The sequence below is a fragment of the Nicotiana sylvestris genome, chromosome 6 (genome assembly GCF_000393655.2).
Source record: "Nicotiana sylvestris chromosome 6, ASM39365v2, whole genome shotgun sequence".
Taxonomy (NCBI): domain Eukaryota; kingdom Viridiplantae; phylum Streptophyta; class Magnoliopsida; order Solanales; family Solanaceae; genus Nicotiana; species Nicotiana sylvestris.
Window position 1 is genome coordinate 58,694,562 of NC_091062.1, and position 144,179 is coordinate 58,838,740.

The window sequence follows — 144,179 nt, forward strand, 5'->3', positions numbered from 1 at the left end:
AGGAAAGGTACACCTGGGAATTGGAAGTAATCCCCGCTCTCAGGAAAAAACTCATTTAGTTTCTTGTTGACGATAACATTGCTTCGATATGAAAGGGGTTCTGCTCGATGGATAAATAGGTAAAATAATTCAAACTTATATTGATGATATGACTGATTAAGTCCCTGTGTGCAGAGGACCACTCTAATTCATTTGCAGGAAATAGTCAACATTTTGGGGCAATACGACACGAAACTCATTCCAGAAAGGCGTTTCCTCAAAGCCGGGGCGACTAAGCTTCTCGGCCTTTGCGGTGTCAAATCAGGGCACCGAAGTCATCCCCAACCGGGTCAAGGTCCTCGGAGATATCATGGTCATAAATAGCAAGACATCAGAGTCGCTGGTAAAGGAACTTACAATCTTGGCACAGTGGAGGCTCTCAAAAGCTCGTGCTCTCGAGAACGCCCCTTCCTACACGAAGACTGCAGGTTATAGAGCATACGTTGCACTCTTTTTCCCTTAGCTCGAACTTTGTCCCAAATGGGTTTTATCGGCAAGGTTTTTAGCGAGGCAACACCTATATGCTACCCAAAGAACGGCCAACGAGTATTCAAGGCTTCTTTTCAATCAACCTCGAATACTAGGGGGAATCACCCTCGGAGGTCACATTTTTAACGGGCCTCGATAGGAAAACTTTGTAATGGGCCAAACGGTCAAACGAACCGTGTCCATATAGAATAATCGAGCCCTGGCAGCTAAATATATACGCATGTATTTACTATTTGAAGAAACATTCAGGTTATATAAAAATACTTTGTGTCTCATACAAGCTCTACACTTACAATCCTACACGAAACGGCTCAAAAACCAAAACATAGAGCACCCCGAATACTCGGGGATTGTCACACCTCCTTTTTCCGCACCCGGGGGGGCGCATGGGAGTTTTTCCAATTAAAGGACAATCGAAACGAGATTTATTTGCTATTTCAGAGTCGCCACTTGGGAGATTTAGGGTGTCCCAAGTCACCAATTTTAATCCCGAATTGAGGAAAATAATGACTCTATATTACAGTCTGCGTACCAGAAATCTAGATAAGGAATTCTGTTAACCCGGGAGAAGGTGTTAGGCATTCCCGAGTTCCGTGGTTCTAGCACGGTCGCTCAACTGTTATATTTGGCTTATTTATCTGATTTTTAATACACTATGAACTTATGTGCAAATTTATCTTTTAACCGCTTTATTATTATTGTTTTTACAAGAATGTGAACATCGCTTAAAATATATCTTTGGACTGTGTCACATGAAATGCACCCACAATCCGAAACATATTTTATTTGATGTTTTAGGATTTGGATTTGGGTCGCATGAAATGCACACCCGAGTTTAAGAAAATTAAATTATTAAAGACGCGCCTAAAGCAACTAGCGCATTATTATTTTGCGGAGGCCGTGAAATTCGCTAAACGACCCTCCTGAATTCTAAGTAATTTAAAACAAGTATTTACTGAGGGCCCCACAATTTGTATTTTTATTCGGCGAGGCTCATCTCATTCTTATTTTTTAAAGAATTTGCAACGTCATGGAAATGCATCTCGGGCCACGCCACAATCAATGCGCCCGTGACTAGAGACATATTTCGACTCCGTTGAGATTTGGATTTGGGTCACATAAATGTGCACCCGAGTTTAGGGAGATAACATTATTAAAGGCGCGCCTAAAGCAACTAGCGCATTATTATTTTGGGGTAGGGCCGTGAAATTTGCTAAACGACCCATCCCGGAATCTAAGTATTTAATACATATACTTTGTGAGGGCCCCGCAATTTGTCCCTTTTATTTGGCGAGGCTCGTCTCATTTTTTTTTTATTTTTTATTATTTATTTATTTTTTTATATTTTTTAAAGGGATGCCATTATTTACGCTTTTAACCATACTAAACCTTACAGCTTCTTTACAACTAAAATCTCATAACTTGTTAGAAGTTTAATAAAAAGAGCTTTAGCGAATGAGTATTTCGGGAGTAGTAATAACATGTACTAATAATAAAAATTTTTGAATGAACTAAGCGAAGTAAAGGACGAACAAATTAACGTCAAACTTGTGTCATAGAACAATTAGTCAAACTTAATTACATGACGTCAAGTAAACAATAATAACATAACACAAAAATGAACTAAAATGCATACGGTGAAACATAAGCAGAATCTCAATTGATATATTGCAACTTCAAACATTGAACGTGAAATTTCTTTAATCCAATACATCGAGACTTACTAACCTGAATAAACAGAAATGCTTAGAGCCATGGACCGAACCTCAACATCGACTTCAACGAACAAACTCGACGCGCCGGACCTCGACGAACAAAGATGACCTCAACAGACTGCACGACAACAGTGAAAGAACCACGATAACATGAGCTGAAACAGTGGTGGTCGCGTTTGGACGGTGGGGTTGCGGGCAGTGGTTGACGGGCCTGTTTGGAGCAGCTGGGCGGAGGAGTGGTGTTGAGCTGGTTTTTGACGTGAGGCAGTAGAGGTTTCACATTATGGCGTCGGGGGAGCTGGGTGTTTGGACGGGGTCGACGATGGAGTTCCGACGAGGAAGGTGGCTGACGGGTTGTTGGTTTTGGACTGGTGGTCGTAACGATGAGGAAGAAGGTGGCGAACAGTGGTGACGAGGGGGTGTTCGAGCGTGGGGGTGTTGGTCCGGTGCTCGGGGTGGTTTGATGGATGGGTTGTTGGTTTTGGTCGTTGGGACGGGTAACAGGGTCGACGGAGTTGGGAGGAGACGGGGTAGGTTTTTTGGACTGGTTTTTTGAAGAAGACGATGGTTAGGGGTCCGGTGGTTATGGCGGAGGTCGACGGACTGGGCTGGAGTTTTTGGACGCTGGGGGAGGTAGGGATCGTCGTGAAGTTGGTGGAGGGGAGTTGGTTTTCGGACGTGAGGGGTGGTGGTTATGGCGTCGGGGTGGTGTGTGGGAGGAGGAGGTTGGTCCGTTGATGGAGTGTTGGTGGTGGGCTGTTCGGAGGTTGACGACGGGAAGTAGGGTTTGCTTTCTTTCTTCTTTAGGAAGAAGACGAGGGTACAGTGGTCGAAGGCCCTCCTCCGGTTTCTGCTTCTTTTTTTTTTTAAGAAGGAAGAAGAACAGTAGTATTTCAAATTTTTCAAAAAGTCTGTTTTTTTCCACTTTTTTCAAAAAGTCCTCCTTGTTGGTCCCGTTTTCCCTTTTTTTAAATTTTTCCCCGTCCTCCTGTTCATTTCTTTTGCAGGTTTTTCTCTCTTTCTTCTTTTAAAATTTCCCCCAGTCCCTTTTCGTTGGTCCCCCCCTCTTTTCAAGTTCTGTCCGTGTTTTTGTAATGTAATGCCCATGAAAATGAGCCCCACGCGTGGTGGGGTTCGAGGCATATGTCCCCCACGCGTGGTGGGGTTCCCCACGTGTCCTGGACACGGTTTATTATGGGCTAGGTCCGAAAATTAGGCCTAAAATCGGGTAGTTTGAACCCGAATATTATTCTTTTGCCCGGACCCGAGAAATAGAAACACGTTGCTTAACTAGTCCTATGTAAGCAAAATAACTACCAAAAATAAGACTAGTATTTAAACAAAACTATATCTTTTTTAAATATTTTTCAAGGTTTAAAATAGCTACCAAATATTAATAAAACTATTTTTTGTAATTTTCGTTTTTAAATGTTAAGATAAAATATGAGGTAATATTTTTGTATTTTTCAAAGTTAAAAATGCCAATAAAACTTTAATAGAATTATTATTTTTGTATTTTTTCGAAATTATATAAGGTACAAAAATAAAGTGCAATTTTTTGTATTTTTCAAGTTTATGAGAAATACATAAACTAAAATTTATATATATTTTTTGAAATTTTCTTTTTGCAACGAAATAAAGTAAAAATAGTTAAAATAGTTATACTAGACCCAATTTCACATATTCACGCTAAAAATGTGAAAATTCTCGGGGAGGGTCAAAAATCACGTGCTTACAGCTGCCCCTCTTTGACTGGAAACACGAAGAGTTTTCCGACAAAGAATGACTAGACGTGTTTTTGACCCGACCATTACTTGGACGGACTACACTTAAGGAAAGGGAGGGAATGTGACCGAGCCCTGGTATCTGAGCTGCCTACATATCCTTGGTTATACAGGAATCAGGCCACGTGTAGTTCGGGAATGAGAGAGATAGTGAAGTGTACCGAGGTGGAGAGCCGATCGAGGTGCCGTTCCGTCGAGGTTCCGGTCCGCGGTCCTGTCATTACAACAAAAATGAAAACTGAAAAAGACTAACTAAGCCTATCAGCTACTAGTTACAAGGATTCCTATCTCTTAAGTCTTCTGAAACTTGGTCTTGAGTCTTGAATGGTGCTTCATACAGACTTTGGATTTGAACCTTGATACTTGCTAGTTGTAGGCGCTAGTTCTTGAGCAGATCACATCTGTTCTCCACTTCCGTGCTTTGGATTCATTCATTTTTTTTTGTGACTAGCTTTTGTTGACCCTATCAGTCTGTTGACTCGCATTCTTGGGGCGAGCTTCTTGTTGCTCTATCTTGGATTGAGTGCTGGGGATTTTTGTTGTAGCCTTCTGCCTTCCAATGGGTTACTGCTTGATTTTGAAAAATGTTTCTCCGTTCTACAGGCGGACTCCTGACTTCTTCTATCTTCGACACGCAACAAACCCCGTTCTACAGGCAGGTCCCTGAAAATCAAAACAAACAAAACAAACAAAATTTCCTAACCAGTTTGTACTGGGAAGATTTGTGAGTCGTTAGCAAAATCGTAACTCACTTACACTACTGATGCAATGATGAGAGTAAACTAAAGACTAGGCTAGGATGTGCATCTCCTATGAGTAAAACCAAAACTCTTGCTAGCAAATGTGTCTGCTAAAATAAAAACCTCAATGACTCAAACTAGAAAGTGTGTCTTCTATGGTTGAATCGGAATGAGCTAAACTAGGAAGTGCGTCTCCTAAGGGTGAAAACTTCAGTGACTAGAACTAGGAAGTGCGTCTCCTATGAATAAAATCTCGATTAGGAAGTGCGTCTCCTACGGGTAAACTTCAAAAACTGGACTAGGAATTGTGTCCCCTATGGTCGAACTTAAAATGAATCAAACTAGGAAGTGCATCTCCTAGGGGTGAAATCTTTTTAGGAAGTGCGTCTCCTATTGGTGAAACTGAATTTAGGAAGTGCGTCTCCTACTGGTGAAACTTATCTTAGGAAGTGCGTCTCCTACTGGTAAAACTTGCTTAGGAAGTGCGTCTCCTACTGGTGAAACTTTTTAGGAAGTGCGTCTCCTACTGGTGAAACTTGTCTTAGGAAGTGCGTCTCCTACTGGTGAACTATTCTTAGGAAGTGCGTCTCCTACTGGTGAACTATTCTTAGGAAGTGCGTCTCCTACTGGTAAAACTTGCCTAGGAAGTGCGTCTCCTATTGGGTGCAATAAACTTAGGAAGTGCGTCTCCTACTGGTGAAACTTTTTAGGAAGTGCGTCTCCTACTGGTACAATGGATTTAGGAAGTGCGTCTCCTACTGGTGAAACTTGCTTAGGAAGTGCGTCTCCTATTGGTGAAACTTGCTTTAGGAAGTGCGTCTCCTATTGGTAAAACTGAACTTAGGAAGTGCGTCTCCTATTGGTAGAACTAAACTTAGGAAGTGCGTCTCCTATGGGTGAAATGAACTTAGGAAGTGCGTCTCCTATGGTGAAACTGAACTTTAGGAAGTGCGTCTCCTATGGTGAAACTGACTTAGGAAGTGCGTCTCCTATTGATGAAACTTGCTTAGGAAGTGCGTCTCCTATTGGTGAAACTTGCTTTAGGAAGTGCGTCTCCTATGGTGAAACTGACTTAGGAAGTGCGTCTCCTATTGATGAAACTTGCTTAGGAAGTGCGTCTCCTATTGGTGAAACTTGCTTTAGGAAGTGCGTCTCCTATGGTGAAACTTGAACTTTAGGAAGTGCGTCTCCTATGGTGAAACTGACTTAGGAAGTGCGTCTCCTACTGGTGAAATATTTTTAGGAAGTGCGTCTCCTATTGGTGAAACTTATCTTAGGAAGTGCGTCTCCTACTGATAAAACTTGCTTAGGAAGTGCGTCTCCTACTGATAAAACTTGCTTAGGAAGTGCGTCTCCTACTGGTGAAACTTATCTTAGGAAGTGCGTCTCCTACTGATAAAACTTGCTTAGGAAGTGCGTCTCCTACTGGTGAAACTTATCTTAGGAAGTGCATCTCCTATGGGTAAAGACGTGGAATGTATGCCTCTGTTATCTGGGCGGGCTCCCAATTTCAACACTTGAAAAGTAAAGACTGAATTTATGCCTCTGTTATCTGGGCGGGCTCCCAACTTCAACACTTAAAATTAAAGACTGAATGTATTCCTCTGTTATTATGGGCGGGCTCCCAATTTCAACACTTAAAATAAAAAGACTGAATGTATGCCTCTGTTATCTGGGCGGGCTCCCAATTTCAACACTTAAAATAAAAGACTGAAATGTATGTCTCTCGTTATACAGGTGGGTGCCTGGAACATGAAATGCAAATACTGAAATGTATTCCTCTCGTTATTCAGGTGGGCGCCTGGTTTGAAATTTAAAGACTGAAAAGTATTCCACTCGTTATACAGGCGGGCGCCTGGTGGTAAAGATATGAAAAATGATATGCCCGCATTATACTGGTAGGTGACCTAGAACAGAAATGAAAAGACAGAAATGTATTCCCGCATTATACTGGTGGGTGACCTAGAACAGAAATGAAAAGACAAAAATGTATTCCTCTCGTTATTCAGGTGGGCGCCTGTCTTTAAAACTTGAAATAAAAAGACTGAAACCATCATATCCTATTTGAGGGCGGATGAACCCAACAGATCCTATTTGAGGGCGGATGAACCCAACAAATCCTATTTGAGGGCGGATGAACCCAACAGATCCTATTTGAGGGCGGATGAACCCAACAGATCCTATTTGAGGGCGGATGAACCCAACAGATCCTATTTGAGGGCGGATGAACCCAACATATCCTATTTGAGGGCGGATGAACCCAACAGATCCTATTTGAGGGCGGATGAACCCAACATATCCTATTTGAGGGCGGATGAACCCAACAGATCCTATTTCAGGGCGGATGAACCCAACAGATCCTATTTGAGGGCGGATGAACCCGAAATATCTTTAAGACTTGAAAATGTCTTACCTCGAATACTTGCTGGGGATTGGGATGACCTTTCCTTTTCTACCTTCCCCAGATTTTTATTATTATTTGTTGTTTTTTTTTATTCCTTTTTTGTTTTGTTTTTGTTTAGCTTCTTCCTTCAAAGACTACCTCCCTTGATTTACTTACCTGTTGGGGGTAAAAATGTTATCAGCTGGGGGTACCTGACTTCCAGAAAATTTTCTAAATGGAAGGAAAATTTTCTGCCCCAGTTTGATAATATCTCTTGTGGCACGCAGTTCTGGCATCAATGCCATTTCCTTTACCTGTTTCAAATCAAACAAAATTGTTAGTTTAAAACATGGTGGTTGGTTGTGATACTCCTACTGGGATGGCTTTCCCTTTCTCTCTTCCTTTCTTTGTGCTCCACAACTTGTTGGGGATGATATTATGTGTTGGGGATAATCCCTTCCTGCTGGGGATATCCCTCTTCTTTCGTGGCATAGCTCGGAAACTGGCATTTCCCGACCTTTTAGTCTAGTATGGATTTCGCCAAATCATGCTCACTGCTCTCCTTGCTCTGTTCATGGGCCTTGTCTTTGAGGTTTATAACCTTGGTTTTGGCAAGGATATCCCTCTTGATGCTCGTCAATCCTTTTGTCAATTCCCTTTGCTGGGGATATCTTTTTTGACACTGACCTCGCGCTTGTTCCTTGCTGACTATACCATTCGGATATACTAGTCAGATCTCATCTTGGAAAGCTGATGGCATATTTTGAAGTCATTTCATACTTGTTCTGACCGGACAGACTCTATTGGGGAAATTTTTTATGAAAGGAGAAAGATAACAGAAACAAAATAAAAGACAAAGGAAACGATGACTCTTTTACAAAAGAAACTATAAATAAAAACCTATCAAACGCAGATACCGACTCTAATGGCCATGACATGCGTATGTGGCCTATCCTCTGCCGTCAATCATCTTTTAAGATCTTCCATTGGCGATTCCCCCTCTGATTCTCAATCTTATTCGACTTGTAGTGCCCGAAGGGTTTTCACTATCAAGTCTCTCTCATTTTGGTTTTCTCTCAGCTTTCATCGCCTTATGGTGCCTGTGAAGGTTTTCACCAATAAGACTCTCTCGTTTTATATCTCTCTCCAGCTGGGGATTTGGAGTGTTGCTGGTATGACTCTTTCTGTTGGAGATTAGAGTCCTTTCTGCTGTGGAACAGAATGTTATGTTCGCCGGTAAGACTCTTCATTTGTCTGACTTGACATCTTTTGAAGACTGATCGGAAGGTCTTTCTTTGGACCGTAATGTGGGTTTTGGATAGGGCTAGAAAGAAAGGGTATAAAAGGCTCAAAAATACATTAATTTTTTTTGGGTTATTAGTTACAACCTTCGGAATTAGATTTATTTTCAACGACCGCAACCTCTGCCCCAGTTTCTTGCTTGGGGATATCTTAATTGTTTTTTTTTCATTTTTCAAAACTATGACCGAGCCGTGAAGCGCCTACGTATCCTCTTTGAGGAATCAGGTCAAACGTAGTTCCCAATTCCTCTTTTTCATTTGACTTTCCTTTTTTTTTTTGCTTTTTATCATTTTTCTTTTCTCTTTTTCTTTTCTCATTTTCTTTCGTCGTTTTTTTTTCTTTCATTTTTTCTTTTATTCTTCTTTTTCCATTTTGTTGTTTTCTTTTCTCTCTTTTCTCTTACCTGCCATGCTCGCGTATTTTATTCGTTGCTACTAATTCCGAACGAGGGGTATGAAAGAAAATAAATAAGGCTCAAAAGGGGTAACGAAGGATAAAGTGTTTGGGTAGCAGAACAAAATGCCTTCGTCATTCCAGTCTTCAAAACATGCCAAGTGCAAACAACACACTTTAAATTTGTAGTCTCTTCTGATGGTGCTGGACTTGACAATTATGTTAAACATTTTATTTTTCCTTTGTCATTTCTAAGCACCGTTGGGCGACACTCTCATTATCATGACCGACCCTCATGCCAATTTAGGCGAATCTTTCTTTAACGGTTTTCTTTGTGTTTAACTTGCCCCAGTTCCACATGACTCGGGCTCCAAATAATCTCAAACCGTTCTTATTTCCTTTAAATGCTTTGATCACCTTCCCAGGGTTTTATGATTAACTTTTAAGACTAGGCCCAAACTGGGTGCGCATGTCATGTCCCTAGAATCGGCATTGAACAAAAATGATAAAAGGACTAAACAAAAAGATGACTGGAAATAATAAAAGACCGGATTTTGTATTAGACTACCGGTGAAATGGTTTAAATAACAAAACAAACAAAACAATCCAGAACAAAATCCTAAAACAAACTGGACAAGACAACATCCGACTTATAACCCTAATAATCCGAACAACAGAAATGACAACAAAATGAGCCACCACAAGCTTCTCTCTTGCTGACCAAGGAACGAAGCGTCCTCCCACTTTATCAAAATTGGCATTTTAGCCACTGAGCTTTGCATCAATACTGCCGAGACCATTACCAGCTTCAATCTCATCAACCTCCGTCGGCAAGTTCTCGAGGGGGTTCGAGTGCTCCATGTCACTGTTATTAATCACAACCCGCCCTTCTCGGATCATTTTCTCTACTTCCCTTCTCCAACTATGACAGCTCTCAATGTTGTGCCCTATGACATTGGAGTGGTAGGCGCATCGCGCTGCCGGATCAAAGCTCCTTGCAAGTGGATTTAGAGTACATGCGGGGAGTGGCTCAATCGAGCCAGCATGCCTTAGCCTTTCAAACAGACTGGCATAAGATACCCCGATGGGGGTGAGAGCCTTTCCTCGTTTCAGCAACCTCTTCATTCTTGCATGTTGACAGGGCCGGAAACCTGATCCAGATGGCTTTTGGTGGGCTTGTATGGGTGGGTAAGCATTTCGTGGAGTCGGGTACCTGGGAAGTGAGGTATGGCTTTTGAGGTCACGAGGAAAGAAGTGGTGTTGGGGAGCGGAGAAGCATTGAGGAGTGATGGAGCTACTCGGATAGCTGGGAAAGCTGCCATAAGTGGGTTGGGATGGAGAGTATGGGGGATCTTCCATTATGGTGTTGGGTGCTTGGGAAATGAACGAGTTCAAGAGACTTGGCGGTGGAGGGGGTGGTGCTTTTCCTGTTATCCATGCCTGATACATGTCTGCCACATGCTGTCTCAGCATTTTCACTTCTTCTACCAACCCGTTGTTCCGTTCGACCAATTGTTGTCGGTCATCAGTACCGACCCACTCGGTTCTGCGGTTCTGAGCCATTGTCCTTTGATTTTGCTTTGCAGGGAGGAGTTACCACAACCAACCACTTTCTATATATGGACACATCAAAGGGAAGCCATCACGTTAGTGTTAGGGCATTGGACAGACAATCATATATCAGAGATACAATGTACCTAAGCAGTTAGACAATTGTGCCCCCTGAAAATCTTCCACACTCTCTTTTATTTATTTATTATTATATTTATTATTATTATGTTATTATTATATTTTTTATTTTTGTTTTATGGTGGAGGTCGAATCTTATGGAGATTGCCTACGTATCATGACCCCGCATGAATCAGACCTTGCGTAGTTCGGGCAAATAAACGATAAATAATAATAAAATATTTTTTTGAATTTTCAATTTCATAATAAAACAAACTTGATTACAAAAGTTTAAAAACTAACAATACTAACAGATTTTGACAAAAGACAACAAACGGTCTCGAAAATCAAATAACCCGCATACTCTAAAAATATTGTAAACTCAAAACAAAAGGCCAACTTCCTTTCTCCGTTTGACAAATGCAACCAAATGGTTATTTTTGCAAATGTGGCCCCTTCCAAATTTCACATGAATTTTGAGGCCGGGGAGGATTATTTTGACACTTTACAAACTTGTCCATTCTTTTACGAAAATAACCTTTCGACAACTGAAAGATACTCTAAGGCTATTTCGGCAAGAACGGTTTAAGACGCGGCCGAAGCTGGCTCGGCTTATTATGACAAAATTCAAACGGTATTCACCTGACCGCTGACTCTTCGTTTTTTTCTTTTCAAAATTACAAAAAAAACCTGGTGTTGCAAACACGGCCCTTCAGCGCCTCGGGGACGAAGATATTTAAGGCTGTGTGGGTCAACTGGACCAAATCTTTAAAAAAAATGACCCGAAGGTGGCTGTTTATGCAAAGTCAGCCTTCCGACGTCCCTTTCGGGAACATTCGGCTATTTATGACAAAACAACATCACCTGACTTATTTATGACTCTTTTTATCGATTTTCAAATTAGAAAACTCAATACTGCAAACACGGCCTTTCAACGTCTTGGGGACGAAGATTTTTTAAGGCTGTGTGGGTCAACTGGACAAAAAATCCTAAACATGACCCAAAAAGTGGCTGTTTATGCAAAGTCAGCCTTCCGGCGTCTCTTTCGGGAACATTCGGCTATGTCTTGATAAAACAACGTCACCCGACTATTTAGAAATTTGACATATATATTTTTGCTATTTTTTTTTGTAAAAGGGGAAGTTGGACATCACCCGACATATTTATGACAAAATTAAAAATCTTGACATGTTTTTTTTTATAAATTTGTTTTTGGCTTTTTTTAGCAAAAGGTGGGGTTGGACCCGATGAGGGTTGCCTACGTATCTCACATCCGGTGAGAATCAAACCCGCGTAGTTCGGGTCAATAAACTATTTTTGAGAAGACCCTTTTCCATTTTCTATATATATTTTTTATTTTTTTATTTTTCACAACGATCAAATAGACTATTATTTTTCATTCATAACAAACAAACAAACAAATTAACAAAAAACATAAAACATTCCTTCTTTTTTTCAACATACAAAATCTTTTTGAATTTTCCAATGCTCTTTTTTATTTATTATTATTTTGTTATTATTTTCCAAAAATGTGGCATGGGGGACATGGGAAATTCCAAGACTTTTTGGATTCCACAAATGTTCCTCATGTGCTTTTTCCCAAAAATGAAGCATGGGGGACATAGTGGATTTCAAGACTTCTTGGATTCCACAAATGTTCCCCATGTGCTTTTCCCAAAAACGAAGCGTGGGGGACATGTGGAATACCAAAGCTTCTTGAATTCCACAATGTTCCCCATGTGCTTAATTAATATAATAGCATGCTTATCAAAAATCGTGCAACTTTCTTATTTAACGTGATCAGCATGATAAGGAGCGTTATTTGTTCTCAACTATCATTGGTCCGCCAAATGACCCATTCACCCTTGAATAAATACAACATGTAGCACATAGGATGCCAAAAGATGGTCTATTATTTTCAGGTTGCTTGTCCTAGACGGACCCAACCCCTGTGTTGAGTCCCCTAAGTCAAATGCACATGATGCAAATAAACGCTCCTACTAGGGATCTGGCATGAAGTCACGTTATTCTATGTTCAAAACCTGGGTCAGTGTTCTAGACAGTGTACCCGAGCGGACAACTCGAGTCGAGGAGGGGGCAACTTACCGGGAACCAATAAGCCGTCCGGCTTCGTAACTTATCCGTCCTCTTTCTTATTCCAAGTATTGACACTAACAGAATAGGGAGTCTCGACCAGCGAGCTTCTCCCCGGAGGTAAGAAGAGAAGGGTTCTGGCACAGTTTATATACAGTTCAAATAATATCAAAGCGGTAAAAGCAGCATTTAGCACATTAGGCTCAAATATGTAAAAATCAGATAAAACCAAATATAACAATTTATCTAAGCTCGAATTCTAACCCTGAACCAGTGGTTCTGGGTCGTCATCCCCAGCAGAGTCGCCAGAGCTGTCACACCTCCTTTTTCCGCACCCGGGGGGGCGCAGGGGAGTTTTTCCAATTAAAGGACAATCGAAACGGGATTTATTTGTTTATTTCAGAGTCGCCACTTGGGAGATTTAGGGTGTCCCAAGTCACCAATTTTAATCCCGAATCGAGGAAAATAATGACTCTATATTACAGTCTGCGTACCAGAAATCTAGATAAGGAATTCTGTTAACCCGGGAGAAGGTGTTAGGCATTCCCGAGTTCCGTGGTTCTAGCACGGTCGCTCAACTGTTATATTTGGCTTATTTATCTGATTTTTAATACACTATGAACTTATGTGCAAATTTATCTTTTAACCGCTTTATTATTATTGTTTTTACAAGAATGTGAACATCGCTTAAAATATATCTTTGGACTGTGTCACATGAAATGCACCCACAATCCGAAACATATTTTATTTGATGTTTTAGGATTTGGATTTGGGTCGCATGAAATGCACACCCGAGTTTAAGAAAATTAAATTATTAAAGACGCGCCTAAAGCAACTAGCGCATTATTATTTTGCGGAGGCCGTGAAATTCGCTAAACGACCCTCCTGAATTCTAAGTAATTTAAAACAAGTATTTACTGAGGGCCCCATAATTTGTATTTTTATTCGGCGAGGCTCATCTCATTCTTATTTTTTAAAGAATTTGCAACGTCATGGAAATGCATCTCGGGCCACGCCACAATCAATGCGCCCGTGACTAGAGACATATTTCGACTCCGTTGAGATTTGGATTTGGGTCACATAAATGTGCACCCGAGCTTAGGGAGATAACATTATTAAAGGCGCGCCTAAAACAACTAGCGCATTATTATTTTGGGGTAGGGCCGTGAAATTTGCTAAACGACCCATCCCGGAATCTAAGTATTTAATACATATACTTTGTGAGGGCCCCGCAATTTGTCCCTTTTATTTGGCGAGGCTCGTCTCATTTTTTTTTATTATTTATTTATTTTTTTATATTTTTTAAAGGGATGCCATTTTTTACGCTTTTAACCATACTAAACCTTACAGCTTCTTTACAACTAAAATCTCATAACTTGTTAGAAGTTTAATAAAAAGAGTTTTAGCGAATGAGTATTTCGGGAGTAGTAATAACATGCACTAATAATAAAATTTCTTGAATGAACTAAGCGAAGTAAAGGACGAACAAATTAACGTCAAACTTGTGTCATAGAACAATTAGTCAAACTTAATTACATGACGTCAAGTAAACAATAATAACATAACACAAAAATGAACTAAAATGCATACGGTGAAACATAAGCAGAATCTCAATTGATATATTGCAACTTCAAAGATTGAACGTGAAATTTCTTTAATCCAATACATCGAGACTTACTAACCTGAATAAACAGAAATGCTTAGAGCCATGGACCGAACCTCAACATCGACTTCAACGAACAAACTCGACGCGCCGGACCTCGACGAACAAAGACGACCTCAACGGACTGCACGACAACAGTGAAAGAACCACGATAACATGAGCTGAAACAGTGGTGGTCGCGTTTGGACGGTGGGGTTGCGGGCAGTGGTTGACGGGCCTGTTTGGAGCAGCTGGGCGGAGGAGTGGTGTTGAGCTGGTTTTTGACGTGAGGCAGTAGAGGTTTCACATTATGGCGTCGGGGGAGCTGGGTGTTTGGACGGGGTCGACGATGGAGTTCCGACGAGGAAGGTGGCTGACGGGTTGTTGGTTTTGGACTGGTGGTCGTAACGATGAGGAAGAAGGTGGCGAACAGTGGTGACGAGGGGGTGTTCGAGCGTGGGGGTGTTGGTCCGGTGCTCGGGGTGGTTTGATGGATGGGTTGTTGGTTTTGGTCGTTGGGACGGGTAGCAGGGTCGACGGAGTTGGGAGGAGACGGGGTAGGTTTTTTGGACTGGTTTTTTGAAGAAGACGGTGGTTAGGGGTCCGGTGGTTATGGCGGAGATCGACGGACTGGGCTGGAGTTTTTGGACGCTGGGGGAGGTAGGGATCGTCGTGAAGTTGGTGGAGGGGAGTTGGTTTTCGGACGTGAGGGGTGGTGGTTATGGCGTCGGGGTGGTGTTTGGGAGGAGGAGGTTGGTCCGTTGATGGAGTGTTGGTGGTGGGCTATTCGGAGGTTGACGACGGGAAGTAGGGTTTGCTTTCTTTCTTCTTTAGGAAGAAGACGAGGGTACAGTGGTCGAAGGCCCTCCTCCGGTTTCTGCTTCTTCTTTTTTTTAAGAAGGAAGAAGAACAGTAGTATTTCAAATTTTTCAAAAAGTCTGTTTTTGTTTCCACTTTTTTCAAAAAGTCCTCCTTGTTGGTCCCGTTTTCCCTTTTTTTAAATTTTTCCCCGTCCTCCTGTTCATTTCTTTTGCAGGTTTTTCTCTCTTTCTTCTTTTAAAATTTCCCCCAGTCCCTTTTCGTTGGTCCCCCCCTCTTTTCAAGTTCTGTCCGTGTTTTTGTAATGTAATGCCCATGAAAATGAGCCCCACGCGTGGTGGGGTTCGAGGCATATGTCCCCCACGCGTGGTGGGGTTCCCCACGTGTCCTGGACACGGTTTATTATGGGCTAGGTCCGAAAATTAGGCCTAAAACCGGGTAGTTTGAACCCGAATATTATTCTTTTGCCCGGACCCGAGAAATAGAAACACGTTGCTTAACTAGTCCTATGTAAGCAAAATAACTACCAAAAATAAGACTAGTATTTAAACAAAACTATATCTTTTTTAAATATTTTTCAAGGTTTAAAATAGCTACCAAATATTAATAAAACTATTTTTTGTAATTTTCGTTTTTAAATGTTAAGATAAAATATGAGGTAATATTTTTGTATTTTTCAAAGTTAAAAATGCCAATAAAACTTTAATAGAATTATTATTTTTGTATTTTTTCGAAATTATATAAGGTACAAAAATAAAGTGCAATTTTTTGTATTTTTCAAGTTTATGAGAAATACATAAACTAAAATTTATATATATTTTTTGAAATTTTCTTTTTGCAACGAAATAAAGTAAAAATAGTTAAAATAGCTATACTAGTCCTAAATTAGATATTTAAGCTTAAGAACGTAAAATTCCCGGGGAGGGTCAAAAATCATGTGCTTACAGGGATTGCCATCGAAATTTGAATTAATAAGATCTCAAATAGGCACCGAAATTCGAATTAACAAGACCTCAAAGAGGCACCCCTTCAAAATAAAGGCCAAGGTCAATATTCTTAGGGTTCTAACTTCTCGAACAAGTTCGGGAAGTTATCAGGGAACAAGTCCAAGTGACATACCCAAAGGCTACAGCCATACGAAAGACTATGGTCATATAAAGGCTACGACCAAATAATGTGGCTCGGAGACATCTGACTTTCGCTATAAATTAAAGGCCTTCAAACACTTTGTAAAAACCGGTTAAATTAGGCTACCCTTAGCAAAAGTAAAATACAAAAGGCTTTGGTAAATTCAGCCCTCAAAAAATCCAAGGGTTTCGATAACATCAGCCCTTGAAAACCCCTCGAGAGGTGTTCGATTATGTTTACACAAACAAATCATTAATAAGGTTCCGACATGTTGAACCTTCGAAAAAACTACGGGCGCAAACAACACGTGCTAAGGCATAATTTCCACTAAGTCTTTTAAGCCAAAATGAGGAAAAAATTATATAGCCATTCTAAGAGACCAAATCGGCCCAACTTAAGAGCCTAAGGGCCGATATATACGAGCCTAAGGGCCGATATGTAAGAGCCTAAGTGCCGATAAATAAGAGCCGAAGGGCCGATACATACAGAGCCTAAGGGCCGATATGTAAGAGCCTAAGAGCCAACCTCGAAAGGCCAAAGGGCCTAAAACTTATAGTTCGAAGGCTCCTCTTTCATTTTGATTCGGAATCGAGGTTCACAAAGTCCCGAGTAAACAACGAGTTGATTTAAACTCGGCTAAAAAATTATTATAAAGATCTAAGGGTTTGTAATACCCCGAACCAACCTTCGAACTGGTCATTCAAATAAAGTTTTCCATAAATAAAGGCGATGTTGAATACAAGCCATGTTAAAACTAGCACTAGACAAAGACTAGATAAAAGTCCTCCTCGCATTTCCAAAAGATGATATTTACACAAGGAAGGCTTACAAGGAAACAAAATAAAGTAACCTAAAAACTACTTTGGGGCCGCACCCTTAGAAGCTACATCTTCAAGAGTCGCATCTTGGGGAGCCCCATCCTTGGCAGCTTCATCCCCGTCTTCTTCACCCTCGGAGGCACTAGAAAAATCATCTGCATCGGTAAGTAGAGTGGCCTCCTCTTCCTCTAAAGCCTTCTCCACTTCAATATCGGTCGAAAGGTAGAAATCGCGGGCATGTAATTCCTCGAGGGTCATCCTCCAGGACTATCGTCTAGCATGGTTGAGGGAATTTGCTAATTTGACCTCCGTCGTAGAAAATATCTCCCTTTTCCGAGCATTAGCTGCCTTGGCATCAACTCGATATGAAGCCATAACTGCCGCAACATAGGATTTGGCCTTGGCCAGCTCAACAACAGATCTCATTTTAAGCTCCTCGATTTCAAGGCCCCGAGCTAGGCTCTCCTCCTTCGCACCTCAAAGCTGGCATTCAAATGAAGCTAACTGCTCTTTTAGAGTTTCCTTCTCAGAAGCGAGATCATCCATACCTCGCCTCAATCCTAGGGCATCAGCTTCTTTTATCTTAAGCTCCTCCCGGAGTTGCGCCTCCACATCAGATTTCTGACCGAACTGCAAAATTAACGATGTTGGCCACTAAAACAAAACGAGTGCATAACAAACTCTCAAGAACTATCTTACCTTCTCAACGTACTCGGCTCGATCTTGGAACACCCGCGTCAACTCAGTTCGAAGATTGTGGATCTCCAACTCCTTTTTAGCATATAAGGCTTTGGCGGCGTCCCTCTCCTCCAAGGTCTTCTTAAGCTCGGTCTCGTACTGAGTAAGATCATCTCGGGAATTGGAAAATTCCCTCTTATGGAGCAGCGAAGCCTGTATAAAGAGGGAGGAAAGAACATTCAGAATAGCTAAAATAACGGCACATGCATAAAAAATAGAAAACTTACTTGTTCAAAACTGAAGAAAACATCTGGGTCGGGGCCTTCATCAAGCCCTGTGAGGCATTCTTGAAAAATGTCGTGCCCTTCATGGTTTACTTGTACTCCAGAAGATTTCGTATTCACAGCCTCCTGGATTTGCCCATTGAAGAACTCGGGGCCAAGGGGAGAATCGTCCATGTTGATCACCCCGAGTGATTCGCTCGGGGCATTTTCTTTCATTTGGAGAGGCTTGGGGTTAGTACATTCAGCCTCAACCTCGGAATGATCCCCTAAATGAGGCGCCTTCTTTCTAGATAATGGTTCGGGGACTTTGTTCGAACTCCCTTCGGAGATCTCTTCAGCTCTGTAGTGGGCCTCATCGACCGCTACCGGCTCGATAGTCTTCGAAGCATCAACATTCTTTCTTTTACGGTTTACCAACAAGCAGTCATCATCTCCTTCTTCCTCCTGTTCCCGAAGACGCTGGGCCATTTCCGGAGATAAGGCCACTACATCAGCCTTAGGCTTTCGAGCCATGCTTTTCTTTGGCTTCAGAGGATTATCAGACGTCTCTCTTCTCCTCTTTCTTTCTATAAAAGGCTTTGGAACCCCTACTTCATCAGCCGGGGCCGGCCTCAACTCAACAACGTCTCCAAGACCTACATGAAACCGAGGTAAGTATCTCATAATGGAAGTGCAGGAAAACAAACGAGAGAACTCACCGTGGTTTTTGGCCTCCCATCGACCCTTGGCCAAATCTCGCCAGCAACACTTCGAGTAAGAGGAAGCGGAGGCTAGCTTTCGAACCCAACCCTCGAGGCCCGGGACCCTACTGGGAAACCAAGCAGCGGCTAAGCCATCGTATAAAGGTCAGATCAAAGAAAAATACAAGGTCGGGGAAAAGAAAAGAAAGTAGGAGATACTCACGTTTCATGTTCCACTCCTCGGAGAACGACATCCAATCTTCAGGAATGAGATCGGAGGTCTTGACTCGGACAAACTGGCTCATCCAACCACGGTCTTTGTCCTCATTGATACTAACGAACAGAGATTTTAAGGATTTGTGTTGGAATTTTATCAAACCCCCATGATAAAGTCGGGGACTATACAGTCTGATTAGATGAACGAGGGTGAAGGACATCCCCTCAATTGTGTTCCAAAAGAATTTGATTAAGTAAAAAATTCGCCAGAAGGAGAGGTAGATCTGACCGAGCGTCACTCGGTATCTTTGGCAAAAATTAAGGATAACTGGGTCTGTGGGACCCTGAGTTGGAATTGCAGGGCCCAGTGTAAACGGGTAAGTATATACGCTTAATTACCCCGCCTTAAAATTAGTAATATCCCCTCAGAGGAAGGAATCACTTTTTTTATTGTTCCATTTGCAATCCTTCTCCACTTTCTCGAGCTTAGCCTTGGTCACCAAGCAAATATATCGAGACATAGGCTCACATCGGCCCGGTGTCGAGACGAGTCTCTCAATTTTAAAATCGTGTGTTATTTCACATGGCGGGGGAATACACTCCTCGATACTAGGAGGCACTACCGGTTTTATCTTTGGTCAATTAAGAAGATGATGAAGCTTTTTCCTTTTGAGGGATAGATTTAGAAGTTTTAGCCATCTCTAAAGCGAAAGATCCAAGAAGATGGAAAATGCTGTTAGAAAAGAGAAGGGAAAGTTCAAGGAAATTAAAAAAGGCTAAATGAAACTTCGGAAGCTCTAAGGGAATAAAGTTTGTAAGGTTATGGGGTTTGTCTATTTATAAGGATCATTTAAACGTGCTAAGGAAGCCAAAAGGCCAACCGTCAGCCGCCTACAATTAATGGTTTTGGGAATCATACAAAAAGCAACCCTTCGGTCACTTCAACCGCTTTTGTCATGATGTTGGCATCAGGACCTAGGCATCTGGAATTAGTTAGCCAGAAATCATTAAGGGTTGTCTACAAGTTGAGTTTGAGTGGACACTCACTCGATTATTGAGGCCAAGGGCTACCCGAGTTCGAGCAAATTCTCATTCGGGGTTTATCTATAAAGCCTAAGGGCTATCTTTATTTCGAGTTCGAGCAAATACTCGTTCGATTATTAAGCCCAAGGGCTACCCGGGCTCGAGAGAATTCTCACTCAAGGACTACCTATGCAGCCTAAGGGCTATCTTTATTTCGAGTCCAAGCAAACGTTCACTCGACTACTAAGCCTAAGGACTACCCGAGTTCGAGCAAATTCTCATTCGAGACTATCTATAAAGCCTAAGGGCTAACTCTAATTCAGGTTCAAGCAAATTTTCACTCAATTACTAAGCCCAAGGGTTACCCGAGTTCGAGCAAATTCTCACTCGGGGACTATCTATAAAGCCTAAGGACTATCTCTATTTCGAAGTTCGAGCAAGCGCTCACCCGATTACTAAGCCCAAAGGCTACCCGAGTTCGAGAAAATTCTCACTCGGGATCTATCAATGAAGCCTAAAAAGGCTAGCTTTATTTCAAAAATCGAGACCCTGCTCTCACTCTACTCGGACTCAGGAGTCCCGGTGACCTAAGCTCGCATCAAATCAATCCAAGCTTAGTCCGAGGATTAACAAAGAACTTTAAGAAGTATTGTATTAATCAATTAAAAACCTAAGGGTTTATTGAGTTCCAGGTCCAGTATTCAGACTAATCCTTAGAGTTATACACTTGGATTTTTCACAAACGAAGACAGAATGGAATTCAACATGAATCAAAGGAAAAATTGAGAAATTCTTATATTAACAAAAGATGTTTACAAAACCCACTAGGGGCCCTTACACAGAAACAAGGAAGCAAAAACAACAGCCAAAGGCCTAATCTACTTTCGATGGTATACCCTCAAAAGCAACATCTTCGGGAACCTTTTTTCTCGGGGACCCCATTTCAATATTTAGAACGGCGCCTTCGGGAACCTCCTCCGAAACAGTAATAGATAAGGAAAAGGCTATAGCCTATCAAAGAGCAAAAGCTTTTAACAAGCGAAGAAACTTGTGGCCGAGTGAAAGACTTGGCGAGTATTGGTCTCGTCAGCACTACTATTGTAAAGCCACTTCTTGAGATATTGTACCGGTGCAGGATGCAAAAGTTAGTAGATAGTGCCACCTCACTCCATGGAAAGCAAAAGGAATGAAGCGCCACACCAGGTTATAGTTAAGAGAGATGAGCAGCGGTATAAGGACCACATATCTTCTGATACGGAAAGAATTTGGTGCCCTTCTCACATTGTTTCGGGCCAACAACAACAACAACAACAACAACTTAGTATAATCCCACTTAGTAGGGAAAAGCTTTGAAAAAGAGCCATGCCATAAATGACAAAGTTGCTGCCATATGACCTTATGGTCACTGGTTTGAACCATAAAAATAGAAGGTTAGGAGATGATATAGAGAAGGGAAAGGGATAAAGGCTGTTGAAGAAAGAATGAGTGAGGTTTTGGTTCAAGTAATCCCTTATTTATAGAAAGACAATGATGAAACCGACGGCATAATCAATGCTTTTGGGGAAACAGAGCGATGGTGCAATCAACGCTTTTGAGAAAATGGACCGATGGTATATTCAATTCTTCTAGGGAGACGAACCGATGAGATACTTCGATCTTTGCAAATGCCTATGTCACAAGCTTGATTTCATCGGTAGGGGCTTGGGAAAATCAAGGCTCGAATCATTTCATATCATTTCATTCTAACAAATATGGGGACTATCTGTATACGGTCAAAATCAAGGAGTATGATTTTGGAGTCTTAAATCGGGGTATAGGCTTAAGTCCGGGAGACTCGAGGCATGGGGGAGATCCGGCTAAGGGACACCTACCCCAAGGAAGCTGATCAAAGGCCTACCACAGCCTATGTAAAGGACAATATAATCCCGAAGTCAATCAAGATAGAGCGGGAATTTCTCAAGGACACGAGGATCTAGATATTAATTATAGGATAAGGGTTGTAAAAAATAGTACTAGTCCGTACTAGACCGTCATACACCTGTACCAATAGGATTCTTTATCTTTATGAGTAAGGTATTATATTGGGGGTTTTCCCTCCTATATAAAGGGGACCCCAATCATTTTGTAAGCATCAGATCATTCATTTCAATAGAACATTCTTATTATTCTTGTTCAACGTGCTCTTTAACTGTTCTTCAGCTTTATTTCCTTTACTTTATTATTCATACTTTATTACTCTTAGCTGACCTTGAGGTCCCGGGACAAGTCAAGCTCGAGTCCCCCTATTGTTTCGGCAACATTGATTTGGTTCATTATTTCTTCTCACTTAAGCTCAATATTACTTATTTAATCACTAGTATTAAAATATATCACGTATCTTTAAAACCACAAAAATATCTTTAATTGTTACTCACATTTTTTGGGGTAAAAGCACAAATTATCAAATAATAGTAAATAGTTGAATTGAAATAAGATGGAATGATCAAACCAAAGTGATGCAGTAATTAAGCCTTGCGTTTAACTTATATACCAACGATCGGTCTTGATCGAACCTTCGAGATAGAGCTCCGACCCGAATAAACGAGTAAATAACTGAAGAATGCTTAAAACGCTTGCTGAGAGCTAAAGTAAATTATTGCCTTGTTATGCGTGAAAAAAGTAAGTCCAAAAAATGAAGGGGTCCTCCTTTTTATATAGTAGAGGAGATTTAACCCTAATATAAGTCTAAATGAAGCAAAAAAAATTCCTTCCTTCTTTCCCACGAAAATAAGATCCGCAACCAATATCGAGCGTGATCCGCGCTGCATTATCCGGTTGATAGAGGATATTTCAGATCCTAGTTTGTCTCCTTCAACTACCTTTCCTTTACCGTATAGATTCTTCATCTCACTCGAGCTTGATTCCTTCCAGGTTCGGCCGCGCTCGGAACTCATTATATCATTCGTCTGTTCTTGATTATGACTGTGGATATCTTTGGGCTCACCCGAGCCAACAACAAATATCAGCATTCCTCATTTCACAAAGGGAAATCGGGGGTAACTCTATCCTCGATTTTACCTGTATATAGATAGTCCTCTTACCTCTCGTAGAGTAGATTACATGAGCAAGGAGAAGTGACCAATTGACTCCGGTTTCTTCCCTCGTAATTCATGCGCAAGCTGACGAACTAAAATATCCCATCAGTCTCGTCGCTATAACTTTGGACGCATGTCAGTCATCGGTTGAACACCTTTAGCGGTTACCGAATTTGAAATGTCTCGCAATCATTACTTTTTCCCTATAAAAGCTCCAATTTCTCACTTTCACTTTTTTACTTTCTGACTTCAAATGTCCTTAAGTTACCTTTGAGCTTTTCATATCTTAATTTGTTTTGTCGATCCTTCATACCCATCTCCTCAAACCTTCACAACTTGTTCTACTTACTTTCATATCTTCATAGCTCATCTTTTAATCTTCATAACTTATCTTCACATCTTCATATCAAATTCCTAGATCTTCACATTCTCATATAGAGATTGCGAAGACATCAAAATCAGTATCTCAAGACACTGCACTGATGACCTTTTCCTCGTCCACCGGCACCGAGGCACTGCCTCTAGTGGTAGTCCCGGGACCTCCTCTTATAGATATCCCCAGCGGCTGCTCCATAGATAACAACATCAAAGTCGAGAAAGCCTTCACATATGGAGATCGGGGTGAGGAGGAATGGAGGTATGTTTGCTCCATTAACAAGGAGACACTCAAGACTGTCCGAGAGGACTTCAAATGGAAAGACAAGGACGTAGTCGTTCCCAGTCCTGACTAGGAAATCACAACATAAGTGGAATGGTATTTAAGTATTTACAAATATCCTTTCACGTTTGGTCCTATTGACATAGTAGTCCTTGAGTTTTGCAAGAGATATACCATTTGCCTCGGGCAAATTCACCCATCCTTTTGGAGGATCGTGACTCTCCTCCGCCACTTTGTAAACAATATGAAGGAGCCACGGTTTATGGTTGATCACTTGCTTCGAGTGTACAGCCCCCGGATCTTTCGTGGCAGGTTAGTTAAACTTGCCCGATGGGCAAAGAGCGCATAGACGAAGGTAGGGACCGAGGTTGGTAAGGAAGGTTCATTCGGATAATGACCAAGGATTTCATTACGCCCGAATTCATGCCGTTCCCTAAGAAGTGGAACTTGAATCATAAGTTTACTTCCTCTTAAGCCGTCAAGGTTTTTTCTTGTATTTATTTTCTCCACTCATGACATATCTCATCCGATGTGCAGCTGCCCTGGGTCCCCAGTGTGGTCCTGCATTCAAGGGAGTTGATCGAGGGTATAAGCAAGTAACTCACCTACTCCGAGCGTGAGTGATGTAAGCTCTCTATAGGCAAGTGGAGGCTTGTTCCCATAGTGAGTGCTTTTTACTGGTAGACTTTTTCCTTGTCGCCCTTTATTTTGGAATTTACACAACCTTCATTCCTTCTTTCACAGGTTTGCCAAAGACCACCAAGCTTCGGAAAAATTATCGATACCATGGTATTGACCTTGTCTTCCAAACCCCCTGCCTCCCTACAACCCGTTGCCGAAGATGCTATAGGGAACGAGGAGAAAACAAAGAAAAAAAAAAAAGATCCCCCGACTCATAGGATTCTTCCTCTGAGGTCAAGAAAAGAAGAAGGATCGTGCTCAGGGTCAGGAAGAGCACCAATGAAAAGACTTCGGAAGCCTGAGCCCTGGGCTCCGAAAATCTTCGTCAACTTAAGGATTTTTTCGAGGATGAAAAAGATATGAAAAACACAAACAAAGAGCTGAAAAGCTCGGACGACAACGATCAAGAGTTGGTGGCCCCTGAAGATGGTGCTCGTGAAGCCGAATCCTCATTAACTAGGGGGTCCGAAGAGGAACACGCGACTACTGCTTCGAAAGAAGCCCCTCCGGCCCCTAGAAAGGTCGTTTCTGATGGTTTGGCCATTAAAGAGAAGCCACTTTAAATGAGGGTCTCTTGGACGGAGGCCACTTTAAACGAGGGTCGGGCCACTGAAGAGAAGCCGACCGAAATGTCCCGAGCTGTGGACAATGCCATTAACTTATTTTTTCAGGGTGTGGCTGTCGATATGTTGGAAGACTACTCTTGGTTTGGCCACCTGGAGATCCCGAAAAGGGTTGTGCAACCTGAATCAAGTGGGCCGAGCCCGAGTTCAAAGCTTGAGAAGAAGTTTCCCGCCCCGAGTGTAGACCCTGAGCGAAAGAAGACGTTCATGTTCTCAATGTCGGTGGACACTAGCATGTTGTCCAGGCCAGTCAGAGTGGCCAGCTATCTTTTATCCCTGGTAACCGAGGATGACCAAATAAAGATGAACGAGGTAGGAGGGCCAAACCTTTTCAATGAGGCTCAGCATGCACTGAATTTGGTATGCCTTCTTTCCTTTTTACTTGAACGAGTTCTCATTTCTCCAACTATCTTTAACGGTCTTCTTTTTTGTATCTTAAGCCTCGGTGCTTCACCACGAGAGCTTCCACCGATCTAAGAAGGAGGTGAGTCATGTTAAATTCAAGCTCAAGAAATAAGTCCGGAAAATAGAGATGTACAAAGCTCTCTATGAGCAAAAGGATGAAGTCCTTAAGGATACGACCAACCTCTCCGCCCTTCAGGCTGAACTGGAGAAGGCCCAGAAAGAGGCCTCAAAAGCAAAATAGGACTATGACCTTCTAGTTGAGAAGGTAAGAATGCTTGATATTGATAATGTGAGGCTAAATGTCAATGCTAACGTCGCAAACTCCCAGGTAAAGGAAAAGATAACTTTGATCGACCAGCTCAGGACCGAGATAAATGGGGTCAAGGCTACAATCAATGAGTTGAGAGGAAAAATGAATTGCCTAGAATCAGAGTGGGATGCCACCAAAGGGTACTTGGCGTCAACCAAGGTACAACTCCGAGTGATTAAAGATAAGGCTGAAAAATGGTCTTAATTGAACGAGAAGCTCCGAGCACAACTTGCCTCAAACTTGGTAGAGCGCGACACTCTTGGTCAAGAGTCTACTACTTTGAAGTCCAAATTAGAAGTGGCTTCGAGCAAGATCCAGGCACCCAGGATATGCTGGCACAGTGTAAGGATGACGTCGAGAAAGTCGAAGCCTAAATTATAATGAAGATCGAGTATGTGAGGTGGCTATCTTGGAGGGAGGCTCTCGAGGATATCCAAGTCGGAGGGGTTGAAATGGCGGCCAAGATTAAAGAGTCCAAGAGGTTTGAAGCTGAGGCCAAAGCGAACTACTAGCCCGAGGGATTAGATAGCGGGCTGGGCTCAGATGAATATTAGGCAGGGAATGCCTTATTTTATGTTATTTTTGTTTTTCTGTACTTGTACATTTTGTACTTTGGGGCCATTTCTCGTGCCTTTGTAAATAATTTTTTGGTAAATATATGGAATTACCTTTCACCTATACATTGTGTCCTTTAATTTTTCTGCATTCTCTTTTTGCTTAGGACTTAAAAAATATAACGTGTGTCTCGGATTCAGTATGACAAATATATCGCTGTCACCTTAGCATAAATTACATTGCTAAAATTGTTTGACTTCCAACGTTCGAAGAAGATCGGGTCAAAAAATAGCTCTGAGTTGCTTTAGCTTCGAAGTATCTGACATAAACGAAACGAAGTCTTAATTCGGGTTTTCGAATGATTCACCCGGACACAGTCAGTATTTTCCGAAGGTGACCTTAGCTTTGGATAAAATTCAAAATGGATTGATTTGATCAAACCGTACATAGTCTTTGTAAACTTAAAATGTGTAAGGACCTTACTTTTTATATTTACGAATTTAGACGTATCCAAGTCATTTATATGTTGGGTACGAAGCTCCAATGGCTTCGGACCTTAATTTGACTGTAGCCTTTTATATTTAGGCCCTGCCTCATAGGCTTGGTGCCCTTAGGATTTTATAACTCTATTTTCCTGGTCTTATTATCAAACGGCAGTCCCTGGTTCACGGTGACCCATAGGCTTAGGGGTGTTTAAATGATTGGGCACAGTCTCATGGAATTTTACTACCTTTGGGGTTTTATGTCCCCTGTTAATGGTGGCCCGTGGGCTTAGAGGGTTTTGAACCCACTTTTTATTATAAACGATATAACGGTAACATTGCTTGTGTAAGTTTAAACCGATGAAGTATAGAGGGTGAATCTATCACTTTATTACTTTGAATGTAGTGTAAATAGTTGGCGTGGCAAGAATAAACTATCTCGGCATGATTCATTTGATCGTTTGACCCTTAAAATAAATTCTATTATTCAAGTCTTGGCTTTGAATGTCAAATAAAATTGTCTCCGAAATAATAAATCTTATTATTCAAGCCTTGTCTTTGAATTTCGAATAAAATTATCTTTGAAATTTCTGAACTCAGATCTTCGAATCTTGATTCGGGTTGTGATAGTCCCCTAGTATTTGAGGCCAAAATTCAAGGGCTCGAGTAATATTAATCTGATGTGGGCATTTCCTAATCCCCAGTACTAGACCGATCTTCAAAGCGAAAGTAGCACACTTCCTGTTTGCCTCGTTAAAAAACCTTGCCGTAAAACCCACTTCGGGAAAAAGAAATCGGTCAAAGGGAAAAAGAGTGCAACACGTGCTTTCAGACCTAATTTTATGATTCTTGGTCTTTACTTCCATTGATTACTTGCACGGGTTAGTTACGAAGGATAATAAACCTGAAAGAAAATTGAAATATTCATATCTTAGTAGTAGTACCACTTTAAGTGTGCTACATTACAGCTGTTTTGTAGTTGTCTGCCACTTTCGGACTCAAGCTAGTACGAGCCTTTTTCGGTTATACCGGTGAATCTATATGGCCCTACCCAATTTGGGCCTAATTTCCTGTTATTGGGGTTCTTAGTATGTAGTGTGACTTTTCTCAAGATCAAGTCCCCGACTTGGAAGTGTCGAAGGTTTGCCCTTCGGTTGTAATATCTTTTCATCCGCTGCTGACCAGACCAGGGCGGCTTCTCGCCATTTATGTGCTAAATCTAAATTTGTGGCCATGGCCTCGTCGTTTGAAGCTTCCGTAGCATATTGGAACCTCAAGCTCGGTTCCCCTACTTCTATTATAATCAATGTTTCTACCCCGTAGACTAAAGAAAATGGTATTTCATCGGTACTTGACCTCGAGGTTGTTCGATATGCCCATAGGACCCCGGGCAGAATTTCCTTCCACCTTTGTTTTTGCATCGGTCAATATTTTCCTCAGGTTCTGTAGTATGATCTTTTTTGTCAACTTTGCTTGATCATTCGCACTCGGGTGATAAAGGATCGATAAAATCTTTTTGATTTGCTGATCTTTGAAGAACTTATTGTCCTTGTTACTGATGAATTATCTTTTGTTGTCATATGTATCGGTTGGTATCCCGAACCGACAGATTATATGATCCTAGATGAAGTTGATAACTTCCTTCTCTCTAACTTTCTCAAACACTTGTGCTTCAACCAATTTGGAGAAGTAATAAATCATAAACAAAATGTACTGAGCCTTACCGGGTGTCCATAGTAAAGGACATACTATATCCATTCCCCACTTCATGAACGACCAAGGGGAAAGGACCGGATGGAGCAACTCTCCCAACCGAAGGATCATCGAGGCATCCTTCTTAAATTCGTCACACTTTTGAATAAAGTCTTTTGCATCCTTCTCCATTTGGGTTCAATAATAAACGGCCCTGATCAGCTTCCGGACCAACATTCTGCTCCCCAATGGTTTTCGCAAGCCCCCTCGTGGACTTCCCTTATCACGTAATCGATCTCTCCGAGCCCCAAACATCTTGCTAATGGTATGAAAAATGACCTTTGGTATAGTTGGCCATCAACCATGAAAAATATGGCAACTTTAGTTCGAAGGGCCCTCGATTCCTTAGGATCCGATGGTAGTTTTTCCTTCTAAAGGTAGTACACATATTTGTTCCGCCAATCCCAAGTCAAGCTTATTGAGTTCACTTCAGCATGACCAGCCTCTATTACCAAGCTCATCAATTACACCACTATTCCATAGTTGAATTCTTCGGAGTCTATTGATGATCCTAAAATAGCCAATGCATCGGCCTCACTGTTCTGATCTCGAGGCACGTGTTGTAGCATCCATTCTTTGAATCGATGTAACACTACTTGCAGTTTATCTAAGTACCTCTCCATCCAGTCTTCTTTGACCTCGAATTTTCCATTGACCTGGTTAACAATGAGGAAGGAATTGCACTTGGCTTCGATAACTTCAGCACCAAGCTTTTAGCCAATTCTAGACCTGCAATCATAGCCTCATACTCAACTACATTATTATTCAATTTCACAGTTCTAATTGATTACCTTATTATGTCACGGGTGGGGGGTTTTAGTACGACGCCCAACTCGGACCCTTTCTCATTGGAGGTACCATCCATGAATAGGGTCTAGGCCCCCGATCTAGTCTGCAAGGCGAGTATTAATTCTTTATTAATCATGGGGATCATGGCCAGTGTGAAATCAACCACGAAGTCTACCAACATCTAGGAGTTTATAGTTGTCCGGGGTTTAAAATCAATATCGTACCCGCTAATCTCTATGGCCCACTTTACTAGCTGGCCTTAGAGTTCGAGTTTATGCATAACATTCCTTAACGGGCATGAGGTCACAACACATATAGGATGACATTGACAATATGGTTTTAGTTTCCTAGAAGCACTTAGCAATGCACGCGCTAGTTTTTTAGGTGCGGATACCTCGTCTTGGCATCCCCTAGAGTCCTACTAACATAATATATAGTAAATTGCATACCTTCTTCTTCCCGAACCAGGACACCACTCAATACTATCTCGGACACTGCCAAGTAAAGGTATAGTTACTCGTTCGCCTTTGGGGTGTGCAACAAAGGAGGGTTTGACAATTATTGTTTTAGTTCCTCCAAAGCTTTTTGGCATTCCGGGGTCCAGGCGAAATCACTCCTTTTATTTAGTAACAAAAAAATCGCACTACCTTGATGTCATTAACCATGGTGATATCTTCTATAGACTTTATCTTATCTGGGCTAATCTCTATTCCATGGTTAGATACCATGATACCGAGGAACTTTCCCGAGCCAATTCGGAAGGCACACTTCTCTGGGTTTAACTTCATATAGTATATCCTTAGTATGTCGAATGTTTTCTGTAAATGCCTCAAATGGTCCTTTGCTTGCAGGGACATAACTAACATGTCATCAAAATAAACCTCAATTGATTTCCCTATTTGTTCCTCGAATATTCGGTTAACTAGGCGTTGGTATGTGGCACCGACGTTTTTAACCCAAAAGGCATTACATTATAACAATATGTGTCGAACCTAGTTGTAAAAGAATTTTTCTCTTGGTCCTTCGGGTTCATCCGTATTTGGTTGTACTAATAGGTGTCGAGAAAGCTCAGACTATTGTGCCATGCCGTTGCATCGATCATTCAGTTGATGTTAGGTAAAGAAAATGAGTCTTTTGGGCATGCTTTATTCAAATCTTTATAATCTACACACATTCTAAATTTATTTCCTTTTTTTGTATGACCACTACGTTAGCTAACCCATCCAGGTATTTGACTTCCCAAATGGAACCTATTTTTAAAAGTTTAGATACCTCGTCCTTGACGAATGTGTGTTTGACCTCGGACTGTGGCCTCCTCTTCTGTTGAACCAGATGGAAGCTCGGATCCAAACCTAATTTGTGAGTTGTTATATCTGGTGGAATTTTTGTCATATCTAGGTGGGTCCAGGCAAAACAATCGGGCATTGGCTTTAAGAAAATCAATGAGTTTTTTCCTAAGCTTGGGGGTTAGCCCCATGCCCAGTATAACTTGGTTGCGCGAACAATATCTATCCGGCGCGAACAGTAACTTGGTTGCGCATCTATCCGACAAATGCACGAACAATATAACTTGTTCCAGTTTCTCGATTGTGGACTTGGTTGCGTTGATGTCATCAGGTGCCACGAAAGATCTTAGGACCCCGAAGTCATCTTCCTCATCAGTTGAATGTTTATCCCATTTTTTGGCTCGGTCGGGGTCAAGACCAGTGATTGTTATTTGGTGTCTTTCTCTTTGATTGGTCTTTTATCTTTTGTTTTTGTGATCACAGGTACCGAGATCACTTCCTCGACATCAAACATCTCCTTTGCGGTCGGTTGTTCCCCGTGAACTGTTTTGATTCCATATGGCATTGGAAATTTCAACACTTGGTGCAAGGTCAATGGTACTTCCCTCATGCTATGAACCCACATGTCTTCCAATCAAGGTATTGTAACTCATGTCCCCCTCGATCACATAGAACTTTGCTTGTCGAGTTGTTCTAGCTGTGTTGATCGGTAGGATGATTTCTCCCTTTGTTGTCTCGCATGCCATATTGAATCCGTTCAACACCCAGATTGCCGGCACGATCTGGTCCAATTGCCGTAGTTGCTCCACGACTCTCCATCGGATGATATTGGTCGAGCTACATGGATCAATTAACACATGCTTAACTCGAGATTTATTAGTAAGTATAGATATTACCAATTCATCATTGTGAGGTTGAATGATGCCCTCATCATCCTCGTCACTAAATGAGATGGGTCTTTCCAAAACATAATCTCGAGTTCGTTTTGCTCTTGTGATGGAGATTTTGGTGTGTTTCATCATCGGCCCTTGGGGAACGTCCACTCCTATGATAATCATATTAATCACATATAAGGGCTCTTTCTGTTTGTTGACGTCCCTATTCCTGAAATGGTTTTTGGCTCACTCGCTTAGAAATTCCCGAAGATGCCTATTAGTGAACAAACGAGCCACTTCTTCTCTTAACTGTCGACAATCCTTGGTTCTATGCCCGTGAGTACCGTGATACTTGCATATAAAATTGTGATCCCTTGGTGCCGGAAGCTACTGAAGTGGCCTCGGCCATTTGGTCTCCTTGATGTGATAGATGGATGACACTATACTTATTACATCTAAGTTGAAGTTATACTCTGACAGCCTCGGGGCGTCCCTGACTCCAGATGGTTTGTCGTGCCTATTTCTATTCACCAGCCCTCGATTGCTCGGACCCTGATCATTTTTTCTGTCATTCCTGGTCGAATTGTGACTGCATCCATTTCCCTTTATATCTGAGTTATAAGGCTGGTAACGATCTCGGGGGGGCCTCGACTCCCGATCTACTACTCATTGTCATTCACTTTACTAGGATAAATTGACCCCGAGGGAGCCCCCAATTGGTCGTCCTTAACTCTGATATTTGACTAATAACTGTTGTGGACATAAGCCCAGGTAACCGCTGGATATTCTACCAAATTTTTCTTCAGTTGTTGAGATGCGGCCAAACTTTAGGGGTTGAGCCCCTGAGCAAATGCTTGAACGGCCCAATCGTCCTCAACTAGTGGTAAGTCCATTCATTCCATTTGGAACCTTGACACGAATTCCCGAAGTATTTCTTATCCCTCTATTTGACTTTGAATAGGTCCGATTTCTTTGTCTCAACTTTAATGGCTCCGGCGTGAGCTTTAACAAAGGCATCTACAAGCATAGAAACTGAATAAAGTTTTGAGGTAAATTGTGATACCATATCATTGCTCCCTTGGACAGGGTTTCCCCAAATATCTTCAGCAATATTGAATTCATCTCATTTTCCTCGAGGTCGTTGCCTTTTATAGCGAATGTGTAAGAGGTCACATGCTCATTTGGATCTTTGGTCCCATTGTATTTGGGAATATCGGACATTCAGAACCTTTTCGGAATCGGCTTTGGTGCCGCGCTCGGGGGGAAAGGCTTGTGAATGAACATTTTAGAAATCTGGTCCCTTCACTATTAGAGGTGCCCCCGGGATCTGATCGACCCTTGAGTGGCAAGTTTAAACCTTCTTGTTGTTTGCCTCTATCTTCTTTTTGCCGGATTCTACCCATTTTGTTTGTGCCTCGAGCATTTTTATCACCTCAGAAGTTTCCACAAATCCGGATCCGTTAGGCCCGGTGGCAAGTCGTTCTTCCCTCTGGGTATCATCTTCAGCACGTTCGAGTTCAACCAAGTTATGTGCGTGATTTTGATTCTGCAGCTGTGTAATGGAAACTTGTTAGGATTGCAACATCTCAAAAATCAAAAGTAAGCTAACTACATCGCCTCCCTCTTTGGGTGCTTCACGAACTGATGAACGAGGTGCCCCGTGAATGCTATTATTGGGATCAGTCGGTAGGTTAGTTTTGAAAACAACCTATGAGTTTACATCGACCATATCCATGATTGGTACGCCATTAGGGTAGATAAGGGATACAGTGTTGCCCGACACCCCATTGTTATTTTCACGATGATGGCTTGACTTGGCGTCAACACTTAACTGGGCAGATTACGAGTCTGGCATAATGAATAGTCCTGAAATCAAATTTCAATGAACAAATGTAAAATATTGTGTGTTATCAAGACTCGTATTAAATCACCACTATTATCCTTAGCCCCCCGGTGGGCGCCAAACTGTTTACCCTTAAAATGGATAACAATTAAATTTGTACATGATTTAAAGGATATGTGGTTTAATTGTAGACATGTGATTTTTGACCCTCCCCAAGATTTTTCATATTTTAGCATGTAAATATTTAATTTAGGCCCAATATAACTATTTCAACTCATTTTTACTCTTTTAATTTATTTTATTACAAGAAAATGAAAATTACAAAATAATATTTTTATTTTATGTACCTTTCATAAAGTAAAAAAAATACAAAAATAGTACCTTATTTTTATCTTTATATAATCTTGAAATACAAAAAAATATGTAATAGTTTCATGTTTTAATATAGTTTAGTTTAATTAATTAGAATTTATTTTGCATCATGTAGTATAGTTATCTTATATTAAGGGAATTTAGCTATGGTTTTAAATAATAATTTTTGGAGTTTTCTTAGCCCAAAATTGAAACACAAAAAGACATGGTCCAACCCAATTACCCTTAGCCCATTCTTCCCAACTCATTAGCCCATTTAAGTGCAAGATTTAATCCTAGCCATCTATTTCCTTCTAATCCAATGGCCATCATCCCTTCCCACTTCTATATTAAATACCTAATTATAGAAATTTTACCCTTAAGTTTTCATTTCCTAGACCTAGCTAAGCCAAAAAATTTCCTATACTTAAAAAGAGGATCCGCCGCTCCCCTCATCTGAAAACAAAACCAGCTAGCCGAAAAACACACACGGAGAACACAAAGGAAAGTAACAAACTTAAATTCCAAAAAGGGACTTAAGAACGACCACTACTGATCTTGAAAACACCAAGCCACATTTAAATTGTCAAATCTAGACATTTTAATGATAACTACTAAATTATGTGCTTCTTTTGGAATTACTCCTGCAATGTTTGGTGATTACGAAGGACGTGTTGGTTGTACATGGTTTAAGTTTATAGATTTAGCCATTTTGGTTAATCTGCCTAGGTTTATTGAGAAGGCTGACGAGTTAGAATCTAAAGGCGTGGACGAAATTCTCTGCATTAGCGCTTTGTCATTATCAAGGACCGATTTGACCGAAGGTTTTAGTTTATCTTTTGATTGAGGTCGTTTTGGTTTCGAGCTTTCCAGTGCCGATGCGAGTTCCCGTCCGCGGTTTGTTATATTTTTGAATTCAAAACAGTGAAACAATCAATTTTTCGGCTATATTGAGGTTTAACTCTTCAATCCTCTACTCATTTTATTCTAGCTTAATGTTAATTGTTCACTCGAATTGGTTATAGCTGAGCATGGTTTGTCACAATATAGATATTGGGTTGCTATTCGTCAACTCGAACTATGTCAAATTAGATTAAAGGGGGCTCAGGTGTGCATTTCATGTAACCCGATCACAACAATTTTGAATAATAAAACCCTCTAAGCCCATGGCCCTCACTTAATTAATGTTAACCCTTTAGAAATCGAGATGTGCCACTAGTTGAATTTTTCATGGCCCTCGCAAAGTTTAAAGTATGTAGTTGCTTTAGGCGCGCTATTAAAAATTACATTCCTAAACTCGGGTGTGCATTTATGTGACCCAAATCCAAATTTAAACAATGTTATATAAAATGTGTTGCGGACTGCGGGTGCATTTATGTGACGTGGTTCAAGACATATTTTAAATAACTTTGCAATCTTCCCAAAAATGAATAAAAGCGGTTAAAGAGTTAAAATTGCACCATAGGCTAAAATATGCACTAAAATCAGATAGTAGGCCAATTATAACAGTTGAGCAACCGTGCTAGAACCACGGAACTCGGGAATGCCTAACACCTTCTCCCGGGTTAACAAAATTTTTTACTCGGGTTTCTGGTTCGCGGACTGTTAAACAGAGTCAATCTTTTCCTCGATTCGAGATTTGAACCGGTGACTTGGGACACCATAAAATTATCCCAAGTGGCGACTCTGAATTTAATAAAAATAATCCCGTTTCGATTGTCACTTTAATTGGAAAAACTCCCTTATACTCATCTTTCCAGGATGTACGAAAAGGAGGTGTTACAGCTCTGGCGACTCTGCCGGGGATAAGAACCCAGAATCTCTGGTTCAGGGTTAAGAATTCGAGCTTAGATGAATTTTTATATTTGGCTTTATCTATTATCTGATTTTATTACATGTTTGGGCCTAATGTGCTAAATGTTGCTTTTACGCTTTGATATATCTGAATTGTATATAACCTGCTATGAAACCCTTCTCTTCTCATCTTCGGGGATGTGCACGCTGGCGTGACTCCCTATTCTGTTAGTGTCATACCTTGAAATAATAAAGAGGCTCAGACAAATTACTAAGCCGGATGACCTTTTGGTTCCCGGTACGTAACCCCCTCCTCGGCTCGGGTTGTCTGCTCGGGTGCATAAGTATGGAACAGTATACCTAGGTTTTATACTTAGAATAACTCAGCCTCATGCCGGATCCCTGGTAGGAACGTTTGTTTGCATCATGCGCATTTGACTTTGGGGACTCAACACAGGGGTTGAGTCTGTCTAGGACAGGTGCACCCGAATTAAAAGACCATCCTGATACATCTTACGTGCTACTTGCGTATCTGTCTATTTCGGCTTGAATGCTGACTGGCTTCTAGAATAGGGAAAAAAATGAAAAAAAATTAAAATCGAAAAAAAGAGAAAAGAAAAGAGAGTGAGAGTTAGGTATTTGAATTACCGTGAAATTCTGTTGAAATTTTGAAAAAAAAGAAAAGTCATTTCAAAATAAGTCATATTTTCTTTTGTTCCATCAAAACTGGGCAAACTACGCGGGTCTGATTCTCACCAGATGTGAGATACGTAGGCAAACCTCATCGGTTCTGGCCCATAATTTTCAAAAAATCCAAAAATATTTTCCTTTACTTCCTCGCTAGAAAAGTTTTTTTTAAGACCCCAATTTTAAAAAAAAAATCCAAAAATATTTTCCATTACTTGCTTCTTTAGAAAGTCTTTCTTTTAGACCCTAATATTTTTTTTAAAAAAAAATATACAAAAATATTTTCTCTTAATTTCTTCCAAAAATCCAAAAATATTTTCATTCTTCTTTCAAAATTGAAAAGAAAATTCAAAAATATTTTTTAGAAGCATTTCTTTCATAAATTCAAAATAAAATTCCAAAAATATTTCCTTTCTTCTTTAAAAGTTTTTCTTTCGAAATTCCAGAAAAAAATTCAAAAAAAATTCTTTCTTCTTTAGAAGTCTTTCTTTGCAAAAATGCTGAAGAAAAATCAAAATCCAAAAATATTCTTGTTCTTCTTTATAAGTCTTTCTTTCGAAAAAATAAAATAAAAAATTCAAAAAAAAAGTTAGTTTATTTACTTTATCCATGATCTTTCCGAACTACGCAAGATTTGATTCATGTTCACACATGATATGTAGGCAACCCACAACAGGTTCGATCAACCATTGAAAAAAAAAAGAAAAAAAATGAAAAAGAAAAGTGAAAAATTATTGATAATAATAAGGACCGACTGAGTCCATTCTAACATGTTTTGTTTTGAATTTTGAAAAAAGTTGAGGTGGTCGGTTTGTGGTAATCTGGCAACACAAGATCCAAGGAAAAAATGTCAATGACAACTGACATCGAAGCTGTTACAAATGCTCAAGAGACTCAGGGTCAGAGGGTTCAACAAGAGTCTATTGTTTTTGAGAAAAATAGAATACTGAAACAGCGAATGATCGAAATGTGTCAAGCATGGGCCAGTGGTCAAGGACACCCTCGTCATAAGTCACAATTTGCTACACAGCAAGAGCAGTACCACTCTCCTGAATACCACTCGTACTCGTTTGATCTTCCTGCAAATGTTGAGAAGCCTGCCTGAAAGATGGTACAGGAAGAAATGACCCAAAGAGTGAAAAGCTTAGAACAACGGTTGAAAAACATGCAAGGGTTGGTAGGTCAAAAGAGTGTTGCCTTCAAAGATCTATGTATGTTCCCCGATGTCCACTTGCCGCCTGGTTTCAAGACTCCCAAATTTGAAAAGTATGGTGGACATGGAGATCCCATAGCCCACCTGAAAAGGTATTGCAATCAACTAAGAGGTGTGGGAAGAAATGAAGAATTGTTGATGGCTTATTTTGGGGAAAGCCTTACGGGAGTAGCCTCCAAATGGTTTATGGATCAAGACACGTCTCGCTGGTATGTCTGGGATGACATGGCACATGCCTTTGTCAAACAGTTCCAATACGACATCGACATCACCCCAGACCGCATTTCCCTTTCAAACCTGAAGAAGAAACCAACTGAATGTTTTAGGGAATATGCCATCAAATGGAGAGAAGAAGCAGCCATAGTTAAGCCACCCATGGACGACCACGAGCTAATCACTGTCTTTCTTCAAGCTTAAGAGCCAGATTATTTTTAAAATATGATGTCCGCAGTGGGTAAATCCTTCTCGGAAGCAATCAAAATGGGGGAAATGGTTGAGAATGGTTTTAAGACATGCAAAATTATAAGTCAAGCAGTACTCAAAGCCGCAACTCAGGCTGTCCAGATTAAATTTGATAATTTTAGTGACACGAATGAGATGGATGAAGAAATCATGATGACATCAGGGTCGAGAAGAGGTCCGAGGAGAATGTCTCAAAGGTATGGCTAGCCTCGTCTGTTTTCCAATAACTCCCTTGAGCATTACTATCCATCTCAGAACCCACAATACTCTGTTGCTCCACCTCAGTATGTTGGCCAGCCACCAAAATACCCTAGAAGGCGAGCACGAGCATCACAAAATCTCTACCGGCCTCCACAAAATTTTTAAGTGCCCTATAATCCACATCCAAGCCAGGGGTATAGAAGGGAACAAAGGTCAAAAGATAATTTTATGCCAATAGGAGAGTCCTATGCAAGCTTGTTTGAGAAGTTAAAGCATCATGACATGATTGTACCCATTCCTCCAAATCATGTGGACCCACGTGCAAGAAGTTTTGACCCTTCTAAAAGGTGTGAATACTATTCCAATGCCTGGGGGCATAATATTGAAAGCTGTCAGGATTTGAAAAGAGAAATAGAAAGGATGATCCAGGAAAACCTAATTATGATCCAAGACAGTGACGCCCAGAATATCGCGCAGAATCCTTTACCTGCACATGATGATGCACACTTTGTGGGGATGATGCCCGGTGACGTAGAGTATGAGAATCCTCTCGGAAACTTGTCGACTGAAATTGGGGAAGGCCATGGTGATTCTGATTAAATGTCAAGCTTAGCAATTGAAAAGTCATTCTCTCCTCATTAGGAAGGAATCTTGGTAGCTTGTTTTGATGTTTTTTCTACTATCTGGGTTATTTCAGGGTTGTCATCCAGATTTTATTTGTTTGAGTCAAACCTTTCTATCCCTTCATTCTATTTGTGTGAGTATTGTCTGTCTGTTCTGTTAACTCGGATTTTAGGTTGTTTGTCTTGTTGTCAAACCCTTTCTTCCTTTACTCAATAAAATACAGTTTGTCCTTTTGTGTCATTCTGTTCTTAGTTCTTTTCGTGCTAGTTCTAATAACATGACATGCATGTGAAAATTTTGGCCAGATCTTAGAAACTGATTTATTCTGGAATTGGATAACTGAAAAAAACACTTTTGAGGATGAATAAAGAGTTGAAATACTTTGAAATTAAAGTCGAGTAAAATTCACCTTCAAATAATTGTGAAGATCGGGCTTCATGATATTTAATCAATTGAAGTTTGTTGGAAAATTTGACATTAAGGGATGGAAAGTGTCTTGTGACTACGACACACCAAGAAGACAGACATGTTCGTCAATGCTGTAATCGTGGAAAGATAACATGATTAGCATTCTCGAGGCTGGGAGACCCTTTTTCTGCTACCCAAATACTTTATACCCTTTATTACCCCTTTTGAGCCTGTGTTATTTTTTTTGACCACCCCCTTTTGGAATCAAGTTTAGAGTCAAGAGTCAAAAAAAATGAAAAAAAGAAAAGTCCATGCCCCAAGAGTACAAACTGGGGCAGTTCTTTGAAAGTTCAAGTGAAAAAAGAAGAAGAAAAGAACTGTCGAAGGTCCATGCCCTCAAAAAATAGAAACTGGGGCAACTAAAAAAAAAGAAAAAAGAAAAGAAAAAAAGAGAAAAAGAAAAAAGAAAAAAGTGAAATAGAAAGAAAGATGAAAAATAGTTTAGGTCAGATGTTTGAACTACGTTCGACCTGATTCCTTAAAAATAAGGATACGTAGGCAGCCTCACGGTTCGGTCCAACCAAATAAGAATTTAGAAGAAAAAGAAAAGAAAATAGAAAAAATAGAAAAATCCAAAAATCCCCAGCATCTGAAACTGGGGCAGAGATTTTATTTCACTTTTGAAAGAATCTATTCCAAGAGTTGTAAGTCCACAACCCCCTTTACTTTGAGTTTATTTTGAGCCTTCATGACGTCCTTTCTTTCTAACCCTATCCAAAATTCTTCCAAATAAAGACCTCCCAATATGCCTTCAAGAATGCCAAGAGAAGCATGAAATGAGCAACGGTTGTCACATGACGTAGAATACCGTCAAGTTTCTCACAAAAAGGGAAAGAAAAAGAAAAGGAAAATGAGAGAGTATTATTAGTGAAAACCCTCACGGGCACTGTAAGACGACGGTAAATAGAGATGAATAAATGAGAGAGGCTTGTTGGTGAAAACCCCTCGGGGCACCACTAGTCGAAAGTGAGTCGCGAAGCTGATGCAAAGAAGTGGCACGAACAAGCACGACTTCAAAGCTCATAAGAATGGCAAAAGGGAAGATTGGATTAGTTTGATAGATCAGGCCGTTGAGTCCAAAATGCATGTCATGACCATTAAGGCTAGTTATTGAAAAAAGAAGAAGAAGAAAACTCTTCCTTTTTGTCCTTCCGACAGGGGGCATTTCTTGTTAATATTGTTTCTTTATAGCATTGTGTCCTTCCCTCTGAGTCAGTCCTTGTCAAAACAAGCAAGAAAAGATTTCAAAATCTGCTACCAGCCTTTCAGTTACACAAAGTAAATTTGGCTAGTACACTTAGTTGGACTGTCAACGTGCCTTGAGGATTCATGCAAAGGCTCCCCCAAAAAACTCTTGTCAGCCTGCTTGGCGCAAACAAAGATAACTTGTGATTCTCTTTGACAGACAAATTGCCCAGATATCAGAAAAGATCATCTAAGAAAAGATCTTTAGGTGGGATAATGCTGATTGAGCCAGAAATACAAATGGTACCGGGTGTGAAATAGTAAGAGTTGGTACAGATCAAAAGTTTCTTGAGACCGACTCAAGATGATCGAGCAAAAGCCATGCTGCTCAAGACTCAAGGCCACAAACCGACCACTATTTTCTAAACTGACAAATTTTTCTTTGTATGAAATAGGAACAAAGCAGTGCAAGAAATGTGGTTGAAAAAAAAGAAAAAAAGAGGGAAAAGAAAAGAGAAAAAGAAAGAAAAATAGAAAAAAAGAGAAGAAAAAAAATGAAAATGAAAAGAAGAGAAGAGCCGACAAAGGGAAGTTTCTCAATTTTTTGCCTTTTTCTATCTTGCTCATGTGCATAAATTCTTGTCATTTGGTCGTCACATTTTGCCTCCTAGGATAAAAAGTCCTAGTCTGATGGATTTTCCCCTCAATAGAAATCTTAGTCTGATGAATTTTCTCCTAAGGTAAAACCTAGTCTTATGAACTTTCTCCTAGGATAGAAATCTTAGTCTGATGAATTTTCTCCTAAGGTAAAACCTAGTCTGATGAACTTTCTCCTAGGATAAAAGTCTTAGTCTGATGAATCTTTATCCTAAGATAGAAAACCTAGTCTGATGAATTTTCTCCTAGGATAGAAATCTTAGTCTGATGAATCTTTCTCCTAAGATACCAAAAGCAAAAAAAGAAAAGAAAAAAAGACCTTGTCTGATGAATTTTCTCCTAAGATAGAAATCTTAGTCTGATGAATCTTTCTCCTAAGATACCAAAAGCAAAAAAAAGAAAAGAAAAAAAGACCTAGTCTGATGAATTTTCTCCTAGGATAAATGTCTTAGACGGATGAATCTTTCTCCTAAGATACCAAAAGCAAAAAAAGAAAAGAAAAAAAGACCTAGTTTGATGAATTTTTTCCTAGGATAAATGTCTTAGTCTGATGAACTTTCTCCTAAGATAGAAAACCTAGTCTGATGAATTTTCTTCTAGGATAAACGTCTTAGTCGGATGAATCTTTCTCCTAAGATACCAAAAGCAAAAAAAAAAAAAGACCTAGTCTGATGAATTTTCTCCTAGGATAAATGTCTTAGTCTGATGAATCTTTCTCCTAAGATAGAAAACCTAGTCTGACGAATTTTCTCTTAGGATAATAATTTTTAAAAAAAGAAGGGGGAAGTCTGAATTTGAAAAAAAAGAGGGGTCAATTTTTAGTTATCAATGTCTAGTTTTCTTGAAATCAGGGGCCCCACCTGGAGAATAGGGTCAGTTTTTACTTTAGTCAAGCTTAGTTTATAGTCTTCCTAGTCTATTCTTTAGTTTACTCTCATCATTGCATCAATAGTACAAGTGGTTTACAATTTTGCTAACAACTCACAAATCTTCCTAGTGCAAACTGGGGCATAAAAATTTTCTTTTGTTTTGTCTGTTTTATTGTAATCAGGCGCCCACCTGGAGAACAAGGGAAGACAACTCAAGTTTCTAGGGAAAGCAGTGTCGAAGGAAGACAACTCGAGTTTCAAGGGAAAGCAGTTTCGAAGGAAGACAGTTCAAGTTTCAAGGAAAATGGTTCAAGGTACAAGGGAAAACAATGTCAAGTAATAAGAGAAAATGGTTTAAGTTCAGCAATCAGGCGCCCACCTGAAAAAAAGAAGGGGGGAATTCAATTCAGAATGCAATTCAGGTCAGCAAAAAAAGAAGCTCGCGTCAAGAATGCGGGTCAGCAGTCCTAGATGATCAACAAAAGTTAGTCACCATCCAGAATAAAAAGAAAGAAAAAAACAAAAAGAAAGACAAGAAGTGAATCCAAATGCAGAAGTTAATGAAAGATGTGAGTTGCTCAAGACATGGCTGAGGTCACAAGCTCTGCATGTCCCGTCTTGGTTTGAAAAACTGAAGAAGATTGAACCAACACCTGCGGCTAACAAGCATCAAGATTCAGATCTGGGTCCGTATGAAGAACCAACCAAGACTCAAGTTCAAGCTTCAGAAAACTCATAGATAGGAATCTTGTAACTCGTAGCTGATAGGCTTAGTTAGTCTTTTTCATTTTTGATTTTGATGTAATAACGGGACCGCGGACCGGAATCTCAGCGGAACGGCATGTCGCTCGGCTCTCCACCTCGGCACTCTCCATCATCTCACTCACATCTGAACTACACGTGGCATGATTCCTTTATAGCCAAGGATATGTAGGCAGCTCAGATACCAGGGCTCGGTCACATTCCCCTCCCTCTCTCTTAGTTTTAGTCCCTCCAAATAAGGGTCGGGTCAAAAAACCTGTCTAGTCGTTCTTTGTCTAAAAATACTTCATTTTTCCAGTCAAAGAGAGGCAGCTGTAGACATGTGATTTTTGACCCTCCCCAAGATTTTTCATATTTTAGCACGTAAATATTTAATTTAGGCCCAATATAGCTATTTCAACTCATTATTACAAGAAAATAAAAATTACAAAAAAATATTTTTATTTTATGTACCTTTCATAAAGTAAAAAAATAATACAAAAAATAGTACCTTATTTTTATCTTTATATAATCTTGAAAAATACAAAAAATATGTAATAGTTTCATGTTTTAATATAGTTTAGTTTAATTAATTAGAATTTACTTTTGCATCATGTAGTATAGTTATCTTATATTAAGGGAATTTAGCTATGGTTTTAAATAATAATTTTTGGAGTCTTCTTAGCCCAAAATTGAAACACAAAAAGACATGGTCCAACCTAATTACCCTTAGCCCATTCTTCTCAACCCATTAGCTCATTTAAGTGCAAGATTTAATCCTAGCCATCTATTTCCTTCTAATCCAATGGCCATCATCCCTTCCCACTTCTATATAAAATACCAAATTATAGAAACTCTACCCTTAAGTTTTCATTTCCTAGATCTAGCTAAGCCAAAAAATTTCCTACACTAAAAAAGAGGATCCGCCGCTCCCCTCATCTGACAACAAAACCACTTAGCCGAAAAACACAGACGGAGAACACAAAGGAAAATAACAAACTTAAATTCCAAAAAGGGACTCAAGAACGACCACTACTGATCTCGAAAACACCAAGCCACATTTAAATTGTCAAATCTAGACATTTTAATGATAACTACTAAATTATGTGCTTCTTTTGGAATTACTCCTGCAATGTTTGGTGATTACGAAGGCTGTGTTGGTTGTAACATGGTTTAAGTTTATAGATTTAGCCATTTTTGGTTAATCTACCTAGGTTTATTGAGAAGGTTGACGAGTTAGAATCTAAAGGCGTGGACGAAATTCTCTGCATTAGCGCTTTGTCATTATCAAGGACCGATTTGACCGAAGGTTTTAGTTTATCTTTTGATTGAGGTCGTTTTGGTTTCGAGCTTTCCAGTGCCGATGCGAGTTTCCGTCCGTGGTTTGTTATATTTTTGAATTCAAAATAGTGAAACAATCAATTTTTCGGCTATATTGAGGTTTAACTCTTCAATCCTCTACTCATTTTATTCTAGCTTAATGTTAATTGTTCACTCGAATTGGTTATAGCTGAACATGATTTGTCACAATATAGATATTGGGTTGCTATTCATCAACTGAACTATGTCAAATTAGATTAACGGAGGATCGTGTGGGCATTTCATGTAACCCGATCACAACAATTTCGAATAATAAAACCTTCTAAGCCCATGGCCCTCACTTAATTAATGTTAACCCTTTAGAAATCGAGGTGTGCCACTAGTTGAATTTTCATGGCCCTCGCAAAGTTAAAAGTGTGTAGTTGCTTTAGGCGCGCTATTAAAAATTACATTCCTAAACGCGGGTGTGCATTTGTGTGACCCAAATCCAAATTTCAACAATGTTATATAAAATGTGTTGCGGACTGCAGGTGCATTTATGTGACGTGGTTTAAGACATATTTTAAATAACGTTGCCATCTTCCCAAAAATGAATAAAAGAGGTTAAAGAGTTAAAATTGCGCCATAGGCTAAAATATGTACTAAAATCAGATAGTAGGCAAATTATAACAGTTGAGCGACCGTGCTAGAACCACGGAACTCGGGAATGCATAACACCTTCTCCCGGGTTAACAGAATTTCTTACTTGGGTTTCTGGTTCGCGGACTGTTAAACAGAGTCAATCTTTTGCTCGATTCGAGATTTGCACCGGTGACTTGGGACAACATAAAATTATCCCAAGTGGCGACTCTGAATTTAATAAAAATAATCCCGTTTCGATTGTCACTTTCATTGGAAAAACTCCCTTATACTCATCTTTCTAGGGTGTAGGAAAAGGAGGTGTGGCATAATTTAACACAATGATCAAAGAACAGTAAATAGTTGAATTTAAATAAGATGGAATGATCAAACCAAAGTGATGCAGTAATTAAGCCTTGCCTTTAACTTAAAACCATGATCGATCTCGATCGAACCCTCGAGATAGAGCTCTTACCCGAATAAATTAGTAAATAACTGAAGAACGCTTAAAATGATTGTTGAGAGCTAAAGTCTTGTTAAGCGTGAGAAAAATAAGTCCGAAAAATGAAAGGCTCCTCCTCTTTATATAGTAGAGGATATTTAACCCTAGTATAAGTCTAAATGAAATAAAAATATTTTCCTTCCTTCTTTCCCATGAAAATAAGATCCGCAACCGATGTCTTAGCATGATCCGCACTACAATATCTGGCTGTTGACGGATGTTTCGGCTCCTCGTTTGTCTCCTGCAACTGCCTTTCCTTTACCCTCGATTTTTCATCTCACTCGAGCTTGTTTCCTTTCAGGTTTGGACGCGATCAGGACCCGTTGTATCATTCGTCCGTTCTTGGTTCCGATCTATGGATATCTTCGGGCTCACTTGAGCCAGAAACAAATATCGTCGTTCCTCACAACGTGAAATCAAGGGTAACTCTATCCTCGATTTTACCCGTATACAATATGATTTTTTTAGTCTGCCATTAAATGTTTAATTGCATAAGTATAGTTGGTGATCGTTAATCAGTTGACCATTTTTCATCGAAAAATGATATATATATATATATATACATATTCTTGTTTCGACACTAGCATCAATTACCATTTTGGCAATAGATTTTGGTTCCAAAATTAGAAATAATATTTAGAGATTATTTCAATAAGTGTTTATATATCAAATTGACACATTATTTCCACTTTAAACTTGAAACATAAAATTTGAAGTTTAAAAACAGGTTTTATGACATTTCTAAATACAACTTCAACTTTCAAATAACTCTGTTCAAACTTTTGTTTTTTAGATCTAAACCAAATCATAAAGATTGTATTGATTCTTATCAAATAAAGACAAGATTAATCGAGACTGTTCAAATAGATATAACTAAAAGATATTCTCGTAGCAATTGGTATTCTATTTCAGTTTATGGGAAGTAGTATAGGATATGTAGTCGGAGGAAAAATCGACCAACGATAATATTTTTAATATTGACTTGTGTTAATATTTAGGAGCAGTATGGTTGGCGGATTGGGAGAACTAATCCATGTATAAGACATGTGTTAAAATTGCAAAGCATTATAAGGTGATAAATTTATGTTTCAAAGAGTATTAATTTTTGTCAAAGTTCAGCATAACTAGCATGTTTGGTTAGTTTCTCTCCTATTTTTTTTGTACTTAATGCCGTACAAGTTAATGAGAAAAGTTTTATATTATTTTTTATATCGTATAAAATATGAAATAAGAATACATATATCAAATACTATCTGACTTAAAATAAAATAATAATAGTAATACCCTTTTCACTTTGAGCTTAAAATCTCTTTCTTTTGTAAAATCATCTTACAATTTAATTGTTTAAGTGTAAGTTACATATTATGGTCAACCATACCTTTTTTATTAATCAGATACTTAAACAAAAATATAATAATTACATGGGTGGAGCCATAGAGGAGTTGTCCAGTTGGACTGTATTGTTTGGAATAGTAGTAATTATATTACAGACCAAATATTTTCTAATGAAAGTAGTTCCTAGGATGTAGGCCCATATTGCATCATTGACAAAAACCGGAGGAACTTCATAAATCCTAGTGTTGTCAAAAAGCCTTTTCTTTGCTCCTTCCTTAGCCAGTAGGTCCGCCATCCGGTTTGTTCTCTGAAGCTACAGTTGATGGCTGGGTTCCTCAGCTGAGTCATCAATGACCTGCATTCACAAACAAAGTTGTTGTAAGGAATATGACCATATTATAACATTCTAATGATCTCTGTTGAATGAGTGTTGATCACAAGGGGAGTTAGATTGTGTTCATTTGCTAGCTTTAGTCCTTCTAGCACTGCTAGCAATTCTGCTAGATTGTTTGTTATGGTTTGGTAACCCCTCATATAACCCATAACCCAATTTCTCGAGTTATTTCTAAATACTCCCCCTATGCTTCCTGACCCTGGGTTACCCATGGAAGAGCCATCAGTATTGAGTTTGAAGTAGCCTCCGTCAGGGGGTTCCCATTTAACAATGATGATGGTCTAATTTTTGTGAGGTTTATTCCTTGCTAGCAAATAATATTCAGTGGCCTGTGTAATGACAGTTTTGAATTGGACATGTTCCTTCCTTTTATTGAATAGGTTATTGTTTTTAATAAGCCAAATATTCCAGAAGCAGAAGAGTAGGAGGAAATGCCACTCGAGGAGACCATTAAAGGACTTGGCCTTTAGTTTGTTCCATGTTGTATTCCATGTATCAAGACTGCATTATAAGTGCACGGGCTGGTCATTTGCATAGGTACAGATATTGTTCTTGAAAGAATTGACATTGGGAGAGAGGAAGAAGAAATGGTCTATGGTTTCCTAAGTTTTATTGCATACTTGACAAGTAGGATTTATTTGGAGGCCAATGTTGTTTAGATACTTGTTGGTGGGCATTGTAAGTTAGCAGCTAGGTGAAGAATCTAATCTTTTGGGTACTTCTAGCTTCCAAATCCAGCCAAAAGATGGGCTATTCCCTAAGTGAGTACTCCACTGGGGTTCAACATGAAGTAAGTTGTTTTGGATGAGAGTAGTCCATTTCTAGTAGCACCTCAGATGAGTTTATCCTCTTTTACAGGGTTCGGGATGGGAATAGCATTGATGATGGTGGTAGCCAATTGGTTAGGGAGAGGAAAGGAGACTGAGTTTAAGTTCCAGTTCCCATTATTTAATATAGAGGATACTTTTATGTCAACTTCCCCAATTGTCTTGGGGCCACTGATGATGGAGTTAATTGATCCCATGTTAGGAATCCAGGAGTCAGTAAGGAAGTTCATCGTATTCCCATTTTTGACAACCCACCTAGAATCTTTGTTGGAGATTTTCCAACTTTCTATGATGCATTGCCATGTTCTGGATACTGGTTTCCAGTTCCTACTCTGTGTACAATGCTTTGTAATTAGAGTTTTAGCCCACAAGGAGTCGAGCTTGTGAAAGAGCCTCCAGGCTAAGCCTGAGTGGCAAGCCTTGTTCTTAAGCTCAGATTTTTGGATACCCAGTCCACTATGGGGTTTGGGTTTAGTTATAACCTCCCAGCTCAGTAGATATATCTTTTTCTTTTCAGTTGTGGTATCCCATATGAACTCCCTTTGGATTTTGTTGATCGTTTTGCAAGTGGGCATGGGTAACTTAATGTATTGCATTACATGACTGGGGATGCTAGCTATGCTGACTTTTGCTAATGTTGTGCGCCCTGCCATGTTCAAGAATATGGTTTTCCAGCCTGCTAGCTTTGAGTACATGTTATCAATAATGAACTAGAAGTCACCATTGGTGGGTCTCTTATGGAAGATGGAAAAACTAAGGTATTTGACAAATGTGATAGAGGGTTTGTTTCCAAGGATACTGGTATACAAGTCAATGTTCTCTATGGATGTGTTTTTGGAATAGATTACTTTAGACTTAGTCATATTGACTTTCTGAATAGAGACCAAATTGAAAGAGTCCAAAGTTCTGATGATGGAGTGGCAGTTCTTTGTGTTGGCTCTGGAAAATAGTGTGAGATCATCAACAAAGAACAGGTGGGAGATCCTAGGGCCAGTTCTACTAGTGGAGATAGGGCTCTAATTCAGAAGGTCAACTTCATTATCAATCTGTCTGGATAGCCTATCCATACATATTATAAAGATGTAGGGAGACATAGGATCCCCCTGCCTGATACCTCTAGAAGGTAGGAATGGTTCAGTCATGTGGCCATTTAGGAGGATGGAGATTGCAGCTGATGTGATGCATGACATAATGTGGTTGATAAGGATTCTTGGTAGGTTGTAGAAGATAAGAGTATTCCTTCTGAAAGACCATTCTAAGCTGTCAAAAGTCTTTTCAAGGTCAATTTTGAGGATCAGATTATCGCCTTTCCTTTTCATGTTGTTGAAAGAGGAAATATATTATTGGACAATGATGGCATTATCAGAAGATCTCCTATTTGAGAGGAAGCTTGCATGTCTGGGGCCAATGATGGTGCTAAGATAGGGTTTGAGCCTATTAAATTTAATTTTTGTGACTAGCTTATACATGGTGTTACAGAGCCCTATAGGCCTAAAGTTCCTAAGCATGGTATCATTGGCACATTTGGGTATGAGGTAGAGATATGTTGAGTTCACCTTAGGTGGCATTTCATTTGTGGAGAAGACTTTGAAGCAGAAGTGGTGACATGATTAGAAATTTGGTATTATAGTGGTGGATGTGTGGATAAGATTTTATTCCTTCTTTTCCTATTTATAGTGGATGTGTGGAAGAATCTGGTATTAGCATATCCATCACAAAGCCAGTTCATTCTGGCTTTCAACTTCCAGAAGTCCTCCTCACATCTGAGAATGTTTGTGTACACCTTTTGGAGGTGTGTGTCTAAGTTTTGGAGAAATCTGTGAAGGAGAATTGAGGAGATTTGTGGACGCCAGTCAGTCTGGCCATGATATGTTTTTTTCGATGAAATATGTTTCCAAAGACTGCTTTGTTCCATTTTAAGGTGCTGTGTTGGAATTCTGAGGTGGCCTAGGTCAGTGTATCATTTTTGGAGAAACTTTGGTGAATGAACAACGGTAGGTCAGGGTGGCCACACCGCATTATTTCAAACCTAAAGGGTCTGTTGTGGTTGGTCTGGGCATTGTAGATAGAGAGAAGCAAATGGTAATGATCTGAGTGGGTCTTAGGGAGCTAGGTGACACTAGCATTTGGGTACAGATCAATCCAGTCACTAGTAGCTAAGCATCTATCAAGTCTTTCCAGGATGAGGCTCTGTCTGCTAGAATATCTTTTACTACTCCAAGTGTATTTACGTCCTTTAAAACCTAGGTCGATTAAGTTATACTTAATGATACAATTCCAAAAGTGGTTTGATGTAGTAGCACTAATGCTATTACCACCAAATTTGTCTCTGGATTTTAGGAGTTCATTGAAGTCATCCCCTACTAGCCAACTTCCCTTAAACACATATGCTATATCTACCAAATGTTCACATAGTTTAATCCTATCACCAAGGGTATTGCTAGTATATATTGCACTAAAAAGAAATAAGTTGGGGGGGGGGTACCTTGACCATTACATGGATACCTTGAGGAGTAGTGAAGACCTCTTCAAGATTGATAAAGTCATCCTTCCACTTAATCACTATACCAATAGATTGGTCATTGGCAGGGGATTGGAATTGGGCACTAAACTGAAGCTTAGTGGTTAGGTGTTTATGGTCAACCATGCGAGTCACAAGAAGGACTAGAATTATGGGGTTGTGGAGTTTGACCATGGAGGAGCAATGCCTCCTAAACTTATCTCTATTGGCACCCCTTGCATTCCATATGATGAAGTTCATCAAAAGCTTCTACTGGTGTGATGTCTTCCTCTTGACACCCTTCCCCTTCCCTTTGGTTAGTGCTATCTGACTCTCCCTTCCTAGTGATGGTCGTAGTAGAGTTATGGAGTGCTCTAAGTTTGGTAATGAGGGAACTTAATTTCGAGGCTGCAACTTGACAGTTTTCTTGGGTAGAGCACAATAAGTATTTTGATGAGACGCGCTTTGAACTCTATCACTTGGCTCTTTTCCAACAGTATGATTGTTGTTTTTTGCACCCCTAGGTTTGCTAGGGTTTCCTCTAGTTCCAAATTGGACTCCTTGAGAAAGTCAAGTGTCTGATGGAGCACTGATTTTAGGCCCTCCGGTGGGGCCATTGGAACTAGAGCTACTGAAGGGTATATCACCGACCCCATTTTTTGGATTGATGTGGGGGTCACAGGAGGAAGGGTGGGTTTTCGGTGGATTTTTTGCACTGATCTTTGGGAAAAAGGGCATTGTCTGACATACCTAGCACATTAGCAGGTTGAACTCTTCTGTTGACAGGTACCTTGTCCCGCTCGAGTACTGGGCTTGGAGGAGTGTGGTTAGCCATAGTTAGTGGCCAAATCTCACTAAACCATGGTTCAGACCCGCCGTTATGGACTGTGCTAGGAAGAGAGAGTCCTGCACATGGATCGATACTAGGACTGAGACTCTCTTCAAGTTGAAGACTTGGATTTGCCCCTGGATGGCCATCTCTAGCCACGATACCGGTGAGTGATTTGGTGGGAGAGGTGCCGAAATCAGTGTCAATGGTGGGATGGATTCTTCCTTCATTTTTGTTTGATTTGTTGTTAGTTGTTAGGTCATTATTATTATTGGATTTGAGGGCTATTACCATGGAAAGTTTAGTACCTAGAGTGGTAATAACAAGGACGTTTCCTTTGATTTCATTAGTGTTGGGAGATTTCTTCTGATGCGGGAGTCTGCTTGATGAAACAACTAGTGTCACTTCATCTACTGCAGGGTGATAATTACTTATTGTAGATGGCCGATTTGGTAAAGATTTGGGGCTAAACTCAGGAATGGATTTGGTAGAGATAGTGGGAAGAGAGGAAGGACTATGGGGGGGGGGGGTTGTGGAGTGTAAGTGTGGTGTGCATGTATGGGTGTTTGTTGGCATGTGTGCTATTCAGGGGTCCATCTTTGGTCCACTTTCCTAGTGTGGAATCCATTTCTGAATTTTAGGTTTGGGTACTCGGGGGTGTCTTTCCTGGGTTGGGTAATATAAACCGTGGGCTGGGGATGGTTTGGAATCTTTTTTGTTTGGGGCTATGTCAGTGGGCTAAGTGAAAAATTAGAGGGGGGGGGGTATGTAAATTATCAACCTTTAGCTTACCTAATTGATTCCTCAGCCCCTTATCTGTAGATGCGTAGATTTCCCCTGGTAATGAAATGTTTGAGTGCTTAGGAATTTACCTATAGCAGCATCAAACATTTTTACCTGGATCCCTTCAGCTTTTGTGATTGGTTCTTGTTGTGTGAGGTTGTTGAGCCTTTGTTATCCTTTCATGTTCTTATGAAATCTCAATGTTTGCCACTCCGCTTGGTCCTTTTTAGGATGGTTCAGTGGTGGCTGGATCGATTGATTGGCGATTGGGATTGTTTGGTATTTATTGTAATGAACCGACCGGTCGTTTTTGTATAATTGCGCCATGTTTACCCTTTTGATGCTTCATACGTGTGTGTTAATGGTCTTATGACTTGCAGGGTTGGTTAGTTCGTTCCGAAAAGCTTTCGAGTTGATTTGGACCCTTGATTCTTGACTTAGAAGCTTAAATTAGAAATATTGACCAAACATTGGCATTTGTAAAAATGACCCAAGAACGCTATTTTTATGGATCCGATAGCTTCGTATTGTGATTTTGGACTTGGACATATGCCTTGAATTGAATTTTGAAGTCCGTAGGTTGATTTGTGGTGTTCCGTCGAAATTTAGCAATGTGAAGTGGAAATGTTTGACCATCGGTTGACTTTTAGCTATCAAGTTCGGAATTTGATTTTGGTACTTGGAATAGGTCTGTTATGTTATTTAGAACTTATCTACCAAATTTGGTATAGTTTGGAGTAGAATCGATAGGATTCAGACGCTTAGTTTCACTTCTAGTAGTTCTTGAAGTTTACTTTGAAATCCATGCGTTTTAGTGTTCGATTCATAGTTTTAGATGTTATTTTTGTGTTTTGTTCACGCGAGCAAATTTGTATGATATTTTTTTACTTGTGTGGATGTTTGGTTTGGATCCTCGAGGGCTCGGATAAGTTTCGGACATGTTTCGTAATGGATTAAACTAAAAATAAATTGTTGGTGTCGCTGGTGCTCTGTTATCGCAATTGCGAGCACCAGCCTCGCAATTGCGAAGGTGATAGTGGGGGCTCTCATGTCACAATTGTGACTGCCCCTTTGCAATTGCGAAGCCAGCAGGAATTAGGCTTAGTTCGCTTTTGAAAAGAAATGTTCTCTTTTGAGAAAGATCCAGCTTCTCAATTGCGAAGCCTCTATCGCAATTGCGATAATTATTGAGGCCATCAGGGTTCGCAAATGCGATTCTGGGTCCGCAATTGCAAGGTTCGCAAATGCGACATCTGCAGCTAGTAATAAGGGCTAGGAGATGGGATTCTTCAACATATTCTCTCATTTTGGAACCCTAGAGTCGGTAGGAGGCGATTTGGAGAGGGGAGTTTCATCTACAAACTTTGAGTAGGCGATTCTAATATGTTTCTAACTATATTGCATCAATATATCTTGGATTTAACATCAAAATCATGTGAATCAAAGTGAAAATTTGTCAAGTTTTTGAAAAAAAATAATAATTTGTGTTCCGAGAGTCGATTCAGACTCAAATTTTGAAACAAATCATATATATGAACTCGTGGGGTTACGGGTAATTAGAATCAACCTTTGGACCCATGTTTTGAATAGACGAGCCACAAGTTGACTTTTATTGACTTTTTAGAAAAAATGTAAAGATCATAACATTATCTATTGTAATTGATTTTTCTTGCATTGTTTGATGATATTAAGTCGATTTTGGTTAGATTTGAGCCGTGTGGAGGCAAATTTTAAGGAAAAAGCTATTTTCGAGGGTTGAATTTGCCTAGTTAAGGTAAATATCTTGCCTAGCTTTGTGTGGGAGAACTGCCACTTAGGATTTGGGATTGATTGTGTCAATTGTTTAAAGTGAAAGCCGTGTACGCAAGGTCACGAGTGGGTACACGGGTTATATGTGGTATTTGACCGGTTTAGGGTACTTAGACTTTTTCCATGCTTTAATTAAATTGTTAGATCATGTTCTAAATTCTCATAGTCAATCTGTTCTTACTTGTATTAGTCTATCCTTACATGCCTTAAATGACTTTGTTAGCACTTGTTTGACATCTTACTTGATATTTTTCTCTTATGCTTTAGTTGAACTTGTTGCCTCTTCCATTGTTATATGTTATCTCTTTCATTGTCGATTATCATTATTGAAGTCATTGTTACATGCTATCTCTTTCATTGTTGATTATCCTTATTTGAAGTCATCGGTATATATTATCTCTTCCATTGTGAGTTATTCTTATTTAGTATCGTGGTTATACATTATCTTTCTCATTGTTGAGTTATTAATGTTGAAGTTGTGAAAGTCGTTATCACATAGAGGCGAAGTGTTAATTGTTGAGATATCTTTCTTGTTGAGAACTTTACATTTATTGTTATTGTTGATATTCCTGTACACATTGTGGTTGAGTCATGGCTATTGTTGTAAAGACATTGATATTGTTGATTATTATCAAGTTGTGACATATGGGCTGTCACACCCAAAACTTGAAGAGGTGTGGCCGGCACCCGGTGTCATACTCGGCCCGAGCGTACCACTCTATAACTATGAACTCCGGAGGGGTAACCCTCAACTTACGCCGATGAGGCCATATTCTGAATTGTCTGAAAATAACATCTCTCTCATCTGTAGGGTAAACATATCCAAAAACTCATATATATAACTGTGCAGGCCGACGAAGCCACCATGAACATCTACTAATATATAAAATATACAGGACTCATCTACAAGCCTTTAGAGATAACTGAACTATACCATGGTAGGGAAAAGCCCTCGACCTACCCATCAAACCTGTATATATAAAATGGACTCCAATGTCTAGACCTGCTAACTCCGAGGAATTGGAGCTTACTAACCAAGCTGATGTTTGACTTTGTCTGCTGGGAGGGTCTGTCCAACTGTCAATCAGGACCTGCAGACACGAAATGTAGTATCCCTGGCAAAGGAATGTCAATACAAAATAATGTGTCGGGTATGTAAGGAAATAGAATAACTGAAAGCTAAAACTAAACTGATAATATAATAACTGAAAGTACCTGGGAGTCAAAGATAATCTGAAGATATGCTTACGTGTTGATATATACTCAACTCTCTCAATATGGTAAGTAAAATAATTGTCCAGCCTTATAAGGCTCAGTATGTGTAAATGTTCTGCCGTAGTAGGCTCGCTAATAGGTCCTCGGCCATACTAGGCTTTGTATCTCGGCCATTTTGGGCTCGATCATAGGTGCTCGGCCATAGTAGGCTCAGTATATAACTTACCATATGATCAGAGGTTACCCAATAGGGGCCTGCCCACCAATTATAGCTCGATGGTGGTGAAAATACTATGATACTGTATATATATATATAGTATCATAGTATTTTCACCATAGAACTTCTTCTCTCTTGGCTGGAAGAAGACAATACTTAACTGAATATAAAGTCTCTCTAAGGAAGAATAATGTAACTTATGAGACTAGGATAATGTACATAAGTTCAAGAATACGAACTTCTCTTTATGTCTTGTTATCAAACACATGTAGTTTTGTGATCATGCCAAAATGAAAGAAAGGTTTAGCCTTAACATATTTTAACCTCGTTGAGTCCTTAATAGCTTCCAAGAAATTCTTCAAACAACTCAACTTAGTCTACCATAGCATAAGGAGATTCAAAATCAGTGCTGAGTAAAGGCTAAATCTGTAACTTAAGCTAGTAGCTTGGTTTATATAAATTTGGGAAGCATCTCCCTTGTAACAAGGACCTCCTCCAATACCATATACCAACAACAACAACCAGAGCAATATAATAAGATCAACATCAACAATAAGGTATAAAATATTTCATTAACAAGTCATCAACATATCACGACGAGCGGCAAGCTCGGATTGAATCCCTTCAGCACCCTTCAACCCCATTATCATTTATTCTTGAACTTAGTAATATATTCTTTATAATAACCAATACCTTTTAAAGGATTTACAACCTTGTACTAAATTTTAAAGTTATCCGAAATAGTCTAACACTAGATAATATCACTATCGACAACTTCCAAGTGCTTTATAGCCATTTCCTTTTCTAGTTACCAATTTCCTCAATAATATTGACATGTAAGCCAACATAATCATACTAACAACATCATATCCAACTTATTTTCCGTAATTTCCAGTCACTTAAAGTTCATAAGAGCAATATTCTAATCAATCCATCAAGAACAACAACATCTCAAGCTAATCCAAGTATTATCTTGTAGTTTGTCATCCTAACAACTTAACCAACATACAAGAAAGCTTAAGCACAATTAGTAGGCTGTTATACTCACCTTAGACAGTAGAAACAACTTGAAATTTCAGTCAAATATAGCCGACGATTATCCTTAATGACACCACAACACTATAGGTGTTGCATTCTCTTCTTGAATCAACTTTTGGTATTCAAGTTGGTGTGTAAACACTTGTAGTTTGCCTTGAAATCTAATATATATATATATATATATATATATATAGGAGGGACTGATTATTACCTTATTTAATAATAACATCACGAAACCTGAGGTTACTTTACTTTGAAGAACCCTCCAAAACAGCCACAAGATGAAGAACTACGATCTAGCAAGCAACACGGGGTTTCTAGCATTGGATTCATGTTTTTTTTCTCTCAGGTTTTCACCCTAGAATCATAGAGGAGCCCTTGGATAGCATTTTGGAGGATTTAGGAACTGTTTTGGACGAGAAAAATGAGTGAAAACGATTTAGAATAAACTTAAATACAAGCTGGAGTTTTACACCGACCTTGTGGGTCCCATGGGAGCTGCTTGTGTAGTCTCACGAGAATGCGAATATCTCTATACTCCAATGTCGTATCGACAAACAATTTATATGAGTTAAAAACTAGAATCGCATATATTCAATTTTCTAGGTAGATCCTCCCTTAATCCCAAGTATATTGGGAGAAAAGCTCAACTACATTTGGCCTAAGTTTCAACACATTTATGAATGGAACTTGTGATGAACTTTTCCAACTTTTGTTATACAATTCGCTTGAATTCAAAACATAACACGCGATTATCATACGATTAAAGCAACTCATAACATAATATCCTTATAATGTTAAGCACTCTGGTATCACCTCAAAAATATATGTTATTGTCTCAACCCAAACTGGAGGGTCATGACTAGCACCCAACCATACTTGCCGAGCACCAACGTACATTTTATCTATCCTTCCTTATTATCTTTAAAGGCCGACGAGATCAATATAAATGGCAGACATGGATCATGAACAACTATTAATGGAATATAATGGCATGAACATACATAACATGGGACGACAAGACTGTCAAGAAACTATATATAAGGTACGAGTTACCACGCTGCCATGAAAGACTATACAATAAAAATCATCCGACAAGGCATCCCAAACTATACATGAGTCGACACCTATCTATGAGCCTCTAAAGGAACATAAGTGCTGCAACATTGCCGGAACAAGGCCCCGACATACCCATAATGTCTATAACAAAAATGCATACCAATGTTGCGCCCCCCTTTTCCCCCTTCCATAGGAGAGGAGTCCAGGTTTCGACGTTCATGGGGTGTACTGACTCATTTCCTTTTGGGAATTGGGTATTTGAAGAGTCGTCACCTAATGATTTTTTTAATGTGCGTTAGGGCACCTATAGGGTTCAACTATGTTTGACAACCAAAGATAGGGTAAGGGCTTAAAATTATCCTAAGGGAAAGGTGTTAGGCACTCCTCAGGATCCACTAGTGTGGTTCCCGGCCAGATAGTTTTTTGTGAATTTGTGCAATTAGCAAGTAAACAAATAAGACTCAAGTAATAAGGAATTTTAATTTTAAATACACAAGTGTTTAAAAAAACAATAAAATCAAGGTTTTGAAAATAGTTATACTCTAAGCATACTTATAAAAATAAAAGGGTGTCCTAGGTTTGTTTGTAATATGGATCACATCAATGCGATACCCGGTATGACACTCCTCAGAAGAGGGGATACACATGGTATTAGCGAGGTGGCCATCATATCCATATCTACCCTTTCTTGCCCCGTTCAGGTAATTAAAGCGAGGGTTGGTCTCGACCTCTATTGTATGCCGTTACCCGTCCCATTCCTTATCAGTCCTAGAGGAATTTAGGACTCCTATTCCTATAAGGTGGAGGTTCTAGGCTAACTGTTAGGTTTAAAGGTAAAATGCTAAGGCGACATACAAAACAAGTAGGACTGCATTTAAAGGGGAAACATGCAAGCAACTAGAAGGCTCATGTATACCTCCGCAAATAATGCATATAAATAGCTGTAAGCACGTGATTTTTGACCCTCCCCGAGGATTTTCACATTTTTTAGCATAAATATGTAATTGGGTCTAATATAGTCATTTTAACTATTTTACTTTATTTCGTTGCAAAAAGAAAAATCACAAAAATATATATATAAATTTTAGTTTATGTATTTCTCATAAACTTGAAAAATACAAAAAAAAATTGTACTTTATTTTGGTACTTTATATAAATTCGAAAATTACAAAAAATATAATTCTATTAATGTTTTGTAGTCGTTTTAATTTTGGAAAAATACAAAAAATATTACTTTATATTTTGTCTTTATTAAAAAACAAAAATTACAAAAAATAGTTTTATTAATATTTTATAGTCATTTTAACTTTGAAAAATACAAAAAATATTACTTCATATTTTATCTTAATATTTACGAAGATTACAAAAATAGTTTTATTAATATTTTGTAGCTATTTTAAATCTTGAAAAATATTCAAAAAAAAAGATATAATTTTGTTTAAATACTAGTCTTATTTTTGGTAGTTATTTTGCTTACATAGGACTAGTTAAGCAATGTTTTCCTATTTCTCGGGTCCGGGCAAAAGAATAATATTCGGGTTCAAACTACCCGGTTTTAGGCCTAATTTCGGACCTAGCCCATAATAATCCGAGTCCACCACACGCGTGGGGAACACGGACGAAACACGATACACGGGGAACCCCACCACGCGTGGGGGACACAAGTCTCGAACCCCACCATGCGTGGGGCTCATTTTTCTTGGCAAAAGTTTACAAAATAGACGGATAAACAAGCCAAGAGGGTCAGAGGTGAAGGACTTGGAAATTTTGTTTTGGCAAAGACACTGTGCATCGTCTTCTTCCTCTCCTGGGCAAACCAGAGAAACCCTACCCAAACCCCACGTCCAAACACCATCCGCAACCACCACCACCCCCCTCGTCGCAACTCCCCAGCTCCGCCATCGTCAACCTACCACCCAAACACCACCACCGCAGCTTCAGCCTCCTCCGCCATCATCAACAAACCATGCAAAAACCCACCAGCTCCTCTCCGTCGTTACTGTCCCCAACCCACTGTCAAAACGCCATAACCATCGACGAAAACCACCTCCATCACAAACCAGACGCACCCCCGTCGCAACGAGCTCCCTCCGTCGACCAGTAGCCCCACCATCTTCACCAAACGACCCCTCACTTCAGGTCAAGCAGCGGTAACTGCCGCTGCGTTATCCAGCCACCCTCTCACGTCCAACTCCAACCATCGCCACCAACCTCACGTCCAAGCACCATCACTGAACTCCGACGTCGCCAAATGACCCCCAGTCCAGCGACGCCCCCCGCCATGAACCACTGTCCAAACGACCCCTCGCAAGCTTGCAACCAGTAGCCGCGTCGACCACAGCCCCAAACGACCCTCTATAGCTGTTTCCTCCTCATATCTAGACAATCCTCGGTTGTTGACAGTTGTGGGTCCGAGCTTTCTATTTCCATCGAGGTCGTCTTTAGTTCATCGAGGTCCGGTACGTCGAGGCGTTTGTCCGAGGTTCCGTCGTTGTTCAGTGAGATCCGGCTTGAGTTCCGTCGGGGGCGCTATTTGTCGTTCTAGGTTTGTCGAGGTTCGAAGGTTAGTGTTCTTCGTCCTTTGTTTCATTTCGTTCGATTCGCATATTATGGTTTAAGATGAATGTCAACCATGCAATTTTTGTCGTTTTTTGTTAAAAATGTTCATCTTATGATTAGTTACTGCATATGCTTAAAGTAAATGTGAGAACATATTGTGAACTTAAGTTTTTTGTACGAGAATGTCTACTTCTATGCATATATTTGTGTTTATTAAGGGAGCAATTTGACATCCGGTGATTTGTTGCGAACATATGTGCTCGCATATATTATGTACTCTCGTTGTAATGGGTATGTGAACGTCTGAATGAAAAAAATCATGACTACTAGCGTTTAAACCTTATTTCTCATTTGTTAGTAATGGAAGTTGGGTTTAATAACAATAACAATACGTTAGCAAAGTTAGGAATAATAGGAACCCTATTAAAATTCTTAGAATTCGGGACAGGCCGCTTAGCGAATTTCACGGCCTTTCCCAAAATAACAATACGCTAGTTGCTTTAAGCGCGTATTTAATAATGTTACCTTCTTAACTCGGGTGCACATTTATGTGACCCAAATCCAAGTCTCAACGGAGTCGAAATGTGTTTCTAATCACGGGTACATTGATTGTGACGTGGTCTGAGACGCATTTCCATAACGTTGTAAATTCTTTTAAAACTAATAATAATAAAATGAGGCGAGCCTCGCCAAATAAAAGGGACAAATTGCGGGGCCCTCACAAAATATATGTATTAAATACTTAGATTCCGGGACGGGCCGTTTAGCAAATTTCACGGCCCTACCCCAAAATAATAATGCGCTAGTTGCTTTAGGCGCGACTTTAATAATGATATCTCCCTAAATTCGGGTGCACATTTATGTGGCCCAAATCCAAATCTCAACTGAGTCGAAATATGTCAATAACCACGGGTGCATTGATGTAACGTGGTTCGAGATATGTTTTCACGACGTTGCAAGTCCTATAAAAATAACATTGAATGATAAAAGCGGTTAAAAGATAAAATTGGCACATAAGTTCACATTTGTATAAAATCAGATAATCAAGCCGAATATAACAGTTGAGCGACCGTGCTAGAACCACGGAACTCGGGAATGCCTAACACCTTCTCCCGAGTTAACAGAATTCCTTATCTAGATTTCTGGTACGCAGACTGTAATATGGAGTCATTCTTTTCCTCGATTCGGGATTAAAATTGGTGACTTGGGACACCCTAAATCTCCCAAGTGGCGACTCTGAAATAAATAAATAAATCCCCTTTCGATTGTCCTTTAATTGGAAAAACTCCCTTTTGCCCTAGGAGGTGCGGAAAAAGGAGGTGTGACAGCTCTGGCGACTCTGCTGGGGAGATCAGCACCCAGAACCACTGGTTCAGGGTTAAGAATTCGAGCTTAGAATAATTGTTATTATTTGGCTTTATTTATTATCTGATTTTTACATGTTTGAGCCTAATGTGCTAAATGCTGCTTTTACCGCTTTGATATTATTTGAACTGTATATAAATTGTGCCGAAACCTTTCTCTTCTTACCTCCGGGGATGTGCTTACTGGTTGAGACTCCCTATTCTGTTAGTGTCATACCCTGAATAAAAGAGGCTCGGAAAGTTTCTAAGCCGGCTGGCCTTTTGGTTCCCGGAAAGGAGCTCCTTCCTCAGCTCGAGTTGTCCGCTCGGGTACACTGTCTAGAACACCGACCCAGGTTTTTGAACATAGAATAACGCGACTTCATGCCGGATCCCCTAGTAGGAACGCTTATTTGCATCACGTTGCATTTGACTCAGGGGACTCAACACAGGGGTTGGGTCCGTCTAGGACTAGAGACCTGATATGAAAAGGCCATCCTGATGCATCCTATTTGTTTTCCGTGCATTTATTTGTCTCGTACCCGCATGCTGACCGGTGTTTGAATATTATGAATTTTGTGAAATTGAAAAAAAGGGAAATAACGGTTAAGGAATTGATTGTTTATTTTTGATAAGAAACCAATACCCAAATACTGTCAAAACTCTGCCGAAATTTTGAGAAAATGAAAAAAAAAACGTCTTATTAGTTTGTTTTATTAAAAGCAAAGGAAAAATAGAAAAATCGTTGTTCTGTTTTGTTTTTCAGAAAAATATAGAAATATATAGTTTGTCTTGTTATAAAAATAATTTTTTTTTAAAAAAAAAGTCTTATTTTTAAATGGTTTTTTATGAAAATTCAAAAAATAATAATAATAAAAAAGAGTCTTTCATTATTTGTCACAAATATATACATGTATATATATATATATATATATATATATATCCAAATTTTTGTTTTTCCCAAAAAATATATATATGTCTTTATTTGTTGCAAAAATATTTGTCTTGCCAAAAAGTTTAGAAAAGTTTTTAGACTCCCAATTTTCAAAAACAAAAAAAAAGATCCAAAAATATTTTCCATTATTAACTTCTTTAGAAAGTCTTTTAATTATTATTTTTTTTTTAAAAAAAAATGTATAATAAGAAGAAAAATCCGAAAATATTTTGATTCTTCTTTCAAAATTGAAAAGAAAATGCAAAATTCAAAAAAAAAACATTTTAGAAGCATTTCTTTTATTAAAGGGAAAATTCCAAAAAAAAAATATATTCTTCTTTTCTTTAGAATAAAAAATAATGCAAATGAAAATTCAAAAAATATATCTTAGAAGTGTTTCTTTTAAAAAGAAAATCAATCAAAAATCAAAAATATACTTCCTTTCTTCTTTTAAAGTAGTTCTTTCACAAATTCAGAAAAAAAAGTTAGTTCATCTACTTATTCTTGATTACCCGAACTACGCGGGTTTGATTCTCACCGGGTGTGAGATACGTAGGCAACCCTCATCGGGTCCTACCCCACCTTTTTGCTAAAAAACCAAAAACAAATAAAAAAAAAGAGAAAAAAAATGTCATAGATTTTTAATTTTGTCGTAAATAAGTCTAGCGATGTAACTTCCCCCTTTTTTTACAAAAAAATAGCAAAAACAAATATGTCAAATTTTAATTGTCATAAAGAAGTCGGGTGCCGCTGTTTTATCAAGACATAGCCGAATGTTCCCGAAAGGGACGCCGGAAGGCTGACTTTGCATAATCAGCCACCTTTGGGTCATTTTAAGACTTGGTCCAGTCGACCCACATAGCCTTAAAAATCTTCGTCCCCGAGGCATTGAAAGGCCGTGTTTGCAATGTTGAATTTTCTATTTTTGAAAAATGATAAAAGAGTCATAAACAAGTCCGGGTGATGCCGCTTATGTCAAAAATGGCCAAATGTTCCCGAAAGGAACTCCGGAAGGCTGCCTTGGTACAGACGGCCACCTCGTTTTTTTCCTCACACAACCTTAAAAATCTTCGTTCATGAAGTGCTGAGAGGTCGTGTTCAGAAATCCTTTTGAGAAAAATCGTATATATTTTTGTTTTTTATCAGAATAAGTTTCATTTGTTAAAATCTTATTAATAAATGTGCAGGATGAGCACGACTCCAAATGAACCCTTTTCAATCATGAATAAAATCCCCCTCCAATTGCGGCTCTGGTGGAATGATTTAGGCAAAGAAGGGCATGACGAAATCAAGAAGTATCTGAAAGGCCTCACGAGTTTGTTGGATATCAGGCCACGAGGAGATATCATAAGGGCACTAGTCCCCCACTGGGATCCTGCGCACAATGTCTTCCATTTCTCGGACTTTGAACTTACCCCAACTTTAGAAGAAATAGCAGGGTATATCGGCAGCGCTGAGACTCCTTTGAGGCACAAATATCTGATTGCTCCAAGAGCTGTAGCAATACACCGGTTTCTGGACTCCTTAAAGATAGTCAGAACAATTCATAACCCTGACTTGGCAAAAGGTTTTTGCAGCATGAGTTTCATATATCAAAGATATGGTCACATAGGAGGATTCGACAAGCCAGAAAACCAGTTGTGCAGCAAAAGTAATCGTCAAAAGTGGGAAGAACATAGACGGATTGCTTTCATGATAACTTTCTTAGGACTACTAGTATTCCCAAGAAAAGACGGGAATATTGACATAAAGATAGCAGGGGTCGTCAGTACGTTGCTCACACAGAGAGATAGTACGTTGGCGCCCATGATAGTATCTGATATGTTCCGGGCTCTCACGTCTTGCAAAGCCGGAGGAAGCTTTTTCGAGGGTTGCAATTTGTTGTTGCAAATGTGGATGACCGAACACCTATGTCACCGAGCCCAGTTTCTGAGCCATGGATCCGCTGAAAAGACCTGCATAGAGGAGTTCTATACCAGAGTTAATGAGACCTACCTACCGGAAGGAGTCACAGCATGGACCTCATATTTCCATACCCTCAACGCCAGTCAAATACAGTGGGCGCTAGGATGGTTACCGATCGACGAAGTCATATACATGCCAGCAGCCAGGCCCCATTTTCTCTTAATGGGACTTAAGAGCATTCAACCATACGCGCCGCATCGGGTTTTAAGGCAACTTGGGAGGTGTCAGATAGTGCCGAAAGACGAGGATCTAAGCACCCAGGTGATTGAGATCAGTCCCGACGGCCAGTTTCCTGAAGCAAGGGTTCGCCAAATTTGGAGCCAATGTCAATACTTAGAAGCAAATACTTGTGTAATGAATCGGGCAAAAGGGGAAGTTTCGCCCGGGTATCAGGCCTGGTACAAAGGGGAGACATCATCTGGAAGGCCGACCAAAAGACCTCACCTGCAAGAATTTGCCAAATCTTCACAAGAGCAGTGGGGCTGGTTGGCCAAAGAGCGGGAATATCTTGCCGAAACAGGCAAACTGAAGCAACAAGTTCAGGATATGAGGTTTGAATGCCAATTACAGTCTGCTGCCCACAAGGGAGAAAAGAACAGATTAATCAGAGAAGGCGAGATCCTCAAAGCTCAGATCCGGAGGATGAAAAAGGAGGCTGATAACCAGCTGAGAAGCCGGGCGGATAAAAGATTGATAGCGGGGTTAAAGGATCAGGTTGCGGAATGCCAGGAAGATTTGGAAAGAGCCAAGGCTAGCACAGCAAGATTGCGGACCAAGTGGGCAAAGGGTACAATGGCCCGGAGGCAGCGCCTGCAACAAGTCATAAGGGATTATGAACTGAGCATCGGGACATTAAGGGAAACGAATTCCTCTCTTCAAGAGAGGATCTTCAAGCAAACACGAGATGCCCAAGCCGACAGAAGGCGATGTTACGATGCAATGACCAGAATGGAAAGACAAATGGAGATGTTCCAGGATCAGCTTGCCAACAATGCGCAAACACTAGGATTGAAGAACCGACAGATAAGGCATTTGTTCGCAGAAAGGGACAACATTCGAGGAAGGATCGACGAGATTGGGCATTACATCTACATGAGATGCCTGGCATGCGAGCAAATGCCTCGGAAGACCCTCCTTGTTTCCATCATGGGTTGCGTCCACCGAATCATGAATGAGTTGAAAAGCCTGCAGAGGGACCTCACACCAAGGGCCGCGGAAAGGCCGAATGATGCCTCGCGGGCCCCTAAGTTGGAAAATTAATCTTTGGTTGAGTCTTGTTTATTTGGCTTTGTTGCTTTTCCATATGTTGTTTTCTTTTCTTTTAGTCAAAACGGGTTAAGAACTGTGGAGTCTGTACTATTGCTATTCCTTGCTTGAAGTAATTTGTAATAGCAAAATTTTGAGAATGAATTTAACGATTTCACAAGAATTTTGTGTTTCTTTACTTTAAGGCAGAACTACGCCTGGTCTGATTCGCGCGGGGACGTGATACGTAGGCAATCCCCATAAGATTCGACCGCTTTTAATAAAGAAAGAAAAGAAAATATAAAAATAAAAAATATAAAAATAAATAATAAAAAAAAACAAGAAAAGGGGATAAATGAGCAAACCGGGATGACGCATGTTGTTTAAAGCAAAGCATGTAGAAACGGTTAACTGCCTAGGAGCATTGCATCCTCTATGTGTTGAGATTAAATCCGTTAAACTCTAACGCTAACGAAGTTTGTTGTTGTCTGATCAAGACAGTTAGTTGTTAAAGAATTCTGGCAACACACCCTTACCAAACCAGATCCAAAGGACCGGTAGCAATAAGCATGACTACTTCAGAGAATAGCAACGAGGAAGAAAGGCCGATGAGCCAGTTGTTAAAAGAAGCGATGGAAAAGATTGAAAGGATGGGACTAGAGATGAATGCAATGCAGCTAGCTTTAGCCACCAAAAGAGTCCTGAGCCATTGGGGCGCATGGCGGAATACCCTCATTCCGGCCCTTCCACAAGCCTCCCGAATCCCCGTTATCATCAAGAAAGAAGCCCTCATGATTCCCAAGCTCCACCACCCCATCAACCTCTCCCAGCACCCAATATTCCCATTTTTGTGGGACCAACATCAGCCCCTTTGCAAAGAACGACCAGTGAGCCATTGTTTCAGGCTCACGATACACAATACTACCCCCCGAGCCTACGTTTCATGCCCCCGAACCACAGGCTTACAATCCACATTTGGAAGTGCCGGCAGAGATTGAGAAGCCGGCTAAGGCCCCTGAACAGGATGAAGTATTGAGAAAGTTCAAAAGCCTGGAGCAGTCCTTCAGGAACTTGCACGGGCTGGGCAATCAAGTCAGCGTAGCATACAAAGATCTGTGCCCTTTCCCAGACGTCCAACTCCCGGCTGGGTTCAAGATGCCTAAGTTTGATTTATATGAAGGGCACGGTGATCCCATGGCACATTTGCGGGGATTCTGTAGCAAAATGAGGGGGGCAGGCGGCAAGGATGAGCTGCTGATAGCTTATTTCGGCCAAAGTCTGAGCGGATCTGCACTAGAATGGTATACCAGGCAGGATTCCAGCAGGTGGTACACGTGGGATGATCTGGCGCAGGCTTTTGCAGGTCATTTCCAGTACAATCTCGAGATAGTCCCTGACCGTCTCACATTATTGAGAACTGGGAAGAAACCCGGGGAAAGTTTTCGCGAGTTCGGGTTCCGCTGGAGAGAACAAGCAGCTAGAGTCGATCCTCCCATGAGAGAGGGAGAGATGGTGGACTATTTCTTGCAGACACTGGATCCAACCTACTTTGGTCACTTGGTGACAACAGTTGGAAAATCTTTCAACGAGGTGGTCAAGATAGGGGTCATGATAGAAGAGGGTCTGAGGTCTGACAAAATCTTGAACTATTCGGCACTCAAAGCCACAACCCAGGCTATTCAAAGCGGCACGGGAGGTGCGCTGAGAAGAAAGAAAGAAGAGGTTGCCACGATCGAGGCAGGCAGTTGGTCCAGGGCTGGCAGGCCGCACTACAACCAACCCAGACCTCACAGGTCAAACTACCCATACAACCCACCACAAAATTTCTATCCAACCTCGAGAACCACATTGTTCCGTACACCAGGCCCAAGCATACACTCAGCCTCCGGTTCGCCCACAATGGCGCGCGCCGGCTCCCCAGAACATATATGCACCACCACAAAACACCTATCCTCCACCGAGGGCGTATAGAAACCCTTCAGGGGCAGGCTTCCGGGGAAATCCAGATGCTAGGAATGACAGGTTGCGGAAGCAGAGAACTTTCACGGAGTTGGGAGAAACCTACACCGCTTTGTTCCACAAGCTGAGGCAATTGGGTTTGGTTAGTCCTGTCCAGACTCGAGAACCAAATCCCCCACCTCAGAATTTGGATCGATCAATAAGTTGTGAATACTGCTCAGGGATGCTCGGGCATGACACCGAGAAGTGTTGGAAGTTAAGGCATGCCATACAGGATCTTATCGACACCAATAAGATCGAGGTCCAGACACCAGAAGCTCCTAACATCAACCAAAACCCACTGCCAGCGCACCACGAAACTCACATGATTGAGTTGGTGTGTGAGGGAGGAGAGTTAAGAAAACCCTCGCAAACAGTGATGATGATCCAAGCCGCCCCGAAAGAAGTCTCGACCAGTGGAAGGACGAGTGTACAGTCGCAGGGAGAAGGCGTCAAGCCGGTAGTGATATTGGGAAAGAGCCCGTCCGCCATAACAAGCAAACCCGAGCCAAGCAAGTTGGTAATATCAGGAATCCCGCCCACACCGGCAGTCGTGTTAAAAGGGGTATGTAGAGAACTGGTGACCATAAAGCCTGTGGTCCAGCTGCCGATGATTGACAGCAGGGCTGTGCCTTGGAAATATGAAAAGGCGGTGGTGATGTACAAAGGAAAACAGGTGGAAGAAGTCAGTTGTGAAGCGCAAGGGCTGACTCGATCAGGTCGATGTTTTGCTCCGGTGGAGCTAAGAAGAACCAACCCAGTTGCAACCAAGAAACCTGTGTCCGAAGAAGAGGCTGAAGAGTTCCTGAGGAATATGAAAGTACAAGACTATTCTGTGGTCGAACAGCTGAGAAAAACACCGGCCCAGATCTCACTGTTGTCATTACTGATCCATTCTGAGGAGCATCGTCGGGCCCTGTTGAAGATATTGAACGAAGCTCATGTACCCAGTGAGATTTCTGTAAACCACCTGGAAACCATTGCCAACAAGATTTTCGAGGTGAACAGGGTAACATTTTCAGACGATGACCTGCCGATGGAAGGTACGGAGCACAATAAAGCTCTATACCTAGCCGTCAAATGTGAAGACTCGGTGGTAACTCGAGTATTGGTGGATAACGGCTCAAGCGCCAATATTTGTCCATTATCCACTCTGGACCAGTTAAAGATCGACCGCGGAAGAATCCGCAAGAATAGCATCTGTGTCCGAGGGTTTGACGGAAACGGAACAACCACTGTAGGGGATGTTGTACTTGAACTGACCATTGGTCCAGTCCTGATTACCATGGAATTCCATGTGTTAGATGCCACAGTTTCTTATAACCTGCTGTTAGGACGACCATGGATTCATGCCGCCAAAGCGGTGCCCTCCACCCTACATCAGATGGTGAAGTTCGAGTGGGAAAGGCAAGAGGTCGTGTTACACGGCGAGGACCCGGCGTGCACCATGGGTGGCGCCATTGTACCTTTCATAGAGACCGCTGATGACAAAGGTCCTTGGGTCTACCAGATTTTCGATACAGGGTCGGCCAACAAAATTTCTGAAGGAGAAATCATCCTGCACCATAGGGTAGCTGCCGCAACGGTCATGATGGTCTCAGAAATGCTGGGTAATGGATTTGTGCCGGGAAAAGGCCTGGGAGTCGAGCTTCAAGGGATTGTCCAACCTGTCTCCCTTCCTAAAAATCTGGAAACTTTCGGATTGGGGTTCAAACCAACCGCAGCAGATAGGAAGCAAGCGCGAAAAATGAAGAAGAGGGTTTGGGTTTTGCCTAAACCAGTACCGCGTCTCTCACGTTTTTTTGTCAAAGCAAGTGCCAGGGGGTCACCGGTCCCGAAGATTCTAGGACCATTGATCGGTATAAATGAGGACCTGAATCAGAGTTTTGAGAGGCTCTTCGCTGATGTCAGCGTGGTAGAAGCTGGGGAAGGTTCCAGCAGAACAGAGATACAGTTTGTGGGACCTGAGGCCAAGACCAACAATTGGACAGTTACTCCTCTTCCTGTCCGAGGGGAGTCTTGGTAGTAGGCTTTGATTTATGTTTTGTGTGTTTTGTTTTGTTCGGATTATCCCAGGGTGTAATCCAAATTTTACTTTCGTTTTTGTAAAAGTGTGAACCCTTTTATCCCGCAAGTTTAATAAAATTCTCTTCTTTTGCCCATTTTAATTTTGTTTTGTTCTTTTTCTTTCTGAACAGTTCTCTTTTTACTGGTTCTAATGACATGGCATGCACAGCGGATCTTCGACCTAGTCTAATAAATCAATCTGAATCTGACTCAATGATGCAAGAGGTCGTTTGTGATGATGAATCTGAATGTGATGAAGGTGAAGCCTTCGAAGAGATAAACCGAGAATTATGCCAATTTGAAGAAAAACCCAAGCCTAACCTAAATGACACTGAGGCTGTAAACCTAGGAGACGCTGATAACGTCCAAGAAACCAAAATCAGCATCCACATTGAGCCGAATGTCAGGGAAGAATTGATCAGAACCCTCATGGAATTCAAAGATGTTTTTGCATGGTCCTATGACGATATGCCTGGATTAAGCACAAATTTAGTGGTTCACAAATTGCCCACTGACCCGGCATACCCTCCGGTCAAGCAAAAACTAAGGAAATTTAAAACAGAAATGAGTGTAAAAATCAAAGAAGAGGTGATTAAGCAGTTGCAGGCAAAGGTCATTCGGGTCACTCGATATCCCGAGTGGTTGGCCAATGTGGTACCAGTCCCAAAGAAGGATGGAAAAATCAGGGTGTGCGTCGACTACCGCAACCTCAACAAAGCAAGTCCCAAGGACAATTTTCCGTTACCCAACATTCATATCCTGATCGATAATTGCGCTGGGCGCGAGATCGGATCCTTTGTGGATTGCTATGCGGGTTATCATCAGATCCTAATGGACGAAGAGGATGCTGAGAAGACAGCGTTTATTACGCCATGGGGAACCTACTGCTATCGGGTAATGCCGTTCGGGTTAAAGAACGCCGGGGCAACGTACATGCGAGCAATGACTGCTGTGTTTCATGACATGATACACAAAGAAATAGAGGTGTACGTCGATGATGTGATCATCAAATCTTGGCGTCAGGAGGACCATGTGGCAGACCTAAGGAGATTTTTCCAAAGACTCCGGAGGTATGATATCAAGCTTAACCCGGCCAAATGCGCATTCGGGGTTCCATCAGGAAAGTTGCTAGGATTCATCGTCAGTCGACGGGGGATTGAGTTAGACCCATCCAAAATTGAATCCATCCGAGATTTGCCACCGCCAAGGAACAAAACAGAGGTAATGAGTTTGCTGGGTAGACTCAATTACATCAGCAGGTTCATCGCTCAACTCACAGCAACTTGTGAGCCCATATTTCGGCTGCTGAGAAAGGATGCTGCGGTAGGTTGGACGGCAGAGTGTCAGGAGGCTTTCGACCAAATCAAAGGGTATCTGTCTAATCCACCCGTATTGGTCCCGCCTAAGCCCGGGAAGCCCCTAATTCTTTACCTGACGGTCTTGGAAAATTCATTTGGTTGTGTATTGGGGCAACATGATGACACAGGAAGGAAGGAGCAAGCCATCTACTATCTTAGCAAGAAATTCACAGTACATGAGGTCAAGTACACTCAACTCGAGAAAACATGTTGCGCCCTAACTTGGGTAGCTCAGAAGTTGAAACACTACCTGTCTTCGTATACTACTTATCTCATATCCCGCTTGGACCCATTGAAGTATATCTTTCAGAAACCTATGCCCACGGGAAGGTTGGCAAAATGGCAAATTCTGCTCACAGAGTTTGATATCGTCTATGTAACGAGGACGGCCATGAAAGCCCAGGCGCTGGCAGACCATTTGGCAGAGAATCCCGTTGATGAAAAATACGAGCCCTTAAGAACGTATTTTCCTGACGAAGAGGTAATGCATACAAATGAGTTGGAATTGCCTGAGGAACCGGGTTGGAAGCTTTTCTTCGATGGAGCTGCAAACGCGAAAGGGGTTGGAATAGGAGCAGTACTCATTTCTGAAACAGGACGGCATTATCCTGTTACGGCTCAACTACGCTTCTATTGCACCAACAATATGGCCGAGTATGAGGCTTGCATTCTGGGTCTGCGCTTGGCTGCTGACATGGATGTCCAAGACGTCTTGGTCTTGGGAGACTCGGACCTCTTGGTACATCAAATTCAGGGTGAATGGGAAACACGAGATCTAAAACTCATACCATACCGACAATGCTTGCATGATCTGAGCAAGCAATTTCGATCGGTGAAGTTCAAACACATCCCGAGAGTTCACAATGAGGTTGCGGATGCCTTGGCCACCTTAGCATCAATGCTGCACCACCCTGACAAAATGTATGTTGATCCTCTACACATCCAGGTCCGTGATCAGCACGCCTACTGCAATGCCATAGAAGAAGAAGCAGATGGCGAACCCTGGTTTCATGATATCAAGGAATACCTCAGAATGGGGATATATCCAGAACATGCCTCTGGAGACCAAAAAAGAGCCCTTCGGCGTTTGTCGAATGGTTTCTTCCTCAGTGGAGGAGTATTGTACAAAAGAACCCCGGATTTGGGATTGTTGAGATGCATAGATGCCAGTCAAGCAACGACGGTTATGGCAGAGGTACATGCTGGAGTTTGTGGGCCACACATGAGCGGATATGTATTGGCAAGAAAGATCCTTCGAACAGGGTGTTATTGGCTCACCATGGAACACGACTGTATCACTTTTGTGAGGAAATGCCATCAGTGCCAGATACATGGAGATTTGATTCATTCTCCGCCAACAGAGTTACATACGATGTCAGCACCCTGGCCGTTTGTGGCATGGGGCATGGATGTCATTGGGCCCATCGAGCCGGCAGCATCCAACGGTCATAGGTTCATTCTAGTGACCATTGATTACTTCACCAAATGGGTTGAGGCTAAAACCTTCAAATCAGTAACCAAGAAGGCAGTGGTGGACTTTGTTCACTCCCATATCATCTGCAGATTTGGGATCCCAAAAGTGATCATCACGGATAACGGTGCGAATCTTAATAGCAGCTTGATGAGAGAGGTATGCCAACAATTCAAGATTACACACCGCAATTCCACCCCATATCGTCCCAAGGCGAATGGAGCAGTCGAAGCAGCCAATAAGAATATCAAGAAGATACTGCGAAAAATGGTGGAAGGGTCCAGACAATGGCACGAGAGATTACCCTTTGCTTTGTTGGGTTACCGCACTACCGTCCGAACTTCCATAGGCACAACTCCTTATTTGTTGGTGTATGGAACTGAGGCCGTAATACCAGCGGAGGTCGAAATTCCGTCCCTCCGAATTGTCGCTGAAGCCGGGATTAATGATGATGAATGGGTCAAAGCTCGATTGGAACAGTTGAGCCTGATAGATGAGAAAAGATTGGCAGCAGTGTGCCATGGTCAGCTGTACCAGAAGAGAATGGCAAGAACATATAATAAGAAGGTGCGCCCCAGGAAGTTTGAAGTAGGGCAGCAGGTATTGAAGAAGATCCTCCCACATCAGGTCGAGGCAAAAGGCAAATTCGCCCCAAATTGGCAAGGGCCTTATATCGTGACCAGAGTATTGTCCAACGGTGCTTTGTGTTTGACAGATGTCGAGGGGAGATGTGTCGACATGGCTATCAATTCTGATGCAGTCAAGAGATATTATGCGTAATTTCTTTAATTATAGCAATTATTGGTTCGTTTGTTTGTATTTGGCATTTATTGGATAATGGGATGACGGAGGCAATTCTTTCTTCTATCCAAACACTTTTTAACCCTTGCTTCCCCCTTTGAGCCTTAAGTTATTCTTTCATACCCCTCTTTTGGAATCACTAATGGAAAAAAAAATGAAAAGAAGGAGAAAGAAAAAGAAGATAAAATCATAAGAAATGCAAAACCGGTGGGAACTACGTTTGACCTGATTCCTCAAAGAGGATACGTAGGCGCCTCACGGCTCGGTCATAGTATGCATCATAGTGAATATAGGATGCATAATGTACATAGTGTGCATAATAGGCACAGTGTGCGTAACGCACATAGCGCAACATAAGTGTAAAAAATAAATTCCCCAAGCAAGAAAACTGGGGCAGAGGTTATGTTTTAAGTTCCAACAAAGGTTTGATTCCAAAAGTTGTAGCACATCACCCATCAAATTATTTTCATTTTTATAGCCTTTCTTTAACCCCACACCAGTGCCAACATCAACGTCCAAAAGACCTCCCGATCAATGTCCAAGAGATGCCAAGTCAGGCAAATAAGACCGAGAATAATACCCCGATCCCCAGCAAAGAAGAGTATCGTAAGATTGGGAATGAATCGATGATCAAAGGAATCTCCAGAAGAGAGGGTCGTATCTACAACACCCCGATTCCTCGAAAGAAATAAAAGGAGAGAGTCTTATCGGTGAAAACCTTCACAGGCACCGAGAGGCGATGTAAGATGAGGAATATGAAATGAGAGAGTCTTATTGGTGAAAACCTTCACAGGCACCATAAGGCGCCGGGAGATGAGAGAAAAGAGAGAGTCTTATTGGTGAAAACCTTCACAGGCACCATAAGGCGCCGGGAGATGAGAGAAAAGAGAGAGTCTCATTAGTGAAAACCCCTCGAAGGGCACTATGAGGCGACAAGACAAATCAACAAAAGCTACCACATTCGCAACGAAATGGACACTCATTTATCATCCCCAGCAAGTCAGACCATCAGGCAAATCGATTGATACAAATAGACTGGGTCGGGAATCTATGGTGCACGACATGATCACGAGGACCAGTCATGTCCTCCAGATAAGTTCTTCTGAGTTTCTTCTCCCACCAAATATTGGTTCAGAAAGATTTTCTCCTTTTCTATCTTTTATTTTCTCTTCCTAAAAATTTGTCTTGAAAAGGATTTTTCAAAGCTTACTACCAGAGACCGAAGGGGAGTTCATCCAATGCAGGATAACACAAACAGTCTTAAAAGCCGGCCCTAGGCAATGCAATAATCGTGCCTCGCAGTTTTGGAGGAAGTAAGCTCCAAAGGGAATGGTTTCAGGAGTAAAAGCAGATTCCCACAGTATGTGCTTAAAGAAAAGCAGAAAAGGGAACAAATTGAAAACCAGCCCCAGCAGGCTAGAGACCCCCAGCAGGCAATTTTGTCCACTAACCAATTATGAGGACATAGAGCAAGAAAAGGGGAAGAGAGGAAAAATCATCCGCCGGAAAGGCACCCTCTACCACCACGATTAAAACTAATTAAATCCTTTTGTCTGCTGCAGGAAAACAAAGGATTTATGATGGCAGCGAGAGGCAACGCCAGGGAAGTCACCAAAAACAGGGGCAGAAAATTTTCTACCGATTGTCAAAATTTTCTCGGAAGAACGGGGAAACAATTTCAAATACTTTTAAGTTCTAGGTCGCCCACCAGTAAAATGCGGGAATACTTTTAAGTTCTAGGTCGCCCACCAGTAAAATGCGGGAATACTTTTAAGTTCTAGGTCGCCCACCAGTATAATGTGGTAATACTTTTAAGTTCTAGGTCGCCCACCAGTATAATGCGGGAATACTTTTAAGTTCTAGGTCGCCCACCAGTAAAATGCGGGAATACTTTTAAGTTCTAGGTGGCCCACCAGTAAAATGCGGGAATACTTTTAAGTTCTAGGTCGCCCACCAGTATAATGCGGGAATACTTTTAAGTTCTAGGTCGCCCACCAGTATAATGCGGCAATACTTTTAAGTTCTAGGTCGCCCACCAGTAAAATGCGGGAATACATTTAAGTTCTAGGTCGCCCACCAGTAAAATGCGGGAATACTTTTAAGTTCTAGGTCGCCCACCAGTAAAATGCGGGAATACTTTTAAGTTCTAGGTCGCCCACCAGTAAAATGCGGGAATACATTTAAGTTCTAGGTCGCCCACCAGTAAAATGCGGGAATACTTTTAAGTTCTAGGTCGCCCACCAGTAAAATGCGGGAATACTTTTAAGTTCTAGGTCGCCCACCAGCAAAATGCGGGTATACATTTAAGTTCTAGGTCGCCCACCAGTAAAATGCGGGAATACATTTAAGTTCTAGGTCGCCCACCAGTATAATGCGGGAATACTTTTAAGTTCTAGGTCGCCCACCAGTAAAATGCGGGAATACATTTAAGTTCTAGGTCGCCCACCAGTATAATGCGGGAATACTTTTAAGTTCTAGGTCGCCCACCAGTATAATGCGGGAATACATTTTGTCTGTTCATTCCATATTCTAGGTCGCCCACAAGTATAAATGCAGGCATGTCATTACCAATAGGAGACGCACTTCCTCAGTTTAGTTTCACCATAGGAGACGCACTTCCTAAGTTTAATCTTACCAATAGGAGATCTGCCTGTAGAACTGGAGAACAAGGACAAAGAAAAATAGAAATCAGGCGTCCACCTGGAGAACAAGGACAAAGAAAAGAAGTAATCAGGCGTCCACCTGGAGAATAAGGACAAAGGAAGGAAGAAATCAGGCGTCCACCTGGAGAACAAGGACAAAGAAAAGAAGAAATCAGGCGTCCACCTGGAGAACAAGGACAAAGAAAAATAGAAATCAGGCGTCCACCTGGAGAACAAGGACAAAGAAAAGAAGTAATCAGGCGTCCACCTGGAGAATAAGGACAAAGGAAGGAAGAAATCAGGCGTCCACCTGGAGAACAAGGACAAAGAAAAGAAGAAATCAGGCGTCCACCTGGAGAACAAGGACAAAGAAAAACAGAAATCAGGCGTCCACCTGGAGAACAAGGACAAAGAAAAGAAGTAATCAGGCGTCCACCGGGAGAATAAGGACAAAGGAAAGGAAGAAATCAGGCGTCCACATGGAGAACAAGGATAAAAGAAATAGAAATCAGGCACCCACCTGGAGAATAAGGGAATACAATTGAAGTATTGAAGTCAAAAGCCCGCTCATATGAGAAAGGAGCACACTTAGAATCAATGAAGCAGAGGAATACAACAGGAATCCCCAGCAGGAAGCAATAAAAATCCCCAGCATTCACAAAAGGCTGGTCAAAAAAGACAACAAGAAAACAAGAGGGGAAAAGAACCCAAGGTACGGAAGTGGAGAACAGATGTGGTCCGCTCAAGAACTAGCACCTACAACTAGCAGTATCAAGGTTCAAATCTGAAGTCTGTATGAAGCACCATTCAAGACTCAAGACCAAGTTTCAGAAGACTTACAGATAGGAATCCCTGTAACTAGTAGCTGATAGGCTTAGTTAGTCTTTTTCAGTCTTCATTTTTTGTTGTAACGACAGGACCGCGGACCGGAACCTCAACGGAACGGCACCTCGATCGGCTCCTCACCTCGGTACACTCTACCATCTCTCTCATTTCCGAACTACACGGGGCCTGATTCCTGTATAACCAAGGATATGTAGGCAGCTCAGAATACCAGGGCTCGGTCACATTCCTTTCCTTTCCGTAGTGTAGTCCCCTCCAAATAATGGTTGGGTCAAAAACACGTCTAGTCGTTCTTTGTCGGAAAACTCTTCGTGTTTCCAGTCAAAGAGGGGCAGCTGTAAGCACGTGATTTTTGACCCTCCCCGAGGATTTTCACATTTTTTAGCATAAATATGTAATTGGGTCTAATATAGTCATTTTAACTATTTTACTTTATTTCGTTGCAAAAAGAAAAATCACAAAAATATATATATAAATTTTAGTTTATGTATTTCTCATAAACTTGAAAAATACAAAAAAAATTGTACTTTATTTTGGTACTTTATATAAATTCGAAAATTACAAAAAATATAATTCTATTAATGTTTTGTAGTCGTTTTAATTTTGGAAAAATACAAAAAAATATTACTTTATATTTTGTCTTTATTAAAAAACGAAAATTACAAAAAATAGTTTTATTAATATTTTATAGTCATTTTAACTTTGAAAAATACAAAAAATATTACTTCATATTTTATCTTAATATTTACGAAGATTACAAAAATAGTTTTATTAATATTTTGTAGCTATTTTAAATCTTGAAAAATATTCAAAAAAAATGATATAGTTTTGTTTAAATACTAGTCTTATTTTTGGTAGTTATTTTGCTTACATAGGACTAGTTAAGCAACGTTTTCCTATTTCTCGGGTCCGGGCAAAAGAATAATATTCGGGTTCAAACTACCCGGTTTTAGGCCTAATTTCGGATCTAGCCCATAATAATCCGAGTCCACGACACGCGTGGGGAACACGGACGAAACACGATACACGGGGAACCCCACCACGCGTGGGGGACACAAGTCTCGAACCCCACCACGCGTGGGGCTCATTTTTCTTGGCAAAAGTTTACAAAATAGACGGATAAACAAGCCAAGAGGGTCAGAGGTGAAGGACTTGGAAATTTTGTTTTGGCAAAGACACTGTGCATCGTCTTCTTCCTCTCCTGGGCAAACCAGAGAAACCCTACCCAAACCCCACGTCCAAACACCATCCGCAACCACCACCACCCCCCTCGTCGCAACTCCCCAGCTCCGCCATCGTCAACCTACCACCCAAACACCACCACCGCAGCTTCAGCCTCCTCCGCCATCATCAACAAACCATGCAAAAACCCACCAGCTCCTCTCCGTCGTTACTGTCCCCAACCCACTGTCAAAACGCCATAACCATCGACGAAAACCACCTCCATCACAAACCAGACGCACCCCCGTCGCAACGAGCTCCCTCCGTCGACCAGTAGCCCCACCATCTTCACCAAACGACCCCTCACTTCAGGTCAAACAGCGGTAACTGCCGCTGCGTTATCCAGCCACCCTCTCACGTCCAACTCCAACCATCGCCACCAACCTCACGTCCAAGCACCATCACTGAACTCCGATGTCGCCAAATGACCCCCAGTCCAGCGACGCCCCCCGCCATGAACCACTGTCCAAACGACCCCTCGCAAGCTTGCAACCAGTAGCCGCGTCGACCACAGCCCCAAACGACCCTCTATAGCTGTTTCCTCCTCATATCTAGACAATCCTCGGTTGTTGACAGTTGTGGGTCCGAGCTTTCTATTTCCATCGAGGTCGTCTTTAGTTCATCGAGGTCCGGTACGTCGAGGCGTTTGTCCGAGGTTCCGTCGTTGTTCAGTGAGATCCGGCTTGAGTTCCGTCGGGGGCGCTATTTGTCGTTCTAGGTTTGTCGAGGTTCGAAGGTTAGTGTTCTTCGTCCTTTGTTTCATTTCGTTCGATTCGCATATTATGGTTTAAGATGAATGTCAACCATGCAATTTTTGTCGTTTTTTGTTAAAAATGTTCATCTTATGATTAGTTACTGCATATGCTTAAAGTAAATGTGAGAACATATTGTGAACTTAAGTTTTTTGTACGAGAATGTCTACTTCTATGCATATATTTGTGTTTATTAAGGGAGCAATTTGACATCCGGTGATTTGTTGCGAACATATGTTCTCGCATATATTATGTACTCTCGTTGTAATGGGTATGTGAACGTCTGAATGAAAAAAATCATGACTACTAGCGTTTAAACCTTATTTCTCATTTGTTAGTAATGGAAGTTGGGTTTAATAACAATAACAATACGTTAGCAAAGTTAGGAATAATAGGAACCCTATTAAAATTCTTAGAATTCGGGACAGGCCGCTTAGCGAATTTCACGGCCTTTCCCAAAATAACAATACGCCAGTTGCTTTAAGCGCGTATTTAATAATGTTACCTTCTTAACTCGGGTGCACATTTATGTAACCCAAATCCAAGTCTCAACGGAGTCGAAATGTGTTTCTAATCACGGGTACATTGATTGTGACGTGGTCTGAGACGCATTTCCATAACGTTGTAAATTCTTTTAAAAATAATAATAATAAAATGAGGCGAGCCTCGCCAAATAAAAGGGACAAATTGCGGGGCCCTCACAAAATATATGTATTAAATACTTAGATTCTGGGACGGGCCGTTTAGCAAATTTCACGGCCCTACCCCAAAATAATAATGCGCTAGTTGCTTTAGGCGCGACTTTAATAATGATATCTCCCTAAATTTGGGTGCACATTTATGTGGCCCAAATCCAAATCTCAACTGAGTCGAAATATGTCAATAACCACGGGTGCATTGATGTAACGTGGTTCGAGATATGTTTTCACGATGTGGCAAGTCCTATAAAAATAACATTGAATGATAAAAGCGGTTAAAAGATAAAATTGGCACATAAGTTCACATTTGTATAAAATCAGATAATCAAGCCGAATATAGCAGTTGAGCGACCGTGCTAGAACCACGGAACTCGGGAATGCCTAACACCTTCTCCCAAGTTAACAGAATTCCTTATCTAGATTTCTGGTACGCAGACTGTAATATGGAGTCATTCTTTTCCTCGATTTGGGATTAAAATTGGTGACTTGGGACACCCTAAATCTCCCAAGTGGTGACTCTGAAATAAATAAATAAATCCCCTTTCGATTGTCCTTTAATTGGAAAAACTCCCTTGTGCCCTAGCGGGTGCGGAAAAAGGAGGTGTGACAATAGCATGACTTAAACATAGTTAAGGTCTGAATTTTAAAATACTAAAGTAGGGTGTTTGAGTCAGAACCAGATTCACTACATAACTCAGAAAAGAAGTCTGAATCAGGCCTGCCTGCTGGTTGTAGCAGTTGACAATTAAACAAAGGCAGCTCCAGTTTTATTTAAGTAATTACCTAAGGCTTGCCTAGGCGTAAGTAGTATTCAGAATCGTTAAGACGTTTGGAGATAATTCTTATTACCTAAATATGTTGTTCTAGGTGTTCAACATAGAGAATTATGACCAGTTGGTTGTAAAAACTAAGTAAAATTGTTTTATGCATTCACAGTTAGCCTAAGCGTGTGTAAGCGAATGTAAATAAAATCCTAAAGACATGGCATCTAATGTGCAGAGATGCAGAATGATATATATGTAGAATCTTAAGCAGGATTTTTATATGCACAAATATTACAGCATTTAAAACCTGATTTCCAGAATATGCAGAGAGGATATGTTTGTTAGTGTTGTTTAGCCTAAAACATGATCTCTAAGTGTGCATGGAAGGAGGAACATGATTGCAGAAACACTGGTTATTAACACATTTAACTCAGGGTTTTCTAAGTGATATGATAGTGAAATGGACATGCTGAAAACAGTAAGTGTAAATCCTAAGAAGCATGATCTCTAATGCATGAAATGAGTCCTAGGCATGGTTCCTATTGCTCAAGTAGGAATATAAACCTAATAACATGCTTTCTACCCCTTTGATAGCTAAAGCATGCATATTTCCCATCCCTTTTCACTAGCCAACCATACTTGTTTGCAAATTATTATAGACCAAATGATTGAATTACAAAAGAAGTGCAAAAAAATAAGAAGTTACAACCATAAGAAGCCTGATCTTGACTTCCTCTCTAAGTTATGTAATGAACCACTTCAATGCCAATATTATTCCAAAGCCTTTCTCATATCTTGGTGTGTCAGAGTTCCCTAAGGACCTCAAGGGATCCCGGGCAGTGCTCACACCCAGATTTGCATAACCAAACAAAATGAGTGCAGTGTGAAGGGCCAGCTCTTATGTGTCCAAGTTCATAGGGAGCTCAAGGGTCCTAAGGCAAGGCTTACACAAAAGGAGCAGAACCTAGATTCTAAGAGTATAGGTGAGAGTGCTTGACATAGTTTGAAAAAGAGTTTGTTTAAAAAACTGGGTTGAAAGTAATCAGTAATAGAGGTGATTTGAAAACAGTTGTAGTAGTAAATAAAACTCAAATTCCCAAGATGGGATTACACACAGAATCAGTAATCACACAAGGGTCAAGGGACTTGGGACACACAGACATTTGACTGTAAACACATAACCCCATTAAGGGTCTTAGGACTAGTAGGACATGCACAACAATAGTTGATACTGGCATGATCACATGCTAGTCAGAAAGAACATAAGCACATTGAAGGGATAGGGACTTGGGATGACAAGTACAAAATAAGTGATTGACAAGGCATGCTTTGAAACACACATAGGGGAGTGCATTAATCTAAGGGGAAGGGGGAACATTATAACATGCTGGTAATGTAACTTAACAGAACCACAAGCAGAAATAGAACAAAATGAAAAAAGCTGAAAAGGAGCATGTTGTTGTTGAAGCTTTAAAATTAAACTAGGACATACTAGTTGAGAAAGCGAAGTGCAGAAAGATAAGGCAAATAGGATTCCACAGTCTAGCCTTGGCATTCAGCTGGCTAGACAAAACAGTAACACAAGTAGCAGTAGAGAAAGAAAGAGTTTTTGACAGTGTAAGTATGTGTTCTGAACTCAAATGTTCGTGTGTTTTGAGAAGAGAGGGTGGGTTATTTATAGTTTTGAAAACGAGTAGAGAATAAGGTAACAAGTAAAGTTTTAACACAAACATGGAAATAATCACAATCAAAATCAATTAATACGAGCACTTTCCTTTAATTAAGGAATTACTGTTCAAACGGATACTGACAGGAATAATTAAGGAAAGAAAACCAATTTGAGAAAAATTGATTTCTGACCATATAGGGGATATTAAAAGTATAGAATAAATAATTGAGTCTAAGTACAAAAATATACTTAATTGGGGAAAGGTTCAGCAAGGTGAAATATCACAGCAAATAAAGGAAGGAATCAATCACTTAAACAAATGAGTAAAATTAGGGTTTATAAGAAACCTTGTAATTAAACCGTCACTTAAGGAAATCAAGATCAATCAAGAAGTGGTCATGATTTTGCACTTCATCATATAAATAGAAAGGAATGAACAGGCATATTAGACATGCAGGGTCAATCATATTGACAAAAGGGAGCAAACTAGATGAACATAAACATACAGGAGTGACATGAATAGGCTAAGGACTGTTCAAAGCATGGTAATCAGCAAGGTCAAACAGTCATGGCTCACACGTAGAACCAAAGTGAAGAAACCAGTCTAACAGGTAAAGAAAGTCAGAAACAAGTAAAGAATTCACAGTAATAAGTGAGGAAAACCTTTTAAAAAATTAGGGTTTTAACAATAGTCGAGTTAAAAGTGGTAAGAACTCTGAATCAGTCAACAAATAAGAGGATCTAAAGACAAAGAACTTAATCGAAACAAGTATACATACAAAACAAACAAAGATAGTTTCAGAACTCGGATAAAACTAGAAACACATAGGGTTTTAACACGATGAACCAGATAGAAGAAAAACATAAGCAAATCGTTTAAACATAGTAAAACAACATTGAAAATCAGAAAAGAGATCTTTAAAAAGAGTTTAAGAAACCCTAATTTTGAAGACAGAGGGTCGCTTTGAAAAATCGGAAAAGTTTTGAGGAAAACACTTAAGAGGTTCACAACATACACATATCTAAGATAGATCAGAAAGAAAATCAAAAGATCTTAAAAGTTAGGGTTTCAGAGAACCCAGAAAAGTGAGAAAAACTTCAAAAGGTTACCGATCTAGCCGGAAAAGCCATGGGTCTGACTCGATCGGCCATGGATAGCCAAAAAAAGACCATAGACAGAAGTTAAGCAGGATCTGGATTAGATCTCTTTGATATCTTTTCATGGAATCACGAAAATAGGCCACAAGGAGACATAGGAGACAAGTACACATCTCAAACAGCCGTGGGAGTCCGTGGATTGGGTAGGGATTGAAAGGGATTAGGGTGGATTTGGGCGGCGACAACTAGGGTTTAGGTGAGGTTGCATAGAGAATTGGAGAGAAAGGGGATACAAGGGCGGCGAGTTGGTGGAAATGAATTAGGGTAAGGGGGTCGTTTGGGTTTATTTTAGGTAGGTGAAACGGTGGCCGTTGATCTGAATGATCAATGGCCTAGATTAAAAGGGGTAGGTGGGGATGCGAGTTTGGTAGGATTTAATTGGGTAAGGGTCGGGTTTTAATTTAAAATTGGGCTAGGGAATTGGGGTTCAATTTAAGCTAAAATTGAAATACAAATGGACTGTTATTTAAATAGTCAATTTTTCCCTTTTTAAATTATAAAAAATAGTAAATGGCTTCTGAAGATTAATTTAAAAGGCTAAAATGATTTATAACATATAATTAATAATTTAAAAATACAGTATCCTATTTTATGAATATAAAACCTAATTAAACCTTAAAAGGGCTAATATTGCAATTATATGCAATTTAGCTTTAAAATACTTAATAAAATTGTAAAAAAAATACAAAATTACCTTAGCCATATTTTGGCATAAATATGAAACTCCAATAGATGAATTACCAAAATAATAATTTTAAAAATAATTATTGGGGATTTTACGGATAAAAAAGGGAAATAAATCAATTTAAAAACCTTAAAAATTATGGGAAAAATAATAAAACACTTGGACATGCTTATATATGCATATATATGCTATTTTAAAGGTATTTTGCATATTTAAAATATATACAGAAAAATTGGGTATCAACAACCAAGACCACGACAAGTCCAGAGAAGGGATCTCGCCAATAACCGTTGAACTGGGCAGCCTACTATGGTAGGGGAGCTGCGTCTACCCGTCTATCAGGACCTACAGCATGACATGCAGCATCTACAAACAAAAAGAACATTAGTACGAATAAAGTACTGAGTATGCAAGGCAGGAAAGCAAAGTATGTACAATAATGTAAATAGGGATAGAGAACATACAACCTGTAACATCTGGGTACCACTAAGGGCTACTGACATAACATGCATGATACAAACATATTTATACATAAACTTTTAAAACATACGCCTCTATGGGCATCATCATCATCATATCGTACCCGACCGTAATAGGCTCGGTAAAAACGTACCCGGCCATCATAAGGCTCGATAGAATTGTACCCGGCCTATGGAGCTCGGTAAAACTCAACTGATCAGTGGTTGCACAATAGGTGTCGTACCCAACCGTCTATAGCGCGACTCAGTATATATATATATATATATATATATATATATATGTATATATATATATATGCATGCTGGACTTATTGGAATAATATTCTGAACCTTTCAGAGTGACGTAAGGTCGGTATCTTCTGTACACGTTATTAGGACTAACTCTTTTTCATGAATCTTATAAGAACTAGGAAGTACCAACAACATTGATAACATAAGAATAAGAGAAGCAACATCAAAATCAGTCGTTCCATAAGAAGGGAAACAATGTAAGTACTGTTAGCTTCTAAGAGTAGAGTATCTTTAGAAGCTCATTCATTACATTATGTACAATCGGAGACGTTCAAAAGAAGGAAAGGGATTGCCTCACATACCTTGTATATACTTCCCAACCTCAAGATATGCAAATTTCACGACTCCTTAGTCTACAATAAGAGAAATGGCATTATCGTTATCGTTTAAGCATCATAACTATTATATATCGACCGCAACCTATTTTACAATAAAACGGACAGAACCTACCCTATTTATATGACTTCTGAAAAGTAAAAAAAATCACCAAACATCCCAAGAAACATCAATAATAATCATATTGAGCCTTCCAAAATAGTCCACCAACAAACAACATTACTACCAAGCCTTTCGATATGTATTTCACAAGTTCTAGCTTCAATGACTTATCCGCAACTTGGATAATCTTAAATACGTGTAGAGTAAGAGGTTCCATACCTTTAAATAGAAAGAACAACTCCAATTTGACCTTAATTATCCATGAAATATCCCTTCAATGTTGCCACAAGAACATGGAAGCAAAACTAGAAATCAATTAGGGTTTTTCGGCACTAGAATCACTTTAGAAGACTTGAAATCACCTAGGGTTGATATTAAAAACTTGAGGGAGTATTTAGAGAACATAAACCACTTAAAACAACCTCCCACACTAGCTGTAACAACACAAAAATGAGCAACAACAAGAAGAACAAGAAACTTACAAGCGCCACGGGATTCCCGACACTTGATTTGTGTTGTTTGCCCTTTGTTTGGGTCTTGGATCTTGAGAGAGTGTTTTTGATACCAAGTTTGTCACAACCATACTTGCCTAGCACCAACGTACATTTTATCTAAACTTCCTTATTATCTTTAAGGGCCAACGAGATTAATATAAATGGTAGACATGGATCATGAACAACCAACATTGAAAGATAATGGCATGAACATATATAATATGGGACGACAAGACTGTCAAGAAACTATATATAAGGTACGAGCTACCATGCTTCCATGAAAGACTATACAACAAAGATCAGCCGACAAGGTATCCTAAACTATACATGAGTCGACACCTGTCTATGAGCCGCTAAAGGAACATAAGTGCTACAAGATTGCTGGAACAGGGCCCCACATACCCATAATGTCTATAAGAAAAATGCATACCATGACCATGGCAAGTCCGGAGAAGGGATCTCTCTAATAACCGAAGAACTGGCAGCCTACTGTGGTGGGGGAGCTATGTTTACCCATCTATCAGGACCTGCAGCACGACATGCAGCGTCCACAAATAAAAAGGACGTCGGTATGAATAAAGTACTGAGTATGCAAGGCAAGAAAGCATAAGTATGTACAGTAATGTAAATAGGGATAAAGAATATATAACTTGTATCATCTGGGTACCTCTAAGGGCTACTGACATGAAATGCATGATACACACATATTTATACATAAACTTTAAGACATACGCCTTTGTGGGCATCATCATCATCATATCATACCCGACCGTAATAGGCTCGGTAAAAACGTACCCAACTATCATAAGACTTGGTAGAATCATACCCGATCATGTAAAGCTTGATAAAACCCAACTGATCAGTGTTTACACAATAGGTGTCATACCCGACCGTCTATAGCGCGGCTCAGTAGAGTAAAATAGATACATACATACATACATATATACATACATACATACATATATACATACATACACACACACACATATATATAAATATATACATACACACACACACACACACACACACACACACACATATATATATATATATATATATATATATATATATATATATATATATATATATATATATATATATATATATATATATAATGCATGCTGAACTCATTGGAATAATATTCTGAACCTTTCGGACGTAAGGTTGGTATCTTCTGTACACGTTATGAGAACTAACTCTTAATCATGAATCTTATAAGAATTAGGAAGTACCAACAACATTGATAACATAATAATAAGAGAAGAAACATCAACATCAATCATTCCATAAGAAGGGAAACAATGTAAGTACTGCTAGCTTCTAAGAGTGGAGTATCTTTGGAAGCTCGTTCATTACATTATGTACAATCGGAGTCGTGAAAAATAAGGAAAGGGATAGCCTCACATACCTTGTATATACTGCCCAACCTCAAGCTATACAAATGTCACGACTCCTTAGTCTATAATAAGAGAAATGACACTACCGTTATCGTTTAAGCGTCGTAACTATTATATATTAACCGCAACCTATTTTACGATGAAACGAAAAGAACATCCCCTATTTATATGACTTCCCACAAGTCAAAAAAATCACCAAACAGCCCAAATAACAACAATAATAATCATATTGAGCTTTCCAAAACAGTCCACCAACAAACAACATTACTACCAAGCCTTTCAACATGTATTTTACAAGTTCTAGCTTCAACGACTTAGCTGCAACTTGGATAATCTTAAATACGTGTAGAGTAAGAGGTTCCATACCTTTAAACATAAAGAACAAATCAAATTTGACCTTATTTGTCCACGAAATATCCCTCCAATGTTGTCACAAGAACAAGGAAGTGAAACTAGTAATCAATTAGGGTTTTTCTGCAATAGAATCACTTTAGAAGACTTGAAATCACATAGGGTTGATATTAAAAACTTGAGGAAGTATTTATAGAACATAAACCACTTAAAAATCCTCCCACACTAGATGGAACAACACTAAAATGAGCAACAATAAGAAGAACAAGAAACATATTAGCGCCACGGGATTTCCGACACTTGATTTATGTTGTTTGCCCTTTGTTTGGGTCTTGGATCATGAGAGAAACCTGAGAGAATGTTTTTAGGGTTATAAGGTCTGAATACATTGAAAGATAATGACATAAAACAGGGTTGAGGCATATTATATCTACCCATATGTCTTAAACCTCTTATATGGGCCCCATAGAGAGCTGTTTGGTGCAGGCTCGCGAAAATACGAATATCTCTCTACTCCGAGATCTTATCAACAAACAATTTAATGTGTTGGAAAATAGACTCATAGATATTCAATTTTGTGGGCATATCACCCCGTAAATCCAAGTAATTTGTGAGAAAAGCTTAGTAACATTTGACATAAAGTTTAAGAAAAACTATGAACCTAAGTTGCGACAACTTTTGTCGACTTTTGTTTCATAACTCATTTGACTTCAAGACTTATGATACGGATATTATATGATTCAAATACCTTAAAACATTACCTCTTGATTATATTAATCACCTATAGGTTTACCCGAAAATACGGGTTACAACATCCTTGATTCATTTAACTTCTAATACTTGTTAACCACCCTTATACACCCTTGTATCATTTAAGACCAATAGGATTAACTTCTTATCATCTCAAAGATAATATCTTCTTGGATTTACGTCTCTTAACTTACGGCATGAACTAACGTATGTGAATATGGGTTGTAACAGTTTTATCATTTTAACTTGTCGACTTTCGACGAAACTTATTTTCTTTAATTCGTTTAGCTTCTAAGACTTCAAACCCTCTGGGTACTTGTTATTCATGATCTTAAATATTTCTAACCTCCAAATTAACATGATTAACTAACTTTGCAATCTTTTCAAAGATGATTTTACTTCTGAGCTTACATCAATTGACTTATGACATACTCTTTCATACGAAAATATGGGGTGTAACATGGGCACTTGCGGTGAAAGTTGTTATTGTGATGTGACATTGATGCACATACGACGGTATAAGGATAGGGGTTAATGTGAATGCGGTGTCATAAAGGAATTATGTGAAGCCATGAGGCATCATAAGGTGGGCTAAAGTGCGTGTAGCTATTTCAGGAAAAATATTTTCAAAACTGTTTAAATGTAAGGCTCACACGGTGGTATAAGGAAATATTGTGATTGAAATTGAGAAATGTGAATACAAGGCAGTACCTCGTTTATGATTCTTTTTATATACAAGGCGGTACCTTGGTTGTGATTCTCATTGTGCACTAGGTTGTACCTCGTTGTGATTCTTGTTGTTTTGTTCTTCCTTGTTCTATTAGTTATTGTCCATATATGATCATTGTGGTTCTCTTTAATTGCTTCCTTTATGTTATCTCCATGATTACAATTCTGGTATTAGTTTATGTTATTAACTTTTTTGTATAGTTATTTCTACCGAGGTTAGGCTTGATACTTACTAGGTACAATTGTGGTGTACTCACATTACGCTTCTATACATCTTTTTGTGCAAATCTAGATATGTCTGCTGGTGTTGGACGTTAGTGATTGTTGTAGCTTATTTCCCAGAGACTTCAAGATATACTTGCTCGGTGTCCGATGGCCTAGGATTCACCTTCCTTTATCTTTACTTCCTGTTGTATTTTTCATTCAGATAGTGATGCAGTAGACATTCTATTTTACTCTATATAGCTTATGACTCAGTTCCGCCAGTTTTGGGAAGTGTTTGTTGAGATCCTATTCGGAAGGGTTTTATGAGTTTAGCTGTCCTGTTTTAGTATTACTGTTAATTATTTCTGTCAAGTTATTATTAAATGTTAGGCTTACCTAGTCCTAGAGACTAGGTACTATCACGACATCCTCAGAAGGAAAATTAGGATCATGACAACTTGGTATCAGAGTACTAGGCTCATAGGTGTTACGAGTCATAAGTAAGTTTAGTAGAGTCTTGAGGGTTGGTACAGAGACGTCTGTACTTATCTTCAAGAATCTAAGGAACTGTTAGGAAACTTCACTTCTTGATTCCTTGTCGTGCAAATTTATTGGCTTCAAAATTTTTAATCTTTCTCTTTCTATTCTCTCACAGATGGTAAGGACACACACTACTGGATCTGATGATCAGACACCCGCGCCCCCTGCTAGAGCTGCAAAAGGCTGGGGTCGAGGCAAATGCCGAGGAGGGGCACATGGTGTAGCTAGGCACCTGCCCGAGTTGCGACCGAGGAGCCACTAGTAACTCCCCTGCACTTCAGGAGAACCTCTCATAGTTTTTGAGCATGTTCGGTACCTTAGCTCAGGCGGGGTTGATTACACTTGCACCAGCCTCATCTCAGGCTGGGGGAGGAGCTTAGACTCCCGTGGCATGTACCCTAGAGCAGAGGGTCCATATTTATTAGGTCCCAGAGGTTATACCAGTATAGCCTGTTGTTTCGGTTCAACACGAGGTTAGGGAAGCATCATCTGAGGAGGAACAACTTAGACTTGAGAGGTTCAAGAAGTATCACCCTCCTACTTATAATGGTTTAGCTTTAGAGGATACACATGGTTTTCTAGAGGAGTGCCACCGTATTTTTCACACCATGGGTATTGTGGAGATGAGCGCGGTTTCTCTCACTACATTCCAGCTATTAGGAGCAGCATATCAATGGTGGGGGGTTTTCGAGGAGGGTAGACTAGCCGATGCAGCTTCACTTACATGGAATCGATTTTAGAGATGTTCTTTAGAGAGTTTATTCCCCAGACCCTACGGGATGCATGGCGTGCAGAGTTTTGCAGATACGCTAGGGTACTGTGACAGTGTCAGAGCATGTTGTCTGATTCAATGATTTGTCTAGACATGCACCTGCCTTGGTTTTTATAGTCAGAGATAGAGTTCGTCAATTTATCGATGGGCTCACCTATGGTATAAGGTTCATCATGGCTTGAAGTACGAGAGGATTCAATGGCCGTAAGAGAGAGTACAGGAAGGCCAAAAGGCCTCGAGGTATAGGAAGATTCAGTGGTGGCCACGCTACAGCTACATCCCGTCATGGTAGAGGCTATGTAAGCCATACAATTCACTCAGCACTTCCAGATTCTAGTGGTGCTCCGGTTATTCCGAGAACTTAGGTTGCACAGTTTGCTCAGCCACTTTCTAGTGCATCTCCTGCACGGGGTGCCTTCAGCTATCAGTCCAGCCGACCAGGCCCGAGCTAGTCCCAGCAGCTATTCCCACCGAGGGCTTGCTTTGAGTGTGGTAATTCCCATCATATGGTTAGATACTACCCCAGACTCAGGAGGGGTGCACCTTCACAGACTACTTAGGCTCCACGGATTCAGTCAGGTCCACAGACTTCTCAAGCCATTGTTGCTAACCTAGTTGCCGCTCCACCCGCACATCCAGCTAGGGGTGGGGGACAGGCAGGTAAAGGTCGCCCTAGAGGGAGAGTCCAGGCCAAATTCTATGCTTTTTCGGGTAGGATGGAGTCACTCACTTCAGATACAGTCATTACATGTATGGTTCCAGTTTGCCATAGAGATGCATCAGTCTTATTTTATTCGGGATCTACTTATTCATATGTATCATCATACTTTGCTCCATATTTGGATATATATCTCATGATTCTTTTAGTTCTCCTATTTATCTGTCTGCAGCTATGGGAGATTCTATTATTGTAGACCGTGTGTATCAGTCATGTTTAATTGTAATTAGTAGTTTTGAGACCAGAGTTGATCTATTGTTACTTAGTATGGTAGACTTTGATGTTATCTTGGGCATGGACTAGTTGTCGCCCTATAATGCTATTTTGGATTGTCACGCCAAGAAGGTGACATTGGCTATGCTAGGTTTACCACGGTTGAGTGGAGGGGTATATTGGATAATGTTCCCAGTAGAGTTGTGTCTTTTCTAAAGGCTCATCGGATGGTTGATAAAGGGTGTGATGGTTATCTAGCCTTTGTGAGAGATGTTAGTGCTGATACTCCTACCGTTAAGTTAGTTCTAATAGTGAGAGACTTCCTAGATATATTTTAAATGGATTTTCCGGGCATGCCGCCCGATATGGATATCGATTTTTGTATTGACTTGTTGCCGGGCAATCAGCCCATTTTTATTCCACCATATTGTATGGGCCCAACAGAGTTGAAAGAGTTAAAGGAGCAGCTGCAAGAGTTGCTTGATACGGGTTTCATTCAGCCTACTGTGTTGCCGTGGGTTGCTCCGGTGTTGTTTGTGAAGAAGAATGATGGTTCTATGCGTATGTGTATTGATTTTTGACAGTTGAACAAGGTTACAGTGACGAACATGTATCCATTATCGTGCATTGATGACTTATTTGATCTGCAATAGGGTGCTGGAGTTTTCTCAAAGATTGATTTGCAGTCAGGGTATCATCAGCTAAAGATTCGGGATCCGGATATTCCGAAGACTACTTTCAGGACACGCTATGGTCACTACGAGTTCCTTGTGATGTCATTTGGGCTGACAAACGCCCTAGTAGCATTTATGTACCTAATGAACAGTGTATTCTAGCCATATCTTGATTCATCTATCATTGTTTTAATTGACGACATCTTGGTGTACTCCCCCAGTCGGGAAGATCATGAGCAACATCTGAGGACCGTGCTCCAGACCTTGAGAGAGAAGAAGATGTATGCAAAATTCTCAAAGTGTGAATTCTGGCTTGATTTGGTGGCATTTTTGGGTCAAGTGGTGTCGAGTGATGGGATCAAGAAAGATCCGAAGAAGATTGAAAGCAGTTCAGAGTTGGCCCATACCGTCTTCAGCTACTGGATCTAGAGCTTCCTTGGTTTAGTCGGGTATTATCGACGTTTCGTAGATGGTTTCTCATCTATTGCTTCATCTATGACCAGATTGACCCAGAAGGGTGCTCCTTTCAGATGGTCCGAGGTGTGTGAGGCAAGATTTCAAAATCTTAAGATTGCTTTGACTATAGCCCTAGTGTTTGTATTACCCATGGGTTCGGGGTATTTCACTATGTATTGTGATGCATCATGTGTTGACCTTGGCGTGGTGTTAATGCAAGACAGTAGGGTGATTGCCTATGCGTCTCCGCAGTTAAAGACCCATAAGAAGAATTATCTGGTCCACGACTTGGAATTGGCTGGTATTGTTCATGCCTTGAAGATTTAGCGGCACTATTTGTACGGTGTCCCTTGTGAGGTCTTTACCGACCATCAAAGTCTACAACATCTGTTCAAATAGAAAGATCTTAACTTGCGGCAACGAATATGGTTAGAGGTTCTTAAACACTATGATATCACTATTCTAAATCATCCCAAGAAGGCCAATGTGAGGGCCGATGACTTGAGTCGAAAGGTGGAGAGCATGGGCAGTTTAGTATATCTACCGGCAGCGAAGAGGCCATTAGCATTGGATGTTCAGGCCTTGGCCAACCAGTATGTTAGATTTGATGTTTCGGAGCCAAGTCGAGTTCTTTCTTGTATGGTTTCTCAATCTTCTTTATATGATCGTATCAGAGAGTGTCAGTATGACGACACCCATTTGCTTGTCCTTAAGGGAACAGTTCAACACGTCGATGCTAAGGAGGTTTTTATTGGTGATGATGGGGTATTGTGGATGTAAGGTCGGTTATGTGTGCCCAATGTGGATGGGTTGCGTGAGTTGATTCTTGAGGAGGCTCATAGTTTTCGGTACTCCATTCATCCGGGTGCAGTTAAGATGTATCAGGATTTGAGGCAGCACTATTGGTGGAGGAGAATGAAGAAAGACATAGTGGAGTATGTAGCTCGGTACCTAAATTGTCAGCAAGTAAAATATGAGCATCATAGGCGAAACGGTTTGCTCCAGAGACTTGAGATTCCCGAGTGGAAGTGGGAGCATGTCACAATGGATTTCGTGGTTGGGTTCCCATAGACTCAAAATAAATTTGATATTGTTTGGGTGATTGGGGATAGGTTGATCAAGTCGGCTCATTTCATTCTGGTGGTGACTTCCTATTCTTCATAGCAGCTGGCTCAGATCTATAACCGCGATATTGTCCGACTTCATGGCATGCCAATATCCATCATCTCTGATCGGGGCACGTACTTTACATCGCATTTCTGGAGAGCTGTGCAGCGTGAGTTAGGCCCACAGGTTGGGTTGAGCATAACATTTCAACCCCAGACGGACGGACAGTCCAAGCACGCCATTTAGATATTGGAGGATATACTTTGTGCCTGTGATATGGATTTTGGGGGTTCTTGGGATCAATTCTTGCTATTTGCATAGTTTTCCTACATCAACAACTACCAATCGAGTATTCAGATGGCTCCTTATGAGGCCCTATATGGGAAACAACATCGTTCTCCAGGTGGTTGGTTTGAGCCGAGAGAGGCTAAGTTATTTGGCACAGATTTGGTTCAAGATGCCTTGGATAAGGTCAAGTTGATCCAGGATCGGCTTCGTACAACCCAATCTAGACAAAAGAGTTATGTAGATCAGAAGGTTTGTGGGTTATGCAAATCGGAAGGTTTGTGATGTTGCATTCATGGTTGGAGATAAAGTTTTGCTCCGGGTTTCACCCTAAGAAGGGCATGTTAAGTCCTAGGTATATCAGACCTTTTGAGATCCTTGAGAGGATTGGTAAGGTGGCCTACAAGCTTGCATTTCAACCTAGTTTATCTGTGGTTCATCTAGTGTTCCATGTTTCTATGCTACGGAAGTATTATGGTGATCCGTTTCATATTTTAGACTTCAGTACAGTCCAATTGGACTACGATTTGACTTATATTGAGGAGCATGTGTCTATCTTAGGCAGACAAGTCCGGAAGTTGGGATCAAAGAACATCGCTTCAATGAAGGTTCATTGGAGGGTGTTGTTGATACCCAATTTTTTCCTATATATTTTTAATATGCATAAAAGCCTTCAAAATAGCATATATATGCATACATAAGTATGCCCAAGGTTTTTATTATTTTTCCCATAATTTTAAGAGTTTTAATTGATTTATTTTCTCCCCTTTTATCCATAAAATCCCAATAAGTATTTCCAAAATTATTGTTTTGATAATTTATTTTATTTAATTTCTATATTTATGCCAAAATATGGCTAATGTAATTTTTACAATTACATTTGGTATTTTTAAAAGTTAAATTACATATAATTGCAATGTTAACCCATTTTTAGATATAATTATGATTATATGCATAAAATTGGATCTTTTATTTTTAAATTGTTAATTATGTATTTTAAATTATTTTGATACCTTAATTTATTTTTCAGAAACTACCTACTATTTTTTTATAAATTAAATAGGGGAAAATTGGCTATTTAAAAAACAGCTTGTGAGCACGTGATTTTTGCCCCATATGTATTACTCCAACAAATTCAAAACGAAATAATTTCTGTCATGTTTGCAATTTTGGGGATTTTCGTGGCATTTCCTGGTAATTGTTTGCATTTGTCTGTGCATTTTTATTTTTTGTTTAATTAATGAAAATTACAAAAAATATGTTGCATTCGCATTTAGGATTTAATTTTACATTTTTAGGATTAATTGACAAATCATTTTATAAAAATAGGAAAAATCACAAAAATAGTTTATTTTGCAGTTTTTATTTTTAATTTTGAATTTTAGTAGTTTTTTCCTTTAATTTGGTTTCTAAATTATTTGTAGTAACAATTATTAGGGCTAATTAATTTAATATGGTAGATTAATTCAGTTTAAAAATTATTATTAATTAATCTAGGATTTATTTTGATTTTGGGAAAAGAAAGGAATTGTGAATTGAAAAGGAAAAAGAAAGAATGAAAGAAATCTGGGCTCAAACCTGATTTAATTGTCCCAACCCAAACCATACCCGGTCCAAACCCTATTTCTCTGGAACTCTTGAAATGACGTAATATGGAAAGGATACTACGTCGTTTTGAGTTAATAAGTGACAATTCAATCTGGGCCATTCGTTTTACCTCATCCAAGGGCCTCAATCTTTTTCCCCATTCAATTAAAAGTGTCTAAATTTTATAACATTGACCTAGTATCCAATGTTAGTTCATCTTCTTCATTGTCATCTCCCACCGCCACCGCTGCCACCGGAAATCGCCATGCGGTGGCGCTTGACTTCCAAACTTGGCCAAAATTGCACCAGATGCTCCTCTCAACCCCCTCTTTACGAATATACACCTTTTATATTTCAAATCCCACCCAAAATACTCAAATCAGTGAAACCCTAGGGCGCCGCCATGAGTTCCTCCGCCGTGCCCGGCGGCGCCGCCGCCCTTTCCCCACCAAATCAACACCCATCGACCACCTCCTCCCCTTCATCCCAAATATCTGTCTAGGTTCCTCAGAATCCCCTCAAAAGCTTTCAAGTTTCAAATGTAAGCTTCAGGTCCTAGGTTTAAAATCAGAAGACCCACACGAAACTCATCCTTCCAAGATCCTTGGCCTGTTTCGTCTCGAGATGATGTGTTCCGTCCGTTCATCACAAAGAATCGACGATTTATATCATCTCGAGGTGAAAACAGAGTTGTTCATTATGTTCAAGCCCAAACTAGTAAGTTTTCTATTATTTTTCTTGTTTGTTTTGTGTTCTTCGTCCATAATTTGAATTACTAGTTATAGGTTTCTGATTTTTTGTTATAATCACATGGTTTATTTTTGCTTTCGTCACTTGCTGTTGTTTATGTGATTTTTCTTGTTTTACCTGATTTAGTTGCTTCCGTTCATTATGTTAATTGTTTGTCTTGAACTGTTTGTTTTAGCTATTCTTCTTTAGTATGATTCGAGTTCTTGTGCCTTTAGTTGGGAATTCAGATTAGTAAACAGGGATTTGGGTTCTGTTTTGAAAGCAGTAGGCCCATTTGAACTGGGTCACTTGGCCCAGACCATGGTCTGACAAACTTAAGTAATTTTGAGGGTATTCAGGGGTATATTGGGTTGTCCAATAAAAAGAATCTTATAGTAACTGAAATTGAAAACTCCTAGAACCTTCTAGATGGGGTTCCAATTAGAATTTCAGGGACTTAGTAGTGTAACTTGGGCAACAAGCTAATAAATAAGGGACAAAACAGTTAAATACTAAAAATAAAAGAGGGATTGAAGATGTAAAGTAAAAAAATCTGAAAGAGCCCCAATTTTTGCCTATAAAAGGCAATCTCTACTGCCTTGTTTCACAAGTTTTGAAGGCTGAAAACTCAAAAAAAAAAATCAAATTTTAAACAAACCAAAGTTTGAAATCTGAGAGTGTGAGAGTTCCTTCTAGATCTTAAAATCTTCTAAAAACCAAAAAATAACACAAAAACTCCAAAAAAAAATACTATTCCATTGAAGTTTTCCTTAGATTAATTTCGAGTTTCAGCTATTAATTCAAATTTCTAGCTTAGATAATGATGTGTTTCTGGCTGCTGAAGTTTCAGAAGTGTTCTTGGGTTTAATTTCGAGTCAGTTTGGGTTCAATCAAGTCTGTTTTGGTTATTTTGTTGGTGATGTTCCTCTGTCATTCATTCCTGGGCTTTTTGTGATGTTGTTTTGAGTCCAAAATCGATCTTGTGTTGTTGGTTTCAACTGCTGATTGTTTGCTTGCCACTGCTGACTCCTTCTTCCTTTATTTTGCTTCATTTCCAGGTACATAGCTTTATAACTTTGATCATTGTAAGCTGAAACTCGAAGAATGAATCCATATGAAGAATTGAAGCATGAATTTTGTCCAATGCCTTTCCTGACTCGTATTGTAGTTTAATATAATTTTTGTCTATGTGTTACTGATGTGTTCTGTAGTTTAATTTTAAATGATAGATGTTGTTAGGGCTCTTAAATCATGGACATTCATCTTGACTTTTAGCTTGAATTGTATAATCATCTGTAAAAGCATGAACATCCAGCTTAGTCTATTTTAATTCACATTGTATAATTGTTTAGGATTTATGAACCTCATGAACTGTATATTATTATGTGAGTTTTCAAAAGGATAATGTTCTCCTGCAATTAGCAATTAGGTCGTTTGTTTCATATTTGAAAAAAATTAGAATATTTGCTTTACAAAATGCTGATGGTCGAGCTATATGAATAAATGATGGATGATTGATAGGCTCAAATGGTTTGCAAGTTTTATGTTTAGAATTAGCTTACTAATCAGATTATAAAAATCAGGCCCAATTAGGGCTCAGTGTTAATTACTACCTCTTCAGGCTTACCAACAGGCTCCTTTATCTAGAGCCTAATTTGCTACCTTTTGTAAAAGAGACCCAAAATATTTTGCTAATAAAAGACGGGCCTCCAGCCATCCCAACTCGTTCAAGCCTGGCACCTGCAATCTAAATAATACGGCAGGCTTCAACCTGGAGCATTGGGCCTCTCCCTCAGGCCCAACTCCATTACATATATGTTATTGTGCCTAATAGTTGGAATTTAAAACCACAACCCATTTTACACGAGTTAGTAGAATTCTTCCAATTTTATTCAAAGTTATTAGTCTAATTTCATGACATTGGGCTTGGGCCTTCCAAGTTAGGTAGCGAATTTAAATTAAGAGGTTGTCCTCTTGTTTAAATTTGGACCTGAACTTGAGGCCCGAATTTTATAGTGTTAATTAATTAGGCCCTTTTTAGAGACAATACTTAATAGAAAATCCTAGTTCCTTTAGGATGGCCTTAAAAAAATAAAACAAGATGCATCACGCCAAACAAAACTCATAAATTGTGTGGCCCTCTTTACGTACCCATATAAAAATACTTAGAAATCGGGACGTGCCATTTAGCGAATTTTCATGGCCTCCCGCAAAGTTAATAACACGTTAGTCGCTTTAAGCGCGTTCTTTAATGATTTTACCTTCCTAAATTTGGGTGTACATTTCATGTGACCCAAATCCAAATCCCAAAATGTTGAATAAAGTGTGTCGAGGATCCGGGAGCATTTCATGTGACGTGATCCGAAAACATATTTTTAAACGACATTCAATTTCCTAAAATTAATTAAAAGCGGTTAAAGAGTTAAAATTTGCACATAGGTTCATAATTGTTTAAAATCAGATAATTAGGCCAATTATAGCAATTAAGCGACCATGCTAGATCCACGGAACTCGGGAATGCCTAACACCTTCTCCCGGGTTAACAGAATTCCTTACCCGGATTTCTGGTTCGCGGACTGTTAACAGAGTCAATATTTTCCTCGATTCGGGATTCAACTGGTGACTTGGGACACCATAAACCTCCCAAGTGGCGACTCTGAATTTTAATAAAATAATTCCGTTTCGATTGTCACTTTAAGTTGGAAAAAACTCCCTTATATACCCATTTACGGGGGTGTAGGAAAAAGGGAGGTGTGACAGCTCTGGCGACTCTGCTGGGGATCGAACCCAGAATCTCTGGTTCAGGGTTCAATAATTCGAGCTTAGAATAATTGTTATAGTTGGTTTTATCCATTATCTGATTTTGTTACATGATTTGGGCCTAATGTGCTAATTGATTGCTTTTACGGCTTTGATACTCTATGAACTGTATATAAACGGTTGTGAAATCTCTCTTCTCTCTAAGTCTTCTAAATCATGAAGAAGTGTGCACTTCATGTGACTTCTTTTCTGTTAGAGTCATATTCCAAATTTAGAACGAGGTTCGGACAAGTTGCAAAGCCGGTGAAGCTTCTGTATTCCCGGTACGCTGCCCTACCTCGGATCGAGCTGTCCGCTCGGGTAAGACAGGTCTAGAACAAATAAACCCAGGTTTTAAGCCTAGTATAACAATACCTCATGCCGGATCTCTAGTAGTAACATTTGTTTGCATCATGTGCATTTTGACTTTGGAGACTCAACACAGGGTTTGGGTCTGTCTAAGACAGGTGCACATAACAAAAAGACCATCCTGATGCATCCAACTTGCTACTTGTGCATTTATTTGCTTCGGACTTGCATGCTGACTGGCTTGTGAATATTGGGAAAAGTTGAGGAAAAAGAAATAGCAGTATGAGGGCTAAAGAGAGTTAATCGCCTGTTCTGAAAAAAACCAATGTCCAAATAGTGCCAAAACTCTGCTGACTTTTTAAGAAAACGAAAAAAGAGAAGAAAAAAAAGTTTTTATTTACAAAAAAAAAATAGTTTGTTTAATTTGCTAATGAAATGAAAAAAAAAGGAAAAAAAAAAGTTTGTTTTCAAAAACAGTTTGTTTTATGTGCCAATGAAATGAAAAATGAAAAAAGAAGGGGTTTTTGTTTTCAAAAATAGTTTTATTTACTAATGAAATAATAAAAAAAGTCTTGTTTTCAAGAATAGTTTGTTTTATTTGCTCGAACTACGCCAGTTTGATTCTCACAGGGTGTGAGATACGTAGGCAACCCCCATCGGGTCCAACTTCCTTTTTGCAAAAATAGCCCGAAACACCAAAAATTTCACTTTAGTTTGAAAACAGTTAGGGTGATGCCATTCTTGTCAGAAATAGCCCGAATATCCCTAAAAGGGCGGCGGAAGGCTGTTTTTTTGCAAGAACAGCTGCCTGTGGTCATTTTTCAAGGTTTTCACTGGTTAGTCAACAGAGCCTTAAAATCTTCGTCTTCGAGGTGCTGAAAGGCCGTATTTGCAAAATCGGATTTTATTTTTGAAAAACAAAGAAGGAAAAAGTGTGTCATTTTTGTCCTTGAGTCAAATGAGTCTTGATTTTTAACCACCTTAATAAATGTGCAGGATGAGCACAAATCAAAATGAACCTTTCTCAGTCTGTGAAGAGATCTATTTGGAGCTACATATGTGGTGGCATGATTTGGGGAACGACAACAGGAAAGTTGTGACAAAAGCATTGGGCGGTCTTATTGGGCTATTGAAGGTTAAGCCCAGAAAAGACGTGATTGAGGCCCTGATACCATTTTGGGACCCAGCACATAATGTGTTCCACTTTGCGGATTTCGAGTTAACTCCTATGCTGGAAGAGATAGCAGGCTATGCCGAGTTCGAAGGGAATCTCAGAAGTCAGTACCCGGTAGCACTAAGAACAGTGACCCCGCACAAATTTTTGGACTTGTTAAGCATCAGTCGGGACATCCGAGATGGAAATTTGGCCAAAGGATTTTGTACCTTCTACTTTCTATACCGACGATACGTGAATCCCCGTGGCTTCGAAACACCGGATACTGGTCTTACTCACGCTGGAAATCAAGACAAGTGGGAGGCTCGGAGAGGATTAGCTTTCATAGTGGCGTTCATGGGGCTAGTTGGGATAGCTGACTTTATGATGAAAAAGGCAAATGGGACTATAGTACCGTTGATCTTGGCAGAAATTTACCGAGCACTCACTCATTGTCGAGAAGGAGCAAAGTTCTTTGAAGGGTGCAATGTGTTGTTACAAATATGGATAGAGGAACACCTTTGCCACCGTCCTGGATACTTGAATTGCGGTATGACTGGCCTCGAGTGTATTGAAAAACATGAAAAGCGAGTAGAGGGTTATGAGTTTCCAGGTGACACAGAAGCATGACATGCTCATTTGACATCTTTGACCGCAAATAAGATCGAATGGACATTTGGTTGGCTTTCAGCCGACGAAGTAATCTATATGTCGGTTGAGGTGTGTTTTTTGCTATTGATGGTTCTTCGGAGTATCCAGCCTTATGCTCCGCACAGAGTCTTACGTCAGTTAGGCCGATACCAGACCATCCCACACAATGAGGATTTGAGTCGGCAAGTCATTGAGTTAATGCCAAAAGCTGCCTTCCCAGAAGAAAAAGTGCATCGGGTTTGGCATCAGTGCAGATTCTTAGGGCCTAACACTCAAGTACGAGACCTATCCATAGGCGAGGTGGAGCCCAGTTATATTTCTTGGTATGGTAAAATATCTTGAGTTCAACATGAGCATGATAGGCCCGCAAAAAGACCCCATGTCCAGCAATTTACCGACGGAGCTCAGGTGCAATGGGATTGGCTGACCAAAGAAAACGAGTATAAGGCTACCATAAGAAAGTTGGAAAAGCAAGTCAGAGAACTTCAATTCGAGAATAGCTTGCAAGTGGCAGCAGATGAAGGAGAAAAGAAAAAGCTCGCCAAAGAAAATGAGGCTCTTCGGGCTCAAATTCAGAAACTGAAAGTAGCGGCAGTAAATCCAGTCCAAAGTGACAAAGATGAAAAGCTCATAGCTAACCTAAGGCAGAAAGTTAGTGACTATAATTTCGATTTGAACAAAGCAGAAAGTGAACTAGCCAAGGCTCAAAAACAATTGGCTAAAAATGCAGATGAACAAGTACGCCTGGTTAAGCAGTTGAGAGAAAGGTACAACGATGAGGTCGCGGGATTGAAGAAAATGGTCATCGCCATGGAAAACAAAATGATCAAGCAGGCAAAAGACTTCAAGGTTGAAAGGGAACACTGTTATACGGGATTGGCGCAGTTAGAAATAGACTTGCAACAACTTCCGGAACAAAATCATGCGGTTGAACAAACTTTGGAGGCTAGGGCCCAGCAGATTGGGCGTTTGTTACAAGAAAAGTGCGTCATCAGAGAAAGAATTAGAAACATCGCCAACTACATCGTTATGAAGTGCCACATCTACGAGGATGTGACTCACACTACATTCTTTGCAACAGTGATGACCTTTGTTAAACAAATAATGAACGACTTGGACTGACTTCAAAGGGATCTTGCACATAGGCCCGTAGCGAGACCGAATGATGTCCCGCGGGCACCAGGAGCATTGATGTACTCGTGATTTTTAGTTTGAGTCTGTATTTCCTTTTCTGTCAGAGTTTGTAAGTCATGTTGGGTTCATATTTTCTTTCTGTTTTTGAGTCTGTATTTCTTTGGAGTATGATAGCTTAATTTCGGAGTCTGTATTTTGTCTCTGCATCAGAGTCTGTTCGTCTTCTGAAATTTGTTAGTATTGAGTCTTTGTAATCGAAGCATCTGTTTTTATAAAAACTGAAAATCCCAAAAATGTTTTATTTTACTTTCACACTTATTTTCCAGAACTACGCTCGGTCTGATTCATGTGGGGTCATGATACGTAGGTAATCTCCATAGGATTCGACCATAACCAAAAAAAAAAAAGAGGAAAAAAACAAGAGAGAAGAAGAGAAAGAAAGGAAAATAAGAGGAACAAGAGGAAAGAAACGATGGCGATGAGAGGATGAAGAAAGAAAAAGAAAGAACAAAGAAAAGCAAAGAAAGAGAAAGAGAAAGAAAGTTGCAAGTGATCAAGCCGGGATGACGCAAGCGGTCGAACAAATGCATGATAGAAACAGTTAACTTCTTAGGTGCATTCATCCCTCAAATGTGCGATTACCAACTTGTTGAAAACCTAACCACTAACAGTGTTGTTGTTGATGAATTGAGTTCAGGCAGGTGGTTAGCTGGTCGGCATTTTGGCAACTCACCCATACAACACCCGATCGAAAGACAGGTTGAATATGGCCAATCAGGAACCAGAAACGAGTATTGTCGACCCATTGAAAGAAGTAGAAGAAATGGACGTTAATGCAATGAGGGAGGAAATGTATAAGCTAAAGCAACATATGGCTGAAATGTACCAAGCCTGGGCGAAAGGGCATCCACCACCAGTCTATCCCGCTAACCCTGCTTATATCCCACCATTGGCTCAACCTCAGGAACCTCCTACTGTGAACTCATCTCCGGCTTTTCCCCTCTACCAGCAATGCAAAGGCGCCACTTCCCATACATCACAAGCTCCTCTACCCAAACAGGTCCCATACCCGCCTCCACCAGTCACTCCCATTTTTGTGGCACCTCCACCTGCTACCTTACACCGATCCTCCAGTGAACCTTTGTTCCATACTCATGAAAACCAATACTATCCCCCTGAACCTACCTTCAAAGTTCCAGAGCCCTATTCTTACACCCCTTATCTTGACATCACGGCAGAAACCGAGAAGCCGCCCAAAAACCCTGAGCATGAGGAGATGATCAGAAAGGTCAAAAGTTTAGAACAATCATTCCGAGACATGAGGGGGTTAGGGGCCAAGTAAGTGTGGCCTATAAAGATTTATATCTGTTCCTAGATGTTCAGTTACCGGCCGGGTTCAAGATGCCCAAGTTTGATCTGTACGACGGGCATGGCGACCCAGTAGCATATTTAAGGGGATTCTGTAGCAAGATGAGAGGAGCAGGCGGCAGATATGAACTGCTGATGGCGTATTTCAGCCAAAGTTTGAGTGGATCGGCGTTAGAATGGTACACTAGACAAGACCACAGCAGGTGGTACACATGGGACGATTTGGCCCAAGCCTTCGCCTGTCATTTTCAGTATAATCTCGAAATCATCCCAGACCGTCTGTCATTGACAAAGATTGAGAAGAAGCCCAGTGAGAGTTTTCAAGAATATGGGTTCCGTTGGAGAGAGCAAGCAGCGAGGGTTGACCCCCCGATGAAAGAGAGTGAAATGGTTGATTATTTCTTGCAGGCTTTGGAGCCCACTTATTTTGGTCATTTGGTGTCATTAGTGGGCAAGTCCTTTAATGATGTTGTGAAAATGGGAGGCATGGTTGAAGAGGGACTCAAGTCCAACAAGATCATGAGTTATTCAGCGATCAAAGCAACCACCCAGGCCATTCAAAACAGTACTGGAGGTGTACTCGGGAAGAAGAAGAAAGAGGATGTTGCGACAATCGAGTCAGCAGCTTGGAGTGGATCCAGGAACCTTCCATAATACTACAACCAGCCTCGACCTTATCCCCAGACATACCACCATACTCTATATAGCCCACCACAACACTACTACCCACCGCCAGATCCCCATTTTGCTGTCCATCACGCACAAACCTATCCCCAACCTCCCGCTCACGCACAATGGCGTGCTCCAGCTCCACAAAATCTATACCAAGCTCCACAAAATAACTATCCACCTCCAAAAGCCTATAGAAACCCTCCTGGAATAGGTTTTCGACCCAATCAAGACTTTAAGAATGAGAGGTTGCAGAAGCAGAAGACTTTTACTCCATTGGTAGAATCCTATACTAGTGTATTCCACAGGCTAAGACAGTTGGGTATGTTAAATCCGATCGAGGCCAAAATGCCAAATCCCCTTCCTATAAATCTTGACCGCTCGGTGAGTTGTGAGTATTGTTCAGGGGCCCCGAGACATGACACAGAAAAGTGTTGGAAACTGAAAACAGCTGTGCAAGAGCTTATTGATACTCATCGGATTGAGGTAAAGGCCCCAGAAGCACCAAATATCAATCAGAATCCACTGCCAGCTCACCATGAGACCCATGTGATTGAGTTGATACACAAGGGAGGGGAGCCTAAGAAACCCTCGCAGACGGTGATGATGATCCGTTCCAGTAAAACCAGTCCCAAGTAAAAGATAATCAGCGGGAAATCAGTGGTCCAGTTGAAAGAGGTAGACGGCAAGCCGGTTGTGGTAGCCGAGAAAGGGTCGTCAAGTACTGTTGTAGTGAAACTAGAGAAAGCTAAAGTGATGGTACCAGGGGTTACAAGTAAACCTGTTGTGGTCGTGAAGGGTGCTCGCACAGAGCCTGTTATCATAAAACCAGTAACTCAATTACCGAGAGTCAACAACAAGGCGGTCTTGTGGAATTATGAATGAGTGACGGTAACTTACCAGGGGAAAGAGGTTAAAGAAGAAGTGTGTGAGACCTATGGTTTGACTCGATCGGGGAGATGCTTTGCCCCCGAAGAGTTAAGGAAAGCTAAGACTTCAAAAGATAACCCAGTGTTGGTGAAGAAAGTTATGACCGAGGAAGAAGCAGAGGAGTTCTTGAGAAAGATGAAAGTGCAGGACTATTCCATTGTGGAGCAGTTGAGGAAAACATCGGCTCAGATCTCACTGTTGTCATTATTGATCCATTCCGACGAGCACCGTCGGGCTTTGATGAAGATCTTGAACGAGGCTCATGTTCCTGACAAAATCTCAGTGAACCACTTGGAAAAGATAACTAACAAGATATTTGAGGTAAACAGAGTTACTTTTTCTGACGATGAGTTGCCCGTGGAGGGTACTGAGCACAATAGAGCTCTTTATCTGACGGTGAAATGTGAAGATTTTGTGGTTACTCGGGTATTGGTTGACAATGGGTCCAGTGCGAACATTTGTCCTCTCTCCACGTTGAACAAGCTGAAAATGGAAGATGAAAGAATTCACAAGAATAGTATTTGCATTCGGGGATTCGACGGTGGAGAGAAAGATTCAGTCGGGGACATAGTGCTTGAGCTCACCATAGGGCCAGTTAAATTTACTATGGAATTCCAGGTGCTCGATGTGGCTGTTTCTTACAATCTACTGTTGGGACGACCTTGGATTCATGCTGCCAAGGCAGTCCCGTCTACTCTGCATCAAATTGTCAAGTTTGAATGGGATCGACAGGAAATTGTTGTACACGGTGAAGATAATTTGTGTGTGCCCAATGATGCCATTGTTCCGTTCATAGAGGTCGACGACGACAAGGGACCCTGGGTTTATCATGTTTTCGACACAGTATCGGTAGAGAAAATTCCGGAAGGAAAGTGCGTTCCAACTCCAAAGATGGCTGCGACATCAGTCATGGTAGCCGTTGAAATGTTGAAAAATGGTTTTGTACCGGGCAAGGGTTTGGGCACATCTGTGCAAGGTATTGTGCAGCTAGTTTCTCTTCCAAAGAATTTGGATACTTTTGGTTTGGGGTTCAAGCCCATAGTTGCAGATGTGAGACGAGCCCGCAAAATGAAGAAGAAGGCATGGGCCTTGCCAAAGCCAATCCCGCCTGTCCCGATCATTCTTCAGGATGGGTATCAGAAAGCAACTATTGTCAAAGGTTCCTGGATCATTGATTGGTGCTGATGGAGACTTGGAAAAGGGTTTCGAAAGGTTGTTCGTCGAGGTTAACATGGTTGAGGCTGGGGAAGGGTCAAGCAAGGCAGATGTGCAATTCGTGGGACCATGTGCAAAATCAACAATTGGGAAGCTACTCCTCTTCATATCCGGAGGGAGTCTTGGTAGTGGATTTTGATTTTCTTTTAGTTGTCTGGATTATTCCAGGGTCTGTAATTCAGATATTATGTTCCGTCCAGTTGGATGTGTTGAAACCCTGTTATCTTTAAATTCAATGAAATGCAATTGTTCCTTTTCTTCATTTCTTCTAATTTTGTTTTCTTCTTTTGTACAGTTCGTTTTATGCTGATATCAATCACATGACATGCATGAGGAATCTTCGGCCCAGTTTTAAAAGCCAATCTAACTCTGAAATAATAATACAAGAAATTAAGTGCAATGACGAGTTGGAATTTGATGAAGATGAGGCCTATGAAGAAATTAGTAAGGAATTAAGTCATTTTGAGGAAAAGCCCAAACCTAATTTGAACGATACAGAAGCAGTTAATCTAGGGGACCAAGATAATGTCCGTGAAACTAAAATAAGTGTCCATTTGGAGCCAGAACTCAGGGAGGAGATAATTAAAGCACTGTTCGAATTCAAAGATATTTTTGCATGGTCCTATGACGACATGCCGGATCTAAGCACTGATTTAGTGGTTCACAAATTGCCTACTGACCCGGCATTCCCTCTTGTCAAACAGAAGCTAAGAAAGTTCAAAACAGATATGAGTGTAAAGATCAAAGAAGAGGTGACCAAGCAGTTCGGCGCCAAAGTCATTCGGGTTACCCGGTATTCTACCTGGTTAGCCAATGGTGTGCCTGTTCCAAAGAAGGATGGCAAGACCAGGGTGTGTGTTGATTATCGGGATCTCAACAAAGCAAGTCCGAAGGATAATTTTCCCCTGCCAAACATCCATATATTGATTGAATATTGCGCCAAACATGAGATTGGTTCTTTTGTGGATTGTTACGCGGGTTATCATCAGATCTTAATGGACGAGGAAGATGTAGAAAAGACGGCATTCATCACGCCATGGGGAACGTACTGTTATCGGGTCATGCCATTTGGTTTGAAAAATGCTGGGGCAACTTACATGAGGGCAATGACAACAATATTCCATGATATGATACACCGGGAAATCGAGGTATACGTGGATGATGTGATCGTGAAGTCTAGAAAGCAGTCTGACCATGTCAGGGATCTGAGGAAGTTCTTCCAAAGGCTTCGCAGGTACAATCTCAAGCTTAATCCTGCAAAGTGTGCTTTTGGGGTTCCGTCTGGAAAGTTGTTGGGGTTCGTAGTCAGCCGTCGGGGTATTGAACTGGATCCATCGAAATTCAAGGCCATCCAGGAACTGCCACCTCCGAGGAACAAGACCGAGGTGATGAGTTTGTTAGTGGAGATTGAATTATATCAGCAGGTTCATCACTCAGCTCACGACAACTTGTGAGCCTATCTTCAAGCTGTTAAAGAAAGACGCTGCGGTCAAGTGGACAAATGAATGTCAGGAGGCATTTGATAAGATAAAATGGTATTTGTCAAATCCACCCGTGTTGGTCCCGCCAGAACCAGGGCGACCTTTGATTCTATACTTAACGGTATTGGACAATTCATTCAGTTGTGTATTGGGTCAACATGATATCACTTTCAGGAAGGAGCAGGCCATCTATTACCTTAGCAAGAAGTTCACATCCTACGAGGTTAAGTATACTCATCTTGAGAATACATTTTGCGCCCTAACTTGGGTGGCATAGAAGCTGAAACACTATTTGTCATCTTATACTACTTACCTCATATCTCGCTTGGATCCATTAAAGTATATCTTTCAGAAGCCTATGCCCACAGGGAGGCTTGCAAAGTGGCAGATCCTGCTCACAGAGTTTGACATTGTCTACGTGACTCGGACTACAATGAAAGCACAGGCCTTGGTAGACTATTTGGCCGAGAATCTGGTTGATGAAGATTATGAACCTTTGAAAACTTATTTCCCTGACGAAGAGGTGATGCATGTTGATGAGTTGGAACAAGTTGAGAAGTCGGGATGGAAACTTTTCTTTGATGGGGCTGCAAACATGAAGGGTGTGGGAATAGGAGCGGTACTTATTTTTTAAACAAGGCAACACTACCCTGTTACGGCTCAGCTCCGTTTTTACTGTACCAACAACATGGCCGAATACGAGGCATGCATTCAGGGTTTGAGGTTAGCTGTGGATATGGGTGTCCAGGAAGTCTTGGTCTTGGGCGACTCGGACCTCCTGGTGCACCAAATTCAGGGAGAGTGGGAAACACGGGATTTGAAACTCATATCGTACAGACAATGTTTGCATGATCTTTGCCAACGGTTTCAGTCAATAGAATTCAAGCATATCCCAAGGATCCATAATGAAGTTGATGATGTTTTGGCTACTCTGGCGTCAATACTACATCATCTAGATAAGGCTTATGTGGACCTTTTGCAGATTCAGGTCCGTGACCAGCATGCTTACTGTAATATGGTGGAAGAAGAGCTTGATGGGGAGCCATGGTTCCATGATATTAAAGAATACATCAGGATGGGAGTGTATCCGGTACAGGCCATAGGTGATCAGAAAAGAACAATCCGACGATTGGCAAGTGGATTTTTCTTCAGTTGAGGGGTATTGTACAAAAGAACTCCAGATCTGGGATTGCTAAGATGCATAGATGTAAGACAGGCCACAACTATCATGACTGAGGTAAATTCCGGAGTTTATGGACCGCATATGAGTGGGTACGTTCTGGCAAAGAAGATTCTCCGAGCAGGTTATTACTGGCTCACTATGGAGCGAGATTGCATCAGTTTTGTGCGCAAATGCCATCAGTGCCAAGTGCATAGAGATTTGATTCATTCTCCACCATCTGAATTACATACAATGTCTGCACCATGACCCTTTGTTACTTGGGGCATGGATGTCATTGGTCCAATTGAGCCAGCAGCATCAAATGGACACAGGTTTATTCTGGTAGCCATTGATTATTTCACCAAGTGGGTTGAAGCGAAAACTTTCAAATCTGTGACCAAGAAAGCAGTGGTTGATTTTGTGCATTCAAATATTATCTGTCGGTTTGGGATTCTGAAGGTAATCATCACGGACAATGGCGCTAATCTCAACAGTCATCTGATGACGGAGACATGTCAGTAGTTTAAGATTATACATCGCAATTCCACCCCATATCGCCCTAAGGAAAATGGAGCAGTCGAGGCAGCCAACAAGAATATAAAGAAAATACTTCAAAAAATGGTGGAAGGTTCTAGGCAGTGGCATGAAAGGCTGCCGTTTGCATTGCTGGGTTATCGCACTATTGTTCGTACCTCAGTAGGGGCCACTCCTTATTTGTTGGTGTATGGCACGGAGGCAGTAATACCCACAGAAATTGAAATCCCATCCCTTCGGATTGTCGCTGAGGCAGAAATGGATGACGTTGAATGGGTCAAAACCCTCTTAGAGCAATTAAGTCTGATTGATGAAAAGAGATTGGCAGCAGTATATCAAGGCCAATTGTACCAACAGAGAATGGCGAGGGCATATAATAAGAAGGTACGTCCACAGAAGTTCGAAGTGGGTCAGTTAGTGTTGAAACGTATTTTGCCTCATCAGGCTGAAGCAAAAGGAAAGTTCGCCCCAAACTGGCAGGGGCCATTTGTTGTATCTAGAGTATTGTCCAATAGCGCATTGTATTTGACAGATATAGAAGGCAAATGTGTAGAAATGACTATCAATTCCGATGCAGTCAAAAGATACTATGTATGATTTCTTTGTTTGATTGTACTTGTTTGTATTTGGCATATTTTAAAGATTGAAATGACGAAGGCGTTTTGTTCTGCTATCTAGACACTTTATCCCTTGTCACCCCTTTGAGCCTTATTTATTTTCTTTCATGCCCCTCATTCGGGATCAATGGCACAATTCACAAACGCAAGTGCGGAGAGTAAGTAAGTGAAAAGAAAAGAAAGAACGGACAAGAAAGGAAAAGGAGAAGAAAATGAAAAGAGAGAAGAAAGATAGAAAAGAAAGAAAAGAGAAAAGCAAAAAGAGAGAAAAAGAAAAAGAAGAAAAGAAGAATAACAGAAGAAAAAAAGAGAGAAAAAGAAAAGAAAGAGAGAAAAGAAAGATCACAACAACAAAGTAATTTCTATGACATGAACTACGTTCGACCTGATTCCTTTTAAGGATACGTAGGCAGCCTCACGGTTCGGTCTCATCAAAACAAAAATCCAAAAGTCCCCAAGCAAGAAACTGGGGCAGAAGTTGTAGTGTTGTGAGAAACCTGATTCCGAGAGTTGTAATTCTAACCCATTTGAATTGTTTTGAGCCTTCTATACCCTTTCTTTCTAACCCTGTCCAAAAGCCCACATTACGGTCCAAAGAAAGACCTTTCGATCAGTCTTTGAAAAATGCCAAGTCGAGCAGGTCAAGGTAATTCACGGCTGGAGCAACACTTTGGTTCAAGCAGGAAAAATAAAAATGAGAGAGTCTTATTGGTGAAAACCTTCACAGGCACCGTAAGGCGACGGGAGTTGAGAGAAGTTAAAATGAGAGAGTCTTATTGGTGAAAACCCTCATGGGCACCGTAAGGCGAAAGTGAGTTGAGAGATGAACGAATGAAAGAAGTCTGCTGGTGAAAACCCTTCAAGGCGCCGCAGGATGAACATGGTCAAGGATGGGGTAAAGTAATCAGGTCATGGAAATTCTAAGGCAACAAAGTAGGGCAACTGAACGTTGATTGGTTGGACAGATTGGGCCGATTAATCCGAAATGCAAGTCATGATCATTGGTACTAGTTATTCCACCCAGATAAGTTTCTTTTTCTTTTCCTTTCGTAGCAGTCATCTGGTTTTGGATTCTTCTTATCCTTAACCCACGAAGTCATTGCATTTCATTTTTCTTTTGGGGTTTTATTTTGTCTGAGAAGTTTTAATGTCAGTCTTGTTCAAAGCAAGTGAAAAGGATTTCCAAGCTCACTACCAACTTCCAAAATTGCAAAGCACGGCGTGGTCAGAGCATACTAGGGATAACATGATGAAAAGGGGGTACAAAGAATCACCGGAAATTTTATCGGTGGAATGGTTGGTAATGTCATGGGGATGCGAAGGTTTGGATAAAGGGGTCAGAGGTAAAACAACAATATGGGTATGGAGCACTCGGTTTGTCAAAGGTCATGGGGTGTGAGAGTCAGTCAGAAAGTCAAAGCGGTTCAAGGCCAGTTCAGGGAAGTCAGCCAAAACAAAATAATGCAGCGGAAAGATCCTCAGCAAGAATGCCATCAGCTAGCCACCATTTTAAACTGACAAATTTTCATTGATTGAAACGGGGGCAGAAAAGTTTGTTTGTTTCGGAGGAATTCTCCGTGGAGAAAGGTAGTCACCAAACAGGTTTGATCTTATTGATTTTCAGGACCCTTCTGGAAAATGGGACCTAATTTAAAGTTCAGAAATAGCATAATCTAACATAAATGTATCCCAAAGGAATATAAGTTGGCTTAGAAGTTTGCATGTTCGAGATAGGATTCAATTAGGAGTTTTCAGGACCCTCCTGAATAATGGGACTTAGCTTTAAGATTTCGATTAGATAACAACATTTAGCGTAAGTTCTTGTGTAGGGTAATAAAGGTTAGCCGTGAAATTGTCACTCTTAAGATAAAACTTGACCTTTGATTTTCAGGACCCTCCTGGATAATGGGGAGTAGTTTAAAGACCTTCTTAGATAACGAGATTTAGCAGAAGTTACACCTTTAGAAAACATAAATTAGATTTAAAATTGTCGTTTAATTAAGAGTTGTCAGGACCCCCCCCCCCTCTAAATAATGGGATCTAGCTCTCAAATTCTTAGTAATACTTGGTAATGTGATTCAATTTTACACTCACATCTGTGCCCAGCCACCAAACTGGGGCAGAAAAATTTGCTTTGTTTTTGTCTGTTTTGCTGAAGTCAGGAGCCCTCTTGGAGAGCAGGGAATACATTCCAAGTTTAGCAATCAGGAGCCCGCCTGGAGAGAAGGAAATACATTTCAAGCCAGCAGTCAGGAGCCCGCCTAGAGAGCAGGGAATACATTTTCAAGATGAAGTCAGGAGCCCGCCTGGAGAGCAGGGAATACTTTCAAAAGCAGCAGTCAGGAGCCCGTCTGGAGAAAAAGGGAGTACAATTTAAGTTTTTAGCTTTCAAAATTCTTTGTTTAGTCTATTTTGAAGTCAGGAGCCCGCCTAGAGAGCAGGGAATACATTTCAAGTTAGCAGTCAGGAGCCCGCTTGGAGAGCAGTGAATACTTTCAAAAGCAGCAGTCAGGAGCCCGCCTGGAGAACAAGGGAGTACAATTTAAGTTTTAGCTTTCAAATTCTTTGTTTTGTCTATTTTGAAGTCAGGAGCCCGCCTGGAGAGCAGGGAGTACTTTCAAATGCAGCAGTCGGGAGCTCGCCTGAAGAGCAGGGAATGCATTTCAAGTCAGTAGTCAGGAGCACGCCTGGATAGCATGGGAATACATATCAAGTTCAGCGGTCAGGTACCCACCTGAAGAAGGGGAAAACATCTCAGTTTACAATTCAAGGTGGCAACAAGTGGATGTCTCCGAGAGAATGGAGGACAACAAGGCAACAAGAAACACAAGAACAAGTTTGAAGATATAGATAGGACTTTTGTAATCCCTAGATTATAGTCTAGTCTAGCTTTTTGTTTTTGTTTTGACATGGTGTAATAAGGAAGTTCAGCAAGCAGTAGCAGCAGCAGCAGCAGTGGAAGCCCAGCTTCATGGTAGCCCCAGCTACCAAATATTCCTGAACTATACTAACCTGATTCCTTTTTAGCCAAGGATATGTAGGCAACCTCGGAAGCAGGGTGCGGTCAAATCTTTCAAAAATGCTTCACGCGGAGTATTCAAACTGGCAAAAATCGCTCGTATCCGCTCACTTATCTTTGCACGAAAACTCTTCGTGTTTCCGAGCAAAGAGGGGAAGCTGTGAGAACGTGATTTTTGCCCCATATGTATTACTCCAACAAATTCAAAACGAAATAATTTCTGTCATGTTTGCAATTTTGGGGATTTTCGTGGCATTTTCTGGTAATTGTTTGCATTTGTCTGTATATTTTTATTTTTTGTTTAATTAATGAAAATTACAAAAAATATGTTGCATTCGCATTTAGGATTTAATTTTACATTTTTAGGATTAATTGACAAATTATTTTAGAAAAATAGGAAAAATCACAAAAATAGTTTATTTTGCACTTTTTATTTTAAATTTTGAATTTTAGTAGTTTTTTCCTTTAATTTGGTTTCTAAATTATTTGTAGTAAAAATTATTAGGGCTAATTAATTTAATATGGTAGGTTAATTCAGTTTAAAAATTATTATTAATTAATCTAGGATTTATTTTGATTTTGGGAAAAGAAAGGAATTGTGAATTGAAAAGGAAAAAGAAAGAATGAAAGAAATCTGGGCTCAAACCCGATTTAATTGTCCCAGCCCAAACCATACCCGGTCCAAACCCTATTTCTCTAGAACTCTCGAAACGACGTAGTATGGAAAGGATACTACGTCATTTTGAGTTAATAAGTGACAATTCAATCTGGGCCATTCGTTTTACCTCATCCAAGGGCCTTAATCTTTTCCTCCATTCAATTAAAAGAGTCCAAATTTTATAACATTGACCTAGTATCCAATGTTAGTTCATCTTCTTCACTGTCATCTCCCACCGCCACCGCTGCCACCGGAAATCGCCATGCGGTGGCGCTTGACTTCCAAACTTGGCCAAAATTGCACCAGATGCTCCTCTCAACCCCCTCTTTACGAATATCCACCTTTTATATTTCAAATCCCACCCAAAATACTCACATCAGTGAAACCCTAGGGCGCCGCCATGAGTTCCTCCGTCGTGCCCGGCGGCGCCACCGCCCTTTCCCCACCAAATCAACACCCAACAACCACCTCCTCCCCTTCATCCCAAATATCTGTATAGCTTCCTCAGAATCCCCTCAAAAGCTTTCGAGTTTCAAATGTAAGCTTCAGGTCATAGGTTTAAAATCAGAAGACCCACACGAAAATCATCCTTCCAAGATCCTTGGCCTGTTTCGTTTCGAGATGATGTGTTACGTCCGTTCATCACAAAGAATCGACGATTTATATCATCTCGAGGTCAAAACAGAGTTGTTCATTATGTTCAAGCCCAAACTAGTAAGTTTTCCTTTATTTTTCTTGTTTGTTTTATGTTCTTCATCCATAATTTGAATTACTAGTTATAGGTTTCTGATTTTTTGTTATAATCACATGGTTCATTTTTGCTTTCATCACTTGCTGTTGTTTATGTGATTTTTCTTGTTTTACCTGATTTAGTTGCTTTCGTTCATTATGTTAATTGTTTGTCTTGAACTGTTTGTTTTAGCTATTCTTCTCTAGTATGATTCGAGTTCTTTTGCCTTTAGTTGGGAATTCAGATTAGTAAACAGGGATTTGGGTTATGTTTTGAAAGCAGTAAGCCCATTTGAACTGGGTCACTTGGCCCAGACCATGGTCTAACAAACTTAAGTAATTTTGAGGGTATTCAGGGTTATATCGGGTGGTCCAATAAAAGGAATCTTATAGTAACTGAAATTGGAAACTCCTAGAACCTTCTAGATGGGGTTCCAATTAGAATTTCAGGGACTTAGTAGTGTAACTTGGGTAACAAGCTAATAAATAAGGGACTAAACAGTTAAATACTGAAAATAAAAGAGGGACTGAAGATGTAAAGTAAAAAATCTGAAAGAGCCCCAATTTCTGCCTATAAAAGGCAATCTCTACTGCCTTGTTTCACAAGTTTTGAAGGCTGAAAACTAAAAAAATTCAAATTCAAAACAAACCAAAGTTTGAAATCTGAGAGTGTGAGAGTTCCTTCTAGATCTTGAAATCTTCTAAAAACCAAAAAATAACACAAAAACTCCTAAAAAATACTATTCCATTGAAGTTTTCCTTAGATTAATTTCGAGTTCCAGCTGTTAATTCAAATTTCTAGCTTAGATAAGGATGTGTTTCTGGCTGCTGAAGTTTCAGAAGTTTTCCTGGGTTTAATTTCGAGTCAGTTTGGGTTCAATCAAGTCTGTTTTGGTTATTTTGTTGGTGATGTTCCTCTGTCATTCATTCCTGGGCTGTTGCGATGCTGTTTTGAGTCCAAAATCGATCTTGTGCTGTTGGTTTCAACTGCTGATTGTTTGCTTGCCACTGTTGACTCCTTCTTCCTTTATTTTGCTTCATTTCCAGGTACATAGCTTTATAACTTTGATCATTGTAAGCTGAAACTCGAAGAATGAATCCATATGAAGAATTGAAGCATGAATTTTGTCCAATGCCTTTCCAGACTCGTATTGTAGTTTAATATAATTTTTGTCTATGTGTTACTGCTGTGTTTTGTAGTTTAATTTTGAATGATAGCTGTTGTTAGGGCTCTTAAATCATGGACATTCATCTTGACTTTTAGCTTGAATTGTATAATCATCTGTAAAAGCATGAACATCCAGCTTAGTCTATTTTAGTTCACATTGTATAATTGCTTAGGATTTATGAACCTCATGAACTGTATATTATTATGTGAGTTTTCAAAAGGATAATGTTCTCCTGCAATTAGCAATTAGGTCGTTTGTTTCATATTCGAAAAAAATCAGAATATTTGCTTTACAAAATGCTGATGATCGAGCTATATGAATAAATGATGGATGATTGATAGGCTCAAATGGTTTGCAAGCTTTATGTTTAGAATTAGCTTACTAATCAGATTATATGAATCAAGCCCAATTAGGGTCAGTGTTAATTACTACCTCTTCAGGCTTACCAACAGGTTCCTTTATCTAGAGCCTAATTTGCTACCCTTTGTAAATGAGGCCCAAAACATTTTGCTAATAAAAGACGGGCCTCCAGCCAGCCCAACTCGTTCAAGCCTGGCACCTGCAATCTAAATAATAAAGCAGGCTTCAACCTAGAGCATTGGGCCTCTCCCTCAGGCCCAACTCCATTACATATATGTTATTGTGCCTAATAGTTGGAATTTAAAACCACAACCCATTTTACACGAGTTAGTAGAATTCTTCCAATTTTATTCAAAGTTATTAGTGTAATTTCATGACATTGGGCTTGGGCCTTCCAAGTTAGGTAGCGAATTTAAATTAAGAGGTTGTCCTCTTGTTTAAATTTGGACCTGAACTTGAGACCCGAATTTTATAGTGTTAATTAATTAGGCCCTTATTAGAGACAATATTTAATAGAAAATCCTAGTTACTTTAGGATGGCCTTAAAAAAAATAAAACAAGATGCACCGCGCCAAACAAAACTCATAAATTGTGTGGCCCTCTTTACGTACCCATATAAAAATACTTAGAAACCGTGACGTGCCATTTAGCGAATTTTCAAGGCCTCCCACAAAGTTAATAACACGTTAGTCACTTTAAGAGCGTTCTTTAATAATTTTACCTTCCTAAATTCGGGTGTACATTTCATGTGACCCAAATCCAAATCCCAAAACGTTGAATAAAGTGTGTCGAGGATCCGGGTGCATTTCATGTGACGTGATCCGAAAAGATATTTTTAAACGACGTTCAATTTCCTAAAATTAATTAAAAGCGGTTAAAGAGTTAAAATTTGCACATAGGTCCATAATTGTTTAAAATCAGATAATTAGGCCAATTATAGTAATTAAGCGACCGTGCTAGAACAACGGAACTCGGGAATGCCTAACACCTTCTCCCGGGTTAACAGAATTCCTTACCCAGATTTCTTGTTCGCGGACTGTTAACAGAGTCAATATTTTCCTCGATTCAGGATTGAATCGATGATTTGGGACACCATAAATCTCCCAAGTGGAGACTCTGAATTTTTAATAAAATAATCCCGTTTCGATTGTCACTTTAAGTTGGAAAAAACTCCCTTATATACCCATTTACGGGGGTGTAGGAAAAAGGGAGGTGTGACACAACCAAATTTAGCATTCAATTATAGCCAAAATTGGACCCCTTTCCAGCCCAATTTCACACCCAAATCACCCGACCCATACCCTATTAATCCTTACCCAAACTCGGAACCCACCTACCCGTTTTAATCCTAACCGTTGATCTCCCAAATCAACAGTCCAAATAATTCATTTCCTTTTTAATTTTCAAACGACCCCTAACCCTAAGTCACTTTTCCAAAGGCGCCGCCTTAAGATACTCTCTCATCTCCATTCTTCTCTCAAACCTAACCCTAGACTCATCCACTCACCTTCTTCTCCGGTCATCTCCGGCGGCTATCTCTCAAACCCCAAGTCTCCAATGGTCACTCTCATCACCTTGCTCATCATCTCTAAGGTATGCAAGGGTCCTAGGCCATGCGGATTCGAACCTAGGGTTCCTGATTCTGATGTTCGATGCTTCTATGGTGTGATTTTAGGCAAAATCACACCATGTGTGTTACGATTTATGAAGTTACAACAGGTTCTTTCAATTTCTACCTAGGTTTCTTTTTGAAACCCTAACTCTCTTCTAGATCTCTCATATCTGTGTTATTTTCATGCTTTAAACCTGTTTCCTTCTATGATTTGCTCATTCACGAGCTTTCTTCTGAAAGATCTTCTACTCTAAATCATTTTTACTTTCTTTGAAGACTAAGGTTTCTTCGGAGTTCTTTCTATACCTGTTTCAACCGATTTCTTCATGATTAAATTTTTTTCCTTATTTATTTTGACCGATTTGATGTTCCTACTGCTTTTTAACTCGACTCTGTTAAAAGGACCTTTTTTTAAAGATTTTCCTTTACTTGTTCTATTTGTCAGCATGATTCTCTTTACTTTTTAAAAGATTTTCTTTACTTGTTTCTGTGAGTTAGCATGATTTCCTTTACTTGCTTCTGTGTGTTAGCATGATTTTCTCCACTTTTGGTTCCATGTGTTGGCATGATTTTCTTTGCCTTGGCTCTGCATGGTAGCCTCATTTTCTTTGGTCTTGTTAATCTCTCATTGTCACCATGCTTCGAATATGTCCTGCTGAATCTCTAGCCTACTTACATCTCCTCTATACGACTGTGCTTGATCATCTCTTATTTCTTTCTGCCTATATAATTGACCTTGTTTTGTTTGCTACTTCTGTTCATTTGTCAATATTTATATGTTGAAACAAGCAGAATCATGACCCCTCATGATTGATTTTGATTTTCCTTAACTCCTGGTAATTGAAAGATTTTCCTTTAAGGCCCTAGAATTCTACTCGTCTGTTTGAATTAACTGATTTTATTACCTTATTTACTATGATACCTGGTTTTAAGTCTTTCCTTAATTGGGTCTTTCTGAATTTGGTCCAAATCGACTATTTTATGCCTAATGGACTCTGGCTCCTTTCCTTGTTTAATTATGCACTGATTCCTCCTTTCCCTCTTATATGGTATTGAATCTTTCCGTTTGACCTTGATTCCCCTAACTCAAGAAAGTACTTCCTTGATTCTCTAAGTGATTGATTCTGAGTTCTTAAATTAGTATACTGCTATGTTTTTTACCTTATTCCACTACCTACTTTCAACTATAAATACCTTAAGTCTTTTACAAACGACACACACTTGGCTTCCAAAAAAACCCTCTCTTATTTAAAATCTCTGTGTTATTCTATTACTATAAGCCGACTGCAAGCCAAGGCTAATTATCTGTGCTCTTTGGTTCTTTCATTCTGCTTATTTCTATCTTCACTAGTATGTCCTAGTTTAATTTACAGCCACAACAACAATATGTTTCTTTTCTTGTTTCAGTTTCTTTTATTTCTAGCCTGCTTTTACTTATGGTTTTGTTGTGGAGTTTGTAGTTAAACATGCTAGTATAACTCCCCTCCCTTTAAGCTCATGTATTCCCTTGTGTGATTCAAACATGTTTGGACAATTGTTTTCCTTTACCTACTGTGCACTTACCATTTTGTGAATCCCCAAATCCCTATTCCCCTCTAAGTGTTTATGTTCCTCATGACTGGTTTGTGATTATGCTAGTGTCAAGCTATCTCTGAGCATGTCCATACCAGTCCTAATACTCCTGTTGGGGTCATGTGTCTGCAGGCAATGTCTATGTATCCCCAAACCCCTTAACCCCTGTATGATTACTGAATACATTTAAGATTCTGTGAACTTCCTGTGTATGGTCTTATCCTAAAGTGTTTGAACTTTGTTTACTACTCCAGCCTCTTTCAAACAACCTCTATTGCTTTACTAATTGCTTTCAAAACAGACCTTTAAGTCCAGTCTTTAATAAACTTCTTTCAAACATGTGTCCTGCACTTTCACTCTACTCTTAGTTAATAAGTTCTGCCCCCTCTAGTATGTGTACTGCCTTGGGATCCTCTTGAGAACCCTTGGAACTCTAGCATACTGAGGCTGGCTTTCCATACTGCACTGGTTCAATGCTTGGCTACTAATTCTAGGTGTAAGCATTGCCTGGGGTCCTTGAGACCCTTAGGGAACTTTGATGCACCTAGACCCTGATTTGTCTGTGAAAATGAGGTTTGAAAGACCATTGGAGGCTTTGGGAAACTTGGGCCTGATTGCAGGCTCCCTATAGAATAGCTTCTTAGTTTTCTATTTCATTTATGTAATTTATTTGTTGGCCTGTAATATTTCGTAAACAGATATTCGGGGTAATTTAGTAAAAGGGATGGGTAGATGTATACTTTGTGGGGTAATATGAGTAGAAATCCTGCTCTTAGGATTTTACTTTCAAATCTGCCTGCTTTACTCAATAGAAAACATGTTCATAGGATGTGACTCTTGTTGAATCTGATTTCATTTTGCATAATAGACATCATGTCTATATGTTTTCCCTTTTAATGCCATTTGCATCAGATATAAACCATGTTCATAAATCCTGCACTTGTCATGTTAGAAACCATGTTTCCAGGTTCCAAGCCATCATGTTTTAAATCAATTCAAGTATAGATACCATACCTATAGGACATAATTTCGATTCAATAAGTTACTGCAAATTGCCTAAAACCAGTAACACGCCTAGATACCATGCCTATATAGACTTCTACTTGCAATCATGTCTGATAATCTAATTATCCTAATGAGTCGATTTTATCTCACCTAGTTAAATTCTTAAAACTGGCCTTGTCAAGCGATAACTCTCTAAAACCGATCCTTTCATAATTGCTTTAATCCCGTATGATATTCTGCCTATAGGTATTGAAAGGTTCTATTTTGAAAAATTGTATGTTTTTGCATTAACATAGGCACCGTTCTGCATATAGGCAAGCCTTAGGGCATTTTCAAAACATGCATTTCTCTGAAGTTGTTTATGTCACTCGACATCTCTGAATTCTAATAAGCTTTTAAAGATGAGGTCTAGGCAGCTAATAATGTTATGACTTCTGTATCTGAAAGTGGTTTATTTCTGCATAATCACTTAGAAATCATGCTTTAGGACTTTGATTACTAAAGACCTTACTTGTGGTTGAGTCATGATGTATGCATGCTTGTTTGCGGAGGAAACTATGAGCCTTTTACTTGCTCTCATTATGTGAAAGTCCTAGATGCATTTTGACTGTCGCCTTTGGAGTTTTGCCTTTAAAACCTTAGGGGTACGTCTAGAACGACCTACAGGTAGAGGTCCCAACTCCCTCTAGGACTATTAAGAAGGGACGGGTAGCAGCATGCAATAAAAATCAATGACCAAACACTCGCTTTGCATGACCAATAAGGGGATGGGAAGGGTAGACATGGGATATGATGACTACGCATTAATGTCACGTGTATCCCCTCATTGAGAAGTGTTTACCGGACATTGCGTGGGGTGATCCTATAGGATAAACAACCTAGGACCCCTTCTTACCCCAAATTCTCTCTTTATTTAAAACTTTGTTTGTATAATTTGTTCAAACCTTTATTTCATTACTTGACTTGTTCAATGAGCTTTACAACTTACTTATTTATATGGACTAATTTGTAAATATAAGTTCGGTCGGGACCCATAGTTATGGATCAAGAGGGGTGTCTAGCACCTTCCCCTCGAGTTTATTTCGAGCCCTTACCCTAATCTCTGGTAATGCAAACCAACCCAAGAGTTAATTACTGTAGGTGCCCTAACGCACCATAATCCATTAGGTGGAGACTCTTCAAATACCCAATTCCCAAAAGGAAACGAGTCATTACACCCCGTGAATATCGAAACCCGGACCTCCCTCCGCGAGGATGGGAAAAAGGGGGCGCTACAGCATGGAGACTCTGCTGGGGATATCTTTATGCTATTACCATAACGAACTTATTTTTACAAATTAGTCCAAGCATGCTTATCCCATACCATGCTCCCTTATCTGGATTTAATTGTCTTTTTTTTCAAGCGTTTATGATTCCTTTATTACCCTGAAAACTAACTTGTCTCTTTGTTTTCCTTTTTTATGTAACTGTCTTTTCAATTATTTAAATGTTGTATTTATTTTTTCCTACATGAAAATACTTGCCTACATATTATTAACTGTTGCATAAATCATGCTCCACATCATATTCCACTCGTGCTTCTCAAATCCTATAGCAATGCTTTAATGAGTGGTTGCGCTCTTCCTATTTGTTACCCTTAAATTCAGATAGGCTTATTTGTGGTAAAACCGGTTGATCAGCAGTGCAGTCGACGGTTCAGTGCCTTCCCCCTCAAGTTGTCTGCTTGAGGGAACCAGTCTAAAGCCCCATATAAACCTTACTCTGTTTAAATTGTGCATGCATCATGGTCAAACCCAGTTGGATCAGTTATGTTGTCCACATAATGATCCTTTAAGATAAGCCATATCCAAAGTCCATCGAGTTTCCATAATCCCAACGGATGCAATCCCGTTCTATGAATTAATTTGGAGAACTAAATGCCAATATGTTGATCGTAAATGTATAAGTAGTCGAGTCCAGTAGGGGTAAGGCCTAACCCTTTTGTTTTGCAGAAAATGAGGCACGAAGTCCCCAGATTCGGTATGGTTAGTAATATCCCTCCGTTGTTGCTAAATTGGTGGGAAGATCTTTCCTCAAGTGACAAGAAGCATATGAAAAAGTACCTGGGTAATTTTCCTTCCCTGCTAGATGTTGAACCAAACAAGAAACAGATCGAGGCTGCCACCCTATTCTGGGATAGTGAAAGGGCCGTGTTCCGATTCGGCGACACAGAAATGACACTGCTCCTAGAGGAAATAGGAGGACTTGCCAGGTTGGCTTAGGACAGTCCCGGGCTTTTGGTACTAGAAAACCGTACAGGCAGGGGATTTTTGAAAATGATGGGACTGAAAAAGAATGTCGACTTAGTGTTCCTGAAGCACTTCTATATACCTTTCAAATATCTCTACGAGAGGTATGGCCACAGTAAGTCCTTCCGCACTTATCATGATAAGATCGCCCTCACTTCACTAGGTCACATCCACCGAAGAGTGTTCGTGTTCATCATGTACTTTCTGGGGATGATAGTGTTCCCAATGAAAAAGGGAAGAATCCACACCAGGTTGGCCATCGTCGCCAAAACTTTGATGGAGGGGATTAATGGGCAGACATATACCATAGTCCACATGATCATAGATGATATCTATAGGGCCCTGGAATACTGTCAAAGAGGGGTCCAACATTTCGAGGGTTGCAACTTGCTGCTACAGTTATGGTTGTTGGAACATCTCCAAAAGGGTCAATATCGCCAAGAATTTCCGTGAAGGGCTTGGAACGAACACATCGCTTTCCATCACCCTAAGCAGATGACCTACATTCCGAACAGATTTGCTCAGCCGGAAAGTGCCAGTGAATGGGTAGAGTTCTTCGACAATTTGACCGAGGAACAGGTGTAGTGGATGGTTGAATGGTTTCCAATGGACGAGTTCATTATCAGGTCCAGGTATGCCGCATTTGGGGTTGATCGTGTTGAGAAGGATATATCCATATGTTCCTATACGAGTTATGAGGCAAGCAGGTAGAAAGCGGGTTATACCAAGGGTCATCAAGATGAGTCACTTCAGGGCAGATTTCCAAGACGATGACATACCTTACAAGTGCCAAGCTCAGCACATGTGGAACTGCAAAATCATTATGGAGAAAAGCACTGTCGAGCCAGATAGATATCACACAGGGCGCGAGCCTCTCTACCCTGTATGTTTGGAGGACAATCTGAAAAGAGCGGTGACACTGAGGACTAGTCGAGGGAATAGAATCATAGACAAGGAAGCTAAAGCCCAAGTCAAGTACAACAGGCTGCGTAAGAGAGACCACGACTCTGAGAATGAGCGTTGGGAGATACATGAGAGAAATGTGAGGTTGATCGAAGAATGGAAAGAGATGGCGGTCACTTCCAATAGAAAACTGGAATACCTAGAGCGAGGAATAGTGGAACTAGAGGGCAAAGTCATAAAAAGGATTGAAAACTGTCAGAATGCTAAATGAGCCGAGGGAGGACATCTGGCCCGAGCCTACTTGCTGCTGGGACTGCACGAGCTGGGAGATCTGTTTGATGGAGTCCGAAAGATCGAATCTGGGGAAGGTCTTTCTGGGACCAAATAGATTATATTTACTTGGTTTCTTTAAAATGTAATAAGGCCAAGTGCTAGTAGTGACTTGTTTTTGTTATTATGTTAGTGTCGTTTTGAATTTGTCTATTTTATATTATGAAATGAAGCATTTATTGGCATTTTAAGTTCTCCAAATTTGTTTGTCGCGAGGCCTACCTCGGGCACAACGAGGCTCCCAAATTAGGATACAAATTTGTATCCCGCACTATGTATGTTTAAATACTACAAACATTTCAGGATCCTCACTAACTTGTTACATTTTTGTTTTGTTTATTTTTTATTATTATTATTCCCATCCCCATAGGTTGGTTCATCCATACTAGCCTCATCAGCATATTATACGAGATCCAGAGGCCCTCCACCTCCTCCTCCTCCAAGAAACACAAAAGGCAGAGGGAAAGAAAAGATGGACAACTTAAGTGGAATTCGAAAGGAAAACATTGAGAACACAAAGACCTCCGATGGCCGTAGTACTCCGGCCCCGAATGACCTGGTTTTGAGACTTGAACAAAAGATACTAGAACTGCAAGGAGAACTTGAGCAGGTCTGCAATTTGGCTAACTTGTCACTCACCCTCAATGTCCCTGATATCTACCAACAGAACACAAAAAACCCAACACCTCCTCAACATCAACAGCCACAAAACCCTACCATACCAAATCAATATGCAACTCCACCTCAAAATGTCAATCCATTACCGATACAAACTCCACCACAACATCAACCAATTCCATACCCACCAACCACCACTTACCACACTCCCTAAAATACACCACCACTCATTCTAGATCCACAACACTCCACCAATGACCATTACTATACCCAAGTTCTTGGCACCCATCAGAGCAACCCCATATACATGGAAACTATACCACATTCTACCCAGCTAATCTACTGTGCAGCGAAACCCTCCGAAAAGGAAAGCTCATTAAGAGAACATGGCCGAAGAACTCAAGAAGTTAACAAGCCGAGTTCAAGGTGTTGAAGGCGATAGAGGAATAGAAGGTTTGAACTACGAAGATCTGTGTATACAACCCGATGTGGAACTACTAGAGGGGTACAAACCTCCCAAGTTTGAAATGTTCAATGGTACAGGTAATCCCAGGGTTCACCTAAGGACTTACTATGATAAGGTGGTCGGGGTTGGAAAAGATGAAAAGATTCGGATGAAGCTCTTCATGAGGAGTCTTACTGGGGAAGTGTTGCCTTGGTATATCAGCCAGAACCCCAAGAAATGGTCCAATTGGGTAAGCATGGCGTCAGATTTCATAGACCGATTCAGGTTCAACACAAAAAAATGCACCCGATGTCTTCCACATCCAGAATCTCAAGAAGAAGCCCACTGAGACTTTCCGCGAATATGCTACTCGTTGGAGGTCGGAAGCCGCCAAGGTCAGGCCCGCTTTGGACAAAGAACATATGAATAAATTCTTCGTCAGAGCACAGGATCCGCAATATTATAAAAGGTTGATGGTCATCAAAAATCACAAATTCTCCGACATCATCAAGATCGGGGAAAGGATCGAGGAAGGAATCAAGAGCGGAATGGTAACAAATTTCGAGGCACTGCAAGCCACAAATAAGGCACTCCAATTCGGTGGCATATCAAAGAAGAGAGATGTCGGGGCAGTAATGGTGGCTCAGGGTCCAAAAACTCCGCTCACATACCAAGAACCTCCACCCGCATATCAAACACCTCCACCTACATACCAAGCATCTCTACCCACATACCAAGCATCACCACCTACATATCAACAATTATCTCCCAGATATTCTCAACCAGCTGTTGTCCATCACACCTATAATTCCTAACCATCCCTCTTCCAATCACCACCAACTCGCCAAAATTATCCAAGACCAAGACCGAATTTTGACCGCAAGCCACCCAGACAATACACCGCCATTGCTGAGCCCATCGACCAATTGTACGAAAGGTTAAAGGCCTCAGGTTATGTCACTCTTATTCCCAATGTAGCATTGGAAAATCCATCCCAATGGGTTGATCCGAACAAAACCTGTGCATACGACTCCGGTATGAAAGGGCACACCACTACTGAGTGCCAAACATTGAAGGATAAGATTCAGACACTCATTGACAACAAGGTCATACAAGCAAAGGAAGCCGCACCTAATGTCCGCAAAAATCCCCTCCCTGATCATAGAGGCGACGATGTGCATGTTATAGAAACGAATGAGGAATGGGACTCCGAGGGGTCAATCGGGCTTATCCGAGAAGGAGATGACTTCAAGGTGGCAGTTACAATTATTCCTATTGTGGTTCAGACTCAGGCACTTATGGACGTTGAGGTAACTGCATCAGTTCCATTAGAGGTGAAAGTAACTCCGCCCGCAGCCACCTCCGCTCCATTTGAAGTATAAGTGATCACACCTTTTACTATGACAGTGTCAACCACACCCCCATTCAACTCAAAAGCGATACCTGGGATTATGCCGCTGAGGCTCGGCGAAAAGGGAAGACTAAGATAGAGGAATCTTACGCCGCACAAGGGATGACTAGAACTGGAAGAGTCTACACACCTGAACACTTGGGAGGTTCAAGCAAGGATGCCACTGCTAGGCAACCTATCATTGAGATTGGACCAGGTGACTTATGGAAGAAAGTACAGGCATAAGAGTATTCTGTTGTCGATTATCTAAACAAATTCCCTGCTCAGATATCTATCCTGTCACTACTGCAGAATTTAGAGGCACACAAGAACGCCTTGATGAAAGTACTGAGCGAGGCTTATGTACCCAATAATATCACTGGTGGAGAAATGGCCGACATGGTCGGAGAGGTACTGGAAAGCCACAAGATAATCTTCCATGAGGATGAGTTGTTGCCCGAAGGTCTGAATCATCATCGAGCACTGCATATTATGGTACAATTTGAAGACAAATTCATTGCCAGGGTCTTGGTTGACGGGGGTTCTAGTCTGAATATTTGTCCACTGGATACCCTAAAAAGGTTGGACAAAGGTTTCCATGAAATACGGATCGGAAGCATGAATGTGAAGGCTTTCGATGGGTCCTAGAGGGCCACGATTGGGGAAATCAACCTTTCCTTGTAGATGGGACCAACTTGGCTCGATGTTGAATTCCAAGTGCTTGACATACCAGCCTCATATAATCTTTTGTTGGGCCGCCTATGGATCCATGCTGATGGAGTCGTACCCTCCACACTACATCAAGTCATAAAATTCAAATGGAACCGTCAGGAGGTAATCATTCATGAGGATGGGAGCAATCCCATCTACACTAGTCAAACCATCCCGGCCATCGGACATAGAAGGAGGCTAGGAGGGGAAACTTATCATCACATTGAACGAGTCAATGTCATCGAGAAAGATAAGTGATGGAGTAACAAAATAGAAAGCATACTGGCATGGTCCGGATATGAACCTGGTAAAGGGTTAGGAAAGAACGTCCAGGGTATCACCAAGCCGATACGACTGAAAAATCATGGTACCGCCTTTGGGCTCGGATACCAGTATACATGGCAGGAGTACAAGGAATGGTCGCCTCCATGGCGTGGACCGTACTACCCTCTTGAACAACCGATACCCCATTTGGAATAGGCTTTCCATCAGGCAGACATAATATGGGGAACTGCCGAAGAAGAAGCACTATCTGGGCTGAAGGATTTGTTCTTGGAAGACGAGGATATGGACTGTAGTGCCATAATTGAGGAGGAGGAGGAAGAAAGCCTCTCCATTCAGACCGTGGCAAAGGGAGCTATTCTCAGCAACTGGACCGTCACACCATCCCAAGCCCGCTGAGTCCCTTGGTAGCTTGGCAGAATTTATAAGTCGTTCTAGGTATTTTAAATTTGTAGCAATTTTGTTTTAAGATTTCTTTATTTTAAAATAAATGCTCAATCCACCGAACCAAGCTTTGTTTGAACAATTTCCTCAGTTTTAAACAAATGCATTTATACTTTATCATTATTCATTACTATTTTTATATTTTTCCCTTCTACGGTGTTATTATTACTTTTCCTGATGAGCCAGTGACTGTGACATGTAATGAGGCAATGCAACATGAGAGTAGTGACTCAAAGGAAGAAGATGAGATACCCGAGGAAATTGTCAGAGAAGTTGAGAATTTTGAGAACAAGCCTAAATCCAACTTGGATGAAATAGAAGCAGTAAATTTGGGAAACGCCGTGACTATCAAAGAGACCCACATCAGCATTCACTTGTCACCAACAGAGAAGGAAGAGTACATCCATTTTCTAAAGGAATATGAGGATATATTTGCATGGTCGTATGACGATATGACAGGTTTGAGGACATCTATAGTAGCTCACAAGTTGCCTACCAATCCCATGTGCCCGTCAGTCAAGCAGAAACTTAGAAAATTCAAACCAGACATGAGTTTGAAGATCAAGGAGAAGGTTACCAAGCAGATCAAAGCCAAGGTTCTTAGGGTGGTTGAGTACCCAACATGGTTAGCTAATATTGTGCCAGTTTCGAAGAAGGACGAGAAGGTCAGGGTATGTGTCGATTATCGGGATTTAAATAGAGCAAGTTCCAAAGACGATTTCTCGCTGCCAAATGTACACATCCTGATCGATAACTGCACCAAGCATGAACTCCAATCCTTTGTAGATTGCTTCGCAGGTTATCATCAGACATGGATGGATGAAGAAGATGCCGAGAAGATAGCTTTTATTACGCCTTGGGGTCTATACTGTTACAAGATGATGTTGTTCAATCTAAAGAATGCTGAGGCCACCTACATGAGGGCCATGACAACCATCTACCATGATATGATACACAAAGAAATAGAGGTATATGTGGATGACGTCATCATCAAATCCAAGAGGGCTGCAAATCACATAGCAAACCTGAGGAAATTCAGTAACAGGCTCAAGAGGTACAATTTGAAGTTGAACCCCGCAAAGTGTGCATTCGGGATTCCTGCAGGAAAGTTAATGGGATTCATTTCAGTCGTCGAGGGATCGAACTGGCTCTAACTAAAGTCAAAGCTATTTAGGAGCTGCCACCACCCAAAAGCAAGAAGGATGTAATGAGCGTCTTGGGGCGGCTCAACTACATCAGCCAATTCATAGCACAGTCCATAGTAATATGTGAACCCATCTTCAAAATGCTGAGGAAAGATGCTAAGACAAGTTGGACCGAGGATTGTCAGAAAGTTTTTGACAAGATTAAAGAATACTTATCCACACCGCTAGTTATGGTCCCGCCAGAACCAGGACGACCATTGTTGCTTTATCTATATGTGTTAATGGATTTGGATGTGTTTTAGGGCAACATGATCAGACGGGAAGAAAGGAACAAGTCATATATTACCTGAGTAAGAAATTCACACCTTATGAAGCACGGTATTCTCTGCTTGAACGCACTTGTTGTGCTTTAACCTGGACAGCCCAGAAGTTGAGGCATTACTTCTATGCCTACACTACATAGTACATACCTCATATCCAGGATGGATCCTCTGAAGTACATATTTTAGAAGCCCATGCCTACTCGGAAGTTGTCTAAATGGCAGATACTACTAAGTGAGTTCAACATCGTCTATGTAACTCAAAAGGCAGTCAAGGGACAAGCAATGGCAGATCACCTCGTTGAAAATTTGGGAGGAGAAAAAATCCAGTGGGATGAGAATACGAACCCTTGAAAACGTATTTTTCTGATGAAGAAGTATCATTCATAGGAGAAGACATTTCGGAAGCATATGACGGTTGGAGGATGTTCTTTGACGGGGCCGCAAATTTCAAAGGAGTGGGCATTGGAGCAGTTTTGGTGTCAAAAACGGGTCAGCATTATACCGTATCTGCTAAACTCAGATTTCCCTGCACCAACAATATGGCGGAATATGAAGCCTGCATACTAGGGCTCAACATGGTTGTCGACATGAACATTCAGGAGTTGTTGGTGATCAGCAATACAGATTTGCTTGTGCACCAGGTGCAAGGAGAATGGGCTACCAAGAATTCCAAGATATTTCTATATCTGCACCATGTGCAGGAATTGAAAAGGAGGTTCACAAAGATAGAATTCCGATATGTGCCCAGAATCTAGAATGAGTTTGCCGACGCATTAGACACTTTGTCATCAATGATACAGCATCCAGATAAAAACTATTTTGATCCCATCACGATATGGATCCATAATCAGCCTGCATATTGTGCTCATGTCGAGGAAGAAGCTGATGGAAAACCTTGGTTCCATGACATCAAGGAGTACCTATCAAACGGAGAATACCCGGAGCACACAAATCACATTCAGAAACGCACGCTCCGGAGGTTGTCAAATCACTTCTTCCACAGCGGAGGAAATTTGTACAAAAGAACTCCAGATTTGGGTTTACTAAGGTGTGTTGACGCAAAGGAAGCTTCCAAGCTACTTGAGGATGTACATGCTGGGACAAGTGGTTCGCATATGAGTGGCTTCGTTCTGGCCAAGAAAATACTCAGGGCAGGTTACTTTTGGATGACCATGGAGACGGATTGTATTCAGTATGTCTGCAAATGCTTTCAATGTCAAGTACATGCCAAAATGATAAAAGTGCCAATAAACGAGCTCAATGCAACAAGCTCGCCTTGGCCATTCGCCGCCTGGGGAATGGAATTTATCGGTCCGATTGAGCCCACTACTTCAAACGAACACCGATTTATTCTGGTAGCCATTGAATACTTTACAAAATGGGTAGAAGCTACATCTTGCAAAGCCGTAACCAAGAAGGTCATCGCAGATTTTGTCAAGGATCGTATCGTCTACCGATTCGGGGTTCCTAAGTCCATTATCACTGACAACGCCATCAACCTCAACAGTGATCTGATGAAAGCTATATGTGAAGCCTTCAAAATCAAGTACAAGAATTCCACCACCTACAGAACTCAGATGAATGGAGCCGTAGAAGCTACCAACAAAAACATTAAGAAGATACTAAGGAAAATGGTAGAGAATCATAAGCAGTGGCATGAAAAGTTACCCTTTGCTCTGTCAGGGTACCGCACCACAGTTCGCACGTCAACTGGGGCAACCCCCTACATTCTGGTTTATGGTACCGAGGCGGTCGTCCCAGCCGAGGTAGAGATTCCTTCTTTAAGATTCATACAGGAAGCTGAACTCAGCGATGCGGAATGGGTAAGAAGTCGCTATGAACAATTGGCCCTTATCGATGGAAAGAGGATGAACGCAGTATGTCACGGCCAACTCTATCAGAACAGAATGTCCAGAGCTTTCGACAAAAGGGTCAAACCAAGGCAGTTCGCACTAGGAGAGATGGTATTGAAGAAGATTTTTCCACACCAAGATGAAGCCAGAGGAAAATTCTCTCCCAACTGGCAAGGTCCGTATATGGTTCACAGAGTACTAACAGGAGGAGCACTCATACCTGCAGAGATGGATGGAGAGATCTGGCCAAAACCAATCAATTCAGACACAGTCAAGAGATACTATGCTTAGATTATTTCACATTTTCCTTTCTGATGTGATTGAACTATGCTTGACCTGATTCCCGTTTAAGAGGGATACGTAGGAAGCTTTATGAGTTCGGTCATATCATAATAAAATTTTCATTTTCCCTAAAATCAGAATTGGGGCAAAATTTTAAAGAGGGTCATCAAAATTCCGGAGAATGTCCCGTCAGCGCCATCACATGCCAGGAAGCCAGTCATCAGTCAAGAACTGGGACAGAATTTTGAGAAGGATTCTCAACATTTCGAAGAAGATTCAGCAAGGCCCGCCATCCGCAAACGGTTAAAAATCATCTACCAAACTGGGGCAAAATTTTGAGGAGGACCCTCAAAATTCCAACTAAATGGAGCTGCAATGCCTTTGAAATGTGTCACAGTCGCTATTTCATCAAAAGTTAATTGATATATCAATACGCTTCCAAAATAATTCCATTTTTTTATCAATGAATGCATATTTTCGAAAATTCTATTTTTCATAATGGTCAGGTGCTACCTAAGGGAACTCGAAGGGGGCTTACAGAGCGGAGCAAAGCAAGGTCGGCAGACGAAGAAAGAACCAACCTCCCCTCATGAAACTCACGACTTTTCTTTGAATGTAGGCACATCTGACTATAACATTCTACACAAAGAAAATTCACCATCCATCTGGTCGTTAGACGCTGAACTTATCCTAGCTAAGATATACTCTACCTTTATCTACTATTTTCTCTCTGCATGAGTCTAATCTCTGACTCCACATTTGCATGGGACTAAGCCCTGTCCCGAATCCTGCATGAGTCTAATCCCTGACTCCATATTTGCATGAGTATAAGCCCTGACTCCATATTTTCATGAGTTCCCTGACTCCACATTTGCATGAGTCTAATCCTTGACTCCATATTTACATGAGTCTAATCCTTGAATCCACGTTTGCATGAGTCTAAGCCCTGACTCCATATTTGCATGAGTCCAAACCTTGACTCCACGTTTGCATGAGTCTAAGCCCTGACTCCATATTTGCATGAGTCTAAGCCTTGACTCCACATTTTCATGAGTCTAATCCTTGACTCCATATTTGCATGAGTCTAAACCCTAACTCCATATTTGCATGAGTCCAAGCCTTGACTCCAAATTTGCATGAGTCTAATCCTCGACTCTATATTTGCATGGGACCAAGCCTTGTCCCGAATCTTGCATGAGGCTAAGCCCTGCCTCCATTTTGCATAAGGCTAAGCATTGCCTTCCATTTTGCATGGGACTAAGTCCTGTCCCGAATCTTGCATGAGGCTAAGCCCTGCTTCCATATCTGTATAAGGCTAAGCATTGCCTTTCATTTGCATGGGACTAAGCCCTGTCCCGAATCTTGCATGAGGTTAAGATCTACCTCCATATTTGCATAAGGCTAAGCGTTGCCTTCTCTTTGCATGAGACTAAGCTCTATCTCCAATCTTGCATGAGTCTAATCCCTGACTCCATATTTGCATGAGGCTGATCCTTGCCTCCATACCTGCATGAGGCTAATCCTTGCTTCCCCATTTGCATAAGGATAATCCTTGCCTCCCCAATCGCATGGGACTAAGCATTGTCCCTCCTTGCACCAATATTGCTCTATTTTCTACTACTATTTACTTGCTTTTCAATCGGGCTAAGCTCTTCCCTCTACTTCGCAAAACTAAGCCTTGTCTTGTTACATCATATTATTGCATATCATGGGCTAAAATATCGCCAATCTGTCCAAAGGCATCATAGTCTAAAGGCACTATCCTCATAGCCTGAAGACACCATGCCATGGCCTGAGGATCTCTCAAATTTGCATATCATTATTCAAAGGCGTCATGGTTCGAAGGCACCATTTTCATGGCCCGAGAACATCATTTCATGGCCTGCGAATCCCTCATTAAAACAATTCATGGCCCAGAACATCATGGTCTAAGGACGTCATCTTTAACCGTCCGAAGACAACCTTCATGATCCAAATACGTTTGTAGCATCTTTATCTACAGGTAACCAGTAAGCAACTGCTATCCTAGCAGGAGCAATCTCGCTCCAGTTCCCTCCAACCGTTCCGAGCCTTAAACGCTCACCGTAGTTGCTTCCACATCCCGTGTTCGTTCTTACAATGATTCCATTGGCATACTCCGCAGGTGAATCCAGAACTACACATGGACTGATTCCTGTAAAACCAGGGATATGTAGGCAACTCAAAAACCATATCTCAGCCTCTGTCTTTCAAAATACCCCGTTCGGTCAAAATTGGCCATCATTTCTTTACCCGAAAACTCTTTCATCCTTCCCGGGTAAAGAGGGGCAGCTCTTGATACCCAATTTTTTCGTATATGTTATAAATATGCATAAAAGCCTTCAAAATAGCATATATATGCATACATAAGCATGCCCAAGGTTTTTATTATTTTTTCCATAATTTTAAGGGTTTTAATTTATTTATTTTCTCCCCTTTTATCCATAAAATCTCAATAAGTATTTCCAAAATTATTGTTTTGATAATTCATTTTATTTAATTTCTATATTTATGCCAAAATATGGCTAATGTAATTTTTATGTATTTTATACAATTACATTTGGTATTTCTAAAGCTAAATTGCATATAGTTGCAATGTTAGCCCATTTTTAGATATAATTATGTGTATATGCATAAAATTGGATCCTATATTTTTAAATTGTTAATTATGTATTTTAAATAATTTTGGTACCTTAATTTATTTTTCAGAAATTACCTACTATTTTTTATAAATTAAATAGGGGAAAATTGGCTTTTTAAATAACAGCCAAATTTGGCTTTCAATTATAGCCAAAATTGGACACCTTTACAGCCCAATTTCACACCCAAATCACCCGACCCATACCCTATTATCCTTACCCAAACCTGGAACCCACTACCCGTTTTAATCTTGACCGTTGATATGGGATCAACGGTCCAAATAATTCCTTTCCTTTTTAATTTTTAAATGACCTCTAACCCTAAGTCACTTTTCCAAAGGCGCCGCCTTCATATGCTCTCTCATCTCCACTATTCTCTCAAACCTAACCCTAGACTCCTCCACTCACCTCCTTCTCCGGTCATCTCCGGCGACTATCTCTCAAACCCCAAGCCTCCAATGGTCACTCTCATCACCTTGCTCATCATCTCTAAGGCATTCAAGGGTCCTGAGCCAATGTCGATTCGCACCTAGGGTTCCTGATTATGTTGTTCGAGGCTTCTCTGGTGTGATTTTGGGCAAAATCACACCATGTGTGTTACGATTTATGAAGTTACAACAGGTTCTTTCGATTTCTACCTAGGTTTCCTTTTGAAACCCTAACTCTCTTCTGGATCTCTCAGATCTGTATTATTTTCATGCTTTAAACCTGTTTCCTTCTATGATTTGCTCATTTACGAGCTTTCTTCTGAAAGATCTCCGACTCTAAACTGTTTTCACTTTCTTTGAAAACTAGGGTTTCTTCGGAATTCTTTCTATACCTGTTTCAACCGATTTCTTCATGATTAAACCATTTTCCTTGATTATTTTGTCCGATTTTATGTTCCTACTGCTTTTTTACTTGACTCTGTTAAAAGGACCTATTTTTTAAAGATTTTCTTTACTTGTTATGTGTGTCAGCATGTTTCTCTTTACTTTTTAAAAGATTTTCTTTACTTATTTCTGTGAGTTAGCATGATTCCCTTTACTTGTTTTTGTGTGTTAGCATGATTTTCTCCACTTTTGGTTCCATGTGTTGGCATGATTTTCTTTGCCTTGGCTCTGCATGTTAGCCTGATTTTCTTTGGTCTTGTTAATCTCTCATGGTCACCATGCTTCGAATATGTCCTGCTGAATCTCTAGCCTACTTACAGCACCTCTATACGACTATGCTTTCTCATCTCTTATTTCTTTCTGCCTATATAATTGACCTTGTTTTGTTTGCTACTTCTGTTCATTCGTCTCTATTTATATGTTGAAACACGCAGAATCATGACCTCTCATGATTGATTCTGATTTTCCTTAACTATTGGTAATTGAAAGATTTTCCTTCAAGGCCCTAGAATTCTACTCGTTTGTTTGAATTCACTGATTTTATTACCTTATTTACTATGATACTTGGTTTTACTTAGTCTTTCCTTAATTGGGTCTTTCTGAATTTGGTCCTAATCGACTACTTTATGCATAATAGACTCTGGCTCCTTTCCTTGTTTAATTATGCACTGATTCCTCCTTTCCCCTTATATGGTACTGAATCTTTTCGTTTGACCTTGATTCCCCTAACTCAAGAAAGTACTTCCTTGATTCTCTAAGTGATTGATTCTGAGTTCTTAAATTAGTATACTACTATGTTTTTTTACCTTATTCCACTACCTACTTTCAACTATAAATACCCTAAATCTTTCACAAACGACACACACTTGGCTTCTAAAAAACCCCTCTCTTATTTAAAATCTATGTGTTATTCTATTACTATTAGTCGACTGCAAGCCAAGACTAATCATCTGTGCTCTTTGGTTCTTTCATTCTGCTTACTTCTATCTTCACTGGTAAGTCCTGGTTTAATTTACAGCCACAACAACAACATGTTTCTTTTCTTGTTTCAGTTTCTTTTATTTCTAGCCTGTTTTTACTTATGGTTTTGTTGTAGAGTTTGTAGTTAAACATGCTAGTATAACTCCTCTCCCTTTAAGCTCATGTATTCCCTTGTGTGATTCAAGCATGTCTGGACAATTGTTTTCCTTTACCTACTATGCACTTACCATTTTGTAAATCGCCAAATCCATATTCCCCTCTAAGTGTTTATGTTCCTTATGACTGGTTTGTGATTATGCCAGTGTCAAGCTATCTCTGAGCATGTCCATACCAGTCCTAATACTCCTACAGGGGTCATGTGTCTGCAGGTAACATCTGTGTATCCCCAAACCCCTACCCCCGTGTGATTACTGAATACATTTAGATTCTGTGAACTTGATGTGTGTAGTCTTATCCTGAAGTGTTGGAACTTTGTTTACTACTCCAACCTCTTTCAAACAACCTCTATTGCTTTACTAATTGCTTTCAAAATAGACCGTTAAGTCAAGTTATCAATAAACTTCTTTCAAACATATGTCCTGCACTTTCACTCTACTCTTAGTTAATAAGTTCTGCCCCCTCTAGTATGTGTACTACCTTGGGATCCTCTTGAGAACCCTTGGAACTCTGGCATACTGAGGTTGGCTTTCCATACTACACTGGTTCAATGCTTGGCTACTAAGTCTAGGTTTAAGCATTGTCTGGGGTCCTTGAGACCCTTAGGGAACTTTGATGCACCTAGACCCTGATTTGTCTGTGGAAATGAGGTTTGAAAGATCATTTGAGGTTTTGGGAAACTTGGGCCTGATTGCAGGCTCCCTATAGAATACCTTCTTAGTTTTCTATTTCATTTATGTAATTCATTTGTTGGCCTGTAATATTTTGTAAACAGATATTCAGGGTAATTTAGTAAAAGGGTGGGTAGATGTATACTTTGTGGGGTAATATGGGTAGAAATCCTGCTCTTAGGATTTTACTTTCAAATCTGCCTGCTTTACTCAATAGAGAACATGTTCATAGGGTGTGACTCTTGTTTAATCTGATTTCATTTTGCATAATAGACATCATGTCTATAGGTTTTCACTTTTAATGTCATTTGCATCAGATATAAACCATGTTCATAAATCCTGCATTTGTCATGTTAGAAACCGTGTTTCCAGGTTCCAAGCCATCATGTTTTAAATCAATTCAAGTATAGATACCATGCATATAGGACATAATTCTGATTCAATAATTTACTGCAAATTGCCTAAAACTAGTAACACGCCTAGATACCATTATCATAGGGACTTCTACTCGCAATTATGTCTGATAATCTAATTAGCCTAATGAGTTGATTTTATCTCACCTAGTTTACTTCTTAAAACAGGCCTTGTCAAGCGATAACTCTCTAAAATCGGTCCTTTCATAATTGCTTTAATCCCGTTAGATATTCTGTCTATAGGTATTGAAAGGTTCTATTTCGAAAAGTTGTCTGTTTCTGCATTAACATAGATACAGTTCTGCATATAGGCAAGCCTTAGGGCATTTTCAAAACTTGCACTTCTCTGAAGCTATTTTTGTCACTCGACGTCTCTGAATTCTAATAAGCTTTGAAAGAGGATGTCCTAGGCAGCTAATAATGTTATGACTTCTGTATCTGAAAGTGGTTTATTTCTACATAATCACTTAGAAATCCTGCTTTAGGACTTTGATTACTAAAGACCTTACTTGTGGTTGAGTCATGATGTATGCATGCTTGTTTGCGGAGGAAACTATGAGCCTTTTACTTGCTCTCATTATGTGAAAGTCCTAGATGCATTTTGACTGTCGCCTTTGGAGTTTTGCCTTTAAAACCTTAGGGGTACGTCTAGAATGACCTACAGGTAGAGGTCCCAACTCCCTCTAGGACTATTAAGAAGGGACGGGTAGCAGCATGCAATAAAAATCAATGACCAAACACTCGCTTTGCATGACCAATAAGGGGATGGGAAGGGTAGACATGGGATATGATGACTACGCATTAATGTCACGTGTAGCCCCTCATTAAGGAGTTTTTACCGGACATTGCGTGGGGTGATCCTATAGGATAAACAACCTAGGACCCCTTCTTACCCCAAATCCTCTCCTTACTTGAAACTTTGTTTGTATAACTTATTCAAACCTTTATTTCATTACTTGACTTGTTCAATGAGCTTTACAACTTACTTGTTTATATGGACTAATTTGTAAATATAAGTTTGGTCGGGACCCACAATTATGGACCAAGAAGGGTACCTAACACCTTCCCCTCGAGGTTATTTCGAGTCCTTACCCTAATATCTGGTAATGCAAACTAACCCAAGAGTTAATTGCTCTAAGTTCCCTAACACACCATAATCCGTTAGGTGGCAACTCTTCAAATACCCAATTCCCAAAAGGAAACGAGTCATTACACCCCGTGAATATCGAAACCCGGACCTCCCTCTGCGAGGATGGGAAAAAAGGGGCGCGACAGGTGTCATGCCCCAAACTCAGGGAGCGCAACTGGCGCTCAACCGAGTGAACCCCGCTGAGCAAGCCTATCACATTCTTTCTACCCAACTCGCTCATGCATTAAGAGAAAACACATCTTCATTAATTAGATATTAAGGAGATCATGAATACAATTCCAAGTCATTTTTTTCCTTAGTTACCTCATTATTTAATGTCTCAAAATACACACCATTTAATAGTATGAAGTGGAATAATTGATCCAAACACGATACGATTCGTTTGACTTTTCTAGCACCCATATACACATAACACACACTATGTCTATGGAGCCTCTTAATAGATACAAAAGAGTACAATAAAAGTGGCCACAACAAGGGCCCGACTATACCTCAAGTACAATACATAAGGAACAAAGATGTATGACCCCGAAATGAAATGCTGGGAGGAGGATGTACTGGTAACGCTGATCAACACTACCTGCTATGGAACCACCTATATGCGACCGTATAATGCTTCTACGGTCTATAAAATGGGTTGCATAATGGCCCTCCGAGACTGGAATTTTCTGCTTCAGTTAGCGACCAATCTGCGGTCCACAAACCTGCTATGTCGTCGCACAATGCGCCGTAGAACCTCCATCTGACAAATCTCAAGGAATGATATGCAATCGAAGTGCGGCCTATGAAATGGCTCTGTGGTTGCATAATAGGCCGCAAAAATGACATCAAAAATGTCCCAAATGACTACCTCATTCTGCGGCCCATAGAGTGATTTTGCGGTTGCATAATGGGCTACAGAAATACCCTATTTTTACCAACATTTTCCTTTAATTCCTCAATGTACTTCTCAACCCAAAAAGTCTATACCGTAGCGAGCTACAATCTTTAACTCATAAGCCCAACTTGCTACCACGAAATCCTAGGTTTTTGGTAAAATTTCACGGGGATTTACATAGGGATCATCCGGTCGAGGAGGCTACCTAGGAGACCGAGCACGATATGTGGATTCGTTATCCTTATCTATTCACCACTTCACGTACGACTTATGCACATACAAGGACGAATATTTGTTTTAAGATGGGAGAATATAACGACCTGACCGGTTGTTTTGTGTAATTGCATCCCGTTTCCCCATTTGATGCTTCATATATATGTTTTTATGGTTTTATGACGTGCGGGGTGGTTAGTTTCATTCCGGGAAGCCTTCGGGTTGATTTGGACCCTTTGATTCTTGAATTAGAAGCTTAAATTAGAAATGCTGACCAAAATTTGACTTTTGTGAAAAAAAACCGGAACGGTATTTTGATGGCTTTGATAGCTTTGTATCGTGATTTTAGACTTGGGCGTATGCCCGGAATTGAATTCGGCAGTCCGTAGGTTGATTTGTGTTGTTTTGCCGAAATTTTGCAATGTGAAGTTAAAAGGTTTAGCTGTAGGTTGACTTTTAGCTATCGAGTTTGGAACTTGATTTTGGAACTTGGAAAAGGTCTGATATGCTATTGAGAACCTGTCTGCAAATTTGGTATCATTTGGAGTTGAATTGATAGGATTCGGACGCTTAGTTGCACTTCTAGTAGTTCTTGAACTTTACTTTGAAATTATTGCATGTGTTCGATTCGTAGTTTTAGATGTTATTTTTGTTTTTTGATCACGCGAGCGAGTTCGTATGATGTTTTTAGACTTATGTGGATATTTGGTTTGGATCCCCGATGGCTCGGATGAGTTTGAGACATGTTTTGGAATGGATTGAACTGAAAATGAATTGCTAGTGTTGCTGGCGCTCTGTTATCGCAATTGCGAAGGTCGAAGTGGGGGCTACGATGTCGCAATTGCGACTGCCCCTTCGCAATTGGGAAGTCAGCATGAATTAGGTTTAGTTTGCTTATGCGAAAGATCCAGCTTTGCAATTGCGAAGCCTCTGTCGCAATTGTGATAATCATTGAGGTTGTCAGGGTTCGCAAATGCGATCCGTGATCCACAATTTCAAGGGTTCGCAAATGCGACATCTACAGCTGGTAATAAGGACTAGGAGACGGGATTTTTCAACTTATTCTCTCATTTTAGAACCCTAGACTAGGTAGGAGGTGATTTGGAGAGGGGATTTTCATCTACAAAATATGGGTAAGCGATTATAATCTATTTCCAACTATATTCCATCAATATATCTTAGATTTAATATCAAAATCATGTGAATTAAAGTGAAAATTTGTGAAACTTTGCCAAGTTTTTGAAAAAAATAAGAATTTAGTTTTGAGAGTCGATTTGAACTCGGATTTTGAAACTAATCATATATATGAACTCGTGGGGTTATGGGTAGTCGGAATCTACCCTTGGACCCAAGTTTTGATCGGGCGGTCCCCGAGTTAACTTTTTAGAAAAAAATGTAAAGATCATAGTTTTATCTATTGTAATTGATTTCTCTTGCGTTGTTTGATGATATTAAGTCGATTTTGGTTAGATTTGAGCTGTGTAGAGGCAAATTTTAGGGAAAAAGCTATTTCTGATGGTTGAATTGGCCTAGTTAAGGTAAGTATCTTACCTAACGTTGTGTGAGGGAACTACCCCTTATGATTTGGGATTGACTGTGTTATTTGTATTATGTAAAAGAAGTGTACTCAGGGTGACGAGTGGGTACATAGGTTATTTGTGGTGTTTGAACAGTTTAGGCTACTTAGACTTTTTCCATGCTTTAATTAAATTGTCATATCATATTTTAAATTCTCATAGTCAATCTACTCCTACTTGTGTTAGTATAGCCTTACATGCCTTAAATGACTTTGTTAGTACTTGTTCGACATCTTACTTGATATTTTGCTCTTATGCTTTAGTTGAACTTGTTGCCTCTTCCATTGTTACATATTATCTCTTCCATTTTTGATTTATCATTATTTGAATTCATTGTTACATATTATCTCTTTCATTGTCGATTATCATTATTGAAGTCATTATATATGTTACCTCTTTCATTGTTCATTGTCCTTATTTGAAGCATCGGTATATGTTATCTCTTCCATTGTGAGTTATTCTTATTAAGTGTCATGGTTACACATTATCTTTCTTATTATTTAGCTATTGGTGTTGAAGTTGTGAAAGTCGTTATCACATTGACGTGAAGTGTTAGTTGTTGAGATATCTTTCTTGTTGAGAACATTACATTCATTGTTATTGTTGATATTCTGGTACACATTGTGGTTGAGACATGGGATATTGTTGTGGAAGCATTGATATTGTTGATTATTGGCAAGTTGTGACATATGGGCACTTGTGGTGCAAGTTTTTTGTTATGTGATATTGATGTGCATGCGGCGGTATAAGGATAGGGGTTAATGTGCATGTGGCGACATAAGATGGGACTTATATGCGTGTTGCTTTTAAAGGAATCACGTGAAACCATGCTGCGTCATAAGGTGGGCTAAAGTGCATGTAGCTATTTCGGGAAAATATTTTCAAAACTATTTAATTGTAAGGCTCACGCGGTGGTATAAGGAAAGATTGTGATTGAAATTGAGAAATGTGAATACGAGGGGTAATTCATTTGTGATTCTTGTTATATACGAGGCGGTACCTTGGTTGTGATTCTTCTTATTTTGTTCTTCCTTCTTCTATCAGTTATTGTCCGTATATGATCATTGTGGTTCTCTTTAATTACTTCCTTTATGTTATCTACAGGCTTACAACTTCGGTATTAGTTTATTTTATTAACTTGTTTTGTATTAGTTATTTCTCTGTCCTCCATTATTTATCGTTATTACATTTTCATATTATTTATTATATCCTAGTAGGTGTCTTGACCTAGCCTCGTCACTACTCTACCGAGGTTATGTTTGATACTTACTGGTATCATTGTGGTGTACTCATACTACACTTCTGCACATCTTTTTGTGCAGATCCAGGCACGTCTGCTCGTGCTGAACATTAGTGATTGGTTGTACCTGAATTTTCAGAAACTTTAAGGTATACATGCTCGGCGTCCGCAGGACTCAGAGTCACCTTCCTTTATCTTTACTTCCTGTTGTATTTTTTATTCAAACAATGATGTAGTAGACATTCTAGTTTACTCTGCAAAGCTTATGACTCAGTTTTACCGTTTTAAGAAAATGTGTTGTTGAGATCCTATTCGAAAGGTTTTTATGAGTTTACCAGTTTTGTTTTAGTATTACTGTTAATTATCTCTGTCAAGTTATTGCTAAATGTTAGTCTTACCTAGTCCTAGAGACTAGGTGCCATCACGACATCCTAAGGAGGGAAATTGGGGTCGTGAAAGTTGCATCTGCTATTGGTATGACCAATTCTCCCACAGCCTATACACATGATGCCTTCGCTTTCATAGATAATTGGTTGGGTGTGTGATCCATTTGTGACAGTTGTTTACTGTGAAAATGGTAATAACAATTAAATTTATTGATGGGACTCTAAAAATACGTGATCTATTTTTATGCTAGTTTGTTAAGCAGTTGATGCTAAGTATATGAGATTTAGAGACGAAATAAAGTTAAGGAGGGAGCTATAACCAAACCGATAAGCCAGTCATTTGGGACCTCGAGGTCGATCTCGGGGCTCAGCCACGAGCTGTTGAGGATAATCGAGGTAGGGCTAATAATTATGAGACGATTAAAGAGGGCTCTTTATGGCCAATGATAAGCAATAAATGATGAACAAATATGGGGATAATAAATAAAAGCTATAATATCAAGAGAATATGTTAGATAGTGAAATAGAGAGTTCTTGTATATTTTCGTGTGGAGTAACTGAAGTGACCAACTCTTACAAAGTGATAGGGATCCCCTTTATATAGGAGGGAAATCCCATCATAGTACAACAAGCATTGATTACAAAGATATGGATATGTGACCACTAGATGACACCCTGACTCAGGTCCTAGAGTAGCTATCTACGCTCTGTCAGTCCTAGCCACGTGCCTCGGGAGCTCCCCATTTCCGACGTGGCCATGGTTGACATTATCATAAGACCGAGTGTCGACGAACCTCGAGAGAGGAGTCTTGATCGTAGCCTTGTAGCCCAAGACTTCGAGACGGTCTTCCAAGGTGCTTTGATAATGAGAAATCACCCAGCTCTTCGGACTTCCTGCAGTGATGTCACACTGACAATATCATACTTACGACGTAAGTCTCCACGATAACCGGTACATCCCATGGACTTGTCTTTTCAGCACCATTTAATGTGCTGTCGATTCCCATTCTTCAAGGCGACCGTATCGCTGTCGATCCAGTTTCCAATGGTGCATTGATTGTGCATGTCGATATGTCTTCTAAAGGCATTGATGGCATTGTAGGCCACACTATCATCCCCTATAAATGGGGCCTTTCCATGCTGACTTTTCATTCAAGTGTTTCTCAACATCTTTTCATTCCTTTCTTCTCATTCTCATTATCCTTCTCTTATTGCTACCCTCTATGTCTGGGGTTTCTGACCTTAAGATCTTATGGTGGCATTCTTACCAGCCGTGCCATAGCCCTTCACCTGGGCTTTGTTGTGTCGAGCGAGATTACATTGTCTCATTGTTGTTGTTGTTATTGTTACGGTTGTCACTGCTGTTGTCATTAGACCGAGGTGACGAGACAAAGGGGGTTGGCCTATTCCGACTTGGGGGAATGTTTGGACTCTACACCGCTACTCGGGAAAGTGTTCGGACTATACACTGTCGCTTACTCTCCTACTCTGACCTAGTGCTGCAATTCATCCCTCAGGTCTTTTCCCAAGGGATAAAATGGAGCACCGGCCTTTAAGCTCGCACGGCACGATGTCTCAAAAAGTGGACCCGAAACAACCGTGCGAGTAGGGTTGAGGCCCACCGAATCTTCAACCTTTGGCTTCGGCGGGCTATGTCTCTTTTTTCTGCCTCTTCTGCATCACCTTCCTCTTCTTTGCCTTCCCGTTTTCCTCTTCTTCATCGTCTCCCTTGCAGGAGGTGGCGGTCGAAGGTATTACCGACGAGGATGCATGCTCGAGGGGGTGGAGCTCGGAGATGCTGATACCGGAGATGAATCTTCAAGAGTAGATTAGGTCCCAGGCATTCACTACATGTGCACCCTCTCACTTCTTTGTTTCTGTGTAAGGACCCCTCACAGGCTTTTGTAATCATATGTAAGGACCCCTCGGGGGCTTTTGTAATTGAATGTTTCATGAATACAAATATATTTCCTCAATTTTTATCTGTGACAAACATATTCTATTGCGTTTGTGGAGATTCTGCGTGCATGACCCTACTTGATATTGCTAGTACCAAATCCGGGTGCGAGTATTCCTTCTGGCCTTTGGTCAGTTAATATGGCCTTGCGCGGAACCCTTTACGATCCCTTGGATCGAACTTGAATCAGGCCGATGAACTCGGGTCGCCGAGACCTTGACTTTGAGTAGAATGAAAGCAACGTTTTGGGCCTTGGAATCATGGTTTATTACTTAAACTCCGTGGTAACCTTTGAGAAGAAATTTGCTTGGAGGCCTATGGACACGGTCTGCCTTTGATCTCATGAGGGCAGTCCTCGACCGGAGGTTTGTCCAAATTCGGACCACCTGGAAACTCGCTCTGGGCTTAGTGTAAACACTCATAGGGCGCTGTAGATAGATCTTGAAAGAGGGTTTGTCCGATATCAGACGGTATTGTGGGGCCAAGCCCATACGGGTGGAGTTTAAATGCTTATTTCCTTGGAGCCTAATTCCCTTTTGACAAAAAACCCCCGAGG